General features: G+C 38.2%; 1 protein-coding gene across 3 annotated transcripts; it reads left to right on the top strand.

The window, feature by feature from the left end:
- Positions 1 to 40,803: 40,803 nt before the first annotated feature.
- RBBP8 (RB binding protein 8, endonuclease) lies at positions 40,804 to 115,753 on the top strand. 3 transcript variants are annotated; one of them, XM_037508741.2, is made up of 19 exons: positions 40,804 to 40,900; positions 45,038 to 45,245; positions 56,381 to 56,423; positions 64,195 to 64,290; positions 70,456 to 70,568; positions 73,708 to 73,774; positions 77,859 to 78,034; positions 80,270 to 80,371; positions 82,402 to 82,496; positions 84,316 to 84,425; positions 85,758 to 86,658; positions 86,741 to 86,867; positions 90,350 to 90,438; positions 91,303 to 91,420; positions 94,494 to 94,637; positions 95,962 to 96,031; positions 100,978 to 101,074; positions 104,044 to 104,185; positions 107,292 to 115,753. In XM_037508741.2, the coding sequence occupies exons 2-19, from the start codon at positions 45,137 to 45,139 to the stop codon at positions 107,387 to 107,389; spliced, it is 2,697 nt and encodes an 898-aa protein (XP_037364638.1). In that variant the 5' UTR covers positions 40,804 to 40,900; positions 45,038 to 45,136; the 3' UTR covers positions 107,390 to 115,753. The 3 variants fall into 3 exon arrangements, with proteins under 3 accessions (XP_037364638.1, XP_037364641.1, XP_054550114.1); XM_037508744.2 differs by having other exon boundaries at positions 40,804 to 40,904; XM_054694139.1 differs by lacking the exon at positions 40,804 to 40,900 and adding an exon at positions 41,222 to 41,582.
- The last annotated feature ends 28,426 nt before the right edge of the window (positions 115,754 to 144,179 follow it).

The following is a 144,179-nucleotide window of genomic DNA, read 5'->3' as shown; positions in this document are numbered from 1 at the left end:
ATGCAACCTATGAAGCTATCCCCAGCCAATGAAGCACAAGTTTCATCCCAAGCCAGGGAGATATCTACATGGTGTAGCAGACCTCTCCTGGCTCGCCCACTGCTCCCCTCAGCAGTGTACTTCAGTCAGTCTGCCTGTTCTGTTCCCCATTCTGTCTCTGGTGAATCCTCTCACATCCCCACACCTCTGGCCTGTACCCCAGTTCTTATATGCATAAATAAATAAATCCTTTTTAAAAAATGAAGAATGATGTAAAAAATATATTAAAAAAATAAAATTATTAAAATTTAAAAAATAAAATTTAAAAAATCAACAACAAAGAAATTTATATAAGTCGCCTGAACAAATCCAAACTATATTTGACATTGTGACCTGAGTTAGTATATTCTTTTTCTAAGTTTCAGTCTCCCTATTTGTAAAGTAAGAGTTATAAAAATGTCTGAGTTTATTTTAGTTCTGATATTTTATGGTTACCTTTTTTAAGTCTCAATTCCCCTCCTAATAACACTGCTGAAAGAAGAAACTGCAGGGGACTTTAATAATTTTCAACAAAGGAGGGATTATCCATACACAAATTCAATATAAAAATATTGGACATTGGGGCAGAACTCTCCTGACTCGCCAGCTGCTCCCCTTAGCAGTGTACTTCAGTCAGTCTGCCTATTCTGTTCCCCAATCTGTCTCTGGTGAATCCTCTCAACCCCACACCTCTGGCCTATACCCCAGTTCTTGTATGCATAGATAAATAAATCTTTCAAAAAATATATCACACATAAACTACACATAAGACCAGATGGTTATAACAAGCATACATAGGACAATACTATCACAGCAGAAAACACCTTCAAGTGTACATAGTTGGATAGGTCATCCATAGATTACAAAAAAAAGTCTTAACAAATGTAAGAATACTGAAATCACATCAAGTATCTTTTGTGAATACATTGGTATCAAACTAGAAGGAAAATTAGAAAAGTCACAAATATGTGCAAATTTAACAACACATTCTTGGGAAAATGGGTCAAGGAAGAAATTGAAAGGGAAATTTAAAAAATCTTGAAAGAAATAAAAATTAAAACACTGTATACCAAAACTTATGGGATGCAACAAAAGAAGTTCTGAAAGAGGGGTTTGCAGTGATAAATGCCTGCAATAAGAAACAGAAAAATTTCAGCACAGCGGACCACCCTTGTGTCACCCAGTGTTTCTCTTAGCAGTATATTTTAATAAATCTGCCTTTTCTGTTCTCAAAAAAAAAAAGAAACAGAAAATTCTCAAGTAAACAATCTAATGTTACAGCTGAAGAAACTGTAAAGAGAACTAATTAAGCACAGAATTAAAATAAGGAAGGAGCAAAGATCAGAGAAGAAATAAATGAAAGAGTAATTAAATTTGTCTGTTATTGAAAGTGGGGTAATGAAATTCTCTACTATTACTGTATTGCTGTCTATTTTTCCCTTCATATCTGTTAATATTTGTCATATATATATATATGTATTCTAGTATTTGGTATATATTTACAGTTCTTATATACTGTAGATGAATTACCTCTTATCATAAAATGACCTTTGTCATATAGTGATCTACTTTGTTTCTTTTTACAGTTATTGACTTAAAATCTATTTTGCCTGGAGAGAGTTATTGCCAAGATGGAGACAAGCAAGAATCCTTCCTTTGTTTATGAAAGGAATATCTAACACTGAACCATAGGGAAATCACCCAAGAGAATCCTATAGCTTAGGGGAAAACTGGAACACCCCTTGGCTATCAGAGAACAACACATATTACAGAGAGGAGACACAAAGGAAAGTCTACCTTCATTGAGTAGGTAGTGGATGTAGAAATTTTTTTTTTCAAAACCTGGACACAAATAAATATGAAGATAGGACATATCAGAACTTATGGCACACAGCAAAAGCAATACTAAGAGGGAAGCAATACAGACCTACATCAAGAAACAAGAAAGATTTTAAATAATCTAACCTTATATCTTAAGGAACTAGAAAAAGAAAAAAAAAACCACTAGTAAGAAGTAAATAATAAAAATTACAGTGCAAATAAACAGAAGTTAAAGAGGCAGTTTAAAATATTAATGAAGGGGATCCCTGGTGGCGCAAGGGGTTAAGCACTGCACTATGAAGCAATCCGCAGCCTCTGCAGCACAAGTTCAATCCCTAGCCAGCCAGGGGGCAACCCACATGGAGCAGCAGACCTCTCCTGTCTCACTTGCTGCTCCCCTCCACAGTGTCCTTTGGTCAATCTGCCTGATTTGCTCCCCACTCTGTCTCTGGTGAATCCTCTCACCACCCCTCCCGTGCACCTCTGGCCTGCACCCCAGCTCTTATATGCATAAATAAATAAAATAAATCTTTAAAAAAAATAAAATATTAATGAAATCAAGAGCTGTTTCTTTTAAAAGATAAACTTCTAGCTAGGCTCACTAAGAAAGAAAATTCTAATGAATAGAGTCATAATTGAAAAAGAAGTTACAAGAGATATCTCAGAAGTACACCAGATCATAACAAACCATTATGAACATCTTCATGCAAATAAATTAAATAACCTAGAAGAAATGGACAAATTTTCAGAGGCATACAACCTTCCATCACAGTATTAGGAAGAAATGGAAAATCTGAACAACCGGTTACAAACAAAAAATTGAAACAGTAATCAAGTCTCCCAAAACAAAAGCTAGTGCTAGATGGTTTAGTTTCACCAGATCCTATGGAAAACAGTATGGAAGTGGGCCTTCCTGGTGGCGCAATGGGTGGATTGCAACCTATGGATGCAACCTATGGATGCAAGCTATCCATAGCCACTGAAGCACGAGTTTGATTCCTGGCCAGGGAGCTACCCACATGGTGCAGCAGAGCTCTCCTAACTCACCTGCTGCTCCCCTCAGCAGTGTATTTCAGTCAATCTGCCTGTTCTGTTCCCCATTCTGTCTCTGGTGACTCCTCTCACACACCCCCACACCTCTGGCCTAGACCCCAGTTCTTATATGCATAAAAAAAAACAGTACAGAAGTTTCTCAAAGTATTAAAAATAGATCTTCCATATGATTCAGCAATACCACTCCTAGATATCCTCCCAAAACACAAACTTGAAGGAACATAAGCACTTCTATGTTCACTGCAGCACTATTTACAATAGCCAAGTTATGCAAGCAACCTAAGCACCCAATAACAGATGCTTGGAGAAAAAAGATGTGGTATATATACACACATACATGCACACGTATATATATGTATATATACATAAACACAATGGAATACTACTCAGCTTAGTGATTTACAGATATTAATTACATAGAATAGGTTGATAGTGTTTTCTTCTACACTCATTGATTTCTACATTCAGTTATCAAGACAGGGATATTGAAATCTCCAGATATAAGTTTAATATAACTATGAATTTGCTCAACTTCCTTCAGCTCTATCAGCTTTTGCTTTACATAGTTTTATTTTATATGAGTAGATGCATAAATGTATATGATTATTATGTTCCTTGATGAACCTTTTTTTGAAATGACCCTTTTTATTCTTTTTTAATAATTTATTTATATATGTGTTACATCATTGTTCATTTTTGTACCATATTTGCTTTCTTTTCTCAGGTGTAGTCCCCACAGAATTTCCACCACCAATTCACCCATTCACCATCACCATACTCTCTTACGCTCTCCCCACCCTTATTTTGATCCCTCTTCCTTCCCCTCCCCTGCAGAATATCTCTGATTTATAGTTGTGTTCATTTTTGTTTTGTTTTTTTGTGTTGTTGTGTTTTTATATTTGGTTCCCTTATATTCCTCCTATAAATGAAATCATCCTATATTTTTCTTTTTCCTTCTGACTTATTTCTTGGTTTTTTTTTTAAAGATTTATTTATATATGCATACAAGAACTGGGGTACAAGCCAGAGGTGTGGGGGGGGTGAGAGGATTCACCAGAGACAGAGTGGGGAACAGAACAGCAGATTGACTGAAATACACTGCTGAGGGAAGCAGTGGGAGAGTCAGGAGAGGTCTGCTGCACCATGTGGGTAACTCCCTGGCTGGGGATCAAACTCGTGCTGCAGAGGCTGCGGATAGATTCATAGTGCGGTGCTTAACCCCTTGCACCACCAGGGAGGCCCTCTTCTGCCCATTTTTTGATGAATTGTTTACTTTGTTTTTGTTGAGTTGTGTGAGTTCTTTGTATACATTTGTGATCAGCCCCTTTTCAGTTGTATGGAGTGCAAAAATTTTCTCCCAATCAGTAGGGTGTCTCTTTGTTTTGCTTAATGTCTCTTCTGCTGTATAGAAGCAAAAATTTGATGTAATCCCTGCTGTTTATGTTTTTCTTCACTTTTTTTGCTTTGGAGGCTGAGTCTTTAAAGCAATTTGCAGGTTCAACACTACTCCAATAAAAATCTCAATGACATTCTTCAAAGAAATAGAACAAATATTAATGAAATTCATATCGGGCCACAAAAAGCCTTGCTCTCCTGACTAAAATAGAGCCTTGCTCTCCAGCCAAAGCTCTCCTGACTAAAACAGAGGAGAATGGAGGTATCACAATCCCAGCTTCAAACTATATTACAAAGCCATAATAATTAAAACAGTATGGTACTGGAACAAAAACAGATACACAGACCAATAGAACCAAATAGAAAGGCCATAAATAAAGCCCAGAAATAAATGAAACAGGATAGTTTGTTCAATAAATGGTGCTGGGAAAATTGGACCACCATAAGCAAAAGAATGAAACTAGACCACCTCCTCACACCATGCACAAAAGTCAACTCAAAATGGAGAAAAGAACTGAACATAAGACCTAAAACCATAAAATATGTAGAAGAAAATATAGGTAAAACACTACATGACATAAGACCTTTTTATTCTTAGTAATAGTCTCATCTAAAACCTACCTTGTCTGCTATTGATTTAGTTAGTCCAGGGATCTTTTAGTTAGTGTTAATATTGTACATATATTTTTGATCCTTTTACTTTTAACCATTTTAACATTTTGTCCTTGTTTTGTTTCAGGTAGTAGTATAAATCTGATTTCTATAACTCCATCTTGACTAGAAGCAGAAGTTCTAATGTTTCATTCTTTTTTTTTTTTAAGATTTATTTATTTATTTATACAAGCACTGGGTACAGTCAGAAGCATGGGAGGGTGAGTGAATTCACCAGAGACAGAGCTGGGAGCAGAACAGGCAGACTGACAAAGTACACTGCTAAGGGGAGCAGCAGGCGGCAGGAGAGGTCTGCATGCCATGTGGGACCCTCACCCAGCGGCCAGGGATCGAACCGGTGTTGCAGAGGCTGTGGGCAGCTTCGCAACCCAGCACTCAACCACTGCGCCATCAAGGGAGGCCCTCTAATGTTTCATTCTTAATGTTAAACTAAATGCAACCTCATAATGTTGTGGGGTCACCAAAATCATTTCCTTTTTTTTTTAGAGATTTTATTTATTTATGTATACAAGAGCTGTGGTATAGACCAGCAGTTCAGGGAGTGAGAGGATTCACCAGAGACAGATGGGGAGCAAAACAGGTTGATCTACTGAAATACAGTGCTGAGGGGAGCAGCGAGTGAGACAGGAGAGGTCTGCTGCGCCATGTGGGTTAGCTCCCAGGCTGGGGATCGAACTCGTGCTGCAGAGGCTGGCAATAGCTTGATAGACTTTAACCCCTGCACCTCCAGGGATTAAGACCATTTCTTGTGGAGATGCCAAACAAAAACTCTAAGTGCCTGGAAGTTTACCTCAGTGTGCAGTAAACAAAAGTCAGTGGCTGCTTCATTAGTTTGAAAGTTTAATTGTTTTGCCATCTATGGAGTAAACTCTTTAATGTATGTGATGGAGCTCTCTGGACTAAGTATGATGCTGAAATCATACTTTTGCTTTTCTTAATTCTCTTTTCTGGATTTGCCTTCCTGTCTCATTACTAGTAATGAGTACATTTACAATTATGCAGTGATGTTGGATTGCATAATCATTTGCACTTGAATCCATATCTCAGTGTTAGGTTTTGGGAAACATAACCTAAGCCTAGTTTGCATTTTAAAATTGTTGTTCTCTAATGTGTTGCCTTGATTGGTCTATTTTGCACTTGCTTCCACATCTTTTGAATGGATCACTTACCCAAAAGAAACTTAGAATAAAAGTTTTGAATTTCATAGTGATCAGGGGTTACTAGCTATTTTACAGTATGTTACAAACCCTTATTTATGAATATTGGTAGATATATTTATGTGTAAGTTTATACTTGTACCACTTTGATTGCCTTCTTCATTTTATGATCTTTGGAAAATAACCCTTGGTTATGATTTTCTATTAAATTTGCATCAAATGGAAAAATTTCTAAAGCTCAGATTAACTGCATTATAGAAAATAACTCAATTGATGTTTTGTTTATTTTACTGTGAGCTCAAGCTCTGGTTCATTATAGACTACATTTTTTCTTCTCATTATGGCACATTTAATATTGCTGTATGAAACAGTCAAGATGAAATCAGAAAAAAATGTTCTTAGGGACATTCAGTTTAAAAGAAAAGTAAGTGAGGGCCTCCCTGGTGGCGCAGGTGGCTGAGCACAGCACTGTGGAGCTGTCCGCAGCCTCTGCAGCACAGGTTCGATCCCGGCCAGCTGGTGAGAATCCCACATGGCACAGCAGACCTCTCCTGTCTCACTTGCTGCTCCTGTCAGCAGTGTATTTCATCAGTCTGCCTGTTCTGTTCCCCTCTCTGTCTCTGGTGAATTATTTTACCCTCCTGCGCATCTGGCCTGTACCCCAGTTCTTGTATAAATAAATAAATCTTTTAAAAAAAAAAAAAAGAAAAGTAAGTGATCACTTGTTTTATTTTAAAAAATCTTTTAATTTTAAATCTTTTTTTCTTTTTTTTTTTTTTTTTAAAGAGGCATGTATATTTATTTATTTATTTGTTTGTTTGTTTGTACATGCACTGGGTACAGTCAGAAGCGCGGGAGGGTGAGAGAATTCACCAGATCCATAGCGGGGAGCAGAACAGGCAGAAGGACCGAAGTACACTGCTGAGGGGAGCAGCGCGCGGCAGGAGAGGTCTGCGCGCCATGTGTGACCCTCCTCCGGTGGCTGGGGAGCAGCCAGGGATCGCACAGGCGCCGCAGAGGCCAACGGCAGCTTCGCAACCCAGCGCTCAACCGTTGCGCCACTGGGGAGGCCCTAATTTTAAATCTAATGCTATTTATTACAACTGCAATAACAGATACAGTACAAAAGCTATCTCATTTTTTATAATTAAAGATATATTTAATATGCCAAATCATACTCTCTCCCCTGGAGATGACACTTTTAAAAACTGAGCTTTAATGCATATAATTCATGTATGATAGAGAAGGATGGATATCGGATGTCCACATGCTGATAAAGTACCATTTCCAGGTGATACTCAGGGAAGGAATTATAACCAAAAAATAACATATTATGTACTAAACAATACCTACCTGTGATGTTTTATCTGGGAAATAAACTGCTCTTTTGGAATTCATATACTCTCATAAATAATCAATTAAGTCTATTTATCACACAATTGTTTTAATTAAAATAATATCCAAATGTAATCAACCCCATGGAATGAATTTTCTAGGAGAATGAATAAAAAGTAGATCTTCGGGCCTCCCCGGTGGCGCAGCGGTTGAGCGCTGGGTTGCAAAGCTGCCCGCGGCCTCTGCGGTGCCGGTTTGATCCCCGGCTGCTCCCCGGCCACCAGAGGAGGGTCCCACATGGCGCGCAGACCTCTCCTGCCGCCCGCTGCTCCCCTCAGCAGTGTACTTCGGTCCTTCTGCCTGCTCTGTTCCCCACTCTGGCTCTGGTGGATTCTCTCACCCTCCCGCGCTTCTGACTGTACCCAGTGCATGTATAAACAAAAACAAACAAACAAATAAATAAATAAATGAATAAAATACGTGCCTCTTAAAAAAAAAAAAAAAAAAGTAGATCTTCATTGCTAATTACAAATGCCTATAACCCTATCTATAGGTATCTATTGGTAAGCATATAGACAATTTGCCTAAACAGTAAATTTGCCTTCACTAAGTTACTTAATTTCTGTGTCTATTGCTCTTCATCTGTAAAGTAGGAGATGTAATAGTAACTATGTCTCTACTAGGGACATTGAAGGAAATGAAATGATTTGTAAAAAGTTTTTACAACATTGCCCAGCACTGGCTAGTTACACTGGCCTGCATCTGTTATGATTACCATTATTAGATGCTACTGATAAAATATTTATGGTCCATAAGTCCTGCAAAGACTTTCAAATAATGAACACTGAGAAAATTATTGAATCGAACATTAAATACAGGGGCATGTGCCCATTTTATAAAATATCTTTATACAATATTTGTTTCATTGCTCTCCCCATGCACACCCTTTTTCTCTGAGAAACTTCTAATGCGTCATACAATAGAATGAGGCCTAGTCAACTAGGTTTCTGTCACCGACTTGATCCATCACCATCCAATTAATTGGAAGACCAAAAACCAATCATATTCATATTCATTCTCTCTCTCTCTCTTCCCCTGCTTCCCTTTCTCCTTTTCCTCTCTCCCTTTCCTCCCTTCTCTCAGCCACAGGCAATGTGAATTTCAAATAAAAATCACAGTCCTCACTCACTTACTGGTGTTCAATGACATTACATAGTGCAGCAATCTCAGGACTGGTGGCCATGTGAAACTTTAACCAAAGAGAAGTGGACATACTTCTGGATTCCATGTATTCATATTTTTTAATTTACACTTATTTTCTAGCACATCTTTCAGTAGCTTCTTAATTTTACTTTCTGGCAGATTTCCTTGACTTTCAATTCCTTTTGTCTTTATTTCTGCTATTAATTTTTTACTTTCCAATATCTCTTTTTTATTCTCCAAAAGCTTTACTTTTAGATAATCTTCTGTTTTTATTGCATGTAAACATCTTATTTCTTTGAAGATATTAATATAGCAGTGTTTTTATTGTTGTTATTCTGCTCCCTATGCTGACTACTTTCTCTAAATTAACATTGGTTTCTTTTGTCTCTTTCAAGTTACATGCACACTATATCTTAGACTGAGCACAAACACGCTGATTTGCAATTCTGTGTCCCTGGGTAGTATTCATTTATTTATATTAGGGTGATGTTGACTGATAGGTTTAACATTAGAGTAAGGTTTCCTCATCTTTGGCAGTATTAACATTTGTGTCAAACATTATTTTGGGACGCAGAGAGGGGTAAAGATGTGCTATCTAGTGCATTGTAACATATTTATTAGTATCCCAGGTCCATACCCACTAGATGCCAGTAGTAAAGCTCTCCCTTATCTCCCTCAGTTGTTTTATAATCAAAAATTTCTTTAGACATTGCCAAATGACTCTTGGAGGTTTGGGGTGCAAAGCAGGTCATCTCTAGTTCATAACCAATATATTAGGGTGAAAAAAGCTTTGAGAATTTCTTGGATTCTCCATTTTCATTCTTTCTGTGTGAGCCAAACCAGAGGAACAGACCTGGGCATCTCACCATTCGAGTGACTGTGGTCTTTCAAAAATGTCCACGGTCTTTCAAAGATGTTCATATCCAAATCCCAGGAAACTGAAAATGTTATGCTACATGGAAGAGGTGAATTAAGGCTACAGATGGTGTTTAAAATACTAATAAAGGCATCCCTGGTGGCACAGGGGTTAAGTCTTAGTACTGTGAAGCTATCAGCAGTCATTGCAGCAGAGTTCCATCCCTGGCCAGGGAGCTACCCACATGGCACAGCAGACCTCTCCTGTCTCACCTGCTGCTCCCCTCAGCAGTGTATTTCAGTAGATCCACCTGTCCACCTGTTCTGCTCCCTACTCTGTCTCTGGGAATCCTCTCACCACCCCCGCACCTCTGGCCTGCACCCCAGCTCTTGTATACATAAATGAATAAAATAAATCTTAAAAAAAACTACACCTGATGTAAAATATATACAAATAAAGAAATTTTAAAAAATTAAAAAAGAACACTAATAAGCTGACATTAAAAAGGGGCAATTAGCCTGATTTTCACTATTAGATTTAAATATCAGAAGAGGGAGGCAGCAAAGTCAGTGTCAGAATAATGCAATATGAGAAAAACTTGACTGGCCACTGTTGGCTTTGAAGATGGAAGGAGACCATGAAACAAAAAATGCAGGCAACCTCTAGGAGCTGCAACAGGCAAGCAAATAGATTCTCCCATAGAGCCTCCAGAAAGAAACTCAACCTTAATTTTATCCCAGTGATCCATTTTAGACTTCTAACCTCCAGAACTGTAGGATAATAGGTTTATTTTGTTTTAAACCACTACACTCGTGATTATTTGTTAAAGCAGTTATTGTAAACTAACACAATCTCGTTACTTTCAGTGTGATACTACCATTCATCCTTAACTCTGCCTGCTATTTTCAAGTCCAGAACCAACCTGAGACAATCTCTTCAAGCATGAATCAGCAAGTCCTACCTATCCTCTGTCAAATTGGATAAAAGGCAATCTCTAGGTTTCTAGGTTCCAGGAGTGATTTGTTTCTTAAGCATATTTCGCATTAATTTTCCTTTTTCAAGTCCCACTCCAAACTCCCCAAGACAATTTAGAAGTACCTTGTGCTCCAATTGCTGACGTTTTCTAGAATTTTGTAGTAAACTTGCTTTTATTTTTGCAAGTAGACTTCCTCTTCCTGGATTCTGCTCAATCACCACACATCTTCATTCCTTTTTCCAAAATTTATGGACATTCTTGTCTATAAACACCCATGTTCAATTTCCATGTTTTAACCAGTTTTATTTTTAGCTGACATTTCATTTAGAAAGTTTCTTTTTTTTTTTTTTTTTTTGGTTTAATTTATTTATTTATACAAGCACGGGGTACAGTCAGAAGCGCGGGAGGGTGAGAGGATTCACCAGAGCCAGAGCGGGGAGCAGAGCAGGCAGAAGGACCGAAGGACACTGCTGAGGGGAGCAGCAGGCGGCAGGAGAGGTCTGCGCGCCATGTGGGACCCTCCTCCGGTGGCCGGGGAGCAGCCGGGGATCGAACCGGCGCCTCAGAGGCCGCGGGCAGCTTCGCAACCCAGCGCTCAACCGCTGCGCCACCGGGGAGGCCCTGACATTTCATTTGGACCTTAACTTCGTACTAGATTTTTGGATTAAAGCGCACATGAGTTATATTATTTGAATCTTTCAGTAGCTCTAGAGGGAAAGTACTATTACTTTCAATCATGTTTTATGAAAAAAAAAAATTGATGTTTGATTCATGTAACAAAACTAGTATGGAACAGGCCTGGGAAGGAGCCCAAGTCTTTTTTTACTCCAAAGCCCACTTTTCTAACCAATTATATATTCCTGTTAATTTTCAGGCGTTTCATTCTAGAGCAGGGGTTAGAACACGATGGCCCATTGTTCAAATCCAGTCTGTCACCTGTTTTATAAAGTTTCATTGAAACCCAGTCACATCCATTCATTGTTTGTCTGCTTTTGTGCTACAATGTTAGAGTTGAATTGTCAAAACAGACAATCTGATCCACAATCCCTAAAATATTTAACTCTCTGATCCTTCATGGAAAAAAATTTGCTGACCCTGCTCTAGAAAATAAACGTTTTACCAAGTTTTGACATGATGTGCCCTCAGGTACTTAAAATTTTTATTACTGCATCAAATCAAAGGCATTCTTTTTATTGTTCCCTCAACTTTTTGTTATCCTACAAGTAGTAATCTTTGATCATGGTTAAAAAAGGAGTCTCTAAACCGATCTCCTTTGTGAAGTTTTCCCCATACTCAATCATACTTGCACCCTTTTCTGTGCTCCTACCTAAATTATAGTAATTGTAGTACTTAATATAGTTGATTCACATAATGGTCACTAGGTGTGATTCCCCTAGGATCTAGCAAGTGCTGGCACTGATATTTACTTAATAAGCATGTATGAAGTACTAAGGTCAGTGTTCTAGACACTAGAGATACAAAAATGAATATGGCAACTTTTGATTAATATATATTATATTTAATTAGGTACAGAAATAGAATAGAAGCTGAGCATCTATGTTTTAAAGAAAATGAGCATGATGTCTGGGCGTATAGTCCTTGTAACAACAGTGTCTGAATCAATGAAGTGCTGGGGTAACATCCCAGATTCATTAAATCAGAATCCTTGGCAGTGAAGCCAGAGATGTTTTTAATCAGTATTTCAGCTGATTCTTAAGCAAGAAATTTTGAGAATCACCGCTTCAGTAGGAAAGATTTTCTAAATGTGTAAGTATTATGAAGGTATAGAACAAATCTCACGTGATCTCCCTTATTACAAACCAATTGCTGTCAAAATGTGATATTTTGTTACTCATTTCTTCTTTCTAAAACATTACTTGGGTTGTTTAGCTGGGAACTTTGACATGGTTTCCACCTCTTACTGAATTTGTCTTTTTTACAATTATAATTATACCTGGCACAGTTCCTGGCACATAGTAGATATCAATAATTTGTGTTCAAATGTTGACTATCCAAAGTAAAACTGCTCCAGTTTATCCTGGTAAATAGAAAGAGTTTTTTTTTGCTTTTTGTTTTTGTTTTTGTTTTTTTTTTTTTTTTTCAAATTTAGACTGGTATGAAGATCATTTCAGAACAAGTAAGATAAAATATCCAGGGAAATGTTTGGTCAACTTACACCTCATTTCTCTCCCTCAAGACAAGTTTCCTTTAAGCTCTCAGGGAAATTATTAGCTTTGTGGAGAGTAACAACCTTCCTCTATGGGCTAAGTTAAACTAAGTAAAGCCAAATGGACGAGTAAAAAAAGACCAGACATTATGGATTTTTCTTTATTGTAGATAATCTCTTTGTAGAGGGCTGACTTTGTAGAGAGCCATGGAATACGTTTTTTAAAGGATCACTTATTTCTGAGGATGGTAGATACTTGAGTAGATACCAGGAGAGGTTTAGAACAATAGACTCTTGCTATACTTGACACAGATCTACCCCTCCTATAAGAACTCTGAATTATTTTGCTGGAGGCTACAACATTCTGAGCAGTTTGTTGGGAGTGGATGGGAGGTGGGGATAACTCACCCTGTACAAGCTTAGCAGAGCTGAGGCGCTGCAGCTTGTTGGGCTAGCCTTTGATGCAGACTGGTTGGACGGGTTCTGGATCTACACAAGAACCGGTTTGACTGGCCTGTTATGCCAACATATTCTGGTTTGAGTCCATGTTCCACAGACGGTAGAAACCTGCCCAGCCAGTTAAATGAAAGGCATATTAGGTTATCCATTGCACACTGTATATAGCTTAGATGCAGCTAAGAACTCTTCCACATAGCAGCAGTGTCTAGCATACTCTAGTGTGGTCCAGAGGGGTGACCTCCACTGATTTACTGTTTCAGTTCACAGCTGCAAGGAAAGTCAGCCGTGAAACACGTTCGGTTTTTGACTAAAAGCAGAGATTTTCTAAAAAATTGAAGGGTAAGTTAATATATTTTTTTATATTTATAAATTTTCTATGTACTTTTGGATGGATAAATTAGGAAATGTTTAAAAAGATATCTATATTTAATATGGCATATTTTAAACACCTGCACTCTATCTTTTATGTAAAGCTAGACAGATGTTATACCATTTGCATATATATATTCATTGATTTGTTTGGGTAAAGGATATTTGGTATATAATACATTTCGGTTATGCTTTTTTGGGGTAAATTGGACATGACTATAGTTATTTTAAAAGCTAGGTTGGGTAATTTTGCTAAATATGTTTCATCTATTAATGATTCATCTTGAGCCATCTAAGTCTTTGACAGTATACTATTATGTTTTTCAGGCTGTTGCTATATGGTAACAATTTTATAAGGTAAATCTACTTGTGGATAAAATAATAATTGCCTACTTTTTAAGGCATAAAAGAGTAATGTTGGGTGCTTGGTGAACCTAAGTACATTAGAGGAACAATTCACAGCAAGAATTGAGTGCGGAAAAACAAAGATTGTGGAATCTGGTAACTGATTAACTATTGGAGCTCAAAAGCACTTGTTGAGCTGAATAGAAAGGAATGAAGACAGGTTTTGTCATGCCTATTAGGTCTGAAAACCTTTTCAGGTTAAAGAATAATTGGATCTTCCTATATTTATAATTTAAAATAATTCTTTTGCCTCTCTCTTTCACTGATCCAATGAATTTATTCTAGTAATTTGTGTCATCTGAAATGAAAGTCATTTTGGCATACTAAACTACTTCCTCAGTTATTAATATTAGATTGGGTTGAATGCACACATCTTCTGGGCTTTCCATTTAACCTAACAGTTGACATAAGAACTTACCTGGAAATAAAATAACTTTTCAACAGATTTTACCAAATACTTTCTTATCAAGAGCTATCTGTGGGCCATTTTAATACAACTGCCTTGAGGCACCCTTTTCATTGGCACTAGAATCCTCACTTTGTCATGTTCAAACTCAAAAGCTGTAAGGGTTTCTTTAGGATAATAATAAAGAATATGAGTAAAAAAACAGATGTTCAGATGAAATTTCATTTTTTGCAAGGAAACCCTTTGGATACTCTTTAGTCCGACTCCAAGGCAAAAACTGCATTAGAAACCTGCAAAAAACTTGTGATAATTCAGCAGTTAAATTTCTGAAAAACTATGTGATGTTGAATCTGCAAAAGGAATGTGCTGATTCAGCAAACCAAAGTAAATTTTATTCAACATAAATTGGATTCTGACAATTAGTGGGGAGGGGGCAGGGACATATGGATCAAAAATTTTAATTGAGTTTTTCTTTTTTTAATTAATTTTTGGGCAAGATATATATCAATAGGGTAAACATATAGTGTAAGAGCATATTGTATACAGGATTTAAATTTTTTTAGCCATGCTAACTTTAAAATATAAAGCTTATTGTTTGGCATAAACTTAATTTGGGATCCTAATTTATCTACTGAGTATTTTTTATGTTTATGGTTTTGAGGAAAACTATTTAGAAACTAGATATATATTTCATATAAAACCTATGGGTAAAATGTCAAGTCTACATTTTGAAGAGGGACCCAAAGTTTTAATAGGATTCCCAGTTGCAAATATATATAAGTCCTATTAAATATGACATGTATTTTCCATAAATTGATTTCTTTAAAATTTTGGCACACTATGTTTTGATTAAAATTAATGATATGTAGATTTGACAATCAAATTAGTAGTCTGTCTTTAAGAGTGCATGGGGGGGGGTGTATTTTATACAACCCTACATTACTCCAGACCCAAGTTAAAAATCTCTTTACTCTTTAAGACCAAGGAGGGATGCATTCTTTTGTCTTCATTCCTAAACACTGATCAGGCAATGATGCTTTTTGTCACCAATGCTAGTTTTCTTAACAATTGTAACTTCCTTCTATTCTGACATGTTTCCTGCCAAAAGCACTTAGAATCATGAATCTTTTGAGTTAGAAGAACTCTTAAAGACTAACTAAAGAATCCCACTCTTCACTTGTAAGTTGAATGAAAAGGCCAAAAATATAGATCACTGCTATGTAATCTAAATAGACCTAGCACTAGAACATCCCAATTTCCTGAAAACCAGTACAGGCTAATAGCTTTTACATTATACTTCATTGATTCTCCTGGATACTACATGAAATTTTATCTGTTTCCTAAGGCACCTATAAAAAGGTAAAATTGTGTTATGTAATTATATTAGTGAATCTTTCGTGAACTAAAAAATTATTTGCTTTTATACCTAATCTATATCATTATTGCCCTAAAACTTTTTCTACAAAGTAGCTGAATTTATGGGGTTGCCAATGGTAAGATGGATGATTAATAACATTTAAAACCTGATCTCTTAAAGTCATCATAAAATTTTACATCAAATTCATAAGTGTCTCACATTCATTTGTATTTGCCCAGATTGTCTGTGGATCTTACTGTCATTTTCTAACTTAATATTATTTTTAACTGTCTCTACTATATTTTGTTAGTATATGTATAGGTTTTTTTGGTTATTAGCTTTTTAGTCACTCTTACGTGGAGATAATTTGTGATTTGCTCCAAAGTTAGTACTTCTCAACTTTGTTAGAAATGACAGGAAAGGGCCTCCCTGGTGGCTCAGGGGGTAAAGACAGCACTATCAAGCTATTGGTAGCCACTGCGGCAAGAATTCAATCCCTTGCTAGCCAGGGAGCAACCCACATGGTGCAGCAGACCTCTCCTGCCTGCTCCCCTCAACAGTGTATTTCAGTAGATCTGCCCATTCTGCTCCCTACTCTCTCTGGTGAATCCTCTCACTCCCCCATACCTCTAGCCTATTCCCCAGTTCTTGTATGCATAAATAAAATCTTTAAAAAAATGACAGGACAATTGTATATTTTAAAATTTGTGCATACAAGGGGTTGTAGGCCAGAGGTGCAGGGGGTGAAAGGATTCACCAGAGACAGAGTGGGGAGCGGAACAAGCAGACTGACTGAAATACACCTCTAAGGGAAGCAGTGGGAGACACAGGAGAGGTCCGCTATGCCAACAGGAAAATTTATAAGATTGCAATTATCAGAAATTCAAGATTAAAAACCTATGTTTTAAAATAATGTTTAAATGCTATTTAAGGGGTGAGCTCTTACTACAGGGCTTTGCATATAATTGCTCAAAATTTACTTTAAATGTTTTTAACTAAAGAAATTTCAAGGAAATGGGACCACAGAAAGTTTGAAAATCAAAAACTTCAATTCTGATTCTTGGTTCTAAATGTTAATTCTAATAGACTTATCTTTTCACAGATAAAACCCTACCTGAGAGAATGCTCTAACTTTGGTAAATTAAGTTCAATTCAAGTGGACTCTGGAAAGCAATCACTTCTAAATCTTTCTTTTCTCTGTAATTAAAAGAAAAGGTAGTATATTAGAAAGCATACGTAAGCTTTGGAGGCAAATCAAATGAGTTTAAATAGTCACTGCTACAATCTAGTTTACCCTTAAGAATCATTTAACTTTCTTCTCCATCTGTAAATTATGGAAACTGATACCATTCTCTAAGAGTTGGTGGATTAAATGATTCTGTGTAAAAACCTTGCACATAGTAGGTAATCCGAGAGCATAGTAGGTGCTCAGCAAATATTAACATCCTTCCCACCCCTTTAATAGTATAATAAATTTCTGTTTTTTAAAGATTTATTTATTTATGCATACAAGAACTGGGGTGAGGGCCTCCCCTGGTGGCGCAGCGGTTGAGCGCTGGGCTGCGAGGCTGCCACGGCCTCTGCAGCGCTGGTTCGTTCCCTGGCCGCCAGTGAGGGTCCCACCAAAAAAAAAAAAAAAAAAGAACTGGGGTGTAAGTCAGAGGTGGGGGTGTGTGAAAAGATTCACCAGAGAGAGTGGGGAGCAGAAACAGGCATATCTACTGATATACACTGCTGAGGGGAGCAGCGGGCAGGACAGGAGAGGTCTGCTGTGCCATGTGGGTTTCTCCCCAGCCAGGGTTGGAACTCTTGCTGCAATGGCTGGCTATAGCTTGATAGCGCTGTCTTTAATCCCTGTGCCACCAGGAAGGCCCCAAAAGTATAATAAATGTAAACAAATACAAGAAGAGAAGTCAAAGAATAACTTATACATTTTATTTTCATCAGAGGTAAAAAACTTAATAGCCTTGGGAAGCATTAAAATTTAATATTTGCAGGTCTCCCTGGTGGCACAGGGGCTAAAGTCTCAGTACTATCAAGGTAGCCACTGCGGCATGAGTTTGGTCCCTGGCCAGGAAGCTAACCCACATGGCACAACAGACCTCTCCTGTCTCACCCACTGCTCCCTTAACAGTGTATTTCAGTAAATCTACCTGTTCAGTTCCCAACTCTGTCTCTGGTGAATCCTCTTAATAATATAATTTGAGGGCCTCCCCAGTGGTGCAGAGGTTGAGCGCCAGGTTGCGGGGTTGCCCGCGGCCTCTGCAGCGCCGGTTCGATCCCCTGGCTGCTACCCAGCCACCGGAGGAGGGTCCCACATGGCACGCAGACCTCTCCTGCTGCCCGCTGCTCCCCTCAGCAGTGTACCTCTGCCTTCTCTGCTCCCTGCTCTGGCTCTGGTGAATTCTCTCAACCTCCCGCGCTTCTGACTATCCCCAGTGCTTGTATAAATAAATAAATAAAAATAAATCTTTAAAAAATAATAATAATATAATTTGAATTTATAGCAGTAGTAAATGATTTTGTGTTTCTCTTAAAATCAAAAGCTTGTATGTAGATGGTGTACTTAAAGACAACAGTACTGCTTTGCCAATTTAACCACTAATTATGTATTCTTATTAAAACTTCATTATTAGACACATTTATTAGATGTATAAAGTAACTTAGCCTTATGTGACTATTCATTAATTTAGTGTTTAATCTGCATCTATTTTCATAAGTTTAGTATATATATTACTATAAGCAATTTAAAAATATACAGGAAGTAAGACTTTAATGTCACGGATAGCCAAGTCAAAAGGACAAGGACATGAGTCTTGAGAAGTCTGGAAGGGTGGCTGGGGAGGAGATTCTTAGATCTTGCTTTGCCCTCCTCAGCACACCACAGATTTTATTAGGAGAAACAACAAAGTTACAAAGTAAGATACAGGATAAGCAGAACTACAGAACAATGATTTATTTTCTTATATTTTAGTGTTCAGCACTGTTCTGACATATATTCACCACAAAGGTTCTGCATAATCAAATTGTCTTTTTCTCATTCTATTTTGCTGAAACAAGGAAAGACATCATGGTCTGTGTACCAGCCAGCTTTCCAGCCTATGTTGACCAGCATTCTGGTCACGAACCCAACAACCCTCCTGTCTCAGCACTACAGGTTCCGGAGGTCTCCAATAATTTAAAATATATTTTAAAAATATTTCCATATAAATAGCTAATTTGAAATCAGTAGTAACACCCAAACATAGTATGAGTCAAACACTATTTGAGAAATAAAAAAATTTATAGCTCACGGTGTTAAAGATGTATAGTTTAAAGTAATTTTAGGGGCCTCCCTGGTGGTACAAGGGGTTAAGTCTCAGCACTATGAAGATATCCGCAGCTACTGCAACACAAATTTGATCCCCGGCCAATTTGCTCACTGACATGGCACAGCAGACCTCTCCTATCTCGCCTGCTGCTCCCCTCAGCAGTGTATTTCAGTCAGTCTGCCTATACTGTTCCCTAATCTGTCTCTGGTGAATTCTCTAAGCCCCTCCCACCCCCTATACATTTTTAGTTTCAAAGTTTTAGTTAAGTCTATTCCTTTGAAGGTTCTTTGCATATTCTTTACACAATGATTTAGATTAGGAGTGAAAAAAATAACTCCTTTCAGCATTTATTTTAAAATCAAATGAATTTCCTAATGAATCAGAAATATTAGAAAACGTAAGATCAGTAACTTTATGTGTCTTTACAGAATAATATTCATGAACATGGAGCAATATTTGTAATGAGGTATAAAACATTTATCTTTAACATATAGAAGTCTAAATGTCAGGTGGGGATCTCCTAACTGAAAATAGATGACATATAGTTTGAAATGGTAGAATCATTTATTTTATTAAAACTGTAGGGCCTCCCTGGTGGTGCAAGGGGTTAAGCACAGCACTGTGAAGCTGTCCACACCTCCGCAGCACAAGTTCGATCCCCGGCCATCCACACGACGCAGCAGACCTCTCCTGTCTCGCCTGCTGCTCCCCTCAGCAGTATAGTTCAGTCGTTCTGTTCCCCATTCTGTCTCTGGTGAATCCTCTCACCCCCCCACACCTCTGGCCTGTATTTGTATGTATAAATAAATCTTTAAAAAGAAAGAAAATATTAATACTGTAATCAATATTGCAATAATAAGTACTGAATGGTAAATGCCATTTGGAGAGCATTTTAGCTCATCATTAAATTCTGTTCCAGTCACTTTCCAAGCAATTATTTGACAAAATTAAAAAAAAATATATGCTGTTCAGGAACAACTGTACTGTTTTTTAAGTGTAATATAGGACTAACCTCTGGAGTCTGGCCAGAGGCCAGGAACTTGTTCACTGGACCTAGAACCTGGCTACAGGCCACTGCAACCTGGTTACACTGGAACCTGACTCCAGGCCATTCAGCAAGAAACGTTGCTCAGTCTATTCTAGCACCACAATACTACAGTCTCTTTTCCCACAATTTTCCTTGTTAAGATGTGAATGTTTACTTCTTTGAGATGAATGCCATTTTGTTATAATTTAATTAGCATGCATACATTAAACACAGCACAAATTCTCAGCAGTTCCCTGATATGATAACAAACTACAAGTTAACACTAATGTTAAAGCCAAATAATATCAAATCAAAATCCAAGCACAGCTATTCTGAAATGAAAATTGGGTTATCTTTTTAATCTGACTCCCCAGTCTGTGATTTGTTAGCTCAGTTTATTAGACTATGTCATTAATGATACTGTACTTTTCTGTTCCTGTGGACTGAGTTAACTTTATTTCATTTTCAAGATTCTACCCAGCAGTATTTCCACTATAATAATGAGCAGTGTTTCTCCAAGTGTTGTCAATGAGCCATCTAACTACCCTTGGGGGTGCGTATTATTATTCTCTGTCTAGAATTGTCACAGTACACTCTCTGGTGGATAGATTCAATGAATCTGCCTATTTACACATTTTATACATTGTGCTGATATTCAATGTTTGATAAGCAACTAGATTCTTATCCTAAAAGAGACTGAGCAAGAGCATATACATAACCTCAAATCCAACCCTTATCACTATCAGAAAAATAACATTGAATGTACATGTTCAACCGATCTTAGGTCAGCATTCACATCCTTAAAATTACATTTAATTAATGATTATCTGATCCTTGCATGCAAACTTTCTAAAGTTAATTTTTCCATTAATAACTTTAAAATAGTGAAATGGAAATCTCAGGCTTACCTTTTATCTCTTAGTGTGGATACTCCATGGAAAGTAGAGCCTAAATCCCCCAGGTTATGTGTGAGTCATTTGGGAAATCGGTCCAGAAAACAGAAGTAGGGGCTTAGGAGAAGGAAATGGGAAGGGAAGGAATACACAGTGCATTCTGGAGTGTCTTCTCCACTACCAGCAAAAGGGGCTCACTCCCAACACCTTCTTAGGAGCCATGAAGTTCCCTCAGAATCGTCTGCCAGCAGACATGAGCAAGCAGCAATTCTGATTTCCATCAGTTAAGGGATGCCTCATAGATTAATTATATCATACTTTCAGGTTGTACTTCTGCTTCCAAAGGTTTTAAAGAAGCCTTCAGGACAAAATATCTGGAGAAAGTCTGTCAGGTTACACCTACATGAGCCTTGTTGTCACTGCAATTGACAGAGCAAGCAGAACCCAAGAGGACACTATTTTAGATTTATGATAAATTGCTTTTCCTCAGTTTACCAATATAATTTAAAACAAATACACTGTTCCATTTTATCAGAAACTGAGGAACTTTAGCCTATTTTTCTGATTTATTTGATCCATTCCCACAAAACTTGATATGCACTGAAATTTGATCTTCTGTGATCAAATAAACTGCACTTCATTTCCTGAATTTGGTTGCCAATTTTTAAAGGGCTAAACAGCAAGACAAAGAGTAATAAATTAGTATATACTCTGTAAATATGCTTATATCCAGCACTGATCCAAAGACTTCATTGTTTAAGTTTACATTTGTAAGATTATAGTAAAAAAACAGATTGACTATGCTGGACCCTCAAGTAACACTTTTCATTATAGTAAAACACAAACTTTTGAATAGTACAAGTTTGTCTTGGACTCTGTCCAAGAGGGTCTGGTTACAAGAACTAATTCATTATAACCTATAATGTGATCCTAGAGCATGGCTCTAAAGAACAAATTAGATGAAGGCCCTAGTAAAGAAGATTAAACATAGAAAACTGAACAGTCAGTAATATGCTTTAATTAAGTAAATACCATATTTGTTTACCTAATAATAGAAACTTAATTCAGAGAAACGAGGAAGAAGTAGGTTCAAATAAAAAAGAAATCTGATTAAAAGCATATCACTGTTTTAATTAACTTCAATTACGCTAATTAAATTTTTAGAAATAATTCTCTTACAAAGTGGTTAAAACAGCTAGTGAATAGACATGGGTGAAATAGGGAAATTGAACTGAAGATGGCGTAGCAAATAAGAAAAAGCAGGGATGCACACTGCTGAATAAGTCCCCCAGTAGAGATTATTTTCAAAAAAAAGAATCAATTTTACTGAGGTCTTCACTAAATCTATTCATATCACAATTAACTTGATACCAACACTCCCTTTTTTGGACTTGACACTGAGCAGATCATACTTAGAATGTTATATGACAAAACAGAAACCTGGATACCAGGGCTAACAAGAAGCAAGTCTATTGCACCAGTGCTGACTCAAGGGATTCACATCCAAAGGCTGAGCCCCATTTATAGGAAGTTGGAGGCTTATATACACTTTTAGTGTCTACAAGTTCTGTGTGGGTTTGCATTGGCAGCTGTGCATGGTTAGATATAACAGGGCTACATATCAAGAGGTGAGTTGTATAGCTGAATACCAAGGAGAGAGTAAAGGGTCAGTAGTCACGAGACCCCCACTCCTAACCTCTGGCCCAGGTCCATCCTGCCTCATATCGGTACATGGTCTAACATGAAGCAAGATTCATACCAGGGACAAAGTTGCACACCAGGAACTGAGCAAAAGGTCGTCACTCAAGACCCACAGGCTGCTTATCTCAGGTTGCCATGCTTCATTTTCCCCACTTCTGATGCTCTGATTTACTGAAGAGCATCACCATCACTTTCCTTTGTGCCATATAACACAATCATTTATGGGTTAAATAAATAATTTTTTTTTAAAGATTTATTTATACAAGAACCGGGGTACAGGACAGATGTGTGGGAGGGTGAGAGGATTCACCAGAGACAGAGCAGGGAACAGAACAAGAAGACTGATGAAATACACTGCTGAGGGGAGCAGCAGGCGAGACAGGAGAGGTCTGCTTCGCCACGTGGTATTCTTGCTGGTTGGCCAGCCGGCCAGCATCAAATCCACACTGCAGAGGCTGCGGACAGCTTCACAGTGCGGCGCTCAACCGCCTGCACCACCAGGGAGGCCCAATAAATAATTTCTTATAAGCACCAATTTCTAAAATAAACAAGTTAGTTTTCCTGTTCAAAACACCATTTTGCAGTTAGGCCAGATGACTCTCTGAATCCTAGGAAAATAATGGAAATAACAACAATATAATAATACCACTTGACTTATTTATGTAAATCAAATAAGATATGTAAAAGCACTTAGAGTATAATTTAATTCTTTCTATAATTATAAATCACTCAAATTTGTATAACAATTGAATGATTTCATGACAATTATATAACCTTAGCAAATGAAAAAATTTGGATTAGCTGTGGCTCTTAAATCCATCTCCTAAATCCATCTATTACTAACAAGTTTCTTACATTGTTTGGAGACAGATATAAAAAACTTCATAATCGTCTCAACAATTGCGTGAAAGACCCAAGGTATATGTCGTATATATACCTTGGGTATATTCGCATATCATTAATAAGCTGAGACACAGAGAAGTTAAATTACTTGATCATTTAGATTAGAATTTTAAAATTAGAATTCATTCAACATTAGGTGAAGTTAATGCTGATCTCCTATTTACAGTCTATACAAATACATTATTCCATATCTACAGTCTCCAGAATTCATAAAGATTACCTACAGGAGAAACTCTGCAGAAGGCTTCTGCTCGGAAAGCTTTCTACTACCCTCCTCTCAATAGGCAAGCTGCTTCAAACTTTTCTGAAATCTTTAAGTAATGTCATATACATTATTTTATTCTTTTTTTTAAAAAAGATTGATTTATTTATGCATACAAGAGCTGAAGCGTAGGCCAGAGGTGTGTGTGTGGGGGGGCAGTATGTGAGAGGATTCACCAGAGACTGAGCGGGGAGCAGAAACAGGCGGACTGACTGAAATACAGCACTGAGGAAGCAGCGGGAGAGACAGGAGAGGTCTGCTGCACCACATGGGTCACCTCCCTGGCTGGGGATTGAACTCCTGCTGCAGTAGCTGCCCATAGCATCATAGAGCTGATGATTAACCCCTTGCACCACCAGGGAAGCCCCTACATTATTTCATTCTTAACTTTGAACAAAGTATAAATAGTTCCATTTTTCAGTTAAAAAAACAAAATCTATCTAGGAAACATGCCGATAACCATAGCTAGGGTGACATAAGACTATAAGACTAGGTCTTATAAGACTAGAAACCTGGCTCAAACAATGCTGGGAGCTGGAGGTGGCAGAAATGATTAGCATGGTCGTTAAATCAGCTATAGAAATGAAAATCCTTGGTGCCAAGGCCCAGATCCAAGCAAGTGTCAGATTGCTGTTAGAGTGTCATGGGTGAGGACTGGATGTGAGGATATGGAGATTGAGGGCCACTGTAGAATCTCTGGTCCTTTTCAAATTCTACATAGTCATTCAAAATCAACAAAAACAAACCACTCCACAAAGGAATGAGCCCCTCCCAAATAGAAGACTATATCAGTGTAATTTCTCTACTGGCAATCCTTCTGCCCCCCTGTGACTGTGCAGGTGCTTCTGCTCACCAATCTTTTCCTTTTGCAGAGCCGCCTTGGTGACATGCTCCCTTTGCAGTGACTGTGACTAGGCTGGTGCTTCTCTCCACTGACCTTCCTTAGCAGAGGCAGCTCTCCTCCCAAGGCTGCCCCTGTTTTAGCAAACCCGTTGCTTTCAGGGGCAGCCCTTTCTGCCTGCTTGTGTCTATGCAAGTGTCCTTTATTCTTATCTCCCTTTAATAATAAACCTGCCCTTTTGGATACAACTAATGTCTCTGTGTCATGGAGAAACTCGCCTGGGAAACTCACTAGTGCCACTGAAAGGGACCTCTGGTGAAACTTTTCCCAGAGTTAACCCAAGGACTCAACTTCTCCAAAAACAACATCACTTCCAGCTCAAAACTCTGCATAGTACCAGTAGGCTGGAAATGATGTTGTTTTGATGATGTTCAGAGAACCGGGTCTTCGGGTTACCCATGAGAAAGGTTTCCAGAGTTCCCCTTTCAATGAGAGTTTCCCCACAAGGTAGAGTTTTGGGTATATGCAAAGGGGCAAGTTGATTATATAAAAGGAAGGGAAAAAAGGATACTTGCACAGACTCAAGCTGGCAGGAGAGCTGCATCTTGCCAGTGCAGAAACTGTATTAACATTGTGTATTTTTGAGAGGGTTTCATTCCTTTGCGGAATTGTTATCTATTGTTAAATTACTGACTTCTAGGCTGTCACTAGGTAGATTTGTAAGAACTGGTGATTGAGTCTTTACAATGGCCCCCCATCTCCATATCCCTACCTTTGGTCTGCCCATCTCAGAGTCCTTTTCATAGTAGTCTGATACTTGCTTTAAGCAGTTGAGGCCTAAGAATTTGTCATTTCTATAGGTGGGTTTAATGACTATGTTAATCATTTCTACCCCCACCTCCACTTTTTGGTCTTATGATGCCTCCATCTTAAATTTCATAACTTTATCCTCCATCAGGAATATGGCTATATGCTATCACTGATTGTACAACATGGTCACAATTTTTTGGAGTTTTTCCTGCTCTGTTCCCTTCTGAGATTACTACAAAATTCAAGGCACTTCAATCTATTTAGTTTTAAACATACTATATAGAGGATCTGCAACTAGAAGCTAGTAAAGTGAATATAAAAATTTCTGCTAATTCCATTAGAAGTCAACTTATCTCTCTAACGATCAACCTATGGTAAGGCAAGTAAAAGAACATGCATGCCATATTTTTATATGAAATACAATTATCAATGCAAAAACTGTCTGAAAATGAACTGGGATTAATCCACCTTATAATTGCTTTACTCCAACCTTCTTTGATAGAGCCTAATTTATTTTCCTCTTCATAGTTATAAAAATAAAATTTATTTATTTTTATATTCAAAAGGCAGGTTTATTATAAAAAAGGAAGGGGAGGAAAGGACACTTGCACGGACACAAGCAGGCAGAAAGAGCTGCCACTGAAAGGGACAGGTTTGTTAAAAGAGAGGCCTGCACAGTCACCGTGGGCAGCCTTGAGAGGAGAGCTGCCTCTGCTGCTTTGCAAAGGGCGGAGGTCCATGAAGAGAAGCACCTGCATAGCCACAGGTTACAGGAGAGCTGGTGCTTGCTATCAAATATAAAAGTCCTTTTAGTAATCTCTTCAAATGTAAAGTTTTCTGAAATAAAAAGAAGCAGCACATACATAGGATTTATAGCCAGAAAACTGGGTTTGGAGTTTAAGGTCTACTTTTCTACTAGCTTGTATATGTAGTGCTAATCAAACTACATTTTTTCCCAACCTCTGTGAAGAGATGAAAACTACCTAATCTATCTTTATGACAGAGTTTTAGATTCAAAAGAGAAGATATATAGAAGTATTTTGCATTTTACCATTGCTACTTGTTCTCGAATCCATTTCCTACCAGTATTAAACCATTTCACAACTGATAAGAATTTTAGGATACTAATAAATCAAGAAGTACTATTCTATTATAGCTTATATTATCTCAATCACAATATTTTTTGAAAGTTCAGATAGGTCTGTACATAGTTGTGAAGGGCCTACTCCTGACTACAAAAGGTCATTTAAATCTCCCATTTTTTTATCACCTTATATTTCAAATTCCTTAAAGCTCTGACCATATGATTTATTGCTCAAACCAGGGCATTTTTTTTAATAAATGGAAAGCCCTATTAATAATTAAGCCAGAACAATAGACGTTAACCAGAAATGTTGCTGGTAAGCCAGGACATATGGTCGCATTATATAAGAAGTGTACTCAATTTGGGAAGAAGGAGCTAATATTAATATTTATTTCAATATCCTAACTAGTGCAGAAAAACAAATTATCGCCAAGGATGTGACGTGAATTAAAACATAATTCAATTTCACTATATGTTTCTAACATTTCTGATTACATACAAGTAAAATTGAAAAAGTACCAGACAAAAAGAAGGTTCTCCTTTAAGAATGGACTTTTGAATATAAAGCATTTTTGGAAAGGTAACTGAACTACACCAAGTCTTCCTAAATTTTAGACTAGCATAGGTATAAAAAGCAAAAAGTCAATTTTTTTGTTGAAAAAAACCAATATTTTAAACAGTCTATTTTCTCAATCATAGTCAAAATAGGAAACAATTAAAAAACAGAAGTTAGCAAGGGTGTTTGAAGACATATGAGTAATTTGTGAGGCATAAGTACATTATGGATCACAACTATTTGGTTGTAGTGAATAAATTAATCAAAGATGGAAAAATTACTATTTAAAATGACAATGAATATGTATGTGCTATTATGAGCCTATCACAGAATGAGTTAATTAATAGACTCTAAATGTCAATGACTTGTTCCTACAATTAACCCTTCATGTTATTTTCCATTTATACTACTGGAAATAAATTTTATTCCCACAGCTTCCATCAAGGTAGCTTCATACATATATACATAGGGCCATGCAGTATAGTGCCTTATTTACCGGATAAAAAGGTAAAGATTATTTTTTCATGATTCCTAAAAAAAATCTACTTTTTCTACTCTATAGTCCTACTGATCACTCTTAAATTCTTTTACTATCTCTACTGCAGTTATGCTTTGAGGTTCTTATTAATTGCCAGTGTAGGAGACAAGGCTTAAAGGTTAAGTACTTAACAAAATTCCTAGGATTCAAAATTCTAGGATTCATAGGTCTATGAATTTTGCTCAAGCAGTATAAAATATTGCTCAAGCAGTCACTGTATTATAAATGGATGACCTGGGAGAAAAAGACGTCCCTTTCCATTGATTATAAATACCAATAGCAGATCATTAATATACTCGAACACCCCACCATTCTTTAAGCCTAGGCAAGTAGGTGAGTATATACAGTATGTGATATATATATATTTTTTTAGAAGATTTATTTATTTATTTATACAAGCACTGGGTACAGTCAGAAGCGCGGGAGGGTGAGAGAATTCACCAGAGCCAGAGCGGGGAAAAGAACAAGCAGACCAACGAAATACATTGCTGAGGCGAGCAGCAGGTGTGGCAGGAGAGGTCTGCGCGCCATGTGGGACCCTCGCCAGCGGCCATGGATCGAACCGGCGCTGCAGAGGCTGCAGGAAGCTTCGTAGCCCAGCGCTCAGCCGCTGTGCCACCAGGGGAGGCCCTGTGATATATTTTTATATACAGCACAGAAATCTTCTTTATCATGTTTAAAGAAATAGTTCCTAAATAAGCAAATTTTATATATAGTAAAACTTTACCTAATTCTATTGTAAAACAAAGTAATTAAGTAAACGATACTTAAAAACACAAATAACTACTTAAGTAGTTTATAAAGGAAAATAAACTACTAGTTCAATGGAGTCATAGTGAAAATCAAAAGAAAGCTTCTTTATCTAAGTTGGAAGTTGGCCAGACTTATGAGGTCAATTCCTCTAAATGGAAAATATATAATGGTCAACATTTGTGACCATCACCTAAGATGGTCAAAATAAAGTGTTATATTGAAACCTTCCATGAATGTTCAGTATATATTTTAAAGCAATTATAAAATGTCTCAATCAAACTGGAATCTTGGCCTTATCACTCAAATCATAAACAAAACATTTTGGTACTTGTGGCAAGATCACTAATTGGCGTGCACTACCTACTGCCAAACAACACTTAGTAATTACTGTCAACAACTTTTAAAAAATTGAATCAAGTGTTCATTTGATACAAATGTTGATGGTTAACATAATTTTCATTTGTCTTAAAGCTTCTCCCATTTGTCTCTCAAACAGCCTTTGGCTTGTTCTTAAAATAGTCCTCACTTCAGGAATATAACACTGCGTGCTCATATTAGCGATGCTGGGCAGTATTATGTAAATCATAATTGGTTTAATCACTTTCAAATGTTTTGCTTGAGGATGGAAGCACTTGATGCTGATGGGATGATGTGGGGAGTGGAAGAGAGAAGGGAAATGCTCAGCACAAACAACAGGGATAGCCTTAGAGGAGGAAACAGATATTCATGTTCTAGTCCCTGTTCCATCTCGGGTTTTCAGGTTACTCACATAATCTCATTTGTTCATTCAACATTCATTTATTTATTATATATGCTAGGTTTGTACTGTCCAATGTAGTAGCCACTAGAGACATGTAGTGTTGAGCATTTGAAATGTTGCTAATCTGAATTGAGATGTTCTATAAAGGTAAAACATACATTAGATTTTGAATATGAAGGAAAAAATTATTTTTTTTTTTTTTTTTTTTTTTTAAATATTAAATTTTATTTTTATATTCCCCCATACAATTGCAAACGCCCAATTCTGACCCCAATCCTTTCCCCCCGCCCCCCAAAAAGTGTCTCTGGTTCATAGTTTTTTGTTGACTTTGATTTTCACTTTCTTATATTCATTTTCCTGGTCCCTTATTTAAGTTTTCTAGATTCCTGCTATGAGTGAGACCATCCGGTATTTTTCTTTTTCTTTTTGGCTTATTTCACTGAGCATGATCCCTTCCAGTGCCATCCATGTTGTTGCAAATTGCATGTGTTTATCTTTTTTGAATGCTGAGTAATATTCCATGGTATATATGTACCACATCTTCTTGATCCAGTCATCTATTTTTGGGCATTTGGGTTGTTTCCAAAGCTTAGCTATTGTAAACAGTGCTGCTATAAACATAGGAGTGCAGGTGCTCTTTGGAATTGATGTTTCTGTGTCCTTTGGGTAAATACCTAGGAGTGGAATTGCTGGATCATATGGAAGCTCTATGTTTAGTAGGTCCAGAAATCTCCACACAGCTCTCCATAGTGGTTGGACCAGTTTGCACTCCCACCAACAGTGCACAAGAGTTCCTTTTTCTCCACATCCTCGCCAACATTTGTTGTTGCTAGTTTTTTTAATATGTGCCATTCTCACTGGTGTGAGATGGTATCTCATGGTAGTTTTGATTTGCATTTCCCTGATTACAAGTGATGTTGAACATTTTTTCATATGTCTGTTGGCCATTTGCATTTCCTCTTCAGAGAAGTTTCTTTTTAGCTCTTCTGCCCATTTTTTGACTGGATTATTTTCTTTGTTGTTGCTGAGTCTCATCAGCTCTTTGCAGATTTTTGTGATCAGTCCTTTATCATTAGTGTTGGGTGCAAAAATGTTCTCCCAGTTGGTGGGGTTTCTCTTTGTTTTTGTTATTGTCTCTTTTGCTGTGCAGAAGCTCTTTAATTTGATGTAGTCCCAGCTGTTTATCTTTCTCTTCACTATCACTGCTTTGGGTGATGTGTCTGTAAAGATGTCTTTGCTGTGCAAATCCCGTAGTGTTTCGCCTATATTTCCTTCTATGTATTTTATGGTTTCAGGTCTTATGTCTAGTTCTTTAATCCATTTTGAGTTGATTTTTGTGTATGGTGTGAGGTAGTGGTCAAGCTTCATTCTTTTGCATGTAGCGACCCAGTTTTCCCAGCACCATTTATTGAACAAACTTTCTTTGCTCCAATGCATAGTCTTTGCTCCTTTGTCAAAGATTAGTTGACCATAAATCTGTGGGTTTATTTCTGGATTTTCTATTCGATTCCATTGGTCTGTATGTCTGTTCTTGTTCCAATACCATGCAGTTTTGATGATTATGGCTTTGTAGTATAGTTTGAAGTCTGGGAGTGTGATGCCTCCATTTCCTTCTTTTTTTTCAGTAGAGCTTTGGCTATTCGGGGTTTTTGGTGATTCCATATGAATTTCATCAATAATTGTTCTATTTCTTTGAAGAATGCCATTGAGATTTTGATTGGAATAGCATTGAATCTGTATATTGCTTTTGGTAGGATGGCCATTTTAATAATGTTTATTCTTCCAATCCATGAGCAGGGGATGTCTTTCCATTTCTTTGTGTCTTCTTCTATTTCTTTTAACAGTGTTTTATAGTTTTCTTTGTATAGGTCCTTTACCTCTTTTGTTAGATTTATTCCCAAATATTTGATTTTTTTTGTATCGATAATAAAAGGGGTGGTTTTTTTGATTTCTTCTTCTTCAGATTTATTGTTTGTGTATAGGAAGGCTACTGACTTTTGCGTGTTGATTTTGTATCCTGCCACTTTACTGAATTGATTGATGAGTTGAATTAGTTTTTCTGTGGAGATTTTGGGGTTCTCTATGTATATTATCATATCATCTGCAAATAGTGATAGTTTGACTTCTTCTTTTCCTATTTGGATTCCTTGGATGTCTTTCTCTTGTCTTATTGCTCTGGCTAGGACTTCCAGTATTATATTGAAAAGCAGTGGTGAGAGTGGACATCCTTGTCTTGTTCCAGATCTTAATGGAATTGCTTTCAGCTTTTCACCATTGAGAATGATACTGGCTGTTGGCTTCTCATAGATGGCCTTTATGATGTTGAGGTATGTTCCTTGTATCCCAAGAATTTCAAGGGCTTTTATCATGAATGGGTGTTGCACTTTGTCGAAAGCTTTCTCAGCATCTATTGATATTATCATATGGTTTTTATATTTCTTTTTGTTGATGTGTTGGATAACGTTGATTGATTTTCGGATGTTAAACCATCCTTGTGCCCCTGGAATGAATCCAACTTGGTCGTGGTGAATTATCTTATGGATACATTGTTGGATTCTGATAGCTAAAATTTTATTGAGGATTTTTGCATCAGTGTTCATTAGGGAGATTGGCCTATAGTTTTCCTTTTTTGTGTTGTCCTTATTCGGTTTTGGTATTAGTGTAATATTGGCTTCATAGAACGTGTTTGGTATTGTCCCTTCCTTCTCAATTTTTTGGAAGAGTTTGTGAAGGATAGGCACTAATTCGTCTCTGAATGTTTGGTAGAATTCATTTGTAAATCCATCAGGCCCTGGGCTTTTGTTTTTGGGGAGGTTTTTAATTACCATTTCAATTTCGCTGCTTGTAATTGGTCTGTTTAGGTGTTCTATTTCTTCTTTATCTAGCTTTGGGTGATTGTAGAGTTGTAGGAATTTGTCCATCTCCTCTAGATTGTTGAACTTGTTTCCATATAACTGTTCATAGTAGTTACTGATTATTCTTTTGATTTCTGCTGTGTCTGTTGTGATTTCTCCTCTTTCATTTATGATTCTGTGTATTTGTGCTTTCTCCCTTTTTCCTTTGTGAGCCTGGCTAGGGGTTTGTCTATTTTATTGATTTTTTCAAAGAACCAGCTCTTGGTTTCATTGATCTTTTGGATTGTTTTTTAGTTTCAATTTCATTTATTTCTGCTTTGGTTTTTATTATTTCTTTTCTTCTACTGGTTCTGGGGTTTTTTTGTTGTTCTTTTTCTAGATCTTTGAGCTTCGAGATTAGGTTGTTTCTTTGAGTTCTTTCTTGTTTTTTGATGTGAGCTTCTATTGCTATATATTTTCCTCTTATTACTGCTTTTGCTGCATCCCATACATTTAGGATATTGGTGTCCTCCTTGTCATTCAATTCAAAGAATTTTTTAATTTCTTCTTTGATCTCCTCGTTAGTCCAGTGGTCTTCCAGTAGTGTGGCTTTTAATCTCCATGAGGTAGGATAGTTCCTTGCCTTCTTTTTATGATTTATTTCTAGTTTGATGCCTTCGTGGTCAGAAAAGATGGTTGGTATGATTTCAATCTTGGTGTATCTGTTGATGTTTGTCTTGTGCCCCAGTATGTGATCGATCCTGGAGAATGATCCATGTGCGCTTGAGAAAAATGTGTACTCCGTTTTTTTTTGGGTTTAGTGTTCTATAGATGTCTGTTAAGCCCAAATGCTCTAGGTCCTTATTTAGAGCTTTAGTTTCTTTACTTATTTTTTGTCTTGTTGATCTATCCATTGTTGATAGTGGTGTGTTGAAGTCTCCCACTACATATGTGTTTTCTCTGATGTCTGTTTTCAGAGAGGACAACAGTTGTCTGATATATTTTGGTGCTCTTTCGTTTGGTGAGTATATGTTAATGAGTGTTATTTCTTCTTGAAGTATTGTCCCCTTAATCATAATGTAGTGACCATTGGGGTCTCTTTTTATTTTTTTGAGTTTGAAGTCTGTTTTATCTGATATAAGTATAGCTGTTCCTGCTTTCTTTTTTGGCCCATTTGCTTGTAGGATTGTTTTCCATCCTTTGACTTTGAGCCTATTTTTATCTTTTGTAGCTAAATGTGTTTCCTGGAGACAGCAAAAGGTTGGGTTTTGTTTCTTAATCCAGGCTGCAACTCTGTGTCTTTTTATTGAAGAGTTTAGTCCATTTACATTTAGAGTTAATATTGATATGTTAGCATCTGTATTTGCCATTATGTTTGTCTTTCCTTTGATTTTATTTATTTATTCTTTTAATAACTTTTTTTTTTTTTGGTCTTCTTTCGTTGTTATTCGTCCCTCTGAGGTTCTGGCTTTAGGATTCCTTGTAGTATTTTTTGGAGTGGGGGTTTAGTCGCAATGAAATTCCGGAGTTTCTCTTTGTCTGGGAAGGTCCATATTCTTTCTTCATGGAGGAAAGAGAGCTTTGCGGGATAGAGTATTCTTGGTTGGCATCTGTTTTCTTGGAGTCTGTTGACTATGTCCCTCCACTCTCTCCTTGCCCGTAATGTTTCTTCAGAGAAGTCTGATGTCAGCCTGATTGGTTTTCCTTTGAATGTTATCTGTTTCTTCCCTCTTGTCAGCTTCATTATTTTTTCCTTGTCCTGGATTCTTGGGAGCTTTACTATTATGTGTCTTGCTGTGTTTTTCCTTTCGTCGTGGAAGTTTGGTGTTCTTCTTGCTTCTTGTATATCAATTTTCAGCTCCTTCTTCTCATTTGGGAAGTTCTCTTCAATTATATCCATGAATATTTTCTCTGTTCCTACATCTCTCTCCTCTCCTTCTGGAATTCCTATAACTCTTATATTTCCTTTCCTCATGGAGTCAGATAGTTCCCGAAGTCTTTCTTCATTCTTTTTCCTTCGTACTTCTCTTTCCTTTTCTGTTTTGGTTCTTTTTATTTCTGTGTCTTCAAGATTACTTATTCGTTCTTCCATTTCATCTATTCTGCTTTCATTGCTTTTCCCAGAGTTCTTTAGTTCCTCCATTAATTCTTTGATCTCCTGCATTTCTCTTACTTCCCTCTTTAGGGACTCAATTTCCTTCTTCTGATCTATCACTTTTTTAATCATGGCAATTTTAAATTCTCTTTCTGGAAGGCTCAGAAGTTCTTCCAAGTTGCTGTCGTTGCAATCTGGGGAGTGGTTTTCTTTTTGTGGTGTGCTTCTTTCCTGAGGAGTTTTTAGGTTGCGTGTGGTTCTTCTACTCCCTACTGTCTGTTTTCTAATTTGTCGTATGCGTTGGGACACTGTGTTGCTCGGACTGACTGACATCTTGGGTGAACTTCTCCGCTCCCCTCTGGCTCTTCCAGGAGCCATCTCTGTCTTCTGGGGGAGCTTTCTGCTGGTTTTAGGCAGTTTTTACTGAAGAAATGTCCCTGTTCTCAAATGGCGAAGCGGGATGCAGTCCCTGCGCCTCCGGTTTCAGGCACACTCTTCTGCGCACCCGGTCTGCCCCGGACGTGGGTGCCTGCTCCCTCTGTGGGCTCAGACTGCTGGTCGGAAGGGGCCTGGCGTGGAATAACTTCCCGGCTGGCCACTGGGTCCTCCAGAAACCTTCTGCCCTTTTCAAGCAGTCTTAAGAAATGTCCTGTTTTATAGGGTGTTAGTGACTTTTTTTTTTCCCCTGGTCGCTAGGTGGCGCCAGAGATCTCTCCTATTGTCCTTGGGGGGCTGTTTTTCGCCTCCCCCCACCCCGTGGGACAGAGAACAGAGCGGGAATGGTAGGGTACACCTCAACAGCTTTGGGGTGCTGTGTCTGCCTTGTGCCCCACCGTCGTGGAGAAACCACGCCCCGAATTTTCGTGCCCCGGGTCTCAGTTCAAAGCCCTCAGTTCCAGGACGCGGGCTGTAGCCCAGTTCAGTGGCGCGGGAATGGCGCCTTTTGCACAGCTCCCGTGCCTGGGCGCCTGGTTCCTGCTCACTCAGGGAGGGACCTTCACCTCAGTGAGGACCTCCGCGCGTCTCCCCGCAAGCCTAGGTCGTCTCCCCGCAAGCCTAGGTCGCAGGCGCGGGGACCTGGGCAGCCGCGATTCTGGTCTGCACTTGCTTTTCAAGCGCGCCAAGCGCACTGCTCTCAGCGCAAGCTTACCGGCAGCCCGGGCTGTGTGCGCGTCTCCTGGGGTCTTTGTTCTTCTCTAATGGCGCCCGGAGCCGTTTGCTCACCGCCGAGGCGGATCCTGCAGGGTTCGCCTCAGCTCCCGTTCACGGGGTGTGGTGGCTGCAATAGTTCCTTTCCACTCACAGTCCCGCTTGCTGCGTCGTTTGTTCTTGTGGGCCGTTTTGGTTTGTTGTTTCCTCCTCTCTGCCGGTCGGAGAGTGCTGCCTCTGTGGGCGGGGGAGGGGAGCAGGGTTCTGCGCTTCCCTCCCTTCTAGTCCTCTTTTATGGCCAGTTTCTTCTTCGGGCAGTTCGCTGGCGTCACCCGTTTATCTTCCGTGTCCCAGTTCTCACTGGGACCTGCCGCTTTTCCTCCCTATTAACTTTTTTTAATGGGAGATCTTACTCGCAGCGTCTCCTCGCCGCCATGTTGCTCTGCCCCTGAAAAAATTATTTTAAAAAAGCCTTATAATCAACATACAATTGATTATATGTTGAAATACTGCAAACAGTGTGATTTAAACAAACTACATCAAGTAATGTCACTTTAAAAAAAAAAAGTTGGTGCTAGAAATGTAAAGATTTATGTGGCTCTATTAGATAGTCTTTGATAAGAACTAGAGATACTAAAGAAAGCAGTCTCTGCCATCAAGAAATCTACAGTCTAGTTGGGGAAGACAAAAATGTAAAAATAATTACAATCTAATGGTGTTAAATGCAGTGAGAAAGATATGTATCCAGGGATATGAGAGAATGAGGCTATTTGTGGGGGAGTGTAGTAAGGTAGGGTGAAGAGAGAGGTTAGACTCTTGGAAGTAGCACTACCCAAGCTGAGCCTTCAAGGATAAGTAGAAAGGTAACATATAAAGGATCAGGGAGAAATAATTCCAAGTGAAGGGGATTATATGAGCCAAGATAAATAGCAAAGGGAAGGAAAGAGAACTAAAAGTTTCCTGATGACAGAAGGGAGAGGGCAGGGGGCCTCCCTGGTGGTGCAAGGGGTTAAGTATCAGCATAATGAAGCTATCCCCAGTCAGGGAGGTAACCCACATGGCACAGTAGACCTTCCTGTCTCAGCCACTGCTCCCCTCAGCAGTGTATTTCAGTCCATCCGCCTGTTCTGCTCCCCACTCTGTCTCTGGTGAATATTCTCACCCTCCACCCCCTGGCCTATATACCCCAGTTCTTGGATGCATAAATAAATCTTTTTTTTAAAAAAAAAAAAAAGAAGGGAAAGGGTAAGGTGGGGTATAGAGTGTGCAAGGCTAAAAAGGGGCTCTGCGACATTTTAAACTTCAGGAAATGGAGAGCCACTGAAAGGTTTTAGGCAAGGGAGTGCCCAGGATTGGTGATAATGGTTGAGCTCTCTAGCAGCTGTGTGGAGACTGGATTAAGGGGAGCAGGACTGCAAGCAAAGAGGCTATAGTCTAGAGAAAAAATATTAGGGGCTAAACTAAAGTAGTAAAATTGTGTTTAGAAAGAAAAGCATTAATTTAAAACTATTTTCGGAGGTAATATCAGTAAAATATAGTGATTGATTTGCTCTGAATCCATCAACAGGGGTTTGGATATTATTCCAAGGTGATAGGAAGACCCTGGAAGGTTTTGAACAGGGGAGTGTCAGAATTTTTTTTATATAAGATTTTATTTATTTATGCATATAAGAACTGGGGTGCAGGTCAGAGCTGCTGGGGGGTAGAGAATTCACCAGAGACAGAGTGGGGAGCAGAACAGGAAGAAATACACTACTGAAATACACTGCTGAGGGGAGCAGTTGGCAAGACAGGGGGATCGAACTGGTACTACAGTGGCTGTGGTTAGTTTCATCGTGCTGAGACTTAACCTCTGTGCCACCAGGGAGGCCCAGATTTTTTTTTTAATTGAGGTAATACTGTTTTCAGCACTGTATATGATTCAGAGGTCTTAGATTTTAAAGGACCACTCCGATTACTGTTGGATTTCAATAACACAGGGGAAAACAGTGGAAGTACAAGGATAGTTCTTAAAAAAACAAAATGGTTTTGCTGCCAAAATGGCTTGAGATAATGATGGCTTCAACCAGGATGGATGCAAAAGAGGTGGTGAGAAGCAAATGGATTCGGGTTGTATTTTTACCTATAAAACTTATTGCCTAAGGGTTGACAAAGGGAAAGAGGAATTTAGGAAGATCATACCAAGAGATTTTACTGCTACCACACAACTTTCTTACTGTAGTTAAATATATATGGTATTAGATTTACCACTTTCACTATTTCAACACACAGCATCCTAATCAAGGACCTCCAATGGGGTATAAGTATGCTAGGCCATCAAAATCCCAGCCCTCAAGGTGGCAGTGCTGGCCCTGGGGTAGCTGGAGTCTCAACTTTGGATCTCTCTGACTGGAAGTAATCTCATCCTTTCTTGTAATATGTATTTCAAGTATTGATTCTCTAAGTAGTCCCAAATTGAAAATGTTTGGGAGGCATTATTCTAAAGCATAAAATATGAGAAACAACAGTATTACAAAGAGTTCAAAATAGCCACTTCTATTAAAAATATTTTTCATAGCTCTTTGGAATTTCATAATTTTCTACCATGTGGGTCTCAAAGCCCTTGCTGGGGGCAAATATCTATGCACATGTCCAACATATCCACTGTGAAAGTGAACATCAAAAACATCAAAAAAGAAAATTTTAAGGGCCTCCCTGGTGGCACAGGGGTTAAAGTCAGCGCTATCAAGCTATCACCAGCCACTGCAGCATGAGTTCAATCCCTGGCCAGGGAGCAAATCCACATGGCGCAGCAGACCTCTTCCATCTCACCCACTGCTCCCCTTAGCAGTGTATTGAAGTAGATCTGCCTGTTCTGCTCCCCACTCTGTCTCTGGTGAATCCTCTCACCACCCCCAACCCCTCCCGCCCCCACACACACACCTCTGGCCTGCCCCAGCTCTTGTTTGCATAAAATAAATATAAATCTTTATTAAAAAAATTTTAAGATTTTTTGAATGTATTAAAAAGCTCCCCTTAAATTAAAAAGAGAAATCCCTCAAGGAATGCCCAATTCATTCATTTATCCACAGTATACTGATTCTGCGACATACACTCATGTAGTTTACGGAGATAAAAAGGTAAACAAAACATGATTTTGCCATCAAGAAAGTTAGCCTACTAGGGAAAGATAATTAAAACTGTAGAAGTGTGAGATGGGTGGTACATAGTGCTATACCAGGCTCTAATAGAAGAGGCTATTAAAACAAGATAAAAAGATACTTAATAAATAGCAGGGCAAAGGGTAGGGTAAGTTTAATATGTAAAGGTCTAGGAGACACTAAAAGGCAGTGAAGCCAGAGACCATGGTTGGAATAAAATGTTTGGAAATGAAGCTGGAGAGGCAGTAGAGGCAGTTTAAATGGGGCTTTCTTCAAGGAGTAACAGTAAGTCACTGAGTGGGTTTAAGCTGAATAGTTCCATTATCAATTTTTCATAAAAATCACCATAGCTATGCTGTAGAGAACTAGTCTCAAAGTGGGCACAGTTTAACATAGGGGAAGATACTAGATTTCTATTCTATTTTTTTCTCATCCTTTTAAAAAAAGCCTTTATAAATGTGTCAGCCTATTAAATCGGAAGTACTGATAAGGTCTAGCTTTTATTGAGCACATATTGTGTATCCAAACACTCCACCTATTAGAACACTTATTAGAACACTTACCATTCACTTATTAGAACACTGTAAGGTTGGTACTATTACTACCTGCATTTTACAGGTAAGAAAAATGAGATCCAGGCATTAAAAAACTAGTCCAAGTTTACTCAGTAAAAACATACAAAGAGCAGGAATCAAGCATAGGTCTGATTCTTGAGTTTGTGACTTAGTCATTACATTACATACCATCCTCTAGCAATAAATGTATTCAACGTAAAATGAAATATATACATGAACTGAGAATAGATGCTCAAAAATAATTTTCTGAATACCAGTGAAGAAAAAGGTTTAGGTGGGTTTGTTGGTTGGCTGGACATGGGAATTAGACTAGCAGCAGACTAGATAAGAGATAACACTCTGAAACATGGTGGAGAAAAGGGGATGGATTGGGGGAGATACTTGCTAAGTAAAAATGATGGAGCTTGGTGACAAATTGGATATGAGGGTTAAGAAAGGTGTGAAAGATGATGCTTTGGATTCTTTTTGCATAAATGGATAGGATAGTCCAAACTGGCAAAGGTCATAGGAACAGGTTAGGTCATTGTGTACCGATAATTTCTTTTTTTTTTTTTGGAGGGGGGGCGGGGAGGGATGGTTTAAACAACAGAAGTTTATTTCTTGTAGTTCTAGAAGCTGAAATTCCAAAATCAGGCTGCCAACCTGGTCAGTTTCTTTTTAAAAAAAAAATTATTTACTTATATATATTTTACTTCATTGTTCATTTTTAACCAATGTTTGCTTTTTTTCCCTCAGACTCAATTTTTTTAACTTTTTTTTGAAGATTTATTTATGCATACAAGAACTGGGGTACAGGCCAGAGTTGGGGGGGGTGAGAGGATTCACCAGAGACAGAGTGGGGAACAGAACAAGGAAGGTCTACTGCACCTTGATAACGCTATCTTTAATCCCTGCGCCACCAGGGAGGCCCTGCATTTGCAGAATTTCTAATGGCCTAAAATGCTCCTTTTGAAAACTAAGAAAAATAGGAAAACATGCTATCAATTTTAATTTTATAAAGTCGTAGGAAAAGGTGAACAACAATAAATTCTCTAGCAGTATGTTGTCCCATTTCTCATTTCAGGTTCCCAGACAATTTTCATTTAATTTCAGCAAAATATACATGTCTTGCTGCATGGCCTTTATATTGATCCTATCAGGTCATGTCACTAAACTGTAGGGAGACAAAAACTGGCCTACACTGATTTGTATTCATTCCCTCCTTCCTTAATTCTAACTTTCCCTTTGGTGCAGGTCACTCACACATACTTTCCCGACTAGTTTGCTGTAACACCAAGACTTGTGTAAGTTTTCTAGATGGGACGGCACGACTTTCCTCCAGGGCATATCCAAAAAGTGAGATGGGGTCTCACTCATAGCAGGAATTTAGAAAACCTAAATAAGAGACCAGGAAAAAGACTAATTATAATAAAGTAAAAATCAAAATCAACAAGCAACTATAAACCAGAGACACACTGGGGGGTGTGGGGTGTGGAGGAGGGATTAGGGTCAAAATAAGGGGGAGTGGGAATTGTATGGGGAATAAAACCAAGATGAAAATGCAAAATAAAGGTATATGTTCTTAAAAAAACAAAAAGTGAGATGTGGCGGTCGCCAGCTCCTGGAGCAGTTCCCGCGCACACAGCGGCGGCGCCCCACTCTTCCCCCCGGACGCAGACACCGCGGCCGGCCCCGACCCTGGGCAGGGGCGTGAGGGGCGCCGCCCCCTCCGCGTCGGGGGCAGGGGCCTGACGTCGGGGCAGGGGCCTGACGTCGGGGGCAGGGGCCTGACGTCGCGGGAACTCCCGCGTGACGTCGCGCGGGCTGCGGGAGGGGCGGGCCCGTTCGCCTCCAAGTCCGGCGGCCGGCCTCAGGCCGTCCCCCGCCCCCGGAAGGCGCGGGCTGCCCCGAGGGCCCGGCTTTCCCGCCCGGGGTGCTGGCGTTCGGGTGAGGGAAGGACGAGCGCGCGCGCGGGCCTCTCCTCGCCGCCGCAGAAGGCGCCGCCCCCGTCGCGGGCTTCGGGAGGCACCCCTGGACGCCGTGAGTAAGGGCGGTCTCCTTCCCCCCCCTGGAGCGCTGGGTCGTGGTGGCCACTTCCTGCCTGGAGCTGCCCTGACCCCAGGCGCGCGGCCCCGGGAGGCTGCCGCCGCTCGGCGGGCGAGGGGAGTCTGAGGCAGGAGCCGGGGCGCGGCGGGCGGGAGGGGAGGCGCGTTCGCGCTCGGGGCGGGGATCTCGGGTCTCCCGCGCGAGGTCGGGACTGGCGGGCCTGCTCCGCGCATGCGCCCTCTCGGGTCCGGCGCCGGGAGAGGCGGGGCGCGCTTTTTCCGCGCCCGCTGCGCTGTCTTTGCGGGGTTGCTGCGGGCAGCCCGCGCAGGGAGGCTGATGGCCAGAGGTCTGGGGTGGGAGGGCCTGGAGCCCAGCTTTACTCGTTAGAACACCGTTGCAGGTTCATGGTCAGTTCGTTAGGTAGCTCCAGGCATGTTTCTTGTCATGATGTATGGGATAGGAAAGAAAGATTTTGTTGAGTGGCTTTATATTTTGTTGCAGTTTATACTGGTACAGAAGGCATGCAAGTGTAGTAACTTATCACAGACTTTTGAGCCCAGAACGTAACTTGAGAGGCAGGATGCACATTTTTGGAAAATTAGGGCTTACCGTCGTGCAGCGACTAACGGTTCAAGGTCAAGAGAGAGATGCCAACAAAAAGTGCTGGATTTGCCAAGTAGGTTGGAAGGAGTTTTGTGAGCCAGAACTTTAAAGTTTATTATTAATGAATTGTTTTTGTGTGTGTGTGTGGAAACATTGGACTGTTAATACTGATGGAATTTATAACTGTTTAGTAAAGTAATTACAAGTTTGTTTTAAACTTTATTTTTTGTCTACATAGAAGTGTTGTACAGCTAATTGGCATCACCATTCCTGACCACTGCTGTGTGACCTTGGACCAGTCATTTAGTCTCTTAAACCTCTTTCCCCAAGAGTGAAATTAATATAATAACTATTTTATAGAATTCTGAAGATTAAGTAAAAAGTGAATATAAAACAGCACAGTTTATGTCATACAGTTAGCACTTAATTACTGATGACTTACTGTCAATTGTATAGGCTCACTGATTCATCTTTTGGGATCTAGAAATAGCAGAATACAAGCAAACCTCTGGGGGAAGTTAAACCAATTTCATTTTTAAAACTTCTTTATGGAAATAATAAATGAACAAGAGCGAAACCTTAGAATTATGAATGTATCTCTTACCCAGCTTCAGTAATTATCAAGATTCATCCCTTCTTATTTTATCTTCAACCCAGTATCCATTTTTTCAATTGTTGTTTAGCTTGAGTATTTTAAAGGAAATCCAGGTGATAACATACTGTAGTGTTGTTACGGAGCAGCCCCGATATAAAACAGGTTGCCTGGCTGTGGGTCCTCAACCATGCGTGCTTTAGGACATCCTTTTCCCCCTAACAGTGTTACCTGTAAATGCCTCCGTACATGTCTCTTTAACAGATAGGGCTTTTTTTTTTACATGATCACATTCTTATACCCGAAAAAATTAACAACATTCCCCTAATATCTAAAATTCTGTGTATGTTTGGTTTTAATGGATTGTTTCAAAAAGTCTAACTACAATTTTTGAAAAGTGTAATAAAAGTATATTTTTATTTCTGTAGTGCTTTACAGTTCACTAAGTGGCTTTTATATGTAATCTTGCTCTCTTTATTTTTTAAGATTTTATTTTTATTTATGAATACAAGAACTGGGCTGCAGGCCAGAGGTGTGGGGAGGTTGGGGGAGGGAGATCGGATTCACCAGAGACAGAGTAGGGAACAGGGCTATCTACTGAAATAAGCTGCTGAGGGGAACAGTAGGTGAGACAGAAGAGGTCTGCTGCTCTATGTGCGTCAGCTCCCTGGCTTGGGATCGAACTCATGTTGCAGTGGCTAATGGTAGCATGATAGTGCTGAGACCTCAACTCCTGTGCCAGCAGGGAGTCCCTTGCTTACTGATTGATGAGAAATCTCTTACGATCCCCTTGTGTTAATCACATAATTTCTTTTCCCATTTTATGATGTGTTGCTGAATGTGTGTGTGTGTGTATAAATGTGAATGCTTTTTTTTTTTTTAAGATTTATATATTTATTTTATACAAGAACCAGGGTATAGACCAGATGTGCGGGAGGGTGAGAGAATTCTCCAGAAACAGAGCAGGGAACAGAACAGGCAGACTGACGAAATACACTGCTGAGGGGAGCAGCAGGTGAGACAGGAGAGGTCTGCCCCGCCATGTGGGACCCTCGCGGACTGGCCAGGATTGAACTGGTGCTGCAGAGGCTGTGGACAGCTTCACAGCGCTGCGCTCAACCGCCTGCACCACCAGGGGAGGTCCTAAATGTGAATGCTTTTTAATGAATTTTGTTGATTTGCCCTTCATTTATAAAACTGTCTAATGTGGGAAATACAACTTCACACCTCTGTATGTGTGTATGCTTCACTCACCCACCATCAGAGTTCTAGGGCCTTTAAAATATTAAATTTACCCTTTGTACTTATTCATCCACTCCTCTTTCCCTTTACCGTGGTAACCACCATATTTTTTAAAGTCTGTTATTTTTGTCTTGGTTTGCCAGTGTGTTTTGTTTTGGTTATATTCTACAAATAAGTGAAACCACCCTGTAACTGCCTTTCACTTTCTCACTTTTATTACTGTGCTAATCCCCTCAAATTTTATCCGTGTTGTCCCAAAAGGCAAGATGTCATCTTTCCTTTTTTTTTTTTTTTTTAAGATTTATTTATTTATTATACAAGAACCAGGGTATGGGCCAGATGCGTGGGAAGGTGAGAGGATTCACCAGAAACAGAGCAGGGAACAGAACAGGCAGACTGACAAAATACACTGCTGAGGGGAGCAGCTGGCAAGACAGGAGAGGTCTGTGCCGCGCCATGTGGGACCCTCACCGGCCGGCTGGGAACCCGGCGCTGCAGAGACTGCAGACAGCTTCACAGTGCTGCCCTCAACCGCCTGCGCCACGAGGGGAGGCCCGATGTCATCTTTCTTAATAACGGAGTAGTATCCCATTGAGTGTACCCATAATTTCTTTCATACAGTCAACTGTTCAGCATTTAAGTTGGTCCCACCACTTAGCTATTGGGAATAATGCTGCTGTGAACATAGGACTGCATATATTACAGTATTCATATTCTTGGGATAAATACACAGGAGTGGTATTGCTGGGTTCTATGGTATTTCCATTTTTATTTTGTTAAGAAATCTCCATACTGGGGGCAACCCTGGTGGCTCAGGGGGTTAAGTTGCAGCACTATGAAGCTATCCGCAGCCACTGCAAGCATGCGTTTGATCCCCGGCCAGGGAGGTGACCCACATGGCGCAGCAGACCTCTCCTATCTCTCCTGCTGCTCCCCTTAGCAGTGTATTTCAGTCAGTCCCCCTGTTCTGTTCCCCACTCTGTCTCTGGTGAATCCTCTCACCGACCCCCCCACCCCCACACCTCTGGCCTTTACCCCAGTTCTTGTATGCATAAATAAATAAATCTTAAAAAAAAAGGAAATCTCCATACCATTTTCTAAAGAGGCTGCACTAAATTAACATTCCCGCTAACAATATATAAGTATTCCTTTTTCTCCACATCTTTGTGAGCACTTCTAGTTTCCATTCTTTTTGATAATAGGCCATTCTTCCCTGAAAGGAGGTAATATCTCATTGTGGTTTTGATTTGCATTTCCCTAAAGTGCTGTTGAACATTTTTCCTTGTGTCTATAAGCTATCTGAATGTCTTTTTTAGAGAAGTTGCTCTTATGTTGTTGCATTTCATATCAATTCAAAGTTAAAGAGCAATATATTTTTTTGTAATGGTAAATCAGTACTGACCATGAATGATTATAGACCTCAGTAGCAGAATTATCAGTTTAACTAATTACTTCTTTCTAGCAGGCATAAGAAATTTTGCTTGAAATTTAGGATAACTGAAGGGTAAACAACTGAAATCAGAGCTTTTCTCACCATAATTACTTCTTTTTCACTTCCCATCACCCAGGTTCTCAAAGTAATTGTTGGTAAATAAGGAAAACATGAGAATAGTTTGCTTAGCTTAACATCACCCTGATTTCAAATTACATAAAGACAAATGAAATTAACTAATGTTAACAATCTGTCATTTCAGGTATTTCAAGTATCCAAAGACAACTTCATACCTATATAATGTAACAGAAAAAGCTTAGAAAACACAAGGCAAAAAGAAGTGTGAAGCATATTTAGCAAGATGAACATCTCCGGAAGCAGTTGTGGAAGCCCTACTTCTGCAGATATATCTAATGATTTTAAGGAGCTTTGGACAAAACTAAAGGAATATCATGATAAAGAAGTACAAGGTAAAATCTTAAATACAATAGTGTTCTGTTAGGACTGTAAGTATAATAAATAACTTCCTATGATAGTTCAGAATTCTCATTTTAATGTTTACTATAATTTTTTATGATTCACTTTTGTGGTGGTTGTTTTTTCACAATAAATGACAACTACAGGATGTAGTTCTTGCACAACTTGTAATAATAGTTAACTACACGTGTAATACGTATGATGTGGTAGAAGGGACATAGAGATTGTTCACTGAAGACCTGAATTTGAGTCTGTTTCATTATTTACTTGATCTCAGCTAAGTTACATCATCTCCAAATTTAATTTTCTGCTGCAAGTTATTCACAGGATTATTTATAGACACATTAAGTACTGCATAAGTCATTCTACTAATACTCATGATTCTATTTGTGCCCAAGAACTGAGAGACAAAAATGAATGGCAGTCTGCCCTCAAAGAGCTTGCAATCTACTAGACATAGAATCATGTACACAGGACCTCCCTGCTGGCACAAGGGATTAAGACGCAACCTGTGAAGCTATCCACAGCCACTGCAGCACAGTTCGACACCCAGCCAGGAAGCTACTGACATGGCACCGCAGACCTCTCCTGACTCACCCACTGCTTCCCTCAGCATTGTATTTCTGTCAGTCCACCTATTCTGTTCTCCACTCTGTCTCTGGTAAATCATCTCACCCCCCACACCTATGGCCTGTACTCCAGTTCTTGTATGCATACATAAATAAATGTTTAAAAAAAAACATGTACACAGATAATTATAGTATAACAAAATAGGAGCTTAAAGATTTATATGAAATACAGTTTTACAGGAAATTGAGCAGTTGTGCCTGGGATGAGAGTATACATATTTATGAAGATGTTAAGATGTACTACATATAAAGGAATCATGTATTAAAACTAAGCTCAAAGTTTGATATTAAGTTTTAATATATTTAATTCTGTGATTTTTAACATAATACATTTTTCCCATGTGTAGGAAGGTAGGAAATCCTTGCTATATCATTTGTTGTTTTGTCTTTTTAAGGTTTATTTATTAATGCATACAAGAACTGGGATGTAGGCCAGAGGTGTGGAGGAGTGAGAGGACTCACCAGAGACAGAGTGGGGAGCAGAACAGGTGGATCTACTGGAATATACTGTTGAGGGGAGTAGCAGATGAGACAGGAGAGGTCTCCAGTGCTATGTGGGTTAGCTCCCTGGCCTGGGATCAAACTCATGTTGTAGTGACTGGCGATAGCTTGATAGCATTGTGTCTTTAAACCCTGCGCACCAGGGTGACCCCTCATTTTTTTTTTTTAATGTGTTGATTACCTAGTAACAACCGTAGGGTTACTGTTACTGTTACAGTCCTTTGTAGCTGTAACATTATACTGACATGCATTTAAAATATGATCCACCTGAATCTCAAGTATAGTATGTGTGTTGTATTGGAACTTCTCTATGATAAGTTAGTTTCTGGTGAAACTTCATGAAAATGGACTGATTATTCATTAATGTGTTGTGTATATGAACCTGAGAAGTTTCTTGCAAGCCCCAATGTACTTGAAAACACTTGTTTAAGAAATATTTTGGGGGACACTTAAATGTGCCAGGCTTTATGAATAAGAATGAATCATACAGTCCTAGTTTTGAGGGAATTTATACATAAAGAACGAACCAAATATGAGGGAATGAGTGTGTGTAGGAGGGAGGAGGCTTGCTGTCAGATCAGGCTTTATAATTGAAGTGTGGAGCACATTTTATTCAAGGAAATACAGACGCTTGGTATAGCTCTAAGATGGAATGGGGTAGGTGATGGGAGTTTATTTTTTTAAAGATTTCTTTATGCATACAAGAGCTGGGATGCAGGCCAGAGGTGTGGGGGGTGAGTGGATTCACCAGAGACAGAGTGGTGAACAGAACAGGCAGACTGAAATTCACTGCTGAGGGGAGCAGCTGGTGAGTCAGGAGAGGTCTGCTGCGCCATGAGGGTAGCTCCCTGGCCAGCCAGGGATTGGACTTGTGCTACAGAGGATGTGGATGGCTTCCCAGTGCTTTGCTTAACCCCTTGGGCCACCAGGAGTCCCTGATTTTTTTTTGTTTTTTTGTTTTTTTGTTTTTTGTAGCCATTCTAATGGATGTGCAATGGTATCTCATTGTGGGGGGGGGGGTTATTTGTTTTGCATAGAAGAACTGGATTGTAGGCTAGAGGTACAGGGCAGTGAGAGGATTCACCAGAGACAGAGTATGGAGTACAACAGGCGGAGTTACTGAAATATACTCCCAAGGGGAGCAGCGGGTGAGATCGGAGAGGTCTTCTGCTCTGCCATATGTGGGTTAGTTCCCTGGCTGTGGATTTGAACTCAGGCCTTAGTGGTGATAGCACTGAGACTTAACCCCTAGGCCACCAGGGAGGCCCTAATTTTAGCAATTCTAATGGGAGTGTAGTACTACAGTGTCCTAGTTTGAATTTGCATTTCCCTAATGGTAAATGATGTTAGGTATGTTTTATGTGATGATTTGTCATTCTGTCTTCTCAGGTGAGGTGTCTATGTCTGTTCAAATCTTCTGTTTTTAAATGTTGAATTTTCCCCCTCACTACTAAGTTTTGAGAGTTCTTTTTATACTCTGGATACAAGTCTTTTAATAACTATTTGATTTGCAAGTCTTTTCTTCTAGTCTATAGCTTGACCTTTCATTGTGTTAATGTTTTTCACAGCGGAAAGGTTATATTCCTTATTTTTTTCTTTTCAAAATGATAAACATATACCCTAATATGTATAATATATTTTCTATTGCAACAGTTTTTAAAAAAAAAAAAAAACTGCATGCAAGAACTAGGGTGTAGGCCAGAGGTGGGTGGGTGAGAGGATTCACCAGAGACAGAGTGGGGAGCAGAACAGACGGATCTACTGAAATAACACTGCTGAGGGGAGCAGTGGGCAAAACTGAGAGGTCTGCTGCACCATGTGGGTTAGCTCACTGGCAGGGAATCAAACTCATTCTGCAGTGTCTGGCAATCGCTTTGTAGCACTGTATCTTTAACCTTTGTGCCACCAGGGAGGCCCTAAGCTTATTCTTAATTATTTTATTCACTTTGATGGTACTATAAGTTAAATTGTTTTCTTTGTATCCTTTTCAAGATGTTTATAAAATACAACTAGTTTTTGTGTGTTGGTTTGGTGTCCTACAACTTGGCAGAAATATTCTACTTCTTAATACTAGTTTTTGAATTCCTAGCTGAGATAAACATTGGAAACTTTAAGTTTTTTGTTATGAAAGATTGGTGTTTACTTCTGCCTCTTCATCTACATCTTTATTACTCTGTTATACCTGTGGATCCTTGTTTCCACTAAAACCCTCTTTCAAAGTAGAGGATTGCTGATGCAATCAGGGTATCATAGAGTTTATTTAGAAATCTAGGTATCAATGGTGTTATTGTTTCACCCATTGATTTTATGATAACAAGCTTTTTTTCTAAAAATGTCAAAATACAAGCAGTGAAAAGTTATCCCTATTCCCCTCTATGCACACAGACATGTAACCACTTTTATTATCTTTTATGTTTATAGTAGTCTATATTGTTTTCTAATTTAAAGTTTTAAGACTTTTTTAATTTGGTGAAATACACAAGTACAAAAATATACCCATCAAATGTTATCAGTACATGATACATTATTTTACCTACATTTCATGTACTTTTGCTTACTACCACTCGGTTCCTTAGAAGCCTCTCATGTAATTTTATCTATATTTCAGTGTGTATCAATTAGTAGTTTTCACACAAAAAAAGCCATTATCATACTAGCAAAACCAATTCCTTAATATTATCAAATACATAACTAGATAATCATGTTCAAATTTCCCCAATTATCTGAAATGTCTTTTTATACATGGTTTATTCAAATCTGTACCTCAAAAACATCTCCGTATTTCTTTGATATTTTTTAATTGAAGTTCTAATTTGTATTTTTCTTATGAGCAAGATTAAATATGTTTATGTGTAAGGGTGATTTTTATTTCCTTTTTGTGAACTGTTTGTATATTTATTCGTTTTCTTGGAATGTTGACATCTCAATTTCTAGGAGCTATTTATATCTGAAGCAGATTAGTTTACTTAAGCTATTAAAAAGTACAGAAATTCAAAGGAATTTTCTAAATTCTTTTGAAGAACAGTAATATCTTTTTGTTTATAATGCTGTGACTCCAACATGTAGGTTTACCAGTAAGAACAGCTATAAATTCAAACTGTTATCAGAATGTTTCTGTTGCATATTATTTAAAAAGCTTATATTTAACTGAAAGTCAATACAGCATTTTAAATAATTTGAATAGGACCCAGATATACTTGAGTTTTTATTAAACTTTTTTTTTTTAAAGATTTATTTATTTATACAAGCACTGGGTACAGTCAGAAGCGTGGGACGGTGAGAGAATTCACCAGAGCCAGAGCTGGGAGCAGAACAGGCAGACTGACAAAATATACTGCTGAGGGTAGCAGCGGGCTTGGCAGGAGAGGTCTGTTGCGCCATGTGGGACCCTCTCCGGTGGCCGGGGATCACACCGGCACTACAGAGGCTGAGGACAGCTTTGCAGCCCAGCGCTCAACTGCTGCACCACTAGGGGAGGCCCTTGTTAAACTTTTGATAGAGAATTAGTATTCTGCCATATTAGGCATAAAGTTAAATTCTTTATCCCTCAATAATTATTTTCTGTTGTTTCATAAATTTTTATTGTGCAGAGTTTCTGTCTTAGTCACTAGCATTCCTGTAAGTAACTTGAATGGCACATGGCTAAAAAGGAGTCAGTAAATGGTACCTGAATGAAATACCTGTTTTTGGGCTGCATCAATGATCCACTTTCTTTAGCTTTTAAAATCCCTTAATATATGCAAACATCAAAATTTTGTATGCCTAAAGCCTTGAAATAATTTATTATCCATTTACTTTAAAATTTCTATTTTTAGATAATACAATAAAAAGTTGGGAGAGGAAAAATAAATCATTCTACAGGAATGGCATTGTGGTTTTTATTCATTACTAGTTTTAAAAGAAATATATGTGGCTTATTGTACTGTTATGATTAGTGAACATAATGCTTTAATCTGTTATTTTTGCTACTTCATTACTTAACTCTACTATTCCTGTTTTTCAGAAACATTGCATATGAATTGTCCTTTTAGATGTTTTATACATGCCCATTTAAAGTCACCAGTTCTATTATTAGACACTTACTTTAACAAGGATAATATATTTGACCCTGTATTAAGTGAAGCAGATTTCTGCTTTGTTTCTTTTGTTTCTGGGTCTTCAGAGACCTGTTTTATGATGAGGAAGCAACAAGAAAAATAATTTACTCTTTAATAAGAGCAATATGTCATAAGTCAGATTATAGAACAAATACTACATAGAAGATAATTCTTTAAAATTGTTTACTCCCATGATTTTGCTCTAACCGCCATCATACTCCCAGGAGAGTTTGTACATGCTGAAAAACTTAAGGCAAGGAATATAGCAGTTCCTGACATTTGTGAGTTAAAATCTATGTGTTTTGTGAACACATGTTTGAGCTAATGAGAAAAGACAGCCTCTGGTATATTTTATGTTGATCCAAGCCACTTCCACGGTCAAAATTACTTGTGTATATTTTACCCATTTATGATCATAACATTTTATTGTTAATTTACAGAAACAACTGATGGGTTTTAAAAGGCATTAAATGCATGAGCACTATTTTTTTTTAATTTGTATGCTATTCAAAAACATTTTGGGTGAGGATAGGCAAATGTGCTGCAAACAGGACCTATAAAACATAGTCCCAATATGTTCTACTTAGTTTCCTATAAAACTAGATCCTATGACTATGTGATAACATCAAAGACATGCCTGAAGGGTACTTAGTTTTTTTTAAAGTGGAGAATCCACTTGGACAGACCAGTATAAGAGGCTATTTGAAAGACATCAAACATGGACTTGTCCAGACTTTGCAGGTTTTGAAATATATATAGGAATCAGAATTGACTCATTACTTTTAAAACTTCACGTCCATTAAAAAATAAACAAAAAGCCAGAAATGCTACAAGTGGTAATACTTGAGATGTGTAATTTTTATTTAGATATCCAGGCGAGTCTATGGGAACTTCTGTGTAACTGAATACCCTACTGTATGTGTCTAGAGTTTATATTGTTTTATTTGAGTTTATATTGCATAATAAAATGATAGCAGAAAAATGCTATATTCAAACAGTATGTTTACTGATCACACGACTATAACAAACTAGATGCATTTCTATTACAATTAGGAAGGAATAAAGTTTGTGAACTTATATTGAAAACAGAAGTGTGTAAACCAGACCGTTTTTGTTGAAAATTCCAGAGGCTTTGGTTATGGAGTTTTTATATCTCTAGGATAATTATATCCTTTCGTGATTGTTCATTCTGTGTCTTATATTCCTCTTGCAACAAATGCTGCTAGTATTAGGGTTAAACACATTGTTATGATAATACAGTCTTTATCTTTGAATTCAATTAACACATTTTAATGGAATTTAATAAAAATTTCAAAGTTTTTTAAATATGAAAAATTTTTGTGAACTACTCATTTGGATACAATTTTTTAAATTTGTTAAATCTCTTTAAGTATCAGGTTTCTTTAAAGGCACAGATAATAAAATGGAATGTAGAATATTTCTTTTCAGAATGCCTTAATTTTACTAAATGGACTCTTGGCTGTGACAGCTTAATAAATTTTTCTTGATTCATTCTGTTCTTCCATTTTGTTTTTTCAGACATTTCACCAAAAATTCCCCTAAAATTACATTCCTATTAAAGTCTACACAAATTAACAATGAAAGGAATTGCATGTAATTTTATTTTATGACATCTGTGTCCTCATTTTTAAGAATATGATTAGTAACTCATATCTGTTCTTTTACTATTTGCATTAACATCCAATAAATTCAATAAAATCCGCAAAAATTATTAGCCCATTTTGAGATCTTTAAATCTTAAGAGCACACTAAACACACTTTAAATTTAGCTGCATGTCATAAAAACAATAGTTGTCACTTAAGAATTGAAATTATTAGGGAATTATGGAAATACTAGTGGTATTTTTGATAGAAGTTAAATTACTTAAGCAGTATATAAAAAGTCACTATCAAGAAAGGTGTTGCCAGGCTTTTAATTTATAAGTTGAAACCATCAGTAAGTTGTTTTAAAGGAACAGTGCATTTGTTTATTACTAGGAAGAGAACTAAGTAAAAATTAATGTAACAGTGACTTTTGTTTATAGTAAATTGATTTTGTCTTTTTTCTGCATTCTTAAATTTCTGTGTAACTACACATATGGGCCTTTAATTGTTTCATGTTTTCCCAAATTCATGTGTAAATGGAAGGTTAATTGTAATATAGTGTCTTTTGAGTGCTTTTTTCTTCAGTAGGTGTCTCAGGTTGCCACTGTTACAATCTCAAATACTTTGTTGAACAGACTACCTGTTCATACAGGAGCTGCATTGTTGTATAGCCTCATTCCTTCCGATGGGTGTGGAGCAGGATTAAAGTACACTTTATAGGGGTTCTAATTGTAGATGCCTAATTGACTCGATGAATAATAGCAAATGCTAAAATTTAAACACACACACACACACACACACACACATAAACCCGTTTCAGGGCTGATCTGCGTGACAGAACAAAGGCCTCACAGGTGTTGAATACTTACAAGATAAAAGAGTAGTCTTTCCATATTTCCTAAGAATTTTCTTTTGAAGTTTATATGGATTTTCTCTCTCATTGTTTCTTTTCTTAAAATGGTTCACAGAAAGAATGTATTTCAATCTTTGGTTGCACTTTTCACTTATAAAGGAAGACCAGAGTTTTATATATCTGCAATAATTAAAAAAAAAAAATCTGTCAAGTAAGTTTTCACACACTTTGGAAAGGGAAGAGGAGAGGGGAAAAAACTGCTGACTTGAGCCTTCAACCTGATAGGGGTCATAAGCTCTTAATTCTTTTTTTTTTTTTTTCAATTTTTTTTCCTGAAGATTTATTTATTTTTATACAAGAACTGGGGTACAGGCCAGATGTGCAGAAGGGTGAGAGGATTCACCAGAGACAGAGCAGGTGAGGGAGCAGCGGACGAGACAGGAGGGGTCTGCCTCGCCATGTGGGACCCTTGCCAGCAGGCAGGGATTGAACCGGCGCTGCAGAGGCTGCGGACATCTTCACAGCGCTGCGCTCAACCGCCTGTGCCACTGGGGGAGGCCCTCTTTTCTTAATTCTTTAAAAATGTTTTGATGCTTTGAGTACTTTAAAGGTCTCATGAGTTTGTAAATATTACCTGAAAAAGAAGTAAACTTCTTATACTAGGAACATAACAGGTGGAAGGATTTTTTAAAATCAAAAGATTGTACCAGTTTTCATCCTTAATATTTAAAGGTTTCCCTCATTTGATATGCTTTAGATTTTAACTTTTTCAATTCTCTTAAGGCAAATATATTTTCATAAATTCTTTTAGTTTTTTCTTTTGAACTAATTGTAGATTCACTTGTACTTTTAGGAAGTAATATGAAGAGGTGGTATTCTCTTTATCCAGTTTCCCCCAATTGTAGCATCTTGTATAACCAGTATTACAGCCAAGAAATTGGCATACAGTTTACCAATTTCATATTCTACCAGTTTTAGATGCATTCACATGTGTGTAACATACACTCACATGTGCATGTTTGTAGGTAGCTTTGCAATTTATATAATTCCTTTGACCAGCACCAAGGATCCTTCATGCCACCCTTTTAAGTTCTCAGTCACCTACCTCCTGCCCAAACTCCTCCAACTTCTGGCCACCCATAATCTGTTCTCCCCTCATCTCTATAATTTTGTCATTTCAAGAGTGTTATATAAGTGGAATCCTATAAGCCATAGCCTTTGGGATTGACTTTTTTTTAACTCAGCATAATTCCCTTGTGATCCAGCCAAGTTGTTGCTTGTATCAAGTTAATTATTTTTTATTGCTGAGTAGTGTTTGTGGTACAAGGATGCATGCACCATGCTTTGGTTTTTTGCTTTTTAATAGCTTGCTAGTTGAAGTACATCGGGTTGTTTCTAGAATTTAATTATTACGTGTGAAGCTGCTCTGAACATTTGATTACAAGTTTATTTTTTTTTAAGATTTATTTATTTTTGCATACAAGAATTGGGGTAGAGGTCAGGGGTATGAGGGGGGGGGGATGAAAGGATTCACCAGAGACAGAGTGGGGAACAGAACAGGCAGAATGACCAAAGTACACTGCTGAGGGGAGCAGCAGGTGAGTCAGGAAAGGTCTGCTGCGCCGTGTGGTTGCTGCCTGCCTGGCCAGGGATTCAAACTCATGCTGCAGAGGCTGCGGACAGCCTCATAGGTTGCATCTTAACCCCTTGTGCCACCAGGAAGGCCCTACAAGTTTATTCTTAACACTTTTTTATTTTACATTATATTCATTCAAATTATAGGCCATGTAATGAGAATAAAATGTATCATGCTAGTTGGACAGTTCCTGGATGTGAAATTTGGGGTATAGGGCAAAAGTGTAACATAAAAAATACTTTATTTTTCTCATAATTTCTAGATTTCTTGACATTAAATCATTAGCACTTGGGGCAATAAGAGGAGTTGACTTCCCCACCAGTATCCCTGTGATCTCATCCTGAGTTAGCACCATGAAGTGGAGAGAAGAAATGAATAGATTGTTTTTATGCTGTTTCAAAGATTATCCAATTAAGGAAAAATCATGTTCTTTGAAACAACAAATTTATTAATGTATCTATATACATTATATGAAAACCTTTTCTAAGTATATAATTAGATAAACTACAAAAGATAAATAGTAACTCTTTGATTTTTTTCAGAAATCAGCCAGCTAATACCCATTTATTGGGGACTGTTGTAAATAAAAGAAATTCTTGAGTAGGTAGAGAGCTTCTAAACTTTCTGGCCATTATTTTAAAAGAGTGAATTGTCCACAATTGGAAACATTGACGTATCCACAATTGGATTGATTTTAATCAGAAAAAGTAAACACGAAAACTCCCTTTCCCCCTTTATGATGATCATATTGTCCAAAATAGGATAGAGATAAGACAGCGACAACAAAGCAGTTTGGTGGTGTTAAATAGACTTAATGTTTTAACTAATGATTTTAACAGCTGTACATTATTCCTTCAATTGGTTCTTACCATAATTTAAACATTTGCCTCTTTTAAGCATTTTATACTGCTATAAATGGTTTACTTCTTTTTGACATGAGTTTCTCTATAGTGTGGATTCTGTTCTTAGATTAGAATCCAGAAAGTGAAATATGATTGAAAAAGTCCTATTACGTATTGCTAATTTGCTTTCTAAAAGAATTTACCAATTTATATCATCTCCAGCAAACTAGGGGAATATAGTTTTTATAACGCTTTATCAACATTGGCTGTTACATTTTTGTAAGTTGTTTTCACTTGGATTTATATTTTGTTGTTAGTGATAGATATATTTTCGTGTTTGTTTCATGACTTTTTTTCTCCTTTTGCTAATTATTATTTCTGAAAATTAGAAATGTCAATTTTGTCCATATTCTTCCTTGAAGTTTCAGTGCCCACCAACCTGCTTTCTTCACATTAACTGCCTGAGTCTCATAAGCAAGTGTTGTCTCTTATGCTTTCTATCGGAATCAATTAAAATTGCAGTTACGTCTAAGAAGATATCTTGACATTAAAAACACTATAGTACCCGTTGTTAAGTACTTTTCTCTAAGCAATTTTGCTCCTAGTCCAGGACTTCCTGCCACAATCTGTTTTAATCCTAGAAGACTTGAGCCTACATAAGCACTATTGCTATTAGCAAATACATAGGCTATGTCAGAACATAGACTTTCATTTATAGTGCACCTCTAATTATATGCTTGCCCCTGCTATTAGAAAGGAAGTAACTCACTTTAGGGGAAGAAAATTTTATTCTACTTGGCTGTCGTATAAAAGACTAAAAGTAATAATATTGCGGATAGATTTTTGTGACCTTAGGGTACAAATAAGGGAAATGCACACTCCTCAAATTAATGGGACCCAGCTCATTCAGAAATGGTAAAATCTATAAATAAAATACTGTGATTTTTTTTCTTTTTGTTTTTCAGGTTTACAAGTAAAAGTAACCAAACTGAAAAAAGAACGAATTTTGTAAGTATCAGTATATATCATTAATGTCTTACTTACAAGGTAATTGATACTGAGGTCCTACTTGACCTCAACAGTTATTCATAAAGAAATTAACTCTCCGTAGTATGGATTTTGGACAGTTGACAGTGAGTTCTTCAAAATTTAAAGTTAAAGGAATAATATGGCCTTAGTAAATATTTACATATATTTTTATTCTAGTGTATTTACATGTATTATGAGTATATATTAAAGTACATACAATATATAATCTATATATGATATATTACTAATGTCTTAATATTATATTTTCACATAGTACTTAAGGTGATCTGTAAACCTATTTTGATACATCAGTGACAATCTTTTCTCAATATAAGTAACATCTGGAATTTGAGATACTACAAGATATGGAGAAGAATAATTCTGAGATTTCTAAACTCATAAGAAAACTAAGTGGATATTCTGAGACCCCTTTTCATTAAGTTGAAATTATCGATGTTCTATTGATTTGTTTTGACTATTAAGAGCAGGCTTAGATCTGATTTTTTTAAGTCAGGAGCAGATTTTACTTAATGATTCTCCAGAACTTCCACATTCATAAATCTGAAGCAAATGGCATAGTAGAATGTTATTACTCATAATAAAAAATTATTATGACCAATAATATATTTGCTTGGCAGTATAGACCAATGGACCTCAGTTATTTCATATTCCTAAAATGACTAAGTCTGTAAGCAATAGCTAGTTTTCTCAGCCACCTAATAGTCTCAAAAGCAAATACTTTATCTGAGCTGAAAATTGTGGAGTTTTTATTTATATGTAGAAAGTCATGTTTGGAAGGTGACTTAGATTTAGACATATAAAATCATGAAAATTTTAAACTTTCATAATTTTTCTTACTGAATAACACTTAAGCTTTGTATGGTTGAAAGTACACTTGTTTCTACCTTGAGGATGCCACTTTCAGCATCCTTAATCATGAAATATTCCATTTCTCTGTTTTCTGTAGTAGAACTATGTTTAGTTCCCACAATTGAGAGTTAATTTTCTACCCTACAGAGAAATCAGTTAAGCCTTTTTTAAGTAGTAAATATAGGATGCATATCTTACTAGGATATTTTTTTAACTGTGGAGGAAAAAATTTAAAAAACCAGAAATGACTGCCCCAAATCACTTCTCTCATATGGAAGTATTCTTTCACATAGAAAACCCTTAATAGGGAGATTCTAAGCCTGGTTATTCAATGACTCAAAATAATCAAAGGTTCAGGTTATCCCTTTCTTTCTGTTGTGCCATCTTTAGTGTTCTGGTTTTCCCTGTTAGTCTTGACTCACTGCAAAATGGCAGGATGGCCATCATTCTAGTTATCAGTTACATCTTGTATCCCTTTTTACAAATTGCAAAAGTTTTCCAGCCCCAGTACACTTCCTCTAATTAATTTGTGTGCTCATTCCTAAATAATACTAGTAAAGAGAATTGAATTAACACAACTGACTTAGACTAATAATGATTCTGACTCTATATTTTAGTGTATTCTAGGATTGAGAAACTATGTTGTTGAATAAGAGATCCAGGTTACTGTCAATCTGGATAAAGGAATTACAAATTTTAAAAAAATAAAAGGAGAGGGATAGGGATAGAATGAGCCCCATGCTGTTCTGTAGTAATTGGGGTTATTATGATCTCATGGTTTTTATAGATGCAGATCATGTTCATGTGTTTGAGGACACACATGTACTTCCTAGGGTTGGTCCACTAAGAGGGCCTACAAGCAGTGGCTCCCAACAGTAATATACATTCCTGAAGCCCAGATCTTGATTTTAAAGACTACTTTCCAGTAAAAGAAATCAAAGTTCTTTGGAAAACGGGCTGACTCCAGGACTTGGGGGCATGCAAAGTACAAGTTGAGTTGGAACAACTTGTCATACCAGAAAATAAGAAAGAACATGCTCAGAAGCAATGGAAACATGTCAAATAAAAGTACAAAAGAAAACTGCTTGAAAAGCTTCTCTAGTTGCAAAATCTAGGACAACCTGAACAATGAAATAATAGTGAATTACTGTACACATAGAATAAATGGACAGCATTTCCTTAGTAAAATTCCAGTTATTAAATACATTAATTACTAAAAATGTTAGAAAATCACCATTTGGCAAACATCACAGCAGTAACTGTTGAAGGCAAGAATCACCAGCGGAAGCTAAAATTTTTGAAAGTATGACGAAAAACAATAATTACAAATTTCTCAAATTGGGCCCCCCTGGTGGCAAAAGGGGTTAAGCACAGCACTATTTGAAGCTATCCGCAGCCTCTGCAGCATGAGTTTGATTCCTGGCCGGCCAAGGAGCTACCCAAATAGCACAGCAGACTGACTCACCCGGTGTTCCCCTCAGCAGTGTATTTCAGTAGATCTGCCTGTTCTACTCCCCACTCTGCCTTTGGTGAATCCTCTCACCCCCCCGCATATCTGGCCTACACCCCAGTTCTTGTATGCATAAATAATTCTTGAAAAAAAAAATAGGCTACACTAACAAGAGCACAAAAAATACTTCTGCCATATTCTTACCCTTAATCCATTGCCAGAGTTTAATCATGGGGGAGCATCAAACAAACTCAAATTGAGGGGCAGTAAACCAAGTAACTTGCTAGTACTTTGAAAGGTGTCAAGGTTATCAGAGACAAAAATACACTGTCCAAGATTAGAGGAAACAGGAAACATGACATTAAAGGCAATGTATGATTCTTGTGATTCTGGATTGGATCATAGACCAGAAAAAAAAAAATGTATTGGAGGAACAATTGGTGAAATTTGAGTAAAATCTACAGATTAGTTAACAGTATTCTATCAGTGTTGATTTCTTGATTTTGATTATGTTAATTTGTTATGGTAATGCAAGCTGCTAAACTTTTGAGAAGCTGGGTGATAGTTCTATGGCAGCCTTTGTTTTATGTTTAAACTTAGTTCTAAATCTAAAATTATTTTAAGACAGAACATTAAAAACAATGAAAAAATATATGAGTCATCCCGAGTTTGTGAAGAACGTTACCACCTTTTCTCCAGACGACTGCTGAATGCTGATGAAAATCAGTATTTTTTAAGCAAGGAATAAGAAGGAAATGGTTATTGGTAAGCACCTAAAATATCCCTAGACGAGTCCTACTTCTCTGACTCAGGAGTTTCCAGTGTAGCTCCTGTGGCATGATTTCCTTCCATGTCACGAAGTTTCTTTTGTTTTTGTGGGCAGCAGGGATTAAAAGACTTCCCATCCTTTTAATACACTAAGTAATAAAGATGGCATTACCTTATAGATATAGACAGACAGATAGATAGACAGACAGACACACACACACACACACACACACACACACAGCTGTATGTTTTTCAGAATTGTCTGAATGGTTACAGAAGAAGACTTTTTATACACAAATTCTCTTGAAATAAAAAATTATTTCAGGTCTTGCTTCTGCAACACATATACTAAAAAAAAGTCCAAAACCAAATATAATGAAATTGCATTAGTTGTATGAGGAAAACAGGATCATTTTCTTCCCTAATAAATAAACTTGTCTTTTCCTGCCCATTTGAAATCAAAAAGGGGAAGTATTTTTGTTGTACTTAGGAACAAATAGGCTTTAAAACCTCAGTGGTAAAAAATTTTGATTCATTTGAAATTTAAAATTGTGAAATTCGCTTATTTTCATCTTTATTTTTGGTGATAGCCCAGCTAGTGATGGTTGCTACAAGCATTGTTAACCAGGAATGAATACTGTCTGTGGCTTGGTATGGTAATCTAACACATACCATGCTAAAGAGCTATTGCTGCTTATTGAGTTATTTTATTAGTCTCCCCTCTTATCTCTAATAACACCATGTAGGAGTTCTTGTTCCCACTGACCTTTTCTGATATGAAAAAGTATAATGTTTCAGAGCACATTAGTAGTTAGACAATGAAGTCTTTATATTGTGCCTTTGTTCAATGTTGAAGTTAATGATTTTGTGAATGCTGTATTTGCAAGCATTGATTAGAATGCATCTGTTAGCTTCAAAATGTTAGTCATTTTCAGGAAACAATACTAAAACCTAGAAAGCATTGTGTTTGTTATGTGATTATATATTTTAAACTGTGTTCACTAAATTTTTTAAATGAATTTAGTTTTTTTAAAATGAATCCTTCATGTAGGCCTAGAAATTTTGTTTCTAAACTATAACTATTTTAAATGATCAATTTATAGCTGTAAAATAGTATTTTCTCTTAACTTCAATCAGAATCATCATGCTGTGGATTGAATAAGACTGAATTAGAAATGATCTAGATTTCCTTATGACAAATGCCTTTTTAATAACAGACTTTTTTTCATCCAAAATGTGTTAACTCCACACCTAAAGTCAAAAATCTCCTGTAACATTCCTGAATATTAAAGAATGGAAATAGAGATGGTTTTTCAGTAACTGATAATACCTCCCTTTCCATGTATCATGTACCACTTCACAGAATCATTTGATTCTCCCAACACCTTTTTAATGTATATTGTAATTATTCTGTATGTGTGTGTGTCAGGTAGCTTGTGGTTATACATTTTGGAAGTACTGGCAGGTAACTGAATACCCTGAGCAATCAGAGAATTAATTGGAATGTTAAATTTATATTGTTAGGTCTTTGCATTTTGGGACCAGAACTTTGCTTGTCAATCCAAGCAAACTTAAGTTTGCCTGTGTTACTATAATCCCCTTTATCTAGGGTATATTTATAATATTCCGTTAGAGTGCAGTAACAGTCAGCATGTAAATTAACTTACTGTTAGAATAGCTATATTTGTAAGATAGCTCAGTCCTTAAGGATTCCCATTTGGAAGAAGCAGTTAGAAAAGGAAGTAATAACTATCCTATCTTTGTCTATCACTTAATTGTTTCAAACCTGTGTTTTTATTTTGTTTTTTTAAGATTTATTTATTTATGCGTAAAAGAGCTGGGGTATAGGCCAGAGATGTGGGGGTTGAGAGGATTCACCAGAGACAGAGTGGGGAACAGAATAGGCAGATTGACCCAAGTACACTGCTGAGGGGGGAGCAGTGGGCGAGTCAGGAAAGGTCTGCCACGCCATGTGGGTATCTTCCTGGCCAGCTGGAAATCAAACTCGTGCTGCAGAGGCTGCGGATTGCTTCATATTGTGGTGCTTAACCCCTTGAGCCACCAGGGAGGCCCTCAAACCTGTGTTTTGATGATGGTTGTATCTGCATATGGCTAATGTTTTTCTTTTTACCAATATGTATACATTACTTTCTTATTGATTACCTGTCTTAAGGTCAATTAGTAAATCTATTCATTACTTATTACTATTACTTAAGGAAAAACAGTAACTGATTTATCCTCCACTAAGGAGATATAAAGATGACATTTAATATATTCAGCTTTCCAGCTCCAAGGCATTTACTAAGATAATTTCCATTGAAGCTGCTGAATTTAGAATTAAAAATTCTAAAGTATAAATGACCCACCTACAAATAAACCCTTATTTTTAAATTAAGGAATTTAATTACAAAGAAACAAATGCCTTGCGATTGTTTAGGACTTTCTTCATAGCCTTAATTTCTTATCACAAATAAAGTTTATTTTAGAGTATAAATTGAACATACATTGTTTTCTCCATTTTCTTTATTCATAGTGATTTCTATTTCCCTGTAGTCCCCTTCCACGCTCTCTTACCCCTCCCCCAATATAATACGACATTTATTTTAAAATAATAAGAATGATATGTGTGGTATATGGGAGGTTTTGTTATCTATCTTAGTACAGTTACATTTTCATATACAAGATTTACCCAGTTTTACATGCCAATTACATTTAAAATGCTCATTTACCCCAGAAAGGCAAAAGGCTACCTACTAGGAAAACGACAGAATAGTAAAATGCTGCCTACAGGCTAGGTACACTAAACTTGCTTATATAGGTGAAGTTGGTAAATTGGGATAGTAATAACTAACTTTCTTGGAGGAGGTCCACAGTAGACCATTTTATAATACATTCCTTGCTTATCCTTTTTCAAAATTGCATGTTTTTTTTTAAACTCAACAGTTTGCTTTCTTTTTTATAATTAATATTTTATATAATCCTTACATCATTTTTTCATTTTTGCACAATGTGTGCATTATCATTTTGGTTATATTCCCCATACAATTGCACCCCCCCTTATTTTGACCCTACTCCTTCCTCACCCCTTCCTTCCTCCTCCCCCAACCCCCCATGATCTCACTCATAGCAGGAATTTAGAAAACCTAAATAAGGGACCAGGAAAAAGACTAATTAATACAAAGTAAAAATCAAAATCAACAAGCAACTGTGAACCAGTTTGCTTTCTTAAGGAAATTGTTCATTTATTCCTACATAGAATCCCTTACTTTTATTGCTAAGTTGACATGAATATTTTATTAAGTACTTGAAGTTAGTTTTAACTTTCATGTAGACTATTAGCCTGTTTAGTTTTAAAACAAATATTATTGTGTTCTGAATAATTCTAAACACAGCAGTAATAGAATATATGAATATGGGAAATTTAAATACCATATCACTAATATAAAGTTCACTCTTTTGTTCATAATTTAAGAAAAAATCCTGTGTTATGAACTTTTTATTCCTCAAGTATGTGTGTATATAATTCTTCAATACATATTGTTAAATGTTAAGTGCTAAATTTAAATAGATATTGGCATCTAACAATTTGTTAACTTGGAGGACTTTAATTGTACCCCCTAAACTTAGACATGTTATTAATTATGCTTATAATTGTTGAATATTCCCAAATAGGATTAATAAAAACCTGGTACTATTTCTGAATTAAACACATTTTCCAGAAATATTTGAAAACCTTTAGATGAGAAACAGCTGAATTAAGACATTTCAGCTATTATTTCTAAAATTTCAGGTGTCTATATATATGCCACCAGAACTATAGATATGTTGATTTTTCACTTAATATCAACTATTCAACTGCTATTTAAGAAGCCCCCTCTATTTGTGTATCTGACATTTGACTTAGTTGTTTTACTCATCTATTTTGCTTCTAATGAAATAACGTTCTATATCTTAATCATTTGACATCCATTTATTGTAGCAGACTGGTTTGTCACCCTTGATTGGATATTTTAAGTAGACCCTTGAAGGTTCTGAAGAAAGACATTTGAACCATTACATTATCCTGTATTTTCAAATTCAAGAGCATGCAGAAAATCCCAATTAAATTTCTAGTAGATTTAGAATTAGAATATATGCATGTATTATATAATTAAAAAATATAATTATGGTAAAATGTGTCACAGTCTTGGAAAGTAATCAGATAATGAACTAAAAGAAAATTTTAGATACTATAACTTTTTCCGTACTAAAATCATAATCTCCTATATTTGGAATAGAGATGATATAGAGATATCTGTTATTTGCATTAGTAAATATAGACGAAACAGTAGAAGCCAGTAAATGTACAATTTTATAACAAGTGTAGAGAAATTGAATAATTAGTGGCAACAGAATCCACTCCTTCTGGATTCCAGTATTGTTTAATGAATTGCCTGGTGCTAAGAATAATAATTCTGTAGTGCATAAAAATATTACAGAGCACTAGTTTAATTTGAACTCTGATCAACAGAATATTAAACCTTACTTTTTAAGTTGTTTATTTTGTATAAGAAATTCATACTACAAAAAAAGATAAGACCATACTTTGAAGTTCTTAAAATAGAATTATCCTGTTAGAGTATTTTTACTCCACCCCAAAAACACTTATTTCTTGGTATTTAGAGATGCACAAAGACTAGAAGAATTCTTCACCAAAAATCAGCAACTGAGAGAACAACAGAAAGTCCTTCATGAAACCATTAAGGTTTTAGAAGATCGGTAAGTCTGGTTCCTGGGTCTTCTCGAGTAAGAGGTGATTTTCTCTTTATAGAGAGTACATTGATATTGATTTTAATTTTAATCAGTTCTGGGATTATTTTATTAGTTCGTAACACTGTATATGATGGGAATAGGTTCACACCTTCTCAGATGTGTGTTATATATGTTACTATATCACCCCATTGTTTGGGGATAGAAAGTGATTTTTTTCCCCCAGCTTGCTAGCTTTGGATAAATACTTAATGGCTATTAAGGATACACTCTTAAAAGTTTATTTTTTCATTAATTACAGCAGTCACATCAATTTACCCTTTAAATGTTGTTTCCTTATTTTGTGTTTGCTGTATAAGACAAGTTTAGGGTAACTGTTCTAATTCATTGGATGCTTTAATTCCATGTTTACATCCATGAAAATAAATTAACATTTTTACTTTTAACTACATAGTAACTAAAATTCTATTCTTGTCATATTTTCTTAATCTTACTGTTCATTTTTTCTCACCTGCATGTTTTTTTTTTGTTTGTTTGTTTCCAAACAGCCTGGGGATTCTTCTTTCTGAATATTCCCAAGATGATCCCTATCACTTTACTTCCACATACAGACATTATTCTTTGCTTTCTTATGAGGTTAACAGCCTAGATTAGACAAAGATTCCAGATTTGCCATATTTCCTTGTCTGAACTGTAAGTTCTATTTAGAGCTTTGAACTACCTACAACAATCTTTTCTGCTTTCTCTGTAGTTGATATCTTTCCTTTGTTATTTTGTATATGATACAGAAGGTCTGATGGTTTGAATCTGTCACTGTGCTTTTAGTGGTAGGATAACATTTTATTCTGAATGTATACAAACTTCAGTTGAATACTCTTTTTCTACAACTACCATCTCAGTGTATTTACATTTACTGGATTAGAAGGTCTGTTGTAGAATAAAGGTGCTTTGGAGTCACAGATGTGGATTTGAATTTTAATTGTGTCCTTAATCCAGATTCAACAATAAAGCTTTGAATCATTATTGTATTCTAGCTGTTGCTGTAGGGGTAAGGACAATACTATCCCTATCTAGTATGTCATGGAGCTGATACTTAATTTTCAAAGGTTGGGAGTGAGCCTCTCAAATAAGATGTTTTCAGATTATAAGTACTATGAAGAAAATAGAATGGACTCATATAATAGGGGAATGAAGTGTACTAATGGATGTCAGCCTTTTTGTAAGGTAGAATAAGTTTTGAAATATTTTAGGACTAGAAATTTCTCCATGGTTTTCTGTAATGAGTAAGAGGACAAAGAGCAGAAGGTAAGATTAGAAAGATGGGAAGCAGAGATGTGATTTTTTTTTTTTAAAGATTTATTTATGTGTCCAAGAACTAGGGAACAGGGCAGCAGTGCGGGGGCGGCCGGGTTGAAAAGATTCACCAGAGACAGAGGGGAACAGATCAGGCGGACTGACTGAAGTACACTGCTGAAGGGAGCAGCGGGCGAGACAGGAGAGGTCTGCTGTGCCATATGAGTAGCTCTTTGGCCGGCAGGGGATTGAACTCGTGCTGCAGAGGTTGCAGATAGCTTCATAGTGCTGTGCTTAACCCCTTCCACCACCAGGGAGGCCGGGTGTAGGGACTTTTTTTGTGTCAATGCAGCCCAACCACAGTGATGTTCTCAGCTAGGAATGCCTGTGACCAGACACCACCACCGCCCCAAACCCACCTCTCCACACTCCCCCAGATCATTTCCCTGACCTGAGCCAGTGTTACTGGGCCAGCAAGTAAGTGGTTCTTACTATGATTGCAAGACCCACTCCAGCAACATCCAGGAATGTTGAGCAAAGGGATAGTGAGAGTTTCACAGGAATACTTTTTAATTGATGAATTTAATAACAGTAGTAGGAAATGAATCACAGGAAGGGAACAGCAGGTTCAGTCAAACAGTTATTCAGGCCACCCAGGACTTTCTGAAAGGAGAGCTTCATGTGTGGGGTGTCTGTCTAATTGTGTAGCTGGCAAAGACTGATGGAGAATCCCGGTACTATAGTATCCCTCCTCTGCTCACTCCTTGGCTGGCATGCCTATTTTATTCTGAATACCTGTGTGAGCAGGTGAAGAATTTCAGAGCAAAACGGGAGTCAGTGATTTTGCTCCCCATAGTAGGAGATGATAAGTTACACATTCTCATGACTGTCCTACTCAAGGACTGATTCTATTTATTTCCAGCACCCTTCCTGTTTAATTGGTCATTAGCAAGTTGTGTAGTGTCCAAAGTCAGTGTAGTAGGAAAAAATCACAAGATTAAATTTTCATTATGTTTTGCTTGAATTGGTTAATGCAATCAACTCTCCATTTCACCATTAAGATATGGTATCCTTCATCTTAGTCCTTGAAGACAATCCTTCTGGTGTCTTCAGAAAATGTCTGTGTTTTATGGTTTAAAGTTTTAGCTTTCAGTTCTGTTGTTTTTGCATCTTAACTGAGTTTTTCTTCTCCTGGCCCATTCTGAGAAGAAATGTCATGGATGAGTGGCCCACTCTTCCCATTGTACAAATTTTTAAATTGCTGTCTTCCTCTAGTCAGTTAATATACTTCATTGTTAAAATTATCTTTTTTATTCTGCATTTTATTAAAACTGGATTTTTTTTTTTATTTATGATCTGTGTTCTCTAATTTCATGGAGGTGTTAAACTTCTTTGCTTGTTCTCTTCTAAATGTTCTCTTGCTTTTTGTTCTGTTCACCTTTTCATCCTTAAGTTGGTAGACTTATAATTTATTACATACTGCTGACTTGATTGTGGAGAGTTGGGGTGGTACAGAGTATAGTTCATTTCTTTATATACATGCTTTTCCTCTTCTTCAAATACAAGCCTGATATTTCTTTCTGGGCATACTCTAATATTTATCCCTAATTACATGAAGCCTTGCTTAATTAAACCAAGAATAATTGAGATTTGATTTTATATTTTTTATAAAGGAACTTATGTACCGAGGGCTCACTTTGTACCCAGGCATCAAACACTTAATTTTCTCATTAACGCTACATGGTTGATCATAAATCTATTTTACATCTGAAAAAACTGAACTGGCAAGAGTTAATAAAAACCTTCCCAAAGTCACATATAATGGATAATTGGATTAAATTTTACCTTAGTTTTTGCTGTTTCATGATACCTCACCTGTATGTTATCTCAATTTTATAAATATAGGTAAATGAATTACACCTTCACTAATCATTTCCAAGTATTGTGCTTAACTTAAAGTTACAAAAATAGACACTCTGGGATATTGTCTTCCCCATTGTCTGTTATCTAGTTTGTTTTCTGCAGGTTTTTTCCTTTAAAATTGCCACTAATTAAATACTACCTTATAAGGGCCTCCCTGGTGGCCCACAGGTTAAGTCTCTGCTATCACTGCTAAGGCCTGTGTTCCATCCCAGGCCAGGGAGCTAACCCACATATGGCAGAGCAAACCTCTCCTGTCTCATCCACTGCTCCCCTTAGTATTTCATTAAATCTGACTATTCTGCTCCCCACTCTGTCTGTGGTGAATCCTCCCATCCCCTGCATCTCTGGCCTTCACCTCAGTTCTTCTAAGTAAAAAATAAAATAAAATTTAAATACTACCTTTTAAAATCTTCATAGGCAATGCTTGGTAAAGTTCTACCCAATGTAAATTTTGTTTTATCCCATGTAAAAATGATTCTAGAGCAAGCTTTAAAAACGAGTAAAAATTAATGTTTTGTTGAGATCTTGTAAAATAAACATGGAAAAAAAATTCCTCAACTGTCATTCTGAAACTTGCTACTTCATAAGATAAAGTGATTCTTAATGCTGTGAAAACTTTGTGGGATGTGTAGATGAAAATTAATTACCCAGATAATTAGGTAATAACAAGTTTTGATTTTTTGTGGCCTGTTTATGTTTTACTATTAGTATTACTATTGTTACATTTATAGACTTTCCTCAAAAAACCAAAGTACTTCACTAAATCTAAAATAGTCACTGTGCTGGAGAAGTAGCTAGAATGCATTTTTTAAAAATTTTAACAAAGCTATTAATATTTGCCTAATAGATTTTAATATTTTTAAAAGCATTTTTGGCAGTCACAAGAAAGTCATATTTCAACTGTTATTAAAAGAGGACTTTAGGTTAAAAGGTACTCAAAATTAGAGGATTAATAGTTCTGCAACTGTTTTTCAAATAATAGACCAAATGTCCTCTCTTGCCTTGCTAACCCTTCTTACTCATAAATTTGAATTAAACATATTCTTCCAGAGACCTCTCTTCCCAGACTAGTTGATGTTCTGTTGGGTGCTTTTATGTCCTGTATTTCCACTGTCAGGATGATTCATGCATGGTTGTAGTTGTTTTCTTATTGCCTATCTTTTCTCTGGTAGACTGCAAACTCTTTAAGTAAAAAGAAATGACATTGTCTTGGCCACTTTTGTATTTACAGCACTGGGTACATTACAGGTGTTCAGTGAAACTCTGTCGAACCAGAATGAATAAATTTAAGGAAATTTGGGGAAGTATAGCAAACAATTGAGCATACTTGTTAATCTGGTAAACTTTAATTGAAGTTTATCTGATTGAAAGTTTTTATTTTATTATTTTTTTGAAGATTTAGTTTTATTTATTTATGCGTACAAGAGCTGGGGTGTAGGCCAGAGGTGGGAGAAGGGTGAGGATTCACCAGAGACAGAGTAGGGAGCAGAACAGGCATATCTACTGAAATACACTGTTGAAGGGAGCAGCAGGCGAGACAGGAGCGGTCTGCTGTGCCATGTGGGTTAGCTCCCTGGCTGGTTATCAAACTCATGCTGCAGTGGCTGGCCATAGCTTGACAGTGCTGAGACTTAACCCCTCGCACCAGGGAGGCCCCTATTTTATTATCTCTGTGAACAAACTAGATTAAAACCCAGAATGCATGTTCTTCTCTGCTCTTTTAAGTGAATTTACTCTTCTTTCCCTTTCATTTGTTTATAGCTTCTGAAATTGTATTCTCCTGTGAATTTGAAGCTGTTCTTCCTGTCTCTAGTAGCAGCAGTGAAAGATAGGCAAAAGGGAAGCAATGGACTCTCACTAAAAGAAACAGGAGTTAGCATGTTTTCTCACATCCATTTAAAGTTAAACTAGGATCAGTGAGCAATCAAGAGCTAACTTGTTCACATATTATTATAAAGAATGACAGGTGACTGGAAAAAGCTGGGAATAATAAACTAGGAAATATTGTTTCACTTTATAACTCTTCTTCAGTGGCCTTTTCAAAACTTAGCAACTGTGTGCACCAATGGATTGTTTTCCTTGATACCCTAATGACTTTTTAATATATCAAGTTTGATTTCTTGAAATGAAATTCCTCATTTTTTTTGTCTTATGATTTGTTGTTTGCATATAAAAACAGGTGATTTTTGTAAATTGATTTTGTAATCTGTGACTTTACTGATTTATTGTTTGTAATAATTTTGTATTGGAATGTTTAGAGTTTTTTTGTATGTCTTCTGTGAATCGTGCTGGTTTTACTTCTTATTTCCCAATTTGGATTCCTTTTATATCTTTCTCTTGCCTGATTTCTCTAGCTGGAACTTCTTATAGTGAGGCGGTCTGGACCTGCTCTTTGGAGAAACTTTTGATTACTGTTTTAATTTCCTTGCTTGTACTTAATTTGTTCAGGATTTTCTATTTCTTCCTGACTCGATCTTAGAATATTGTTTATTTCTAAGAGTTTATTCATTTTATTGCCATACAGATGTTCATAATAATCTCTTACTATCCTCTCTATTTCTCCACTGGGAATACCCCAACTTTTCTGTACATATTTCCCCGAGGCATGGGTTGTACTTTCCCCTCCCAAGAGCCATGGGCCAGGTGGCTGGCCAAGGGGGATAGCTGCAGTTTGTACTGCAGCCTCATGGGCCCCAACACAGCTCCAGTCATCTCTTTCCACCAACCTTTTGTTGCATGAGGCACACATCTCCTCCTTGTCTCTTCTGATACATTCTGCCTTGTTTATGAATGTCTATGAGGTATTCCAGTTTCACCTAAGCCACAGTGTTCTTCGGGTACAGTATTCCACAGGTTGACCTAGATGATCCTCTGGCACCATCTTGGGTCCACATTAGTCTTGATTGATTGATGAGAACATTTAAGTTCTACATTAAAAAATTTTTTTCTGTTTCATAGATTAAGAGCTGGACTATGTGATCGCTGTGCAGTAACTGAAGAACATATGAGGAAAAAACAGCAAGAATTTGAAAATATCCGGCAGCAAAATCTTAAGCTTATCACAGAACTTAGTGAGTTTCTTTCTTCATTTACTAAATATTTAAAGTATAATGTACTGCTGTTAAAACCTATTAGTGAATTGGTTGTAATCAAAGGAATTGTTTACATATATTTTTCCTTATGTAAAAGTTCAGATGTCTTCTTCCTTTTATATGGATTGTATCTTATGCTTATTTTAGTAAGAAATGTAGGATACAAAATGTTTGTACAAATATTATCCACATCAGCCTTAATGTATCACCATAAGGCAAGAAGCAAACTTGAAATGTCCACATTTGCCTTTTTGGTTTTGTCATTATTCATGTAATTTAACTTTTTCAAAAAATTGAATACAAAGAAGACAATTTAGTGTTCTACAAATGTGTGTAATATTTTTAATTTTCATGATAACCTATTATAAGTGTAGTGTTTTGAGTTTAGTCTTCCTTACCCATTTAAAGTAGGGTTTTCTGCATTCTTAGCCAACTTCTCTTAAACTTTTTCTCTTCTAACACCTCTCTTAACCTTTCTTTTTATAACTATGTACATGCTCTCTTAGTGACCTTGAAATTTTACTGTGCATTCTTAAAATATCAAGTTAATTTCTTATCCCTCTTCTGAATAATCAAGGAATTTAAAACACTTTAACCTTAGTCACCTCCTTTCTACTTACATACTGTTTATGCCCAGTATTTAATTTTTGTTGTTGTTGTTAGCCTTACAAATTAGGAACTTTTTAAAAAATTAGTCTTACTCAGAGAATTTCATTTACCTACAGAATTGTCATTTTCTTTGCTTATTTATTACTGCTTTTTGTATCTCACTTTTCTTTTGAAATTACTATCCTTTCTGAGGTAGATCACTATAAGTTCCTTTGGAGAGCATTTATTGGTTCTAAACTAGTTTTTATCCAAAAATAATATTTCACCTTTATTTTTCTAAGACTATTATACAGAATAGTAATTATTTTTCTTCAGTTACTGTTACGATTTTTTTCTTAGTTTTTGATGTTCTGTAGTTTTAGCACAACTTCCACTACGTATTTAAAAAAAAATTCTGCTTGGTATACATTGCAAAACCTGTGGAATCGCATCATTAATCCTGTATGGAAAACTGTCAACTACTAGCTCTACAAATATCATGTCGTCGCCATTCTCTCTATTTGGGGATTCTGATAAAACTTCATCTTTCTATCCTTTGTCTCTCCTAACTACCTTTTTCTGTTTTTCACCCCTTTGTTTCTCTCTGCTGTACTCTGATAATTTCTTCAGATCTTTCGTTCAGAAGAGAAATTACTTCAGAAATTCTAATATGCTGAGTTATTTTATTTCCATAACCAAGTTTTTCATTTCTAAGAATTTTATTTGGTTCCTTTTTTTTTTTTTAACATCTATTTATTTTATACAAAAACCAGGGTACAGGCCATATGTGCAGGAGGGTGAGAGGATTCACCAGAGACAGAGTGGGGAATAGAATAAGCAGACTGACGAAACACATTGCTGAGGGAAGCAGTGGGCAAGACAGGAGAGGTCTGCGGCGCCATACGGGACCCTTGCCAGCTGGCTGGGATCAAACCGGCATTACAGTGGCTGCGTATAGCTTCACAGTGTGGTGTTCAACTGCCTGTGCCACCAGGGAAGGCCCTATTTGGTGCCTTTTAAAATCTACCTAGACAGGGGCTTTATTTATTTATTTATTTATTTATACAAGCACTGGGTACAGTCAGAAGCGCGGGGGGGGGGGGGGGGGTGAGAGAATTCACCAGAGCCAGAGAGGGGAGCAGAGCAGGCAGAAGGACCGAAGTACACTGCTGAGGGGAGCAGCGGGCGGCAGGAGAGGCCTGCTTGCCATGCGGGACCCTCCTCCGGTGGCCGGGGAGCAGCCAGGGATCGAACTGGCGCTGCAGAGGCTGTGGGCAGCTTTGCAACCCAGCGCTCAACCGCTGTGCCACCGGGGAGGCCCTAGACAGGGTTTTTTAATGAATTTTCTTTTAAATGCAGAGTATCTTTAATTTTTGTAAACAATAGATACAACAGTTGCTTATATTTTGCTAATTTTCTTCACATTTTTCAAACTAAAATTTTAATTCAATTACATACATAAAATCTTTCTCCCCTAAAACCTTTGATAATTTCTACTTAATCATACTACCTATTTCTTACATATAAAAATTCAACTATAATTTGTTAACATTGTATAATAACTTGTCCATACTCATATTCTACAATTATCCCTTTGAAGGTCCTTTATAGAAGTTTTGTTCACATCTGCCAATCAAAGAATACACATTTCATTTGTCATCTCTTAGGTCTGGAATAGTTCCCTTTATTTTTTTTCCCATGACATTGATTTATTGAAGAAGTAAGGTCATTTTCCTAAAATTGTCACCTGCTGAATTTTTCTCATCATTTTCATTATTTTGTTCATTTATTCCCTCTAAAATAGAGATTGTATCTGAAGACTTGATTAGGTCCAAATTAAACATTTTAAATAGCGATAATACTTTGTAGGTAAAACTATGTACTTCATATTACATTATGTCAGGAGACAGTGTCTGGTTATTCCCCCTTTTTTTTTTTAAGATTTATTTTTATTTATTTATGCATACAAGAACTGGAGTGTAGGCCAGAGGTGCGGAGGGTGAGAGGAATCACCAGAGACAGAGTGGGGAACAGAAGAAGCAGATCTACTGAAATACACTGCTGAGGGGAGCAGCAGGCAAGACAGGAGAGGTCTGCTACTCCATGTGGGTCAGCTCCCTGGCCTGGGATCAAACTAATGCCACAGTGGCTGGCTGCGATAACTTGATAGCTCTGAGACTTTAACCCCTGCGCCACCAGGGAGGCCCTGAAGTGCTTTCTTGTCCTCAGTATGAATGGATGGACTAGACTGTCCAGTACATGAGGTGCTCTCTCTTTTTTGTCCATAGGCATTACATAAAATCTTATCACTTAATCAGTTACATTGAACTGGCATAAGGTAAGATGTAGTAATCATGATCTAGTGCTAAATCATTTTTGCACAGTAACACTAATTTGAGTAACAATATCACTTAGAATTTCTAATTTTTACATAATTGTTGAAACTATTGGAAAAGCCTAATATGACACATTAATATGATTAATGATACATTAGTATAATATGTTCCTTCTTTTTCACATTATGTTTAAGTGAATGAAAAGAATACTCTACAGGAAGAAAATAAAAAGCTTTCTGAACAGCTGCAGCAGAAAATTGAGTAAGTATTTTTCCAAAACTGAAGCCGAAAAGTGAATGTTTTCTCCTAACTTTTCTTTCTTCATTTTACAGTTATGCTCACTGCATAGATATATTTAGAGTTTTAGATTCATTTTTCTATTATGTACATGTAAAGAAACAAAACAAAGGGTCAGATGAAACCAAACCCTAGAAATCTGACTATAGAATTGAAGCTAACATAGGGGAAGGAAATGGAAGAGGAACAAAGTAAGAAGGGAGCCCAATGGACTGTGGTAGGGGACTCTGGCTGCCTTGGTAGGGGGTGCAGTGTGGCAACATACACCGTGAAGCCTGTGATCCTGTACCTCTAAATCGTATACAGCATTGTAAACCAGCTTTACCTCCATTTTTTTTTAAAGATTTTAAAATTTTTTTTTTTTATTTATGCATACGAGAACTGGGGTGTAGGCCGGGGCAGCACGGCAAGAGGGAGGGGGTGGCTAGAGGATTCACCAGAGACAGAGTAGGGAGCAGAACAGGCAGATCTACTGAAATACACTGCTGAGGGGAGCAGCAGGCGACACAGGAGAGGTCTGCTCTGCTATGTGGGGTCAGCTCCTGGCCAGGGATTGCACTCATGCTGCAGTGGCTGGTGATGGCTTGATGGTGCTGAGATTTTAACCCCTGCACCACCAAGGAGGCCTCCCCTAACGTCTTTAATGAATAGCCATTGCTTAAACACCTTTAATGGAAGTTACATTTGTTAATTCTAACTTTGTCTTCTGAGACCATCTGGAACAAGTTTACCTCCTCTTCTGTTTGATGAACCTCTGGTACATGAAGACAGCTCTCATGGACCTTCTGAGCTTGTCTATATAGTAAATGTTCTCTGTTCATTAAGTGTTCCTCTTGTGGCATTGCTTAAGTCTCTTCAAAGTACCATTTCTTTTTCATGTTTTAGTTTATCAATATGTTAATTAAGAAATTTATATTCTAGGTATAATCTGACCAATAGAGCAGTTCTGCCCCCTCCATTTTTCTGTACTGTCTAACTTACATGGTCAAAACTGTGTGTATATTCCTGTAGTTCCATATTGAGTTTACTGCTAACTAGAACCTTTGAGTCATTGTCTTCCCAGTCATCTGCTTGTAGACTTCTTGTTTCAACTATAAATTAAGAGCATTGGAGTAATGGCTTCATCAGAGTTTGTTGAAGAAACTTTGTATTATTCAGCCTTTTCCTTTACTTAAAGATAATAGCACTATTGATTAGTTGCATATTATCTGGCATTGGTTACATCTTACAGTATTTCCTTTCATTCTCATCTTTGTGTGATCCACAAATTTAGTGAACAGTTTATCAGTGCCCTGCATCAAAAATACTAACACAATGTTAAACAAAGCCTGCTTGAAGATGGAGCCCTGAAGCATACTTCTTCATTGATGATCATTTTTTTCCTCATATTAATGAGAAAAAAACCTTCTCTATTAATACTAAGTTTATATTTCTTCTTTTTGTTATAATGAGAAAATATTGAGAGATTCATTATCAGATGCTTTCCTGAGAGATGTATAGAATTATAAAGCATTTTTCAGAACAGCTGGTTTCATGGCAGTACTTATTTTTTCATTCGTCTATTCTAATTACTTAGATAATAAGCTTATATGGCTTTCCAAGAGATCATACTTTGTATTTTAGGGATTCCTCTTCTTCCTCCTTTTGAAAATTATGTTGAAGTGAAGTTTATGGTTGTAACTCCTTCTTTAAGTTAACTTATATTTTAACTAGAAGTTCAAGTTTTTTAGAAAAGAGGGATAAAAAAGCTAAATGTTAAAAACCTTTTTACCATCTTTATGAAGGGTGGCCCAGAATCCTTATAGGGAAAAAAACAAAACTCTTCTCATAGGAATCTGAGGGGAGGCTGACAAGTAAAGCAGAAAACCAAAAATATTTACTTTAAAACCATTAAAAGGAGAAGTGAAAGGACCAGTGTGTGTAATTGATTTAACCAAATACTGATGTGAATTTAACCTTCCTCTGAAAATCAGAGACACTGATTTCTTTTAAAAAGAAACTTGTTAACACTTGGAAGTTTTCTTTTTTTCCATTTTCCTTATGAGGAAGGAGGACAAAGTCAGCACATGTTTACCTAGTTTGTCTTCTGTATGTTAGAGCTAGTGGCTTGTTTGGTTTTTTGTTTCTTTGTTTCTTTATTTCTTTCTTTTTGCACTTTTGTGATCCAGGCTACTACTACATTGACTCTGCCAGGAAATCAGTTTCTTCTCGTGACTCATTCATGTTTCAGGTTGAATTTTTATGACTAATAGGCAGGTAGACTGTGACGTGACTAGTTAAAGCAAAGGTCATGTAGATTTCACACTTCATTAATTTATAAGGCTTTCTCATATGACTTTAACATACTGTTTTTCCAGACTAAGACAGTAGACCTAGAGAGAGAGATTAAAATTTAGATACTAGTTCAAAAAATTTTCCTTAGTTTAGAATATAGGATTATAGACCACAGTATTATTGAGATTAGCCAGGAAATTAAGATATAAATCTGCGTTTGGAAAAATTAATCTTTGTCTTCTAACTTTTGTTAAAATCTCTTCTGGTTATAGTTTAAAATATGTTGTTTGTTTAAAAGTAGTATTACAAGTTGATACAACTGATTGTCATATAAAGCCTAAATGCCTGGCAGACTGGTAAGAATTGGTTCTCAGATCAGATCAGTTGTGGTTTGATATGGCAAAGTTATTTGAGCTAAAGTTAGTCAACTCTAATTTACTCAATAACCACATTTCAACCCAAACAAATTTTTAGGTATCATGGTCCTGAATTGCTTCAGGCAAGAATTGCTTCAGGCAAGACCTATACCTAGGTCTTCACAAGTGTATTTTTTTCTAGTGGAATCTGGGAATCTCATATTCATTCAACAGAAGTTATTTGAGCACCTACTTTGTACCTACTCTTGTGATATATGAGTGAGCCAAAGATTTTTATCCTCTTAGAGCTTGCATTCTAATAAGTGATCAATAGATAGATCAATTGTATACTCTATTAAAAGCAGTATATGCTATTGATAAAGTTCATAGGAGTACTAGGATGTGAGGAACAGGTTGCAGGGTTTTTTTAAATTTTTTAAATTTATTTATGCATACAAGAAACTGAGGTGTGGGCCAGAGGTGAGGGCAGTGAGAAGATTTACCAGTGACAGAGTAGGGAGCAGAACAGGCAGATCTACTGAAATGCACTGCTGAGGGGAGCAATGGGTGAGACAGGAGAGGTCTGCTGTGCCATTTGGGTAGCTCCCTGGCCTGGGATAAAACTCATGCAGCAGTGGCTGGTGACAGCTATATAGTGCTGTGATTTTAACCCCTGCACCACCAGGGAGACCCCTAGGTTGTAGTTTTAAATAGCGTGCTCAAGGTAGACCTTGATAAGAAAGTGAAGCTCTAGCACAGAGGTGAAGGAGACGTGTTCTGTAGAGATGAATATTACAAGCAGATGGAACAGCCTGAGAAAAATAGTATAAGGTTGCCCAGTGTGTTTGAGAAACCTCAAAGTAGTGAGTATGACAAGTAGAGTGTACATGGAAAGAAGTCAGAGAAGTCAGCAGAGAGGAACATTCAGATCATGTAGCACCTTGTATGTTCCCAATGGAATGGAGAACTATGACAGGTTTTAATCAGAGAAATGACATAACTTAAGTCAATCAGTCTTACACATTGATGCTAGATTTTCACATTACATGTGCACATTTAATCAACGTCATCCTTCATGTAGTTCTAGCTTGCCTTTCTCCAGCACAAGCACACAGCACTGTATGCCCTCAACCTGGATCCTCTGCTGATTTTCTTTGCCATTTGAAATTGTCTTCATTCAAGTGTCACCAGCTACCCTCTGTACTTTGCTTCTCACAAGAATATTCCCCATGTGATATTCTATAATCATTTGAGTACTTCTCTGCTCCTATATTTAGATTTGTAGCATTAGATGCAAAAATTTATCTTAGTTACCTCCCTCCGTTCTGTTGTAGTTCCTCATATTGTAGATGTTTAAGTAAATACATACATAAATTTGTTGAGTTAATGTTCTTTCAACTGTCATTATTTTCCTCTAGGAATGATCAACAGCTGCAAGCAACTGAGCTTGACTCAGAGGATAATGTTATTCCAGGTTCACCAATAACAGCCTTCTCATTTCCTGGTATTAACCGACTACGAAGAAAGGAAAATCTCCATGTACGATGTATAGAACAAACACATACTACACTGGAGCACACTGTGTGCACAAATGGTAAGGATAGGAGTTTTTGTATTTTAGTTATTTAGTGTAAAAAGAGTTTTCATCAGCTAAAAGATTTTTTGTGTTAGTAAATCTAGTGGAAGAAAGTCAGTCATTTAGGCTACTTATGTTACAACTCTAAGTATAACTTCCTTTAGTGAAGTGATGAAGCAACATTTTCTGCCTATATTATGTATAGACATGCTTTGTTTAACTATGTAAATGCTTAGCGTTTTATAATTGTAGTGAATATTTTTATTGAAAAAATATTCTCATTTTATCTATCTGAATGAAAGAGAAGGAAAGAAGAAAGGAACTTAACATTAGCTTCCATCTGCTACTTGTGCCAGGTATTAGACTGAGTGACTTGAATACATTATTACTATACACTAATTCTCAGGAGGTATGTGAGATAACTATTAGCACCTTTGTTTTACAGTTGAGGAAAGATATGCTCATTAAAAGAGTTAAATAACTCACTCAGGGTCATCTGTCAAGTAAGCAGATGAGTCAAAATTCAAATACAGATTTTCCTGGCTCTGAACTTTTCCACTTTCTGGGTCTTGCCCATTTCTACTTCTACTTTGGAACTGATTTAACTGGCTATTTTTGTTATAATTTGTAACAATTGCTTGTAATCAAGAAATGGTTTTATAATATAAAACCATATATAATAGGTCTACGTGGTGACCTATCTTCATGTGACATATTTCTAATTCTAGCCCAGATTACCATCTCTGCTAAATGCTTTGAAACTCCCTTTATATGTAGCCCTGAAATTTATCATGTGACATAGTGCAGTGATTATTTCTTTTAATACTGATAAAATTAAATAGTAAAGACTAAAATTTTTAACCTAAACTATTTATAAAAAAGAAAGCACATAGACCTGGAGATATTTTTATAATGCAAATAAACTGTTGACAGTAGCCTTTAAAAAATGCCTTTAAAAAATAAATAAATTGTATACTTTGATACCAGAAAACTGGCTTAAAGTTCCCCCATTTTATATAAGGTTGCATCACCATCTAGTGGAAAACAAAAGAACTGTTAAAAATAATATAATTGAACTAAAATGTAAGATCATGATTTGAGTGTACATTCATTCATCTGTTGGTTTGCTCTCAGAGAGAACATGAATACTTACATATTAGCGTCTACATAATTTAGATCATTTTTAAATCCATTGTAAAAATATCCATAAAAACAAATCACAGCTATTTTCTTTATTAAGAAAGTCTTCTTATACTGTATCTAGTATAAATGCCTCTACTTTATTTCTTCATTGTATGAAAATAACATAACTTAAAATTTTAATCTTATTCTGATCATTTTTACTTGAATCTGAAATTTTAATTTTAAAATTTAACTTTGAGTCATGCAAATTATTTTAAAACCAATTTAATGATTAGTCTTTTCTCTTTCTATCCACCCTTGTGTATTTATGACTTATCTTGACTTTTAATATTACTTTCACTTGGCTTTTAATATTATTTTAAAGATTTATTTATTTTTATATAAGAACCGGGGTACAGGCCAGATGTGCAGGAGGGTGAGAGGATTCACCAGAGACACAGTGGGGAACAGAACAGGCAGACTGACTGAAATACACTGCTGAGGGGAGCAGCGGGCGAGGCCAGAGAGGTCTGCTTCGCCATGTGGGATTCTCCCGAGCCAGCTGGGATCGAACCTGTGCTGCAGAGGCTGCGGACAGCTTCACAGTGCGGCGCTCAACCACCTGCGCCACCAGGGAGGCCCCTTAATATTATTTTAATACTTTCACAGAGTATTTTCTTTGTCCTTGTTTTAGTTTTCTTTCAGTTAAATCCTTAAGCAATGGAATAATTTCTGATAAAGTGTGTTTCAGGATATCTCTCAAGATAATAAAAACCAGAAAAAGTTTGGGAGATATATGATACAGTATTCATTTTAAAGTAACCTACTGATTTGCAACAAATACACAAGGAAAAGAAATACTGAAATGTTATGACACTAGGAGACCTCAGAGACTAAGACACTAGCAGACTCAAAGTAGTTTGTTCTAGTCATTTTTCTGTCCTGATTTCCACTTTGTTTCTTAGTGAAATTAAAGGAACAAACCTTAATAGAATATGAAAATTATATCAATAAAATGACAGTCCTAGTGTACTTACAGATAAATTTGTATTGGCTTATCAAAGTAATATTTAGATAATCTTTTTCATCTTGATTGTTTATTTATACATAGCCTTTCCCATTTTCCTTCAGAATTGAAAAAAGTTTCAAAGTCTTCAACTCAACAACATAACCCAAAAGAAAATGAAATTTTGGTGGCTGACACTTGTGATCAAAGTCAATCTCCAGTGGCTAGTAAGCAAGATAATATTACTCCTTTATAAATTTAAAATTTGTTATTATTGGTGGCCAAAGGTCTGAAATAGACAGTATTCAAAAATATTTTTCTTATGTTTTGTGTGTATTACTAGTTATTTAGCAGTCTTTTTCATTTTAGAAAGTAATGGTATCCTATTATAAATTAATATCCTTTACCGTATTAATAATGATTCCTAATAATTTTGAGTAAACATAACTATATCGTTGCTTACTCATTCATTGAACAAATATTTGAGTGAATACTGTGTATTAGGTAGTGAACAAACCAAAACCTTTAACTTCATGGGGTAGAGGAGTCAGTCGGCACAAAGGCTTTAAGCAGAGGGTGCTCTTTGGTTCATTGGAAGAACGCCAAGCAGATGTGTGTGACTGGGGTAGAGAGAGTGAAAAGGAGATTGGCTTGGGCAACTTTCAGTGTTGGTAAATAATGAGATGGAAAAGACTGAGGGCAGCCGTTTTCCAGGATAGGATTGATTAGGATCAAGAGTTTGCTTTTTGAGAATATTCTGCTTGAGATGCTTGATGAACATTCAGGTAAAGATTTTGGAGGAGTAGCTGGATGTGAGTTTGGAAGAGCGACATAGAGTTACATATAGAATTTGTTAGGTGGTATCCGAAGCCTTGAGAGTAAATAAGATTATCCAGCCAGTGAGTATAGATGGGAAGAGAAGTTCAGGTACTTAGTACTGGACCCCTCTTTTATTGTTATTATTTAACACTTCCCCCCAAGACTTTTTAATTATTATTTAAACTCTCCCTCCCCCCCAGGCTTTTTAAACATGATTTCCCTTAATCACTTCTCCCATGGAATTTTTATAACACAGTCATACTGTTCTATTTTGAATATGTATTATCTGGATAATAAGATTTTTTTGCCCCCCTGAGAGCCACTTTTCAATCCTTGGAGACAATTATTTCAGCTATTCAGATAGTGAGAATGAGGAGGAACAGAATCTGGTACTAGGGAAGGAATTTCCACTGAGATGGAAGAATTAAGATAAAGTGGTATCCCTTAAGCCAAACGTATAAATGAAGGAGTGGCCAACTCTCTATTAGCAAATAGTATCAATAGAGCAGAGAAGATAAAGACAGTCTTAACCATTAGATTTGATCTCATAGAGATCATTGGGTGTTGAACTCGTAATGTGAACTATTAAAGTGGAAGGGTGTTCATTGTATCATGTACAAAAGAAACTAGGACCAGAGAAAGTGGAGAGCACACATATAAACAAGTCCTTCAGGTGTTTTGTAGTGAGGGGGACAAGGAATGGGTTAGTAAGTTAGAGAGGAGTGTGACACAATGAGGGTTTTTTAAAGATTGGCTATTATAGTATGTTCAGCATATTTCTTTGCTGGTAGAATCATTAAAAGAGAAATGAATAATTTTGGGGAAAAGAGCAAGAATTGCTACATCCTTGAAAAGGTGAGAGGAGATGGATTTCAGAGCCCCATTGGAGAGGTTGACTTATATGTCCAACTACAGTTATGTTTCACACTTAGATTTTCAGCATTTTCTTTTTCTCAAGGGTTAGCTACATCACCTGATGTAGTTTTTGAAACTCTGGATGCATGAAACTGTGTAAATTACTTAAACATAGCTTATTTCTGCATAAGTATCTATTAGCTTAAAACCTGAAAATTATGCAGTGCTAAAAATTTCTCCCACAAAGTGTGCTTTTATAAAAGTACTATGAAAGTTTTGTATTCATGCTACATCTTAGGTCATAATAAAATTATTGTGAATATATTTTTTTTTTCAGTGGCACTAAGAAAAATTGCATTCGGTTCATTTAGGAAAGGTAGAAAACTTAATTTAAAAGTTCCACAAGTTTAGATATTAGATACTTCCAGCTTACCGCCATTTGTAGTAGATATTTTGGACTTCTTTTGCACTAGTGCCAGCTTGTAATGTGGTTCTTTGAAGCTTTTGCTTTCCTTTTCTAAAGTTTTTATTATACATCTAGTTTCTACAATTATGTAATTGTTTTTTTTTTCTTTCTACTTAGAAACACATGGAACAAGCAGTTATCCTACTAAATCATCTTTTAATTTAGTTACAGCTGTTGCTGAAACACTTGAACTTAATGTTCAAGAAGAATCAGTAAGTAATTCTTCAGTTTGGTGACAATATGAATTCATTAAGTTTGTTTTAGAGAATTGAATGTGAGAAAAATTATTTAGTCCAAAGATCATTGGATAAAAACCTAGAACAAAACTGTTGTGGCTGGAAGATCCCATTTATATTATCCGAGGCAGTTCCAGAAATCTAGTCTTTAAAAGTTTTGGGATATTGATTGCAGGTTGAGTAAAAACATAGAGAGGGAGCATCATGACTTCGAAGATTTGGCCACTCCATTCTCCTTACCCCCAATCCTGTTCTATTTAAGAGAAGACTTTAGGGTGATTTCAGAATGCATTGTATCTTCTTAGCATACTTTAAACTGAGATTCCATTTAGAAAACAGACTGAATTCTTGGAACTACTATAGATGTATTAGTTGTTCTTTGTCCCCTTGCCAGTTCAGTTAGACCTAATTCATAGGGATTGGGTCAAAAATTGACGTCCATTTTCTTGTAATTATTTTAGTACTTCCTTGCATTTACTTTTTTCTTTTTCATTTTCTTTTTTAAAGATTTATTTGTACAAACAAGAATTAGGGTACAGGCCAGAGGTGTAGGGGGTGAGAGAATTCAGCAGAGACAGAGTGGGAAGCAAAAAAGGCAGATGTATTGAAATACAGTGCTGAGGGGAGCAGCGGGCGAGTCAGGAGAGGTCTGCTGCACCATGTGGGTCACCTCCTAGCAGGGGATTGAACTCGTGCTGCAGTGGCTGCGGATTGCTTCATAGTGCTGCGTCTTAACCCCTTGTGCCACCAGGGAGACCTGCATTTACTCTTTTCTTAATCCCCAAAAGATAGAAAACTTAAATTCTTCAATCTTGAGGAAGTTTTATTTTGATACAACTTTAAAAAGTATTCTTTTGCTTTAGGCAATATGTGTATCTGTACTTTGGTTTTTTAAATTACATATGAATATTTTGCCCTTTATAGTTTTAACTCCATCTTCAAGTGATAGTGGGTATTTTCCTAAGCTTTCAATTTTAAATGTGTTTTAATGATTTTTCATTCTCTCCTTCTCATAAACTTGACATGTCAGTAGTTTACACCCTAAATATGTTATGGAAGCTCATCTCCAAAAACTTGCTGCTCAAAGTATGTTTACAGGCCAGTAGCTTCTGTATCGCCTTAAAGTTTGTTTGAGAGAACAGAGTATCAGACCCCACTCCAGACCTGCTGAAAGAGAACTTGCCTTTTAAGAAGATTCTCAGTTGACTTGTATGCATGTTAATGTTTTAAAAGCGCTATTCTGTAAAGGATGCTTTTAAATTTATCTTCTATACTTTGAATAATTATCTCTATTCCTGCCTTTCATCTTAATGTTTTTTGAAATTGGGGCTTTATATACCAGTAATAGAATGTGCTTAGGTAAAATATTAAAATATTGATGCATTTCCCTCTTTAAAATGTGCTTCATTTTTTTTCCACTGTGGTAAAATTCACATGGTAAAATTCACATAGTACCATTTTAAAGTGTACAATTCAGTGGCATTTAATACATTCATTAATTTTATGCAACATTCCCCTCTAATGCCAAAGCAGTTTTATCACTTCAAAAGAAAACCTAGTACCTGTTAAACATCCAGTCCCCATTCCCTACTTCCTGTAGCCCCTGGCAACCACCAATCTGCTTTCTGTCCTTATATCATTATGTGATTTTTGAGTCTGGCTTTTTTTGCTTAGTCTGTTTGAGGTTGAACCACATTATAACATACGTCAATATTTCATTCCTTTTTAAGAAAGACTGATATTCCATTATATGTATATGTATTCCATATGTATACTTTCTATTTTATTTTTAAAGGAATCTCAGGGACCCATGAGCCCTCTTGGAGATGAACTCTGCCACTGTTTAGGAGATGAAAAGAAAAAACCTTTTGAGGAATCTATAAGAAATGGTGAAGATACTTTAAGGTAATTTGGGGCACTTTGGTAAAAACTTGTAAAGTGCTTGTGATATCCCATTACAATGAGTTTTATAATTGAGCTGTTTCTCTCAATATAGTTTTTTTATTCTAGTTATATTAAATTTTATTCAAAAAAAAAATTTCCCCCTATTTAAAACTAGTTGAGGGCTTTTCACTAGGAAGATGGCTGTCATTTATAGATATTTTCTGTACTTCTATCAACAGTATTGAAGAATTCCCAATCTTTACTCTGCCCCTTTAAAAATCAAGTTCATCCTTTCAGGGTTTGTGTTTCTAAAACCTGGATATAAGTTTGCATCTGAAAGCTTAGATGAGGTTCCAACCTTGTGTTTCATCTCGATTTTACTAATTTCAGTTATCCACTAACTAAAAATTCCTATATTTATACAACATTTTTATTTTTAAAAGAGCTTTTGATTTTAGATACATATATGACATTTAATTTGTCATCACAGTAACTTATTAAAGTATGTTTTATTGACCACATTTAATTTTACAGTTGACAAAAATGCAACCCCAGGGAGATTAACTGTACAATTTGAGGCCATGTAGATAATAGTACTGGAACTAGAGCTTGTACTCTCCCATATCTTCAAATTTAAACTGATGTTCTTTCTATTACCACAGCTATGTCCTCTCCTAGAAGCAGGCTGTCTTAATACCTTTTTTTTCTTGAAGTTACTCATGACAAGAATTCATAAAACGAAAGAATTTGGATTCCCAGCGCAATTTATTAAAATAAGATTTTCTCATGTAGTGAAATTATTTAAATTACCTAGGAAAAAGTATTTCTTGACAGAAATAATCATTATATTAAGACAGGTTTTATGTATCATTTTTCTCTGCTGCTTTTTTTAAAAAAAGATTTAATTTATTTATGCATACAAGAACTGGAATATAGGCCAGAGGTGTGTGGGGTCAGAGGATTCACCGGAGACAGAGTGGGGAACAGGACAGGCAGACTGAAATACACTGCTGAGAGGAGCAGCAGACGAGTCAGGAGAGGTCTACTGTGCCATGTGGGTATCTCCCTGGCCAGGGATCGAACTCATGCTGCACTGGCTGCGAATAGCTTCATAGGTTGTGTCTTAACCCCTTGCACCACCATGGAGGCCCTCCTTTGCTTTTTTTTGTCAGCCAACTAAGTGAAGAGAAATCAGCAAGTATACTCTACCTTAAATTTTGGTTAGTCAACTGCCTCTAATATATGGATGAGTTTACTATTGATATGCTATATTAGTGACTGTCTTCTCATTATGCTTATCTTTTAATTTTTACCCTGTTTCTTCAGTAAATAAATACGTTTTATACTCTTTAGATTTTCAGATTGCATTTCAAAGACGACTCCTCCGCAAGAAGAATTGACTACTCGGGTGTCATCTCCTGTATTTGGAGCTACCCCTAGTGTGAAAAGTGGGTTAGGTTTAAATACAAGTTTGTCCCCTTCTCTTTTAGAGACTGGGAGAAAAAACAACCTGAAAATAGCACCTTTCATTAATAATTCTAATTCTAGATCAGAGAAGGCTAGGTCAAAATCTGAAGATAGTGTATTTTATACACATCATACTTTTGGGTCTGAAGTGAACAAGATGATTAGTCAGACGTCTTCTAATAAGCAGATGCTTATAAGTAAAAATATGAGTGAATCCATAAGTGAGCAGAATAGTATTGATCACATGAAAGATGTTATGATGGATAAAGATAAACATTCGGTGCCCCTGAAATCATTGGTAGGCAGACCATCCAAAAGGAAGAAAACTGAGGAAGAAAGTGAAGATGAAGCTAGCTGTCCCCAGGCCTCTTTTGATAAAGAAAATGCTTTTCCTTTTCCTATGGATAGTCATTTTTCCATGAATGGAGACTATGTGATGGATAAACCCCTGGATCTGTCTGATCGGTTTTCAACTGTTCAACGTCAAGAGAAAAGTCAAGGAATTGAAACTTCTAAAATCAGGTTTAGGCAAATGAATCTCTATGAGACTTTGAAACCCATTCCAAAGGGCTCTTCCTCAAGCCGCAAGGCCTTTAGCGGGAGCTATATGTCAACCAGAGACTCCTCAGAGGAGCCAAGTTTGCAGGAATGCATCCTCCAGTCCTTGAGTAAATCCTTGTTAGATAACAAAGCACCATTGCAAATAAAGGAAGAAAATCCTGTCTTCAAGATTCCTCTTCGTCCCCGGGAAAGTTTGGAGACAGAGAATCTTTTTGATGATATAAAGGTTTGTATTAAATGTTCAAAGATTATAATTAAAATGGTTGTTTATGATTTTATCTAGAAGCTAATGTTGTTTTCTATTTCAGGGTACTGGTTCTCTTGATTCAATAAAAATAAAAAGCAAATCGGCCCATGGAGCATGTGAACTTACATCAGTTCTTCAGTTAAATCCATGTAGAATTGCTAAAACAAAGTCTCTACAAAATAACCAAGGTGTGTATACTCTAGTGTTTCAACTCTTAATGACTCAGTTAAGTCTTGTAATGTATTTTGTGCATCTTTTGGCTAGATTCAATAACAGGATGATTCTCACTGGTTTTATCTTACATGTATTACATGTTCCTGGCTTCTTGAAAAAACAAATTGAGGTCTTTAATATCATTTTTATAGTTATTTTATGAGTTTACCTATTTTATGTAATTGTTTTTTATTTTCTTCATAAAAGCTCTGAATTTTTAAACTATAATTTTAAAATATAAAAAGTAGAACTTTTGTTATCAAACCTTTTCCTCATGCTTAATTTTCCTGTCCTTTTTCTTTGCATTTACATTGTATCTGTAATCATATGCATATATACATTTAAATGGGTTTTTTAACTTTTTGTTTGAAAACATTGTTTGTTCTGGTATTTTGCTGTGTTTATAAGGAGTCCTTTTCTTCTTTTTTTTTTAGCCACCAACTATTCCTGTACTTTATACGTGGTATTTTTTTACTTTATTCTTCATCTTCGTTTCTTTTATCCTTCATTCTGGACTTAATTTTCCTTTTTTCCTAAAGCATATTCTTTTTAGTTCTTCCAGCAAGAGTTGTAGTCCCTTTTGAAAACTTTTTTCACTCTTTTTTTTAAAAGATTTATTTATTTATTTATACAAGCACTGGGTACAGTCAGAAGCGCGCGAGGATGAGAGGATTCACCAGAGACAGTGGGGAACAGAACAGGCGGACTGACTGATATACACTGCTGAGGACAGCAGCAGACGAGTCAGGAGATGTCTGCTGCACCATGTGGATATCTCCCTGGCCGGGGATCGAACTCATGCTGCAGTGGCTGCAGGTAGCTTCATGGGTTGCGTCTCAACCCCTTGTGCCACCAAGGAGGCCCCCTTATTCCTGATTTAAAAAAATCTTTTTTATTTCTATCATGGTTGCTCTAGGGATGATACTGCTTCCTACCCTTTCACAGTCTTCTTAGAATTAATATTGTATCACTTTATGTTCTGTAACTATATGTGGTTACACATATATTGAACATCCCTCCAGAAAATGTCATCATTTTAACTCTTTAAGAAGACATTTGAAACTTCAAAATCACCCATTAAAGTGTACAGATCAGGGCCTCCCTGGTGGCTCAAGGGGTTAAGCACTGCACTATGAAGCTATCTGCAGCCTCTGCAGCATGAGTTTGATACCCGGCCGGCCAGAGAGCAACCCATATGGCGAAGCAGACCTCTGCTGCCTTGCCCGCTGCTCCCTTCAGCAGTGTATTTCATTCAGTCTGCCTGTTCTGTTCCCCACTCTGTCTCTGGTGAATCCTCTCACCCCCCGCATCTCTGGCCTGTACCCCAGCTCTTGTATGCATAAATAAATAAATCTTTAAAAAATAAAAAAAATAAGGGCCTTCCCTGGTGGCACAGGCGGTTGAGCACAGCGCTGTGAAGCTGTCCACAGCCTATGCAGCATGAGTTTGATCCCGGCTGGCCTGCAAGAATCCCACATGGCACAACAGACCTCTCCTGTCACTCCTGATGCTCCCCTCAGCAGTGTATTTCAGTCTGCCTGTTCTGTTTCCTGTTCTGTCTTTGGTGAATCCTCTCACCCTCCCGCGCATCTGGCCTGTACCCCTGTTCTTGTATGCATGAATAAATAAATCTTTAAAAAATAAATAAAAATTAAATAAATAAAAATTAAATAAATAAAAATAAATAAAAATTTAAAAAAAGTGTACAAGTCAGTGGTTTTGGTATGCTCACAGAGTCGTGCAACCCTTACTATAGTCTCAAATTTGGCTCATCACCCCAAAAAGAACAGTACCCATTAGCATCCATTCTTCTTTCCCCTCTTCATTTCCCAAGTCCTAGGCAAATACTTAATCTCCCTTCTGTCTATAGATTTCCCTGTTCTGGAGTTTTCTTATCAATGGTATCTGCTATGATCTTTTGTCACTTTGTCCACTATTATAAGTAAGGCTGCTATGAACATTCATATACAAGTTTTTTTGTAGATGCTTGCTTTCATTTTTCATCAGTTATGCATAGGAATAGAATCACTGGGCCATAAGCTATTCCTTTAACCTTTTGAGAAACTTTTCCAAAGTGGCTGCATCATTTCACATTCCCACCAACAGCCCGCAGGGTCCTGATTTCTCCACATCCTCACCAATACTTATTATCTGTCCTATTTGTTCTTGCCATCCTATTAGATGTGGAATATATTTATTGAAGTGTAATTTATTTACATTATATTTTTATACAGGTGTACAACAAAATGATTTAACATTTGTGTACAATGTGAAATGACTACAGGTATTTCTCATCTATTCTTAGCAGTTTTTCAAATTTGTGATACAATGTTACTAGCAATGGAGCGCATGTTGTCACTGTATCACTTACTTATTTTGTGACTGAAGATACATATTTCACCCATTTTGCCCACTCCCAACTCCTCCCCTGGTTACCCTGAGGTAACCACCAATGTGTTCTCTGTATCAGTGAGTCTTTGTTTGTCTGTATGTATTTTTTTTAGAACCCACATAAAACTAGAATCATGTAGTGTCTTTTTCTGCCTCACTTATTTGACTTAACATATTACCCTCAAGCTTCACCCATGTTGTTGCACATGACAAAATTTCGTTCTTTTTATGGCTGTGTAGTATTTTTCCGTATACAGTCATGTGTTACTTAACAGTGAATTTTGGTCCGTGACAGTAGTTTTAATAAACTATGCCATACAGTCTAGGTGTATATTTAACTATATCGTCTTGGTTTGTGTAATTATACCCCATGATGTTTGCACAACAGAATCACCTACGTAAAGACACATTTCCCAGAATACTTCACTATCATGAAGTCACATGAAAATATGTTTTTATATTTTATAGAAATATATCACCTCTTCATTCATCCATTGGTGGACATTTAGGTTGTTTCTATAAATAGTGCTGAAGTGAAAATGGAGGTGCATTTATTTTAGTATTTTTGTTTTCATCAGATAAATACCCATAGGTGGAATTGCTAGATCATATGGTAGTTCTGATTTTAATTTTTTGAGGAACTTCCATACTGTTTTCCATTGTGGGTATATAAATTAACAATTCCACTAACAGTGCTCCAGGGTTCCCTTTACATACTCACCAACACTTGTTATCTCTTGCTTTTTTATGGTAGCCTGTCTGACAGCTATGATGTGATACTTCATTGTGGTTTTGAGGGCTAATGATGTTGAGCATCTTTTCATATGTTTTAGCCATTTGTATATCTTCTTTGGAACACTGTCTGTTCAGATCCTTTGCTCATTTTTATTTGGGGTGTTTGTCTTATGGAGTTGTGGCAGTTCTTTACATATCCTAGGTACAAGTCCTTTACCAGACATGATTTGCAAAACTTTTCTTACATTTCTGGGTTTCATAATATTTTAAAATTATGAGAATTTCTGAAATCCATTATATTGTGTTTTTTTTTTTCCCCTTCTTACTCAAGATGTACCCTTCGAAAATATCCAATGGAGTATAGATCCAGGAGCAGACTTCTCTCAGTATAAAATGGATGTCACTGTAATAGATACAAAGGTAAGTTAGAAAGTAAAACCAAAGCCCATGTGGTCTCTAATGAGCTGTTAGTCACCCTTCTCTCATGACTCACTCTGACCTGAAATGATCACTTACCTCCTAAAATCTACATTTATTCAGGAAACGAAGAAATAAGATTGCTTGTTCTTCTAACTTTATAGTATTTTTTGAAATGGTATTAATACTTTCTGACTTTAAAGTCATTTAGTGGAGAAGATTCTAGTTTTAAAATATTTTTATTTTATATTTTTTATCAAAATAATCCAGTATATGCCTTGATTATCCTAAAATAATGTACAATTAAGGAAAAAATTTCCCAGTGATTTTTCCCAATGATTTTTTTGGTATACTTTTCAAATTTTTAGTAGAAGTAGCTATTTTTTGTTTGTCTACAGATTCTATGTAGTTTGATAATTTCTCTTTCACTTGGTGCATATTAATAAAGGGTTTAACAGTTGCTAGAATAATATGTACCCATCAAAAAAAAAATCAAGTTTGATTATGTAATTATTAGTGTACATTGATGCTCATTATTGAGATGTAGATTGGAGAAGAAAGGCAGGGAAAGCTCAGGAGATGTCAGTGGTAAATAGCCCTCCCTTTCTGCAGCTCTCCTTCTCCTCCTGGGCTTGAGAGAGGATGCATATATATTAAAACTTAAATGTTCTACAGGCAATAAAACCTTAATCTATATTCTTAAAGAGTAAAAGTAAATATAATTTAATGCCACTAAAATGTACACTTAAAATTTTAATGATTAAAGTGATCAAATTTATATTGTGTGTATTTTTTTAAAAATCTAAGCAAATATAAGTTCATAAAGGGATAACTGTTACAATTTAAAATGTTTTAATATCTATTCAGGATGGAAGTCAGTCAAGATTAGCAGGAGGAGAGACAGTGGACATGGACTGTACATTGGTTAGTGAAACTGTACTTTTAAAAATGAAGAAGCAAGAGCATAAGGGAGAAAAAAGTCCAAGTAAGCTTTGTTTTGCTTTGTTTTTTTAATTAAAACGTACAGGGAAAGTTCTAGTTGTACTATTGCACTGAGTATAAATGACCCCCTCACCACAGACCAGTTTATTTCCTATTCTGATGATAATAGATTTGTCATCGAAAACTCACTTTCAGTATTTCAGAAAAATACCTTCAGCCGAACTAATATTTTTCAGAAAGAATTCAAATTGTTTCTATGGTCAGCAGACTATAGTTGCTTACATTTAGTAAACAGTTTTTTGGAACACAGCCTCAAGCTATTTGCTTATGTATTACTTACGTGTGGCTGCTAGAGTGATACACAGTAGAGTTGAGTAATTATTGCAAAGACCTTATTATAACCTCAGGGGCCTAAAATATTTACTAGCTGACCCTTTTAGAAAAAATTTGCTTATCCCTGGCTTAGGTAATTTTTTATAAAGAAGTGTAAAGAGCAATCTCAAGAGCCCTATTTTAGAAATAGGATTTTCCAAAGCAACTGATGAGGAAAAAAGATGGGTTGAGGAGTTGGAAAGTGCAGTGAGAAATATTAGTATAGATTTACAAATGAACAGTAAATTAAGAATGATAGTGAATATGCTGAGTTACTCTGCCTTTTTCTGTTTCTGCTGAAAAAGGAATCTAGCTCCATCAACAGGCCTTTCTAGTGGGAAACTGTTAATTCTCTGTCTAAAGTCTTGATTTTCCAAAAGATGTGGAAATAATGGAAAGGTTTTTGTTGGCACCATTTTAACAACATATATAGAGGCATATGGCATGAACTGAACTAGACTGGAAATAATTTTCATTTATCACCCTTATACATTGCAGGATTAGGACCTGCTACGTGGGTGTGTAGTGTTTAAAGTAGAGGCATCTCCTAGTGATAATGTTAGAAACTGTGAGGACATTCAGAGTATAGCTGCATTCCCTGTCTTTCGCTGAGTATCCTGTAGTCTGCTTGCTCAGGGACCAGTAATAAAGCCACCAATCTTGTTCTCATTTCTTTTGAAACATTTTCTCTCTCGTTGCCCTGCATTCAGTGAGAGAAAATTTTAGTAGTCTTTGCTTTAATTCTTCTTCTCTAGCAGTGAGTAACTATCCATATGCCTGTGTTGAGAGGACAGTTTCTATTAAAATAAAAATCCTTGGGGCCTCCCCGGTGGCGCAGCGGTTGAGCGCTGGGTTGCGAAGCTGCCTGTAGCCTCTGCAGCCGGTTCGATCCCCGGCTGCTCCCCGGCCACCAGAGGAGGGTCCCACATGGTGCGCAGACCTCTCCTGCCGCCCGCTGCTCCCCTCAGCAGTGTACTTCGGTCCTTCTGCCTGCTCTGCTCCCCGCTCTGGCTCTGGTGAATTCTCTCACCCTCCCACGCTTCTGACTGTACCCAGTGCATGTATCAAACAAAACAAAACAATAAATAAATAAATAAATAAATAAATAAGACATGCCTCTAGAAAATTAAAAAAAAAAAAAAAAAAAATCCTTAGTGATGTTTTATTCTCTTTTGTAGTGAAGGACATTTAAATAATTTTCTTTTTAAGAGATACTTTGCTTTTGAGATTATTTTGTTTCTGGAAATTAAAGTAGTGTGACTGTTTTGCCTTCAGGTTTATCTAGTGGACTCAAAAATGATAATTTTCCAAATATGTATCATATAATGTAGAAGTGAGATTAGAACTGGAAGTAATGAGTGGAGATAATTTTGGCAAAATATGGTGTTATCAGTACTAGTGCTACATAATAATAAATCACTCCTGATAATTTAAAGGGTTGAACAACAACAATCATTTTCTTATCTTATGGTTTGTATGGCTCAAGAATTCAGGAAGGGCTTGGCTGGGTGATTTTTGCCTCAGGTTGTCTTACAGGTAGAGGCTCAAGGTGCTGGGCCTGGGCCAGCAAAGGGCTAGACTGCTGGGGGAGGCTTGCCACCTCCCTCTTCATTCAGTTCCAGGGCTTTTATCCAGCCAGGTAGGATAATGGGTTCTTCCTCAGCACATGGAGACTAGTTTCCCAGAGTTAACATCCAAAAGAGTAAGACAGAAGTTGCACAGCATTTTTGTGATCTGGTCTCACAATTACATAGTGTCTGCCCAGGTCAAAGCAAGAGAACATAAAAGATCTGCCCAGGTCAAAGCAAGAGAACATAATCCTTACCCGCTGACTGCCACTGAGGTGCCACTAGCCCAGCATTTATATGTTATTCACAAATCTGACCCTCAAAGTGAAAACTACAAACAAATGTTTAATCATTCAATAAATATGAGCCACAGTTCTGAACCAGGAAGTATTTGAGAACTGGAGATAATGAATATATCATGAAAGTACCAGTCTCGTTAGAGCTTGCATTATTCTAACAGAGTAGAAGTAAGGGAATGTGTGGTATAACGGATGATGGTAAATAAAGTGTTGAAGAAGAACGAAGCAGGGTGAAAGTGCCAGAGCACCCCAAATTGGGGGAGGTGGTAATTATTTTATATAATCTCAATAGACTTCTGTCATTTGTTAGTCAACTGGATCTACTTCTGTTTTTTAATAAACTCTGGTGTTTTTAAAATGTGGTTAAATGATGGAAAATGTTGTTAGTACTGTGAAAATGAATTTAGTACTTTGCCTATCAAATATGGAATTGAATTTATTATTTCCATCAACACTAAATTACCAGATATTAATGATGGCACAAGGAAATGCTTTTTTTTGGTTCTACATTAGAAAAGTCAGCACCTTTTTTTGCACACTTAAACTTAGTATTTTTTATCATTCATTATGATATATTTTCCTCACATTGTCTTTGCTAGGAATCGTTTATGTGTATCAAATATACATAAACTGATAAGGGAGAAAAAGACTTTTGAAGTTTGTAATGACAGTAACAAAAACTAGTGACATTATCCTCACATGAGTAAAGGACATTTAAAGCCATAACGTAATGTCTTTGTACAGTAACTCCCCAGAGTTGAGAATTTATTCTTGCCTGATGTACGTCTGGCTGATGTGGCAGTTACTGTAAGTTTTATGTTCTCCATAGAGAGTGGAAAACTTGCTAGTTGCCCTAAGCCATTGTTCTTTTATATAGACGAAGAAAGAAAATTGAATGATAGCTTGGAAGATATGTTTGATCGGACAACACATGAAGAATATGAATCCTGTTTGCCAGATAGCTTCCCACAAGTAGTAGATGAAGAGGAAGAATTGTCAGCCACTACAAAGAAATCAAATGGTAAAGCTATTTCTTTCTAATTACGGCTTCTTAGTTAACTGAGTTCAATAAATTAAGCCAGCAAGCTAACTAACAGGCTTGCTAAAGTATATTAACAATTAAAGTTTCAAATTTCTTGTATAAGTTTCTTCTGTTTTTCTAGATTATTTCAGACCATAGAAGAGTTACAAAATACAGTTCAGCTTCCCCTTTTTAAATCTTGAATAACCATCATATATATATATAAATTTTGATTCAATACTATAAATTTCCTAATAACATAAAGTTAAGTTTTTAGAAACTTATTTAAATAAATTTTATAAAAATAAAATTAAGTATACTCCTATCCTGTGACTTAGCATTTCCACTCTTATAGATATATAACCAAGAAAAATGAAAGTACAGCAACCAAGCAGTGTGTTTAAGAATGTTCTTAGTTGGGCCTCTCTGGTGGCATAAGGGGTTAAGCACAGCACTATGAAGCTATCTGCAGCCTCTGCAGCACGAGTTCAATCCCCGGCTGGCCAGTGAGCTACCCACATGGCGCAGCAGACCTCTCCTGCCGCCCGCTGCTCCCCTCAGCAGTGTACTTCGGTCCTTCTGCCTGCTCTGCTCCCCGCTCTGGCTCTGGTGAATTCTCTCACCCCCCCCCCCCCCCCGCGCTTCTGACTGTACCCAGTGCATGTATAAACAAAACAAACAAACAAATAAATAAATAAATAAATAAAACATGCCTCTATTTAAAAAAGAAATCAGTGTAAATCAGTTTACACATCAATGAAGCCGATTCTTTTAAAAAGTCTTCTGTGGCTTCCCTGTGCACTTACAGTAAAATTCAAACTCCTTCCCTTGGCCTCCAAGACTCATCTGATCTGGTATCTGCCCACCTCATCTCCTTCAGCACCTAGCTTCACTGTACTTCACCCACACTTGCCTCTTAGTTCTTAAAACATATCCAACTTTTTCCCATCTCAGGACCTTTTGACTTCTTATTTCTTTCATTCACTAGTTACCATCTTACATGTTCTTCCTCATATAAGCCTTAACTGTTTATTTGCTTAATGTTGATTTCCCTCACTGAAGTGTACTCCAAGGTACAGGAGATTTGATCTCTCCTGTTCATTGTATATCCAAAACGTAGCGCAAAGCACGTAGTCATTTTTATTATTTCAATATACAATTGCAATTGGCTCTTTGAGTCTAGATAACTTGGGATTTAGACCCTCAAACTCTAGTTCTTATAAAAATGGGAAATTTTGAAATGTGTCTTCCCTCCGTCCCCAAAAAGCTCATTATTTCTTAGGTCTGATTCAGTTTGTGTTTTGCTTGTTTTGATAACATACAGCTCATGATGATAAACAAGATAAAGTCAAACAGAAAGCATTTGTGGAGCCTTTTCTTAAAGAAGATGAAAGGTAAGTTGAACTTGATTAATGCCAGCAATGTGATTGGAAGTGCAATAAAACAATTTTTGTCAGAGTATCTCTGAACTGCTACATTGCTGCTTTGGTTAAAATAAAATAACTCACTTACTTTATCGTTATAACAAATATGGAGCTCAAGTGTGAAAATGACCAGTTTTGCAATCAAGGAAATTTTTACCACCACCTTTTTTTTTTCTTTTGGACAGTGGTGGTGATAATTTTCTCTGCTTTATCACATCTAATATTTTATTCATACTCTTTTAATCTGAACTTCGGGAAGTTGTCACATTATAAATGGTAACTTTTATGTAGTACAGATTTTAAGTGGCAGATCTTAGATTGTACTTTAGAAATGTTTCATGATGATCTTTAATCCTTTTAAGAAAAATTTTAAACATCTTGATTTTGAACCTTAATACCGCTTTATATCTTCTGTGCAAAGCTTGCGAATCTATAACTCAGTTGTGTACTATTTATTCTAGGTGTAACTGAAGGCATAGCAATTCATTGAAAAAATATTTTATGCTTTTTTTTTTTTTTTAAAGATTTATTTATTTATACAAGCACTGGGTACAGTCAGAAGCATGGGAGGGTGAGAGAATTCACCAGAGCCAGAGCGGGGAGCGGAGCAGGCAGACGGACCGAAGTACACTGCTGAGGGGAGCAGTGGGCGGCAGGAGAGGTCTGCGCACCATGTGGGACCCTCCTCCGGTGGCCGGTGAGCAGCTGGGGATCGAACCGGCGCTGCAGAGGCTGCGGGCAGCTTAGCAACCCAGCGCTCAACTGCTGCGCCACCGGGAAGGCCCTATTTTATGCTTTTTTCTTTAAGATATGTTGGTGAAGTGAATTACTCTATAAGCAGAGTTATTCCTATTTTATTTCTGTTAAGATTTTTAGAAAACTGACAGGCTAACGTAAATTTTTATTAATGCCTCTAAAACTAGAAGAGCCTCATTTTGTTGCTAAATGATTAATTCTTTTCCTTTATTTACCAGTTTTCCAAAGAAATGGTACCTGGTATATCGAATGTCACTAGAAAGGTTTTCTTGTTTATTTGTTTTAAATATTACTGTGAACTCATGGATTTAAATATCTTTAATGTGTTTCAATCCACTGCAGTTATTATCCTTACTTATACTCAAAATATTCCATCTTTGCCTAGTGCAAATCTCTTTGAATAGATCTGCCCTAATCTTTCATAGCTTCCTTGCTTCTGGTATAAGATGTTCTAGGTTCTCTTGTATACTTCCTGCTGAAGCTTCTTTTAGTGAGAAATGGAAGTTAGGCCATAGCTCTGCCACTAGGGGTGGTTGCTCACTGCTGCAGCTGGTCATTGTTTCTGACCTTTAAAGTAGACAGTGAGGGCCTCCCCGGTGGCGCAGTGGTTGAGCACTGGGTTGCGAAGCTGCCCACGGTCTCTGCGGCGCCTGTTGGATCCCTGGCTGCTCCCCAGCCACCGGAGGAGGATCCCACATGGCACGCAGACCTCTCCTGCCACCCGCTGCTCCCCTCAGCAGTGTACTTCGGTCCTTCTGCCTGCTCTGCTCCCTGCTCTGGCTCTGGTGAATTCTCTCACCCTCCTGCGCTCTGACTGTACCCAGTGCATGTATAAAACAAACAAATAAATAAATAAATAAAACATGCCTCTGTAAAAAAAAAAATAATAATAAAGTAGACAGTGAGAAAGAAGGTTTTGCTTCATCTTGGATTTTTTTTTTTTTTTTGAATTTTTGAAATAATGTCGGTGAACAACACTACATGTATGGTACAGGAGAATAGGAAACAAAACAAAGGAACTAAAAATAACCTTTTTTTTTTTTTAAGGTAAACCACACGTATTGCTACTGATAGCACCAATTTATTGGACTTTTGCATAATCTCCATCACATCTGTATCCTATTTTCCTACCTACCAAAAAGTCCCACTTTTCAGTGATACCAACATCATTGTTCATTTAACTTTATTCCACAATATACACACTGGGCAGTCTCCAAATAATTCAACTATCAATATGATTTGTTAAAATGACTTAAGATTTCTGTATGCATTCCTTTTTCTTTAAAATGTATCATATTAGATCATTTAGGATAAATATTTATATAGGTATAGTTAAAGCCACCAATTCATCTTTGCTTTACTTTGCTTTTAACTTTTTAGGAATTTTTTATTTTTATTTTTAAATCTTTTAAGTCTTTTTAAAAACTATAATATATACATGGTGCCAGAGGTTGCAAAACAAGGTATGTTCAGATAAATCTAACTCCTGTCCTTGCTTGTCCTCTTCACCCTGTTAGCTAGCTCCATATCCTGATGATAATTGTTAATAATTTATGTTTCATTATCCACTGTAAAATGTAAACGCTAATTCATTTTTATATGTATAGATATCAATATAAATATATATAGTCACACTCTCCCCCCTTAGACAAATGATAGAATGCTGTGTACACTTTTCTCTGTTTTATCATTTAACTTTTGTCCTTAAATTCACTTATAATAGTATATAGTAATGTTCCTTGTTACATTTTTTAAATGCACAGTACTTTGTTGTTTGTGCCATAGTTTATTCTCCAGCAATGGGCATGTGGGTTATTTACAGTTACGGGAGCACACTTAGTGCTGCAGTGAATAGTCTTGTTAATTTCCTTTTCAAATTTTCATCCATGCATCTTTGTGATAGAGTCCTAGATGGATTGTGGAGAAATAACTATCATTTCAAGAGTTTCATATTGGAGGTTCACTAACCTGACATGTACAGATATACATGAGTAGTTTTATTTAGATAACTAGAGATACAGGAGGTAAATAAAGTTAAAGAAATGGACAAAGTCTCAGAGTTTGTGTATTTCCTTTTTATGCTGAGATTACTGCCAACCCCTGGGAAAATAGGTTCTTTTGTGTCAGGGATGAGAAGCTTGACTTTTGGGTGATGCTTTGAGATCTTCTACAGTTGCCCATCTACCAGTGTATTTCCTACAGTATTATAATACACTACAGAAACAAAAAGTATATTCACAGGAAAGTATATGACAGATATTATAGTCTACATACACTTATAAATTATTTGAAAAAATAGTTACAGTGATGTTTTTGATGTATCCTTTCTTGGTATCCCTTTTTTAATTCACAAATTGCTCTAGAGTTGAATTCTTGGGGTAAGGCACAGAAAGTAAGCACATATACTTTGAAATACAGCTTTATTTTGAAGGAAAGTGCTTGCCAACAGAAGAGGGGGATGTGGTCAAAATAACTCAGAGGGCCTCCCTGGTGGTGCAAGGGTTAAGATGCAACCTATGAAGCAATCCACAGCCACTGCAGCTCTAGTTTGATTCCTGGCCAGCCAGGGAGCAACCCACATGGCGCAGCAGACCTCTCCTAACTTGCCCACTGCTCCCCTCAGCAGTGTACCTCGGTCAATCTGCCTGTTCTGTTCCCCACTCTGTCTCTGGTGAATCCTCTCAAACCCCGCATCTCTGGCCTGTACCCCAGCTCTTGTATGCATAAATAAATAAATCTTAAAAAAATAAATAACTCAGAGGAGTAGATGTGAAACAAGTTGTTCATTTTGAAAATCACTGTGAGTCAGGCTATTTTGAGTTCACTGGGAGTGTTTCTATTATAAACAAGTATACATACCATCACATAGTGCTTCATTTTCCTTTCCTTTTTTTTTTTTAGATTTATTTATTTATTTATACAAGCACTGGGTACAGTCAGAAGCGCGGGAGAGTGAGAGAATTCACGAAGAGAGCCAGAGCGGGGAACAGAACAGGCAGGCAGACGAAATACACTGCCAAGGGGAACAGTGGGCTGCAGGAGAGGTCTGCACGCCATGTGGGACCCTCGCCGGGGGGCTGGGGATCAAACTGGCGCTGCAGAGGCTGAGGGCAGCTTCGCAGCCCAGCGCTCAACCGCTGTGCCACCGGGGAGGCCCTCATTTTCCTTTCTTACAATTTGCATTTCTCTATTTTAGACTTTCTGAAGTAGCATATTAAGTATATTAATAAAAGGAAAATAATTCTGTCTTCCTGATTGTTTTTTCTACTTAAAGTACTAACACCTCCTGAAGCCATACCCCAGTGGCTTTGGCCAATCCTAGCTTTCTAGTGGTTCCCAGTAGGATCTGCTCCATTTAAGAACAAATACAGGACCTCCCTGGTGGCGCAAGGGGTTAAGGCGCAACCTATGAAGCTGTCAGCAGCCACTGCAGCACAAGTTCGATCCCTGGCCAGGGAGCTACCCTCATGGCACAGCAGACCTCTCCTGACTCACCTGCTGCTCCCCTCAGCAGTGTATTTCAGTCAGTCTGCCTGTTCTGTTCCCCACTCTGTTTCTGGGGAATCATCTGGCCTGTACCGCAATTCTGTGTACATAAATAAATAAATCTTAACAAATACAAATTATAATTTGCTTATTTAAAGAATTCAGTGTAGATGGAACAAAAGGAAGGTTAAGAGAAAATAGCAAATGACAAAACACAGATGAATCTGTTCTTTATAGGTTAGCCCTGAGATAGGGTTCATAGTAACTAAAAAACTGAATTAACAGAAGTATACTCTCTTTCTTGGCTATGTTGTAGACTATCAATTTCCTGACTTTAAAATATTTTACCTCCTAACCTAATTATTATTGTTAAACCAGTCAGAGGCAAAAATAAGCAATAATATAGTACTTTTTCCAATTGGAGAAAAATATCAATTAAAAAAACCTGGGCTATAATAATAAATATTTAATTAATTGTGTTAAATAGTAATAAATATTTAATGAAGAATGAATGAGGAAATACTTGTTTTTCTGACATACCAATAAGAATTTCAAATAAGATGAATGAGTGTTTTCAAATGATTTCACCTGTAGGTTTTTACCTTTGTTAATTTAAATCCTATCTTTAGAGTAACAAATGGGTTAATTTTAAATATAGTTTATTTTCCCCTCAGAGAGACTAGCATACCAAATTTTCCTCATATCGAGGTGGTCCGGAAAAAAGAAGAGAGAAGAAAACTGCCTGGACACACATGTAAGGAATGTGAAATTGTAAGTACTAATATAAACATTGTTCAGTTGGGCTTTTTTAAACTATGCCTTTTTATGTCATAGAATTTGATTTAAAATCATAGATACAAACCATATTTGGATCTAGAAACCTAGCTTGAGCCAGGAATAACAGGATAAATAAAGATTATACTGGCAGTGACCTGAGAGGTAGAAATAAATGAAAACGAAAGCCCTCAATTTCTCTTAGATTTTTATTAAGTACATTTGTAACCTATGTCCTAGTTCTTATTATCAGCTTAAGACATCTTTGCCATTTTTCTTTTCTGTATTTCTTTTCTATAATTTGTTTTTATTTTTCCGCTTACATTACAGTGAAGACTCTTTACATTATTTGAGGAATTTTTTTTGTTTCAAGAGCCAGTTTTACTATAACCTTTATTAAGCATTCTGGGGAGATGATATATACTTATAATTGTTCTTTTCTAAATAACTTATGGTACAGCCATAGGTTTTTTTTTACTCCAAACATTTCCCTTCCTAAACAAAATGTGATAAATAGGCTCTACATCATCCTTAGAATACAATTACATTTTTCTTTTATTCATCAACTCCCTCACACTACTGTAAGTACAGAGCACTAGTACTGATTACCCTATTGTTAAATAGTTCCATGCAGATTCTGTGTTTTTTTGAAATGCGCTTGGGGTTTTCCTTCCCTGCTGTTTAGTAGCTGTCAGATGCCTGCCTCCAGCATTTACTTCCCCTTTTAAATTTCTTTTTTAACAACTGTGGGCTAGAAAATTTGATAACCAAACACATTTAAGTTAGGTATGAATTGACTGCAGTGTGGGTAAGCATATAGTCAGAAACAGTGCTCTCATATACTAACAGTGGGAATATAAATTGAGATCACTATGTTAGGAAAGCAGTTTGATAATAAAATTTGGTTATCTTGACTTTTCATAGTACAAGTTGATTAGGCATGATTTCCTAATTAAGGACAATGTCTCCACGAAGTAAGCCTGCAATTTTACAGCCTTAACTCTTTACAATGTGGAACTAACTCTATCACAAAAAAAGTTCTTTTACTAAAAACACTCTATTTGCTTTTCTTCTCTCTGGAATAATTTCCTGTGCTGTTATCCAATCTCTGAAAACCATTGTTTCATACATTTTATCCCAATTTTCTAATTGTTTAAGGTTAGGAGGATAAATGTGTTCCCTATTATCCCTTTATGACCAGGACTGATGGTGCCAGTCTGATATATTTAAATATTATCTATATGCTCATAATTCCTAAAATTATCCCACTTGCCTATATCACATGTGGAATATATAATCCACATATGGTTACATAATAATATCCCAGATTTCACATGTCTGAAAGTAAACATATGGTTTCTACCTCCAGTCCCCAACATGTCGTATATATCCATGCTTTTAGTTGTTTAAACCAAACCTCCAGTGCTCTTTTTTTTTATATCTCTATAGCTAATCTGCCAGCAAATCCCTTTGATTGTGCCTTCAAAACACATCCCAGCCATTTGTTATTTCTACCATCAACCTCCTGGACCAGGGCATCATTTCACTTGGTGTGGATTATTGGAAAAGCTGCTAAATGCACGTGCGCGCGCACACACACACACACACACATATATTAAAATACTGCCAGTTAGTGTTTTAATTAAAAAATTATTTTTAGAACATTTTTATGTTCACAGTAAGAATGAGCAGAAAGTACAGCCTTCCCATATACCTCCCTCCCCATTCTTCACTTTTCATTCTTGTCACTTCACAGTATATTTTAACACACCAATGAATGGTCTTTTTTTAATGCTCCTTTTAGAATAAAAGTTAAATCATGTCACCTCTATACCCAGAACCCTTAAATGTTTTCTCAGCTTACCAAGAGATAGACTTTGAGTTCTTACCAAAGACAACAAACTCTGCGCCCATTTCTCTCTGACTTCCTCCTCTAGCTCTCTCTCCCACTTGCTTGCTGTATTGCAGCTACACTAGTCTACTTTTGTTTTCTAGTATTTTTGAATTGGTTGGTAGTGTTTCTCTAAAGTTGACTGATAACCATGATTCTCTATGGTTATCCTAGCACATTGCTAAGGTACAAAACCTCAAATGCACAGCAACAAGAATGATGAAAAAGATACCCAAAAATAGTTGTTTCAGAGATACTCTAGAGCCTTAATATATCTGTGTAAAAGAAAAATGTATTAAAATCCTTTACTTTGAACTTAAATTCTAGTCCTAAGTCTTCCAGTTTCTCTAGGCAATATCTTTGGTAAATTATCAATTTGATTATCGGTTTGTCAAGTATAAAATAAAATTGACTAAATAATCTTACCTGTGTTCTCTTAAACTATACATGGCTGCTTAGTTTTCTTTAGATGTAGAATTTGAAGACCTGTATCATTTTTACATACAGGTTTTATCTTTCTTTGCATGAAGTTCAGGTTGTTCATGATCACAGTTGCAAAAACTAATAATACCTTGATTGAAATTAAAAATACAGTTGAAAGGGTTAGTTATGAAACCTGCAATATCAAAAGCTAAACTTAAAAAAAAACTGTAAAGATTACTTTGAAACCCACTAGTTATGTCCAAGTAACGATTGAGAAAAGTGCAAACTATAGTGCAGGCCTCAGCAGTTTTATTGCTGGTCTGACAAAGATGAAGTGTTTGCACCAATACTTAAATCAACTACATTATCGAGCACACTGTAAAGTTAAGCTGTCATCTTTTTCTCATTGCAACATTTCATTGATAACAGAAATAGTATGCTGATTTACATGGTGATATAAACTTTTCTCATCTGTATAGCCAGCATTTCATATACCAGCATTCATTCCTAATAGCGTCAATGAATATTATTCTCTTAGCATGCGGAATACTTTATTAAATAGCTTCTTTAACTTCTGGTTTACAGTCAGTAAGCATAACACTCCACTCCATTTGTAATTTCTAGTGAAAAACTTACCAGTTTTTATTATTAGTATTATGCAGATATCCCTGCAGAAGAAAGAGAAAAAAAGTTGGCTTCCTGTTCAAGACACCGATCTCGCTACATTCCACCCAACACTCCAGAGACTTTCTGGGACGTTGGTTTTCCTTCTACTCAAACTTGTATGGAAAGAGGTAAGAGTACATATTGTAAAATTTGAGGATTTTTTTTTTTTAAGATTTATTTATATATGCACAAGAGCTGGGATACAGGCCAAAGATGTGGGGAGTGAGAGGATTCACCAGAAACAGAGTGGGGAGCAGTACAGTCAGATCTACTGAAATACGCTGCTGAAGGGAGCAGTGGGCAAGACAGGAGAAGTCTGCTACACCATGTGGGTCACCTCCCTGCCGGGGATTGAACTCATGCTGCAGTGGCTGTGGTTAGCTTCATGGTGCTGCATCTTTACCTCTTCTGCCACCAGCGAGGCCCCTGGGGATTATTTTTTTAATGCTTGGGGCCTCCCCTGGTGGTGCAGCGGTTGAGCACTGGGCTGCGAAGCTGCCCTCAGCCTCTGCAGCACTGGTTCGATCCCCGGCCGCTGGCGAGGGTCCCACATGGCGTGACAGACCTCTCCTGCTGCACCCGCTGCTCCCCTCAGCAGTGTATTTCATTAGTCTGCTTGTTCTGTTCCCTGCTCTGGCTCTGGTGAATTCTCTCACCCTCCCGCGCTTCTGACTGTACCCAGTGCTTGTATAAATAAATAAATAAATCTTTTTTTAAAAAAAAATTTTAATGCTGAATATACCCAAGCCCAAGCAGTAAACTTTTCCACTATGGTTCCCTTTACCTTCTGCTATAAGTTAGGTGCTGATTTTGTGACGTAAAGTCAAGTTCCTAAATACAAAAAGGTTGACCTTCAACTCTTCAAATAATTCCACTGGATTCAGAAATTGCCTATAATCACTGTAGTATGATTTTTGTATTCATTATCCGGGTTTATTCAGATTTCAAAAACTAGTTTTACTTTCATCCAGTCATCAAAATGACTTTTAATAAAATAAGTAACTTTACAGAACTTGTCAGTAAAATTGTTAAAAAAGAGAGCATCTTTTCAAAGAAACTACTCTGAATTTTAGATTTGAAAAACCTCACTTTTTCAAAATGCTAGGTATTTATAAACCATATCTAAGTGAAAAGAACCTTTGCTTGCTTGTTTGGAAGACTGTTGGCATACCAAATAGCTGCTTCATCTGTGGTACTTACATTTAATATAATTTGAGAGTATATTCAACTTCAAAGTCCCAGATATTTAATAGTTAGTTCGTTTTTCCAAAAGATGAAAATTCTCTTGACAACTGTTTCTCTGTTTCCACTTTCGCATTAACGAACTAGACTAGACCCCTTTGACATGCTGTCTCTGCCTGGTCACCAGATAGCATTAGATAATCTGGATAGAACCTATGTTTGCACCCCTGCCACGACCAAAAGTGTGGCAGTGCCGCGGACCAGCGCAGCGGTAGATTAGCAAGGCCAACTCAGGGATGAGAAACTGTGCAGGATGGTCAAGGATTCGGCGCATAAATGACAGACAGACACACTTCAGGAGTGGATATCTGACTGTAATGTGCTCAAATCACCATGCATTTGTATACATTCTCAAACAGCATTAGATTACATAAAATTTATTTTTTCAGCAAATGACAATGCTTATGCAAAAGATATATTGCCTTATTCTTCATAAAAAATGAAAGCAGTGTTCCATATCAAGGTATAAAATACAATTCTCTAGTTAATGATTACAAGGTGCTAAGCATATGTGGTTAACTATACATGAAGCACAAACTCCATTATTTTAACTCTGAACCTGTTTTGCTAGTTCTAACTCAAGTGCCTTGATCTCTCTGACAAGTTCTTTCCGTGTCTCTAAATTCCAGTAATCTTTGAATCCAGATAAAACCATTTTTAAGTAATTAACTTTACTTTGTGATGAATATAAATTCCATGGTGACCCTGACCTTTTGGTACTGTCCCAAAGACTTAAGGGCGCCACCTAATTCTCTTTCCTTCAATATTAACTATTCTTTCACCATTTAGGTAGATTCCTATATGTGATGTAGGCTCATCAGTGGGTTCTGGGATTATATATTTAACTACATTCTTTCCAGGGCCACCTCGGAGTGGCTGCCAAAGACGCTTTCCAATCACATAAACAACTCCAAGTGAGGTCTTGACTGTTGGGGGAAGTTTTCTAGCTACATCCTGTAGTTGTTTTTTATGATTACTAACATCTTGTTTACTCTCCGATGGATTCCAAATTTCTCTAATATGAGTCTCATTTATGGCATTAACCAGAGAAATATTATGTTTAAATTTGTCAATTACTTCATACAATAATTCCATGAAACAAGAAACAACTCATGACCAGAAAAGTCAGCAGAAGACAGTTCAGTTACAGTACCGTCACCAGATACATTCCTAGGAGTCAGGAAATATACACAATGGGTTACTTATTTTGCTAGGCAGAAAAAAAAAAGCATATTATGAGCATGGTAATCAGCAGCAATCTTCTCGGGGTCCAGTGTGTTATCCGCAGTAATCTTCTCGGGGTTCGGCGTGTTCCTCCCGTGTGCTCGGTACCTTGGCCGTGCCAAACATCAAGGACTAGATTGTTATCACTTAATTTCTGCCTCGGGAGGGGGCACCGCATGGCAGAGTACAGTCCTCCCCTGCAGACTATGTGATTGGCAATACCTTAGGAGAATCAAATAGTCCTGTCATCTAATGAATAGCTACAACAAAAAGTCTTTTTTTGATAAGCATCTGAAATTCATCATGATAGTAAAGACTTTGTGTTTTTAACCACCTATTCTTACTTGCAACCTTTGGGAGAGAGAATAGAAAAGTGCTTAAGAGCTCTGGTCCTGCTGGAGTTAGATCTTGGGCAAGGTCCCAGCTCCGCCACTTCCTAGTCTTTTATGAACATGGGTGAGTTGCCTACCCTCCCTGGGTCTCCATTATTAATATGTGAAATAGGTATAATAAAGGCTACTTCAAAGGAATGGGAGTATTCTGTGTGATAATGTGTCTAACACATTTGATCAGTGTTTGCAGCTATTATTTTTGTGTAAATGGGGAAATCATTACTGATTAGTGAAATCATGCACCAGCATCACACAGCTGATAATCCAAAGAATCATGTAAACTTAGAAGGCATTAAATAAGATTAAATATTGAATAGGTGCTCAAAAAAATGTATGTTACCAATAAAGTCTTCTGAATTTGTGATTTGTTTTTAAGGTTACATTAAGGAAGATCTGGATCCTTGTCCTCGTCCAAAAAGACGGCAGCCTTACAATGCAATGTTTTCACCGAAAGGCAAGGAGCAGAAGATATAGATGTTGAAGAGAAACAGAATAGGGGATAATTTTTTTTCTTTTTAGTTATTTATAATTAAAGTTGGTATTACATATTGATTTTTTTATCTTCTTTAAACTGATTTATAAATCATTTTTCTATTGAAAATGTTCTTAAATAGCATTTACCCACCACAGAACAACTATTTAAAATGTGGATAATGCTTATTTTGTGTCCTCTTGCTTTCGCACCTTTAAAGCAATAAGGTGCTTTCATTTTGCACTCTAACTTAAGAGTTATTTATTTACTTTATTTGCTAATACCTAATTACAATTTTGAAAATGTGGTTGTGATTTGTTGCCTTTGAGAGCTTTTCTTTTTGCTCCATCTTCCCTTGGTATTTACGTTCAACCATAACCATGTTAATCATTATAAATTTTCATTGTCTTATCCAGTTGCTCTTCTGTGGATCATTCCAATGACTGGCATTTAATTCTTCAGAAAAAAAATGCTAAATTTTGATAGTTGTTTTGACTTTCTGGCTTCTTTCTTTTGTTGAAATGAGGTTCTCTGTAGCGAAAGGCTTTCTTTCCTTTTAAGAGACCCACATATATCAGCATTTCTTCCTCTTACAGACTATAACTCAACATTGTCCTTCAATCTCATATTATTCCAGCTCTTCACATGTTTCTTTTTATCATACTTTTTTGTCTGGTACACTTTTCAAGCTAAATTTATTAAGTTCTTCTCTGCCCATTATGTTTTATGTTCAGTTGTTTTGTTTCTCGGGATTGACTCATCTTATGAACTTGCAATTCGGCAGCAAAATAGATTTCTCTATTTAGCGACTGTCTATTTATCTAGAACCTAGTGTCTGAGTCAGTAAGATGACTGACCACATCTGTGTCACCTTCTTTAGTAGCATTTTGTGTATCTGTCTTTGTATCTTTTCTTTTAATCCACACCTTGGCAGTATTACACAGCAAGAGTACTTGGGACACTGCCTTTGATAAGTATGTATTCTGATTAAACCATTTGAAACCTAAGGTTGTCAAAGGCAGCAGTTTAAATAGGTTAATCATGGGTAACCAAATCCATTATGTTACCTTGAAAAAAAAGGCAAAATGATGACACAGAATAGTCTTTCCTAACACCTTCCTGTAGTGTCTTCCCAAAGTCCAATTGGAAAGGCACCTTATTGGTAGGCTCAATGTATTGGTAACTCAGCTTAAACTACATCTGGCATATGTATTTTAAAAAAATGCATAGAGAACTTTCTTAGGTCTTTTAAAAGAAAGAAATCTTAAAGACTGCACCACCTTAGAAGTAAGCATTTGAAATATATCTCAAATTTTACCATTCAGCTGTTTATTCTCCATAAGCCTAGCAGCCTGAGAGATGTTTCAAAATCTTTCTTTGCTGAACCATTGCCTACTGTCAGAACAGTTTTTTTAGAAACCTAGTATCAGTTACTTTATCCTTGAGTCCTGTAGCATATTAAGCAAAAAAAAAAAAAATCAATGAAATAGCTTTCTGCTGTCACACCAGCAGAGGCCAGAATAGAGCTATTTTTGGAGAAGAATAGCTTCTTCTGGACCAGGGGCTGACTAGGAAAATCATAAAGGAAAATTTCTAGGATAAAGAAGATATGAGTTGGTAGAATAATGAAAGATGTAAAAATGAGCTTTCAGGTAACTTAGCTTTTGTTGGAATAAAACAAATGGCAGAGACAATTAACAAATTTAACATTTTTAACAGACTCACTGTTAGAAAGAGGCCAATAGTAAAGTTTAGGACCTACCATGGAATGTGCCCTGGTGATCAAACCAGACTCTAAATTGCTGAACAAAAGTAATTAACATCTTTGAATTCTGTGCTCAAAGTATCCTTCAAAACACTGAAATACTGCAAATTTATTAAGATAAAAATAGACATTTTTGAAGAAAAGCTAAGGAAGGAAAAATTGCCAGCCAACTTGCACTAGAATACTAACCTAAGTTCTTTAGGATAAAGGAAAATGGTAAAAACAAACAAACAAAAAAAAAAAACCCCACATGGAAATACAGGAAGGAAAGAAGAGCACTAGACATAGTAAATACATACTTAATATAATTTACTGATTGACAAGTAGTTTACCAAGTGGATTTTATAGTGAGATGGCATTTAAACTCAAGAAAAATACAGATTATAAAACTACAAAATGTGCTGCTGAGCATTTGATTAATAGTTTCAAAGTATCAAAGAGTAACAGACTGAAACTAAAATATTCTAATCCAACCTTATTAATACATTAGGGGGATGCAGATTTCATGGTCTTCTGTGGATGAACAAGTAAATTTGACACTTGGAATAATAAATGGCAGCTTCAGTGTTATGCCAACTTTAGCAGTACAGTTATTTCTGTGTTTTGATTGTTTACCATCACCCAGTAACAGAGACTGGCTTATGGGGCATGTTGGTGGGAATCCTGATTATTTAGGGCAGGTGGTAGTAATAGCCTCTTTCTTAAGAGGTAACTCAGGAAGTTTGTATTAGTAAGGTGGGAAATGTTGGGAATGGAGAGTGGTCTACCTGGGGCAGACTGAGCTTTACAGGCACTTCCCAGACATGAAGGGTAAAAGCCTCACAGCCCAAGGACCAGGATCCTTCCTTATGGGCTGATATCTGGCTCTTCTACTGGCCATTGGCTGCACCAGAATAGCACAGATACCAGGGGACCTGCACACCAGCTGGTTTCTGTGCCAGCGGGTTCCTCAGACATACTGTTTCAAAAGACTTTTGCATGTGGTCATGGTCTGGTCAGTCATCCCTGCTTGGGTGGCAAATGTCACAGACAAATACTGCTGCTCTGCCTTTCTTCCTTATCCCAATGCACGTGCATACCTTTACTCTCGTCCTGTGTGGGTTGATGGTAGCTTAACTGTCCAGGAATAATTGCATTTCCTTTCCAAGTTCTCAAACTAGACTTTATTCTGACCCCTAGGTCTATTAATTCACTTGAGAGGATTTGTTGGGTGTCTCCAAGGATCCTCAGACAAACCTGCCAAGAAAATGGATAATAAAGCCAAGTAGTAGTATTCAGCATGGGAGACACCTAAGAGGACAGGCTTGGTGACTTCCTGCTTTAGGTGTAACAAACTTTTTTGCAATTGGATTAGACTTAGTTGGCAAAACTACGAGTTAAGCTTCCTGTTTTCTGATGAGTGTTCTTAAAACAGTTACTTGAGTAACATGGAATTATATAAACTTTTTTTTTATATAAACTTAAATTATATAAGACTTTTCTGTACTTTATACATTACCTTGTAATGAGACACATTCCCTTCTAGTCTCCGACACCCCCTTTTATGGGTCAGGGCAATGACAGGTATCATGTTGGGGCCATCAGTGGTGTGTGGCCCTACTCACAAAGCCAACTTGGCGGAGGCAGAGATAACTCCATCCCCAATTTAAAACAGCTTTATGTATAGACTCATTAAACTCACAAAAGGAGCACCCAAAAAGGGTGCAGCAACAGAGATATTCAGGGTCGAACACAGTGCTTTAAATGTAGAAAGATTTAATGTTTGTTGAGTGAATAAGTGATGGGTATATCTGAGCCAGGAAAACTGGTTCTTGCTATGCTGTGCTAACACTTGAGTGTTTTATGGTGTTCACATCTCACCTTTTAGGCCTTTAGGTTCCTCGTTTGTAAAATGAGAGGATTGGACAGTAAAACCTCTGAGGTCCTATCTAGTTTCATCAGCTCTCTAGCAGGTGATCAATATTTTTCAGCAAGGTAGATAAGAGAGCAGTTATAATTTTTCCCTAGAGCCAGGCAAATCAGGGCTGGAGTTCTGGCTCCATCACTGAAGAATATGACATAGTGTAGTGAGGACCACAGGTTTGGGGGCAGCAAGGAGAAGAGTGCCAGGTAGGAGAATCCAGCAGAGAAGTTACAGCCCACAGAACACATAAAGTTGCTTAAATGAGGAGCTTGGCAAAATGCACAAAGAGGGCTCCATGACACCAATGTTCTTTCTAAAACCCTGGATCCTTCCTATTTTATAAGTTTCAAACTCTGGAGGAGGGATACAGAGCAGGTGAGCCGTTTCGAGCACTATCATTTTTGAAGAGTGAATTTAATTCCACAAATTGTATTCCATAGATGCTGACAACTTATTTACTCAGAATGAAGTCAGCAGAAACTGGAGGTAGCACTAGAAAAGTCTTCCCAGGGCTAGATGAAAAGCCAAGACCAGATTAGTACTTTCAGTACACCCGCAAACAGAGTTTCCAAACGTGCACAACCTTGTTTCATAATTCAGAGCTTGAAAGAAAAGCCAGTTAACCGCTGCAGGTGCAGCACGCAATGCTGATAGCTCAGTTAGAGGGTGTTCATTTCAGGTACTAGGTATCTGCTCAGCAGCACTATCTGTCCCCCAAGCTTATTTTCCTGGGCACCCCATTTATTCCAAACAAGGTTAACCTGACACAAGTGCTGAATTATCAAAGATGTTCCCTGGCATGCACACACCTCTCTCTTCTCCTGCCCAACCCAACCCATAGAAGCCTCCTTAATCAAGAAGACAATAGAATAGAGAGGAAATAGAATGTGGAGAACACTTGTCCCCCCAAAATATTAAAATGTGACCTTGTTAATTAAAGAAATCTCCAAAGGGAACAATGTGGAAAGAGTAGAATGTGATTATCCACAAAGCCAGCTGTGTAAACTGAACCATGAGTCATGGTGCTATTCGACTTTTGACAATGTAAGCATTGCATATTTTTCATTCATTTGAAACTGAATAAACTATAGCCTTCACCTCTTGAGATAAACCACTATGCTGAGAATTTTATCGCCAGTTTAATCATCCAAGTCTTCTGATTATGTCTCAGACGCTTGGAACCAGGGACTCCAGAACTCTCCGATTTGCCAGTGACCCTAACCTGAAATGTTCCCTTTACAAATTATTTCTTTATAGTCTGGCGCCCTACAGTACAGAACTCCAGGAGTCTCATATGTGAACTTGCCTACCCACCACTCTGAACTCTAATGGGCTTTCTCACTTGGGCGGCAGTTCATCCTAAGGTAATCGGTCGCCATTGGGAAAGGAAATCGGTCTTAGTGAAGGACTTTCTGGAAAATGAAATGCTGAAGAAATGAGGAAGGAGTCCATGGTGCAAAAGTACTCCCTGGGAAGCAGAGGAACGTAGCATTGTCCAGGAAAGGCAACAGAGTGGAGCCCAAGGGCACCCCAGTTTTCCTTTGGGTTCCTATAGTTGTACGTACCCGTAGTGCACACAATAACGATGCTGGCAGACTTGCTTTTTCATACCTGTTCTTCATAACTGCGCTGGGCAACAAGGGCCTCTCCTGAGTAGTCTCAGGCAGCGGCAAGTTCAGGTACTTGGGATGCCAGGAAGAAAGGAGGGCACCACAGCTGTTCTTGTTGGCTCCTGACTTTGGTATCTCATCTGTGTGGAAAGTGTTCATTTACGGGGAACTTTGAATTGCTATGCCCCACCTGTCAGTGTTGTAGCACCAAACCCAGTGGGTTTGATGCTAAAAAACAAAATCCAAGTAGCTCTACTTCTCTGGGAATTTGCCTCGGCTGGCCTCTAATCCCGTAGGAGGCTCAGATTCATTCTGAAGTTTCAAAAGGTCGTTTCATAATAATACTATGACACCATTGCCTTTTCCATTGTGTTGATAGCTTCACTGACGGCACAAAACAATGGTGGGTAAATGGTACCTTAATACAAATCAAGGCAATAATCACTGTATACTTCACTGATGTGCTGGCCAGGAAAGAAGCCATTTCCACTTAAGAATGTTCTTGCTGAGGGGCCTCCCTGGTGACGCAAGGGGTTAAGATGCAACCTATGAAAGTATCCACAGCCACTGCAGCATGAGTTCCATCCCCGACTGGCCAGGGAGCAACCCACATGGTGCAGCAGATCTCTCCTGACCCGCCCACTGCTCCCCTCAGTAGCGTTTTTCAGTTTGCCTGTTCTGCTCCCTGCTCTGTCTCTGGTGAATTCTCTCACCACCCGCACCTCTGGCCTGTACCCCGGTTCTTGTATGCCTAAATAAATAAATCTTTAAAAAAAAAAAAGAATGTTCTTGCTGAGGCAGTAAAAAAAGGAAGGAATTTTATTAAATTTCAGTATTTTAAAGTATTCTCTGTCGGGATGGTGTCTTGAGCAAAGTACTTATCTAATTGAGTCTCACTGAACCAGCAGCTGCATGGAGATCCACTTCCAAAGAAGGCCTAGCAGAAATGTGATTATTCAGACTTATTGGGCAGACAGCCTTTCAAAAATGAATGAATTAAACTTATTACTTAAAAGAACACAATCGACAGTACAGGTTGCCAATGATAAAATTTGAGTTTGCAAATGAAAACTAGTATTTAAAAAAATTTTATCTGCTACTAAGAGCTAGACAATCCTCGAAGACGTCTGATGAGATTGATGATGTGTTCATCGTTGTGATTTTTGAATCCTATAGTGAACATCAACATCTAGGAGATCTTCATACGTGGTGAATCCGTATTTTTTAAGTGATCAATGCAAAATACTTACAAATCAAAGATCCAAGTGCATGATAGATCTTTGGGTTTTAATGTAACAGTAAAAAAAGTTTTGCTGATTCATCTCCATTTCTTTGGGCAAAAGATGTCAGGCCCAAGAGTTGCTACCTAGGTGAAGATAGGAAATTGAAGTGCCACTCTTGAACAGTGATAGTCTTAGGGACCGCCTGCCACAATGCAAAGGGTTCCTCTAGAAACTGGACCCAGATACACAGCTTCCAGAGAGGTCACATGACCAAGCAGTGTGGGCAAGAATTAAAGAACAGGGCCTCCCTGGTGGTGCAGGGGTTAGAGACACAGCGCTATCCAACTATTGGCAGCCACTGCAACATGAGTTCAATCCCTGGCCAGGGAGCTAACCTACATGGCACAGCAGACCTCTCTTGTCTCGCCCACTGCTCCCCTCAGCAGTGTATTTCAGTAGATCCGCCTGTTCTGCTCCCCATTCTGTCTGGTGAATCCTCTATCCCAACGTTTCAGTCCTCTGACCCTACTTACCTTGGGGTTCTTAATAGCTTATCCCAACACTCCACAACTTCGGAAGCTTTTCTAAGTCCGACAAAAAGATTTTTAAAGTAAATCTGAAAATATACTCTTCATTTCACATTTTGATTCTGCACATTCTTTGATGTCACATAAAAACATTAGTCATGCTGAGCTTGCCCCTCTAAACAGACTCTACAATTTGCTCAGAGTAAACGAAGATGTGTTTTCTCCTTCAGAAAAAAGAAAACCCATTTTATTTTCAGTTCCTTTTGGAAGATAAGCTAACATTGGAACACACTGATTGGTTATGTTATTTTTAAATGAATTTTTAATAGCAAATAATTTGTTCCATCTGGGGAAAGGCTGATGGCATTTTCAGCAACAGGGCACACATCAGAATGGATTATTTCTAGCATATTTTAAAAAAAGTTTATTTAGATCCACATCACACTGGTCGCTCAGTGTCAGTGGCATTTCCTGATCCTGGAGAGGGGCTAAGCCCTTGGCTGCTTCTCTCATCCCTTGGGCCATTTGCCGCTCACAATATCAAAGACCATTTGCTCACCACACCCCCACCCCTCTGTGATTTAACCAGTGGGGAAAAAAGGGGCGACTGTTGTGGTTCACACTGTGGTAGTAGTTCACACTGAACTTAACCCCAGCTATTGGCAAAGGGATCTGATGGTGTCATGCATGAGCAGTTGAACTTGGCTCCTATGAGAGTGCTTTTCCCATAGCACACAGCTTCATTACAGAAGAGGGAGCAGAAACAGAATTTAGAGCAAGGGATGAGGTAGTTCTGAGGCCCCGTTTTGATCCATCCAGTTCTCATCTGTCCCTGGGGAGCTCCAGAATAAAAGGCAGTCACAAAAGAGAAGGAAAGAAGTGTTATTTAAATATCCATATTCATAGTAACACTATTTGTGTAGCCAAAAGGTGATGGACACCCAAGTGTCCATCAATGATGAATGTCTAAACAAAATGCACATACATATAATAGAATATTATTCAGCCTTGAAAAGGAAGGAAATTCTTATACAGCTTACAATGTGGATGGACCTTGAGGACATTGTGCTAAGTGAAATAAGCTAGGTACAATAGGACAAATATTGTATGATTCCACTTAACTACTTAGAAAAGTCAATCAAGTTCACAGAAAGTAGAACAGTGGTTACCAGTGACCGTGGGGAGGGAAGAAAGGGTAATTACTGTTTAATGGGTACAGAATTTCTGTTTGGAAAACCAAAAAATCTCTGGCAATGTATAGTGGTGATAGTTGCACGACAAAGTGGATGTACTTAGTGCCACCGAAGAGGTAATTAAAATGGTAAATTTTATGTTATGCATATTTTACCACAATTTTTAAAAAACAAATTATTTGTGTTGTTCACTCAGGTCCTTTTCTAAAGGAAGTCTTCTGGGTGTCATTGTTGCTAAGTGAGGCAGTGGTTAGTGGCCAAACTACCCAGTGGCATGTTTGTAAATACTTAACAACTGGCTCTCCAACAAGAATAAAAATAGGGCCTCCCTGGTGGTGCACAGTATAAAGTCTCAGTGCTATCAAGCTATCATAGACCTCTCCTGTCTTGCCCTCTGCTCCTCTCAGCAATGTATTTCTGTAGATCTGTCTGTTTTGCTCCCCACTCTGGTGAACCCTCTTACCCCCCATACCTCTGGCCTACACCGCAGTTCTTGTGTGCATAAGTAAATAAAGGTTAATCTTTTTTAAAAAAAAAAGAATAAAAAATAAATGTAAATATGTGTACATACATTTATTGAAATTTTACTGACATAAAGATGTAAGTCACAATTTATACATAATAAAATATACAGTACTCTTAATTTTAAACATTGATTTTCTTTTTTTTTTTTTTTCAAGATTTATTTATTTATGCATACAAGAACCAGGGTACAGGCCAGAGATGGGGAGGGTGAGAAGATTCACCAGAGACAGAGCAGGGACACAGAACAGGCAGACTGACTGAAATACACTGCTGAGGGGAGCAGTGGGCAAGACAGGAGAGGTCTGCTGTGCCATATGGGTTGCTCCCTGGCCAGCCGGGGATCGAACTTGTGCTGCAGAGGCTGCGGATTGCTTCCTAGTATGGTGCTTAACCCCTTGCGCCACCAGGGAGGCCCCTAAACATTGATTTTCTTAGAAAGATTCCATTGACTTTTGCTATTTGGTTGTATTGACAGCCAACAATGAATGGTTGTAATTGATGCACAAGTATCGTTCTGGCATGAGTATTGGTTATTTTCATTTGTTTTAATGAGTAAGGCAAAAGAAACAATGAAGGCATATCTCAGAACATCATTCATTAGTCAACAATGTTCAGTGATTTTTTTGATGAGTTGTATGATAGTTTTTGAATACAAAATTTTCTCCTCAATTTCTTCTGTTATGCACAATATGAAAGCTACAGACAATACATGTTCAATCTATCTTATTATTTTTTCTGCCATCAAGTCAAATCTGGACAAACAAAAACAATCATACTTTAAGCCTCAAATTGTAGAATTGGATGATTTCCATGGCGTAAGTAATCCTGTGACTGATTTCATCCTAGTACAGTGAGGTCACCTGATGGTGGAGTTAGCAGGCTATGCAGTGGCATCACTGAACACTGTTTCCACACAAAGATGTAGATACATAGATTCATAGATAATTGTTAGTTAAATATACTAAATGGAATATGATAAAATTTTACTGTGTGTTGCGTTTTTTATTTTTTTAATGATTTTAAAAATTTATTTATGCATACAAGAACTGGGTGTAGATCAGAAGTACAGGGGGTGAGAGGATTTGCCAGAGACACAGCGAGGAGTAGAACAGGTAGATCCACTGAAATACACTGCTTAGGGAAGCAGTGGGCTGGACAGGAGAGGTCTGCTGAGCCATGTGGGTAGCTCTATGGCTGGGCATTGAACTCGTGCTACAGTGGCTGCAGATAGCTTGAGAGCACTGTGACTTAACCCCTGTGCCACCAGGAAGGCCCCGTATTGTGTTTTTACTATAACTTATTTAATTATATGTTTATGTAACTTAATTTTTTATATTTTAATTTTTTTAATTTTAACCATGTTAAAATTATGTTATGAACTGATGAAAGCCTGCTCTGGCACACCCTTGGATGTTGAAACCACTGGTTATTCATAGTTAAAGCCAAAATTTTCAAAATTTAAAATTCTCTCTCTCAAAAATCCATTTCTTACAACAGAAAATCTTGGCTCTCAAGACTCTTCTCTTTACTGTGTATGTCAAGACTATTTCAGAGCTCAGCCAAGTCTTGGTCTCTTTGCCAGCTCCTCCCGCCCACCAACAATAGTGCATTAAGAATGCTATTCCTGTGTCCCAGTGGTGGGAGAAGCTTCTCAGGTGCAAAAGAGCCTGAAGAAAAAGAATATCTTAAAATGTTATCTACCACCCCCTTTTAACTCTTTTTGGGTGGTTTGAAATAGCAGCTCTACTGCCAATAGAGGTTACACTAAGAAACCTCTATCAAACTGGTACAAATTTGGCATGAAATTACTAGGGCCTCTCAGAGAGAGAGACAGGGAGACAGGGAGACAGAGAGCGAGCAGGGGGGAGGGGAAGAGAGGAGGGGAGAGACCAACAGAAGAGCAGCAACAGGAGGGAAATCCCTAAAACAGATTTACTAAAAATATGATATGCTTTGTTCACATTTAACAAAAAAGTGTTTCTACCACTTGCGCTTGCTAAGTATAACTGTGAGACTAAATTGGAGGCCTTGAAGAAGGTGAGGCCCAGGCCAGGAGACGGCCTTGGTCCCTCTCCTGGGGGGATGGGAAGGGGCAGGACCAGGTCAAGTCAATGCTCAATTCTTTTTTTTTTTTTTTAAGATTTATGTATTTATAGGCCTCTCTGGTGGCGCAGGCAGTTGAGCGCAGTGCTGTGAAGATGTCCGCAGCTTCAGCAGTGCCAGTTCAATCCTCGCCAGCCTCAAGGCAACCCACATAGCAAGCAGACCTCACCTGTCTCGCCTGCTGCTCCCCTCAGCAGTGTATTTCATCAGTCTGCCTGTTCTGTTCCCCACTCTGTCTCTGGTGAATCCTCTTACCCTCCCACGCATCTGGCTTGTACCCCAGCTCTTGTATAAATAAAGTAAATCTTTAAAAAAAAAAAATAAAGATTTATTTATTTATGCATACAAGATCTGGGGTACAGGCCAGAAGTGCAGGGTGGGGGTGGGGAGTTGAGAGGATTCACCAGAGACAGAGTGGGGAGCAAAACAGGCAGACTGACTGAAAAAAACTGCTGAGGGGAGCAGCTGACAAGTCAAGAGAGGTCTGCTGCACCCTGTGGGTAGCTCCTTGGCTGGGGATCGAACTTGTGCTGCAGAGGCTGCAGATAGCTCCATAGTGCTGTGCTTAAGCCCTTGTACCACCAGGGAAGGCCTCAATGCTCCATTCTTGTTCCCAGTCCTTTCCCTCCTTCCTGCCTCTTCTGAGACTAACCCCACTTCTGACCCCTCCATCTCCTGGAGACCTCAGCAGTGGGAGAGCTGGGGAGCTGTTCTGGGCTTTTGATGCCTGAACCTGAAGTGCCTAGGATCCCAAACCGAAAAAGGCAAGAGAATCTTAAATATCAGGACTAAACTTCTGATCACTTTTTTGTGATCATTTTTGTCTCCTTTTCTTTCCTCTCACTCTGACAGAGTAAACTGAGGTACCTTAAAGTATCTGTCACCCTAAACAATGAGGGATAATCAAAAGTGAGAAATGACAAAGAAGACCCCAGCTAATGAAACCAGTGGTTGCTTTTGGAGCCTGGGGAGAGTGTGATCTCAAGCTAGGACTTCTCTATTGGTTGTGTGGCTTTGCAAAAGTTGTTTAGCATCTCTTAGCTGCAGTTTCTTCATCCGTATGTGAAAATAATACCTATGAGGTCAACCAGTGTAAGGAGTAGTGAAATTTTATGTGAATGAATGATTTGCACACTGGAGTTTTTTGTTTTTTGTTGTTTTTTAAGATTTATTTATTTTTAAGATGTATTTATTTTTATACAAGAACCGAGGTACAGGCCAGATGCACGGGAGGGTGAGAGAGTCACCAGAGACAGAGCGGGGAATAGAATAGGCAGACTGACAAAGTACACTGCTGAGGGAAGCAGTGGGCGCAACAGGAGAGGTCTGCTTCGCCATGTGGGATTCTCGCCAGCCAGCCAGGATCGAACCCATGCTGCAGAGGCTGCGAACAGCTTCACATTGTAGCCCTCAACCGCCTGCACCACCAGGGAGGCCCTGCACACTGGAGTTTTATACAGAGATTTGCTGTTATTCAATCTGATTTCCTCAAAGGTAGATTCATTTTTTTTCTTTGAATGTTAGTGGATTGAACAGTCACTTAGGTGAAATCAGAAATCATACCCGTGGTTTCAACATAGATCACCTGAAATAGGAACTGGTTAATGGGTTTTGGAGGTGGAAGGGCTAAGGGTATGGGTACTACAGAGGCGGTGGTCACTTCTGGAAGAGGCCACTACCTTGGGGCTGCTGGAGGGGGACTGGACATGTTGGGTCTCTGAGGGGGCACCAGGAAGGACAGCCTAGAACTGGAACTTCTGGTTTCCAGAATCAACTGTGGCTGCCAAGGTGAAGAAGACTCATTGCTGTAGTGACCCTAGAGGAAAGAGCAAGCAGTACAGGAAAGGGAGTGCCTCCCCGACAACAGCCCTACAGTCCCTCTAGCACCCCCCTATTGGCAGAACCAGAGAAGTTGGCTGGAAAATACAATTGTGGCCCTCAGAGACCCTGACTCACAGGGCTGACTTTGGGAGGTGGGGGAGGTTGGGGTTTATCCTAAGAGAAAACAGCATAAGAGCCCACTCATTTCTCTGTAATAAACTCAGGGGCCCTTTGCCTCCGGGTGAAGATGCTGAGGGTTGTGCTTTGAATAACTCCTCACCGTCCCCATCTTTCTGTGTTACTGGAGAGTGATTACAGGAAACAGAAGTGGCTTCCCCAGCCTAACACCCTTTAAGCTGAGCCCTGAGAGAATTTCCCTGTGAGGAAGACTGATGAACTCCTTGACTCAGACCTGAAATGATTTGTGTTTGTTTTCCTTTTTAAGTCAGAATCTAAATAAAACTGTTATTTCTTGGGCGTCTCTTCAGCTGATGTTGAGGAGTTATGACCCATCTATCACGTGCTGCAGACAGCTAAATGACAGATTGCCATGTGGCTCAGATGAGAATAAATTGCTCCTACTGCACAAAGGCTAACCATTTGCAGACACCTAGCTCTGATTCCCCCGTGAGGAAGGCAAAAGTAGATGGAGTGGAGAAGGACTGGCTCCTCGTCTTAGCAGGGCTGCCCTGCGTGTGCTCAGCCTCTCTCCCATTTCAGAACAGGAGACATGGGTCTGCATGGTCATGGATAGAATCCACACAGGAGCCTCTAGCAAAGGATATTCTGGTTTCAGCCTACACCGCTTCCTACCTCTATCAACAGGCATGTTTCCCCTTGGTTTCTTTGTGCTTCCCAGCTGATCCCTAGCTCCCAGGCTCCAACCCTCCACCCAGCCCCACCTTGCAGTCAGCTCTGCTCTTCCACACAGAGCTTTGTGCTCCAGGCCGTCCCCTTGCTCCCTACTCCTGCTGAACCATAACCATTTGCATATCTGTCTGTTTGAGGTCTGTTCTTTATTTTCTAAGGTTAGTTATCTCAAAAAGCAGGGGTGGGAGGAGCTTTGCAATTTGGTGCACAGCAGAAATTGAGGGTGAATCGTTTCTTCAAGCCATGAGCATAATAGCTTTATGTGAAGTGTTAGCACAACAGTGAATTCCACCCAATTTGGTGACCCCACATGACAGCCAGCACCATGAACCGTTTCCTACGTTCAGATGGTAAATAGTTCATTGGTGGGTGTTTGCTTTTGTCACCCCAGCTGGCAGGTGTGTATTGGGGCCGGGGGAGGGGAATCACATCTCCAGGCACAATCTATCAGCACTGAAGCTAACAGGAATCAACATAGAATGAACAAGATCAGCCATCTGCAGAAGCAAGCACTTCAAACAGTTGTAAGCATGGGTCAGCAGCTCTGCCAAATACAATCAGGACACAAGAGCACCTCTCCAGTCCATCAAGAGCCACGAGGGTCTCTAGAATATGGGGACATTGCATCCTGAAACTATCTGATACTAGCATGGTGATCCATATGGATTCTAGAATCTAGGGGAGGGAAAAACTGCCAGTGCTTAACCAGAGTTGCAAATACTGTGTCTGACAGGTCACTGGATAATAATAAAGACCAGCATTTACAGGACAGTTACTATATGTACCAGGTGAGAGATCAGTTAGCTTTATGTCTACTCTCCTGTTTAATCCTTACAAACACATTATGAGGTATGTTCATCCATGAGCTTCTTGAGGTTTGATTACTGGGAATCAGTCTCTCAAGCCTCATTTGCTCTGGGGATCTGATGATACTGAGTATCTGAACTTGCAAAGCTAAAAGTTTAGAACATGGTGACCCTGCCAACACACAGCCACCCGAGGGTGCCAGGCTAAAACAGATGGCTGGACTCTTAAATAGTCTTGATTACAAAAGAGATCATCTGTTCCAGCCCTTGGTTGACCCGGGCGGCTTATCAAAGTCATGCTTTCATTGCCAGATGCAAGACTCCAAATGCAAACCCCAGACTGGAATAGAGGCATGACATGGAGTTCAGATGGGCCAGACTCTGCAGAAACTCAAACTGTTTCCAACATAGATGCTTTACTTTCAGGACTCAAGTAGAAATAAGAATGTGTTCCACTAAAAACAGGAGGCATGTCTCAAAAATCTTACAGGGATAAAAGCAGCCATAGGGTGGGGAATTACATCAGCTAGCATTCTAACTTCTGAGAGAAGAAAAGGAACCCTGACTCAAAAAAAGGGAGGCATCTTTTTAAAAAAAAAAAAAAGATTTATTTATTTATGCATACAAGAGCTGGGGTACAGGCCAGAGGTGTGGGGGGTGAGAGGATTCACCAGAGACAGAGCGGGGAGCATAACAGGCAGACTAACCGAAACACACTGCTGAGGGGAGCAGCGGGCAAGACAGGAGAGGTCTGCTGCACCATGTGGGTTGCTCTCTGGAAGGCTGGGGATGGAATTTGTGCTGCAGAGGCTTTGGATTGCTTCATAGTATGGTGCTTAACCCCTTGCACCACCAGGGAGGCCCAAAAATGGAGGTATCTTGATGGAAGATTTGAAACTTGATTCTTTGACAATGCTTTTACCACAAAGTATAAATAACTAAAAGGAAACTTGTAATTATTCTGATATTATACAGCTTTTGGCTTAATTTCAGTCTGAGCTGTTGTCTCAGACAACTGATTGTCTTATTGTTATAGGGCAGCCCCGATACAAAACGGGGTGCCTGACTGGGGTCCTCACCCGCGCACTTAAAAGGACTTATCAATACTGCAGGCACATGCGAAAGGTTAATAAAAGGTTTATTTACAAGGGAAGGGCAAATGAGGAAATGTACAGCTCAGGGAGAAAAACGGGAGACAAAGTTTTAAATGCGTCCTACCCGATCCGCCAATCAGGAATCCCAAATGGCGCTCTGAGAGTTGGCCGCCAGCCAGGAGGCATGAAGCCAGGAGGCGAGTGACAGAGCGAGAGACCCCAAGGCCCATGTGTTTGGTTTTTTATACCCAACCTGGCTGCTTAACTCCACCCTCAGGTCCCAGCCACCTTCCCTTTGGTGGTGACGGGATTTGTCTTTCCCAATGTCTTGATGACTTTGGTCTTGAGTGGGGGTGGGGTCCACAAAGCCTGTATGGGATTAGCTCAGAACATCCTTTCCCCCTAACACTATGGCGGGTGGAAGGTCCATCAGCTACCCTCACGTGCTTTAATCCAGCAGAGATGGGAAGGGCTATTCTGCTGTGATTGCGCCATCATGGAAGTGGCTGGTTAAGTGAGTCTGGTTGGTAATTAGCCCCCCTTGTTCTCGGGTAATTAGCCCCCCTTGTTCTCAGGTATGTCTTGGTGCCCAGATTCCTGCTTGTCAGCTCTGTATAGGGTTATTCAGGTGCCTCTCACCAGGGGCAAAAGTCCTGGTATAAGGAATATACTGGGAAGCCAATATCTGCTGATAACAGCAGGCAGATATTAGAATAAGAGATAATATACTTTGACTGGCAGGAATAATGGAGCCCCCCAGTCAATAGGCCCTGATCACTCCACCCTAGTTTACATCCCTAATCCCATCACCCACATGGGTACACTCCTTATGTACCTGCCCCACCTTTGTACTCAATGCTAATAAATGAGACTGCCTTTTGATGAGAGCACACATTACTTCCAGTGTAACCCTCAAGGTTTCTCATTGCTTCACATGGACTTTGAATAATCTTTTCCTCATCTGGCGCCGCTCCCAACACTGCTGCCCTGTGAGGTGACAAATTAGACCCTTTATTATAATTGGAAAGCAAAGCCAGGCCCAGCAACTTTCTTTCATAGTAAAATGTATCCCTACCTTCTTTCAGGCACCAATGCTCATCTAAGAGATATATGTTTATAGTAACAAAATTATAAAATTTGGATATTGAGAATCAGGGAAAACATGGAAACTTTAAATACCTATTATCTGAAAGACAGTTATGAATGAATGGGGACCTCAGGATATCACATCACCATGCACCATGGATAGGGAGGAAATGAAGCATTTTATTTCTTTAAATTTTTTAATTAATTGATGTATTTTATTTTATTTTTTATATTTTATTTTATATATTTTTATATCATTTTTCACTTTTGCACAATGTATGCTTTTTCATCTTGGTTATAATCCCCATACAATTCCTACCCCCCCTTATTTTGACTGTAATCCCTCCTACACACCCCCACCCCGCCCCATAGTGTGTCTCTGGCTTATAGCTATTTGTTGATTTTGATTTTTACAAATGAAGCTTTTTAAAATGCATTTTATATATTGTATACTTATGTTTTATATATATATATATATATACACACACACACACACGTGTGTGTGTGTGTGTATATATGTCCTGTCTCTGTCTCTTTGAAGTCCAAGTTGATGTGGTATCCTAGGGTTCTCATTCATTCATGGCCCCTTATTTCCTTCTACAATCAAATAGGGGAGATAAGATTGTGGACAATGAGCACAATACTTATGGTATGCTTGTTTAAAGATGTGGGGAATAGTACAAAAGGGCAATTATTTCTAAGACCATGTCTCCTCCACATTTGGAACCAGAACAACTCTGAGAATGATTCCAACTCTCAATCAAAACAAGCATGGCAGTCTATCCACACCCCAATGTGATGAGACCTAATCCTTCCTGCTCGCCGTGGCTGTGTGGACAGAAAACATTGATCAGGGGCCTCCCTGGTGGCGCAAGGGATCAAGCACTGCATGATGAAGCAATCTGCAGCCTCTGCAGCATGAGTTCGATCCCCTCCCGGCCAGGGAGCTACCCACATGGTGCAGCAGACCTCTCCTGACTAGCTTGCTGCTCCTCTCAGCAGTGTACTTCAGTCAATCTGCCTGTTCTGTTCTCCACTCTGTCTCTGGTAAATCCTCTCACCCCATACCTCTGGCCTGTACCCCAGTTCTTATATGCATAAATAAATAAATCTTAAAAAAAAAAAGAAAACATACATCAGTTATCAAAGCTACACTAGAGGAATTCTCAGAGTTTCTTGCAATTATTTTAAGAAGTATTTTCAGAACTGTGGCAATGACAAATGAACAAAAGTTTGGATGAGTCTGTGGGCCAGGGGAAAAAATATATATGGTCAGAAAACATTTAAAAATTTTTACATTTTTCATATTTTTTATTATTTTTACTGATTATTATAAAGTAATGTGGCTTGCTGCAGAAAATATAGCAAAATATAAAGAAAAACAATCACTGGGACTCCCTGCTGGTGCAAGGGGTTAAGCACCATACTATGAAGCACTCCGAAGCCTCTGCAGCAAGAGTTCCATCCCCAGCCCTCCAGAAAGCAACCCTCAAGACCTCTCCTGACTCGCCTGCTGCTCCCCTCAGCAGTGTATTTCAGTCAATCTGCCTGTTCTGCTCCCCACTCTGCCTCTGGTGAATCCTCTCCCCCCACACACATCTCTGGCCTATACCCCAGCTCTTGTATGCATAAATAAATAAATCTTTAAAAATAAAATAAAATGACTGAAAGAGAAAGAAAGCAAGAAAGCAAGAAAGAAAAGAAAAGAAAAGAAAAATAAAGAAGGAAGGAAGGAAGGAAGGAAGGAAGGAAGGAAGGAAGGAAGGAAGGAAGGAAGGAAGGAAGGAAGGAAGGAAGGAAGGAAGGAAGGAAGGAAGGAAGGAAGAAGGAAGGAAGGAAGGAAGGAAGGAAGGAAGGAAGGAAGGGAAGGAAGGAAGGAAGGAAGGAAGGAAGGAAGGAAGGAAGGAAGGAAGGAAGGAAGGAAGGAAGGAAGGGAGAGAGAGAAAGAGAAAGAGAGAGAAAGAAAGAAAAACAATCACTGTAACACTTCCCACCCTGGCTGTGAACAAGTTTTCATCCTAAGTGGTAGAGCGAAATGAATCTTCCAAGATCAACATATACCCTAAAGTGCTCTGGTATCTGCCTTTTATTCTCAAATGTTCTCATCCAGTCCCAAAGCCAATGTGGACACTCCCTAGGGTAGCTTTATCTGTGGGCAGAATTGAGAGGCCCTATAAGGTGATAGTTCAGTGTCCCCACGGAGGCTTCTATCCAGAATACTCTTTACCAACCTGCTTCCCAGAACCAGAACTCAGTTTATAATTTCATAGTTTCTACAAGGAGAAAAAGGGACACCCCAGAAGAATTCTAGATGTCTGGGTCAGGAAGCAGAGCGTCATCAAACAGTCTGCATTCTGGAAACAACCATTATCCTCCTGCAAAACAGCCTTTCTTGTTAGTGACTCTTTTAGAGCTTAAAGGGAACTGATAAGAACTTTAAATATGATTCTTCTTTGAACAAAACCACCTACGTGCTGTCCTCCAGTGAGATGGCGCAATGGCATTTCTGCCACCTGGGAATACTGACCTTTAACACGAAAGTCAAAGCATAGACTGCATTTTTAGTCCTCCTGCTTCTCCTTTAAAAACATTCTCTTTTTCTCATGTTTTTCAACTGATATAATTAATTTAAAGTAGCAGTGAGCCTATCAAGCCAAATTGTTCCATTTCTTGTGAGAATTTCTCATCTTTCCATAAGCACACAGTCTTCTCACAATTTGTTTTCATGGCTAAGTTAGACATGACTCTGGGGTCATTGAACCCCAAATTGATTAAATCCCTCAAGTTGTCTTTGAGAAAGAGTCATCATCCTGTGTATTTATTAAATAAAATTGTCTAGTATCATTCGGATTCTTTTACAATGAACGAATTCCCTTATTTGTTTGGAATTCTTTCTCTTCCAAAAGCTTCTGGTACATTTTTCATGTGACTTTTTGAGGTTCTTTTTCCTTGGAAACAGGAAATTAACAACAACAAAAAAAAAAACCCAAACATTTATTTTGGTTCCCATTATTGGGAGGGGATATATCCAGTGGGTTCTAAAAATAGTAAACTTCAATGTTGAAGATGGTCTTGACCAAAAGATTCAATGGATTTAAATTTAGTCTGAAATTTGTCCCAAATCCACATTGTTGGATTTGGAGGCATCTTTATACTTATTAATATGCTTGGTTCTGAAAATATTACACCTGGAAAATTTCTCCATTTCTATTCCTTGATAGGATAAGTTATAATAACAATAAAAAATCCTTGACCATAAAAATGCATTGTTCAATGAACTATTTTATTCTCTTTTATAACAGGAACTGGCAAATTATAAACCGCGGACCATACCTACCTCATTGCTACTTTTTAAACAATTTATTGAAGTGAAAATCATATAACGTAAAAATTGTTTTATTATTTTTTTTAAGATTTTTTTAATGCATACAAGAACTGGGGTACAGAGTCTCCCCAGTGGCACAGCGGGTTCAGCACAGTGCTGTGAAGCTGTGCACAGCCTCTGCAGTGCAGGTTCAATTCCTGGCCAGCCAGGGAGATTCCCACATGGCGTGGCAGACCTCTCCTATCCCGCCTGCTGCTCCCCTCAGCAGGGTTTTCGGTCCACCTGCCTGTTCTGTTACCCTCTCTGTCTCTGGTGAATTCTCTCACCCTCCTGCACCTCTGGCCTGTACCCAGCTCTTGTATAAAAATAAATAAATATTTAAAAAGAGAAATTGAAAAAAAAAGAACTGGGGTACAACCCAGAGGTGCAGCGGGTGAGAGGATTCACCAGAGACAGAGTGGGGAACAGAACAGGCAGATCTACTGAAATACTCTCCTGAGGGGAGCAGCAGGTGAGACAGGAGAGGTCTGATGTGCCATGTGGGTATCTCCCTGCATGGCTGGGGATCGAACTTGTGCTGCAGAGGCTGCGGATAGCTTCACAGTGCTGTGCTGAACCCTTTGCACCACCAGGAAGGCCCAAAATTAATTGTTTTAAAGTGAACAATTTAGAGGCATTTATTACATTCACTGTTATATAATCATCTCCTCTATATAGTTCCAAAACATTTCCACTATTCCAAGGTAAAACCCTATCTCTATTAAGCAATTTCTCGCAATTCTCCCCTCCCTCCAGCCCCTGTTGACTTCCAATCTGTATTTTGTCTCTATGAATTTACCTATTCTGGATTTTTCATATAAATAATATCATGCAATATGTAGCCTTTTGTGTCTGACATCTTTCACTTAGCAATGTGGTTTGGGGGGTGCATCCACACTGAGGCAAATATCAATACTCCCTTTTAAGGCTAAATAATATTCAATTGTTTGTGTGGACAACAATTTGTTTATCTGTTGATGGCATTTGGGCTGCTTACACCTTCTAGCTATTGAGAATAGTGCTGCTATGAATCTGTGCGTACACACACTTGTTTGAGTCCCTACTTTCATTCTTTTGTGTATAAACCTTGGAATAGAATTGCTGGGTCATAAAGTAACTCTATGCTTAATTGTCTAAAGATCCATCAAACTGTTTTCCACAGCAGCTACACCATTTACATTCTTGCTAGCAATATATAAGAGTTCCAATCTCTCCACATTCTTGCCAACAATTTATTTATTTATATAATTATTTTGATTATAGCCATTCTTATCGCATCACCCATATTTTGTAAATAAAGTTCTGTTGGAATGTAGTCAAGCCCATTCATTTATATGTTGAGGGCTGCTTTTACTACAATGGCTGCTTTTACTACTCTGCAGTCTATAAACCTAAAATATTATCTATCTGGCTCTTTTTTAAAAATGTAGTCAAACTATATTTTAGAAGATTGGTCCCTTTTTCTTTGTCACTTTAATTCACAGATGCCCAAAATATGGCCAACTAACGTTGTGTGACCTTGGCTGAGTTAACTTATTTTGAGTATTAAATTTCCTTTTCTATGACATTCTAGGGTAGGATTAGTAAACTTCCAAGATCTCTTTTGGAAGCTTGTAATATCTGAAAAACTATCATAGTTCAAAAATGGGTAAATAATTTGCAGTTAATCCTTTTATTCAGTCTTGCTCGGGTTTCTTTTAGTTTAACTTAACAGTTTCCCCTGAAATTGTCTTTGATCTATTCATTATGCAAGCACAGAACAGTAGCCAGTTCCTAGTTCATGTTCTTCTTTCTCTGTACCAAGTTACACTGATTTGGTGGGATTATCTAGGAAGGCCAGAGCAAAGGATGATGTGAAAATTCCTGACTCTATTAGGCAGGAGGGAAGGAAACAAAATGTCGTTACTGGTGGTTTCTTGAATACGCAGCTAGGTCCACTTTAAGACAAAGTCTATTTTACCAGCAACTCAACTTGGGGAGGAGAGATCAGGAAGAAAATAAAGAGAATGAGAGGGAGTGAGGGAAAGAACAGATTATTTAATAGCAACTCGTGAAAGAATACTGAGGTTGGGGCCTCCCCTGGTGGCGCAGGTGAAGCTCTCTGCAGACTGCAGCACCGATTCCATTCCAGCTGGCCTGCAAGGGTCCCACATGGTGCGGCAGACCTCTCCTGCCCTGCCCGCTGCTCCCCTCAGCAGTGTATTTCGTCAGTCTGCCTGTTCTGTCTCTGGTGAATCCTCTCACCCTCCCGCACATCTGGCCTGTACCCCGGTTCTTCTGTAAATAAACAAACAAACAAACAAACAAATCTTTAAAAAAAAAAAGAATACTGAGGTTGAACAACTCTCATTAATAACCCATCCACCCTTTTAGAAGGTAGTGAGGATGAGCAAGACCTGAACATCTCTGCCAAGGGTGCGGTGTAGACAAGACAGAAGGAAATATAGCTCAGCCCTCATTTTCAAAATGAAGAAGCAGTAGGTAAGTGCCTGGTACATATTCACCAGGCGAATTAGTTGCAGAACACGCATGAGACCCAGGAGTCCAAACCCAGTCAGCGAAAGGAGGTTCCAGGGCCATGACAGTCATTCCTGGCTTTGCTTTTCCTTCTGAACAGCCTGCTGGCTCCTGGCCCACCAGGCCTGGCTGGGAAAGGTCTTGTGACTCTGCTCTGGTGCCACTCCACATTTATTTATTTTTTTATGAATTATTTTATTTTATATAATTCTTACATCATTTTTCATTTTTGCATAATGTATGCATTTTCATTTTGCTTATATTCCCCATACAATTCCCACTCCCTTTTTCTGACCCTAATCCCTCTTCTCCTCCCCCTGCCCCCTACTGTAGTGTATCTCTGGTCTGTAGTTGCTTGTTGATTTTTATTTTAACTTTATTGCAATTAGTCTTTTCCCTGGTCCCTTATTTAGGTTTTCTAGATTCCTGCTATGAGTGAGACCATCCGGTCTTTTTCTTTTTCTTTGTGGCTTATTTCGCTGAGCATGATCCCATCCAACTCCATCCATGTTGCTGCAAATTGCATGGCTACTCCATATTTATTTCCCACCTCTCAGGGCACCAACTGCTCCCCAAATCCTTTTACTTGTTCCTCATTAGAGTCAGTCTTCAAATACCTTAGTGGCTACATTCTCGGAAACCGGTGCTTAACATGAAAAGACCTGAAGGGAAAATAGGTCCTGGAATAACTTTGATGACTTCAACTTAGATCAGCGTTTATTTTTTTTTTTCTCATGAGTTTAACACATAAGTGACTTTGAACAAAACGTCATTACCTTCCTTTCCCATTTTCACATGTAGCTCTTTTCCCACTTCCCACAATCAGCCTTTTGACACTGCTCCTAAGGGCTGCGCCCTAAACTCTTATATAATCCTCACAACAAGCTTATGTGTGGGTGAGATTATTTTCCCTAATTTTCTAGTTAAGAAACCCAAGCCTAGAGAGGCAAAGTCTGTGTCCAGAGTTGCAGCTGCTGAATGGAGTCCGAATTTCAACCAGCTGGGCCAAGCCACCTGCATCACACACAGTGCTGAAAACCAACGTTACCTCAATAAAAAAATTAACACAAAAAAAATCTATGTTAGACACCACAATGTTTCTTTTAGTTTAATTATCAACAATTTGAAATTAATTCTTTGTTTTTGCAGTGTTATTTAAATTCCTGCCCCCATAAATATTTTCGCTATGGCCTTAGTTTTAATTATCTTCTGGTGTTTTCCTTGGACTGGTTTTTGTGATGGGGTGAGGGTGGAGCATTTACCATCTGACCTGTAAATACCCGTTTTGCATTCCCACACCACCATAGCCACAGCCAGAGATGACATCAACCGATAGTCAAAACAAGCCCACACTCCATCAGCCCAACAATGCTAATAAGACTCAAGCTGCAGAGGGACCCTGAAGCCAAGTCACCCAGAGGCACCTGCACATGCAGGAACACTGCAAACCACCCTGCCACTGACCCTTCCAGAATTCTGCCTTTGATCTGACACGAGGTCACCCCAATCCAGAACCTAATTCTAGGAGAGAATGTTTTCTTGTATGGAGGAGATATCAACTCAGAGGATATAAGAAGTCAATAGGTGCATTTGAGAAATTGGACGTATCTTGACAAAGGTCAGTGCAGACCATTCTTTCTGCTCCATTTTAGTGGAAATCACTGTTACACATGTTAGTCCAGTGAAAAGCCACTTCTTGTATATATACACTACAGAACAGAAACTAGATAATTCTTCATATTTCTAAAGCATTTTATAGTTTTCATCTCATTCACCTAATTTCCTCATGTGCTCCCCAGGTGATTAGTAAGATTAATACCACTCTACAAATGAAATAAAAACTCAGAGGAGTTTATTAAGCTGGGAAATTCTTCTATCAGCAAACAGTATCTGTCCTACAGTGTCCCCCTATGGTCTCCATAGCATTTTTAAACCCAAGAGAAGAGGAGACAATTTTGCAAGCATAAAGACACAACAAGGTAGTATCTCAAGATAGTGTCACTGCACAGCACTGAGCATTCTGGACAATAAGGAAAGTGAGACCAGTGAGATGTGCAGACTGGAGAAGTCTCCTCCATGTGCACAGAGCTGTGACTACCCCAGGGAAGGGAAGTTCAATGCTAGGGGGAGAATGTTAGAGTCTGTTATGGAGTAAATTGTATTATGCCGAATTTATCTGTTGAAACTCTAACCCCCAAGGTGACTATATCTGGAAATAAGATCTTTATAAGAGGTAATTAAGATTAAATGAACACTTAAGGGTGTGGCCCTAATCCAATATGATTAGTGACAGGGCCTCCCTGGTGACACAAGGGGTTAGATACAACCTATGAAGCTGTCTGCAGCCACTGCAGCACGAGTTCGATCCCTGGCCAGAGACCTGCCCACATGGCTCAGCAGACCTCTCCTGTCTCTCCCACTGTTCCCCTCAGCAGTGTATTTCAGTCAGTCTGTCTGTTCTGCTCCCCACTCTGTCTCTGCTGAATCCTCTCACCCCCCACACCTCTGGCCTGTACCCCAGTTCTTATATGCATAAATAAATAAATCTTAAAAAAAAAAAAAGGCAATCTTGCTTTCCAGCTACCTCTCTCCAACTGTCCCTCTGCTTTTCCTTTTCTTTGTGTTTACTGAGACAAAAGCCCACTGAGAACATCTACAAGCCCAGACCAGAAGAGTTCTCACCAGAAACTGACCCCACTAGTGATGGGAGTCAGTGGGTTTGGAGTGCGGGGCCTGTGGGTTCACTCTGGGAAAGGTTTCACCAGAGCTCCCGTTTCAGCAGCACGCAATGAGCTCCCAGGCGAGTTTCTCCACGAGACAGAGACGTTGGTTATATTTAAAGAACAGGTTTATTAGGGAAAGGGACAGAAGAATAAAGGACACTTGCATAGACACAAGGGGGCAGGAAGAACTGCCCAAAAGGGGCAGGTTTGCTGAGAGAGGCCTGCATGGTTGCAGGCGGGCGGCCTTGAGGAGAGCTGCCTCTGCTGAGGGAGGTCAGTGAGGAGAAGCCCCGGCAGGTGCAGGACATGGGCAGGCAGGAAGCTGCTGCCCTGCAGAGGGAGAGAGTTGGTGAGAAGAAGCCCCTGCATAGTCACAGGTGGGCAGTGGGAGTGCTGCCCCAGCCAGTGCAGAGACTGCCCTGATATAGTCCTTTTCTCTTTGGGAGGGCTCACTCTTCCGTGGAGTGGCCTGTTTGTTGCTGATGTTGGATAATTAGGCAAAACTAGAAAGAGATCAGAGATTCCAAAATGGGCCCAATCTCCACATCTTTACCCTCAGGTCTGTGCTCCACTCCCTAGAGCAGTCTGATCCTGCTCGGGTCTTAAGCCTTGTGATAAGGCTCTGGTGCCGAAGGGTCCGGGCCTCTACATCTGGGTTACTGGTCATGTTATTTCCCTCTACCCCCACCTCCTTGTGAGAGTCAGGTTCTGGTCTTGAGGCACCTCCTTTCCAGTTTTCTATTCTTGTCCTCCATCAGTGGCGATGTCTTCATTTTTGTTTTACAACTAAAAATAAAATCAGGTTTTCTTTAAAATACATTAAACTTTGCAACTTCTATTCACCTACCCAATGAAAATGAGAAAAACATAATTCCAGTGGAAAAGTCTTATTCTTAAGAGTGCAGACTGAGGGGACCCCCAAATCTGCACACTCTGAAGGGGCACATGAATGCTCTTAGTGTGAAAGAAGTTTAATAGGGCAGTGTGCATAGAGAAGAGAAGAAAGGATCATAATTTCCCATCAAAACACCCAAAGTTACTCAACCCCTTGTGAGTAAATGCCCAGCCAAACAGGGTTGGCCAAGACCATGGTCACTGAGGACTGAAACCCTGTCACAGCCTGAAGCAGCTTCTGGCAGGGAATGATAGGAAAGGGGCAGAAGGAGCGAGGTAAGTCTGGGACAAAAGGAGCAAAATCAAAGTACAAATCAAAGTGTTATAGGGTAGCCCCGATACAAAACGGGGTGCCTGACTGTGGGTCCTCACCCGCGCTTAAAAGGACTTATCAGTGCTCTACTGCAGGCACACGCGAAAGGTTAATAAAAGGTTTATTTACAAGGGAAGGGCAAATGAGGAAATGTACAGCTCAGGGACAAAAGTGGGAGACAAAGTTTTAAATGCATCCTACCCGATCCGCCGATCAGGAATCCCAAAATGGCGCTCTGAGAGCTGGCTGCGAGCCAGGAAGGCCCACGAGTTTGGTTTTTATACCCAACCTGGCTGCCCAACTCCATCCTCAGGTCCCAGCCACCTTCCCTTTGGTGGTGACGGGATTTGTCTTTCCCAATGTCTTGATGGCTTTAGTCTGGAGTGGGGGTGGGTCCACAAAGCCTGTATGGGATTAGCTCAGGACATCCTTTCCCCCTAACACCTCTACATGTCTCAACTCCATGTGTCTCCTTCCATGTCAGCCAGTCAACTGAGTGTAAGTTAGAGGAAAAGGAGGAAAAGGTACTAGAACAAAATGAATCAATATTTGTTTTAAGAAATCCAGTGCGGTAAATCCTTTCACTCAGGACAAGAGAAGCCCTTGGCCACATGACACAAAAAGGCATTATTTCTGCAAATGTGTTTTCTGCTCTCAAAATGGACTTGGTACCTTGCTCATGATGTCACTAGAGATGCTTGCAAGGGACAGACCTGTCAAAATCGGAGTGTGGGTGACCCTGAGGGGTTCAGAGGGACCCCACAGCCACTGGAGGTAAAAAGGCCCGACTTCCCTGGGTAGCAATTTCATGGAACAGAAAGCAAACATTTGCATTATTTTTGTAAAGACAGGATATGCTATTTCAAAGAAATTTCTAGGGTGCCCTATTCTTTTCCAGGAGTTTAGGGGAAGGCCCCCCACCCCCTTCCCATGCTTGCCACTGGATGATCCCAACAGATGCTTCCTTCTTTGGATCTTTGGATCCAAAGGGATCTTTGGAAAACCAACCAGGTTAGGTTCATCTTCTCTGAGGAAACAACCTTCAAATCTTTCCTCTGGCAATGGAGTGGAGTCTACATCTCTCTAACCTGGCATGAGGTCCCTCACTGCACAAAGCCCGAGAGCCATTTAGGCCCTTCACTTCAGCCCCTGTCCTCCATCTTACTTTCCCTCCAGCTTGTTGCCCTTCCTTGGCTAGACTGGTTCATCCCGAAAACCTTGGCTCATCTCTGAGATCTCATTCAAAGTCCCCTCCAGTGAGAAGCTTTCCCTACGCCCCCCTCAACCCCCTCTCACCCCATTACCACACCGCAGTCAGTACTTAACTTACAGTTGGCTAGTTGGCCAACTTACAGTTACTTAACTTACAGTTGGCCAATTGGCTAGTTCAGCTGGTATTCAGTCAGCTGTTGGGCCACGCTGACTACAATTTTGTTTTCATTCACTTTTTTAGTTTGCAGAGAAAGTTTCTTCAAAAGGCTGACCTGCTCTTTCAAAATAAAATCTCAGCAGATTTTATTTCCAAATGGAATCAAAACAGGAAGTTAGAATCTAAAGTGTACTCCACTGTGACAAAAGTCACATTACGAAACCAAAGTACCCTCATCTCAGGCAGCTCCAGCGTCCTCAGGGCTAAGATGACCACACGCTAGGGCTCCCGGTTGAGACTCCCTGGAAATTCACTGCAAGAGGCTTGCCTTAGCGTTCATTTCACTCTCAGGCTAGACAAAGCCACTAGGGTTTTGAATTCTGAAGAAAGCACCCATAGTCTTGAGAGTCTACAGAACGTGGGAAGAAAAGGATTGCAGAGAGCCAGGCTGAGGGCCAGCTGGGGGTTAGGAGAGACGTTTCCTTCATTTAAAAAAAAAAAACCTTTTGTGGAGGAAGTACTGTGTCCCCAAGCAAATTCTAACTTTACCAAAACAGCTGAACTAAGCTGCCAGCTTCTTCCAGAAAGAGGAAACAGAGAGGTCTCCCCACACCAGGGCAGAGTGAGTTAACAATGAATTCTGCTCCTCTCATAAATAACAAATCAAACTTTATTCACTTTTACCCCAATTTTGCAGAGAAAACCGAAATTGCTGCATATCATCACCAATTCTCAAATGCTGCCGCTGCTTCTGGCTTTGTCTGATCTTGTTTATGTTCTTTATTTTGTTGTTGTTTTGTTCTTTCCATGCCTGACAGTAAACAGTGATCAATAAACTACTGAGCAGAGAGAACAAGAAATCAACAGCCTGGGAACACAGAGGCGTGCCAGAGTCGGTGGAGTAAGGAAGGCCAGGGGGCGTTGGGTTGTTTTTGCCAGTCCTCGTAAATATGCTGATAGTGTGTCCTGCCCAGAGCTCCAGCAATGGCTCATTTATTTTGTCATTTTTTGTTTTGTCAGTCACCCATTCATGTAACAGTTGGTGAGCTGTTCTCGAATTGAAAGGCATTCACTAACACGATTTAAGTGGTTCTTAAATTTCCCAAATCACAGTCACCCCAACAACTTGCTAACTTGCTGGACTAGGTCCCCTGGATTTGCCATGTGTAGCAATGGGCCGGGACTATGGCCTTTGCATTTCTTACGAATTTCCAGGTGCTACAGATGTTACTAGCCCTAGGAGCACACTGAGAAACATTGTGTGGCTGTATCTACCATGAAACGCCCAAATGCCCAGAACTTAGAAGATGCTCAATAAATATCCTGTAAACTGCCTTAAAGCCACTTCAGAAAATCCCGGGTTCTCTGAGATTGGCAATCAGCTTATGCGAATATTAATGCATTTTCCCAGCTAAGACAGATGCAAGAATTAGAGAACTTGAGGAGCAAGGTGCTCTCATTTATAGATGAAATATTAGGTTGAGAGCAGAACATTTTGTACCTGATCTATAAGTGAGCTGACATCTGGTGGACTTGTTGGGGATTCATAAGAAAAACAGGAAAATCACTTATTGTCTTTTGTCATCTCTCCTAAAGTAACTTTTTCCTTCTCCTTGCTTCCTTCTCCCTCCCAGCTTCTCTTCCATCTCCACAAGGCTATCAATTAATATTTATACAAATGCTTTTTCTTTGGAAGAGAGAAACGTTATTATTGCCAAATGAAATAAATAATTTTCTCTGCTCTTCTTTAAGAAGGTAGACAGGGCAATATTACCATGCAAATTTTTTTTTTTTCCCTTCTTTACAACATCCTTTCAGGGTAAACAAAAACTCTCATTTTTTTATGACTTCAAAGTCCATAGTTTAAGATGATTTGTGGCATGATTCAACAGTTGATAGTTTAAATCGTACTTTTAAATGTATAACCATGACTTGTTTTCTATAAGTAGTGCCACATTAAATGCCCTCTGGAGTATATTGGGTTCTGTCACTATTGTCATATTATCTTATTGTGGTAAACCTGTAGTAAATTATGTGGACTTATTTAATTTTTGTCCCTTCTGGTTATCTAACAGAGAATAATTATTACTACTAAAAAGTTTACATAAGCCATTAACTTGTTCGTATTTCTGATTGCCATTCCAGATCATAACTTAATGCACTTTTTTAGTACAATGTGCATCAGTCTGGCTCTTTTCTTAGTGCTTTGGCAAAGTTTTCTTTATATTAACTGGATTAATTTCTTTCTTTCTTTATTAATTATTAATTAATTAATAATTATATTAACTGGACTAATTTATTAGTTAGAAGATAAGCACCCTATATAAGGATGTAAGGGAAAGAAACAATAAATGCACCCACACAGATCTTAATATACCTCAATATCAGAATCACAAATTATATTTTTGACTTCTTAATGTCTAAATTTAAATCTTAACGATGGCCTTGCCTTGTATATAAGGAAAGGTTGGCAATGTAAACGGAAGCTGTCTGTCTCTTGTTAAGCATTACAAATAACCTAGGGGTTAGCTGTCAACCCTGAGAGTTTTAGTAGGAAAGGAGCAGCCCTCCTCTGCTTGCCAACACCCAAAAATGCAAACCAGATTGGGAATGGTGCATATGGAAGCCATGGAATGTTATCAGCTCTAGGGTCCTTCCCTAGATGGTAGGTGGTAGATGAAAGAGGAGTCTAGAAAATTATACAATCTTTTTCAGAGGAGTCTAGAAAATTATACAATCTTTTTTAGAGGGTAGATGAGACAGATAGCCAGTGAGGTAGATGATAGATAGATAGATAGATAGATAGATAGATAGATAGATAGAACCTTTTGAAAATAGTATTTATTGAATACATATTACATGCCAGACACTGCTATCACATATTTGTTATTTTAATGCAATTCATAGTTCATCATAAAATTGACACTTTTAAAGTATACAAAACCAATAGGTTCTAGTATATTCACAAGCTTGTGAAGCCACACTACCTAATTTCAGAATATTTTCATCATCCCCAAAGAAACACTACACTCATTAGCCCTCACTAGATAAAAGTATATTGTCAACTTCCTATGAAACAACATGAAGACAATTTTGACTCCTTCACAGTGGGATTCTTTGCAGGTAGAGGCTTGCTTTTACTGTGGAGATGCTTCACTAAGCCCAAACTGCAAAGTAAGGGAAAATGACTCATTCTCTACAGCCTCCCTCACAAGAGAAAGGTGGAAGAGGAAGGACTCAGAACAGAGGTACAGCTGAGGGGCCAGGGAGAACTACACTGGAGGAGAGATTTGTCTGTTTACTGATACAATGTTTGGTGGCTCACAGCATTTGTGTATTAAATATTTGCTGACTGATTTAATTCTATATTTGTTAGTTATTGGGTTCTATTTTTATCCCTCTGTATAAGAGTTTTTAAATCTCCTTCTTCAAACCTTCCTTTCTTGTTACTGTTTTGTTTCTATAATGTATCAGTTTCTGAAAGAATGATTTTTAAATCTCCCATTCTGATCATGGCATTTGCCCTTTGTCCATATGATTCTTTTAAAACGTCTTTTATTTCAAGACTGGTGTTGGATGTGTCAGCCAAGATTAAATTGCAAGCAACGCAAATTGACTTTCGCTCACTTAAGCAGGAAGAGTACCTTGCAGAATTATTGGGACACTTGAAACACCATGCTCAGCACCCCAAGAACTGCCCCAATATCAAGCCACTGAGAAGCCTGGTCAGAAAGCTGTCTCTACGGCCACAAAGCTGTGGGTGCTATTCCCCAGTGCCTGGAACTCCTCATAGGGACTGCCACCTAAGGGCCAAGAGAACCAAACGCTGCCTGGAACAAGTCTGGCTAGACACCCCAGCCTGCCTGAGGAATTTTGGTCTCTGTTTTTTGTCTGTCCAACTCCTCAAACCAAGCAAAGTCAAGGTGCATTCTTTGGCAGAATCTAGGTCACATGAATTACCTTGGGGGCCAGGAAGGACGGGAAAATGACCAGATGGGAATGTATTTTTTAATTTTTTTTTATCTTTTACATCATTGTTCATTTTTAAACAATATTTGCTTGCCCCCACCCCCTCAGGTGTAGTCCCCATAGAGCTTCCTTCACCAGTGCACCCGTGCACCATCACCTCAGTCCCCTGTGCTCCTCCCTCCCTCCCTCCCTCCCTCTGATTTTGAGTTTCCATAGTGGGAGGTAGTGACTCCTTCAAGGTTGGGAAAAAAGGATGCCCTGCTGGGCAGGAAACATCTCCAGAGACATCCAAATTCATGATTATTATAACTTCTTGGTATATCTGGTTTTGGAGTTTGATTTTTGTCCTGTGAGATATTATATCCCTGAGCTGTGTTTTTCATGAGCTCTACAGGGCTAACACTAGCCAGGGGAAGGGTTAGAGCTGGCCTTCCCAAGAGACCTTATACGGAAGTCTCTCCCCTGCCTGGTCACCCCCTCCATCTAGTCCAATAGGAAAGCCTTTCTTCAGCGAAGAGTTCCTCTTCCTTCTAGACTCCCACACCTGGCTGCTGGGCACAAATCCAGTCTGTCTCCTAGAGGACAGGTGCTCTGCACAAAGAGTGTACCTTCTGGCTCTTGTATGTGCCAGAGTTCCTTACATGGAAGGAAGGAACCTATAGTCCACGACTCGTGCTTCCTAAGAAGCTAAATTTGACCTGGGGGCAAGGGGAAGTCCATTTCTGAGAGATGTGAACAGAATAGGGAAATCTGGCTTTGATTTGGCTTTAGTGTTAAAACCAATTTATATCACACATAATCCCGTGTAAAGACTTAAAAAAAAAAAAAGATCATCTACTTAAAAGACACAGAAATGTGGAGGAAAATACAGTAAATGCTGTGTTTTTATCTCAAAGAAATAGAACTGTAAGGCCTCCCTGGTGGCGCAGGCAGTTGAGCGCAGCACTGTGAAGCTGTTCGCAGTCCCCACAGTGCCAGTTTGATGCCCACCAGCTGCAGAGATACCCATATGGTGGGGCAGAACTCTCCTGTCTCATCCACTGCTCCCCTCAGCAGTGTATTTCAGTCGGGCTGCCTGTTCTGTTCCCCACTCTGTTCTGGTGAATCCTCTCACCCTCCCGCACCTCTGGCCTGTACTCTGGTTCTTATATAAAAATAAATAAAAAAATTTTTTTTTAATCTTAAAAAAGAAATAGAACTGTAGTGAACTGCAACTATCTCAACCAAAGCTCATAGAACACTCGCTCACCCCACACTCTTCCACACTCCCCAGAAGTTACCACCATCCGACACTTTTTAAAAAAAAATCATTTTCAGGGCCTCCCCCGGTGGCGCAGGTGGTTGAGCGCTGGGCTGTGAAGCTGTCCACAGCCTCGGCAGCGGCGGTTTGAGCCCGCCCGGCCGGCCGGCAAGGGTCCCACATGGCGCCGCAGACCTCTCCTGCTGTGCCCGCTGCTCCCCTCAGCAGTGTATTTTGTGTCTGCCTGTTCCCCGCTCTGTCTTCGGTGAATGCTCTCACCCTCCTGCACATCTGGCCTGTACCCCTGTACCCCAGTTCTTGTATAAAAATAAATAAATTTAAATAATAATAATAATAATAATAAATAAATAAACAATGTGAAATGTTAACTGATTGTGGTTTTAATTTGCTTTTCTCTGATTATTGGTGATGTTGAGCATCTTTGCATATATTTATTTATGATGCTGACTTTCTCTTTTTGAATTGCCTATTCATATAATTTGCACATTTTCTATTGGTTGTTTTAGGTTTTTAATTGATTTAAACTGTTTATTTTGGATGCTAATCCTTTGTTAATTATAGGCATTACAAAGAACTAGTCAGTGACTTATAATTTCATCTTAAAGATTTATTTTATTTTTTTTTATGCATACAAGAGCTGGGGTACAGGTTAGAGGTGCGGGGGTGGGGAGGGGGCGAGAGGATTCACCAGAGACAGAGTGGGGAACAGAACAGGCAGATTGACTGAAATACACTGCTGAGGGGAGCAACAGGCGAGTCAGGAGAGGTCTGCTGCACCATGTGGGTAGCTCCCTGGCTGGGGATCAAACTTGTGATGCAGTGGCTGCAGTTAGCTTCATAGGTTGCGTCTTAACCCCTTGCCCACCAGAGAGGCCCTTATAATTTCATTTTATAACATCTTTTAATGGCAAAAAAGTTTCAATATAGCCAAATACATAAGAGATTTGGAATACACACAAAAGATTACTGAGTATCTCCAGTGGAAAAGCATGTATTGTTTAGAGCACATTACTCCATGTTATTCAATTCTAGACATTCACTGTTTTGCGCAATTTTAGAATTTTTAAATCACAGACACTGACAACTAATACAAAATAATTCTTGTCCCCAGACATAAAACTGTTTGATGGTGGTTCATTTGACTCCTTCTGCCCATTTTTAAGTTTATTTCAATATTCCTTTATTTCCTATAGATTTGTGGCTCTCTGTTTTCTCCTTTTAAGTTATAACATCTGCTTGGTTTCTTCATTAGTAATGAAGGAAATAAAAAAAAAAGTGAAGGAAATAAAATCGTTAATACAAGTTTATTTTATATTTGTAAGGAATCATAATTTTATCTCTTTAAAAAAAATTCCTTTAAGAAATGTATCAAGCTTCGTCACTACCATTTATGTTTTTGGGTCATAAGAAATTATTCCCCCTCCAACTTATAAAGACATACTCATAAAAACTCTTCTAGGAGTATTCAAGGTTTACTCTTATTATTTAAGCTATTTGGAATAGATTTTTGCTTATAGTGTGAGGCGGTGATGTGATTTAATATTTTCCCCTATGGAAAATCAGTTTTCCCAGCACTATTTACTAACCCATTTACCCTACTTCAATGATTTGTAATTTTGCCTCTGTTCTATATCCAGACTCCTTTTGATTATAAACCATGTCTATTTTTCATTTATTATCTTAATCACTTATTTATTTATTTTCTTTATTGAGGTAACATTGAATTATAACACTGCATGGGATTTAGTCTATTTCATGGGTCACCATTCTGTTCAGTGGGTTTGCTTCTTCCACTCTTGCACCAACATCACACTGCAATCATTTCTGTAGCTATATTAGAAATCTTAATACCTGGTGGGACAGCCCTCCTAACATGTCCTTTGTATTTAAAACTATTGAGGTTGTTAGTGGCTCTTTACTTGTGTATATACATTTTATAATCAGTTTACAAGGATCCACAAAATATCCATTGAGATTTTCATCTAAATTCTACTGGATTCACAGATTACATGAGGGTTGAATTAATCCCTATTCACAGACATGGCAGATAATCTCCATTTGTTTAGATTTTTAAAAGATATTTTTATAGCATTTCAGCATTTTCTTCAGACAAAATCTTACATATCAATTGTTAGTTTCATTCCATTGTTACTATAGTATTATTTTTCAAATGTTTATTACTGCTGCATAGTAATACAATGGATTTTTGATATATTGATGTTATGTCCAGTGACCCACATATGTTCTTAAAATTAGATTTTATGTGTGATTACTCAGCAAATTTTTAGTTCTCCTTCGACACAAGGGGCTCGTTTCTGTTTTTAAAGGTCACTGTAGAAGATTTTTCAACATGATACCTTGCAGAATGTCAGGCACATTGCAGTCACATTCCATAAATTCTTGCTAAATTAGTAATAAGAAAAAGAAGATAGCTTCTTTGCAGACTTGTACATTTCTCTCCGATCTACAAATTCTGCATTAAGCTATGAAAGTGTAGAAAAATGATATAAGCAACACCTCCCTTCTAATTATATAGGTAAAGTCTATACAATAGAAATACCGAGAGCTGCCTTAAAAGAAGGAAGGAGGGAGAAATGGAAAATTGCAAGTTGATATATAGAGGAAAGTGAAGGGCCCTGTTGCTAGGCAACTGACGTCATTCCTAAAGTCTATGCCCCAGTTCCAAGGGGTCTCCTTTCCGCCCTCATTGTCCTCTTCTTACCTCATAGAGTCAAGAAAAAGACCACTGAGGACATCAGGATCAGACTGAGAGAGGTTTACTGAGAAAAATCTCCTGTCCAGAACAAAACTGTGATCCAGTTTCTAAAGTACACATTATAGATTGAAGTTTATTTTCCCTTTTGGAGAAGACATGTTGCTGTTAAGTTTGCGTTGTGATGTAATATTCACTCTGTGATGGTAACTTGGATGGTTGAAATCTGAAGGGAACCCCAGAGATCCAGTGACCACGTTTTAAAAACAAATTGTGCCCTGATGAGGAAATTATAACAGAATTTTGAATCTGATTGGGGCTTCAGGGTTAGAATGAAGGGTTCTGTTTTGAGATTTGAAATAATTGTGGGCTATCCATACACACACTGAGAGGTGTGGGACTGGAGGCAGCTGAGCTGTTTGAAGTGGAGACCTAGACTCACGAGTCATCAGCTGCACATGAGAGGAGATGGGAGGAGTAGACGAATCCCCACCACAGAGGTTTGGTAGTGTGAGAAAAGGCTGAGAACAGAACTCTGGGGACTGCTACGTTTTAAAGGAAGGAGTGGCCAGAGCAAGAGATGATTGCTAAGGAACTGCTGGAGAGGTGGACACTGAAGATGGAAAGTGATGGACAAGTTCTATGCTTGTGCTCCATGTTGCTGGAGGAATGAGCCCCTGGTCTAGCTAATTTGGTCAAGTCACTTAACTTCTAAGGGTCTCTGGTTGAGACTCAAATTGTGCATGATAATTTCCTTACGGGTTGTTTCCAGCATGACTAAAAAAGGGCTCAGCTCCTTGCTGACATCTCTATGCTTCACTCCTCTTTGTCCTCTCTTACCCAACTCTCACCTCAGAGCTCATCTGACAATGCCCTGCCTCTCACATCATTTGTACTTCTTTCTTGCTTAAGAGCTTATTCTGACATTAGCTTGCATGCCAGGAAAACGCCACTCTGCTTCCCTCATCCTGGACTCCCTAGCCCTCCCGCAGGGGCACAGTCCCACCCTGAACCTCAGTGTCCCTTCCACCCAAGATGCCTATCCCTTAGAAGTTGAGAGGACAAATGAGGTAAATGTTTTCTGTGAGACATACTATTCTTTGAGTGATTCTGAAGTGGAACTATTCAAGTGACCCTTCCAAC

The sequence above is a fragment of the Talpa occidentalis genome, unplaced genomic scaffold (assembly GCF_014898055.3).
Source record: "Talpa occidentalis isolate TD23 unplaced genomic scaffold, MPIMG_talOcc4v2.1 talOcc4.13, whole genome shotgun sequence".
Taxonomy (NCBI): Eukaryota; Metazoa; Chordata; class Mammalia; order Eulipotyphla; family Talpidae; genus Talpa; species Talpa occidentalis.
Note: the sequence above shows the minus strand (reverse complement) of the source record. Positions and strands in the feature narration are given on the sequence as shown.

What these genes read in the sequence shown, in the direction of transcription:
- RBBP8 (XM_037508741.2), top strand. Translation starts at nt 45,137, where the DNA reads ATGAACATCTCCGGAAGCAGTTGTGGAAGCCCTACTTCTGCAGATATA. An exon ending in TAAGCTTATCACAGAACTTA is followed by an intron (nt 70,569 to 73,707) that starts GTGAGTTTCTTT and finishes ATTATGTTTAAG; the next exon opens with TGAATGAAAAGAATACTCTA. An exon ending in TCAAACTTGTATGGAAAGAG is followed by an intron (nt 104,186 to 107,291) that starts GTAAGAGTACAT and finishes TTTGTTTTTAAG; the next exon opens with GTTACATTAAGGAAGATCTG.